Source organism: Rana temporaria, chromosome 5 (assembly GCF_905171775.1).
Source record: "Rana temporaria chromosome 5, aRanTem1.1, whole genome shotgun sequence".
Classification (NCBI taxonomy): domain Eukaryota; kingdom Metazoa; phylum Chordata; class Amphibia; order Anura; family Ranidae; genus Rana; species Rana temporaria.
In genome coordinates, this window is record NC_053493.1 from 375,205,654 (window position 1) to 375,349,832 (window position 144,179).

Here is a 144,179-nt window from a genome sequence, read left to right on the forward strand (position 1 = left end):
AAAAAAACTACACCATCCACTGTTCTACTGACACTGTCCACTGCTCTACTGACATCGTCCACTGCTCTACTGACACCGTCCACTGCTCTATTGACACTGTCTACTGCTCTACTGACACCATCCACTGCTCTACTGACACCGTCCACTGCTCTACTGACACTGTCTACTGCTCTACTGACACAGTTTACTGCTCTATTGACACTGTCAACTGCTCTACTGACACCATCCACTGCTCTACTGACACCGTCTACTGCTCTACTGACACCGTCCACTGCTCTACTGACACTGTCAACTGCTCTACTGACACCGTCCACTGCTCTACTGACACCGTCCACTGCTCTATTGACACTGTCAGCTGCTCTACTGACACTGTTCACTGCTCTACTGACACTGTCCACTGCTCCACTGCTCTACTGACACCATCTACTGCTCTACTGACAAAGTCCACTTCTCTACTGAAACCGTCCACTGCTCTACTGACACCGTCCACTGCTCTACTGACACCATCCACTTCTCTACTGACACCAACCTCTGCCCTACTGACACCATCCACTGCTCTACTGACACCGTCCACTGCTCTATTGACACTATCCAAAGTCTCTACTGACAAAGTCTACTTCCCTACTGACCCTGTCCACTGCTCTTTTGACAGCGTCTGCTGCTCTACTGACAAAGTCCACTTCTCTACTGACAGCCCCCCCCCAAAAAAAAAGGGCAGACTTGATAAACTACTTAGTCTTTTTCCTGTCGCCATTTTTCAATGTTTCTATGTTGGAGTCCTGCTTTAAGTCGCTGATTACCGCCATTACCAATAAAATAAATAAATAAAAATTACATAAAAATATTCCATATTTTGTAGACGCTATTACTTTTGTGCAAACCAATCAATATACGTTCATTGGGCTTTTTTTTACCAAAAACATGTAGCAGAATACATATTGACCTAAATTGATGAAGAAATTCGATTTTTTTTTATTGGGTGTTTTTTAAAGAAGAAAAAAAAATATATTTTTTTTTTAAAAAAATTGTTGGGCATTTTTGGTTTATAGTGCAAAAAAAAAAAAACATGCAGAGGTGATCAAATACCACCAAAAGAAAGCTCTATTTGTGGGAAAAAAAGAGATTTTTAATACAGCTTACCTGTAAAATCTTTTTCTTGGAGTACATCACGGGACACAGAGCGGCATATTCATTACTATATGGGTTATATGGAGTACCTTCAGGTGATGGACACTGGCAATCTCAAAAACAGGAAGTGCCCCTCCCTATATAACCCCCTCCCATAGGAGGAGTACCTCAGTTTTGTAGCAAGCAGTATGCCTCCCAAAATGGTCCCCAAAAGAGGGGTGGGAGCTCTGTGTCCCGTGATGTACTCCAAGAAAAAGATTTTACAGGTAAGCTGTATTAAAAATCTCTTTTTCTTTATCGTACATCACGGGACACAGAGCGGCATATTCATTACTATATGGGATGTCCCAAAGCAATGCTTACAATGAGGGGAGGGAGAACATCTTCCTAAGACAAAAGGATTTAATTTAGAGATATACTCAAATCATAATAAATCCAACTTAGTTGAGAAAAAATAAATTTTTAAATTTAACTCAAAAGGGAGCCCCCCGGAATCCGAGGGTCTCAAACTGCAGCCTGCAGCACTGCCTGCCCAAAGGCTGTATCCGTATTCCTTCTTACGTCCAACTGGTAGAATTTTGTAAACGTGTGGACAGAAGACCAGGTTGCCACCTTGCAAACTTGAGCCATAGAGATCTGGTGGTGTGCTGCCCAGGAGGCGCCCATGGCCCTAGTAGAATGAGCCTTTAATGATAACGGAGGAGGCAACCCTTTCAAGCCGTAGGCCTGAGTGATTAACTGTTTAATCCACCTCGAGATGGTGGATTTTGCAGCTGCCTGCCCCTTTTTGGGCCCATCTGGTAAAATGAACAACACATCTGTTTTCCGGATCTTCTCTGTAGCTTTAAGATAGGCCTTCATGGCCCTGACAATATCCAAGGTATGCAGCAACCCTTCCTTTCTGGAAGTAGGTTTAGGAAAGAAGGATGGTAATACCAAATCCTGGTTTAGATGAAAACTGGATATAACCTTTGGTAGGAAGGAAGGATGAGGGCGGAGAACGACCCTGTCCTTATGCAAAATAAGATATGGTTCCTTACAGGATAAGGCTGCCAGTTCCGATACTCTTCTGGCGGAAACTATGGCGACCAAAAATACTAACTTCCTTGTCAGTAAAACCAAAGGAATTTCAGCCAACGGCTCAAAAGGTTGTTTCTGTAAACTTGACAGAACAAGATTTAGATCCCACGGACAAAGCGGGGATTTAACTGGAGGATTAATACGTAAGACCCCTTGAAGGAAGGTCTTAACTAGCGAGTGGGTGGCCAGCGGCCGCTGAAACCACACTGACAAAGCTGAAATCTGTCCTTTGATTGTGCTTAATGCCAGTCCTTTATCCACTCCTAGCTGGAGAAAACTTAATACTCTATCGATGGTAAACTTGCGAGAAAGCCATCGCTTGGACTCACACCAGCCTACATAGGCCTTCCAGACCCTGTAATAAATCACCCTAGAGACCGGTTTCCTGGCTCTGATTAGGGTAGAGATTACTTTCTGAGACAGACCTCTACCCCTGAGAATCAGGGATTCAGCTTCCAGGCCGTCAAATTTAGATGCCGTAAGGCAGGGTGGAGGATCGGACCTTGCGATAGCAGGTCTGGCCGTAGAGGAAGAGTCCAAGGGTCTCCCACTACCATCTTTAGGATTAGTGAATACCATGCCCTTCTGGGCCATGCTGGAGCTACCAGGATGACTGGTATGTGCTCCACCCTGATCCTGCGCAGCAGGCGGGGTAGTAACTGGAGCGGGGGAAATACATAAAGTAGTTTGAACTGATGCCAAGGGCAAACCAGCGCATCGGTTCCGCAGGCCATCGGATCCCTTGAGCGGGATATGAACCTGTCTAGCTTCTTGTTGAGTCTTGATGCCATGACGTCCACGTCCGGCACTCCCCATCTCTGGCAGAGTGTCTGAAAGACCTGTGGATGTAGAGACCATTCCCCCGGCAACAGAGTCTGGCGACTTAAAAAGTCCGCCTGAAGGTTGTCCACTCCTGGAATAAATATTGCCGATATGCAGGGCACATGAGCTTCTGCCCATAGGAGAATCAAGCTCACCTCTCTCTGAGCGGCTTGACTCTTGGTTCCCCCTTGGTGATTTATGTATGCCACTGCCGTGGCATTGTCTGATTGAATTCTCACCGGGAACCCCTGCAACTTGGACGTCCAAGCCCTGAGGGCTAGTCGAGCAGCTCTGAGCTCCAAGATGTTGATGGGCAACTGCTTTTCTGGCTTTGCCCAAGTGCCTTGGCGAGTGCAACCATCCAAAATTGCTCCCCAGCCTGTTAGGCTGGCGTCTGTGGTTACTATCTTCCAAGCCACTGGGCTGAAAGACTTCCCCTTCAGTAGATTCTGAGGGTCTAACCACCAACACAGACTTTGTCGGACTCTTGATGAGAGCGGCAAAGGGATATCTAAGGCCTGTGGCCTCCTGCTCCAGGCTGACAGGATGGCTGCCTGCAGGATGCGAGTGTGGCTCTGGGCGTACGGTACCGCCTCGAATGTGGCCACCATCTTGCCTAGTAACCGCATACATAGGCGAACAGTTGGTTCCTTCTTGCTTAGAACCAGTAGAATTAATTCCTTGATGGCTTTGGCTTTTATCAGAGGCAGAAACACCCTCTGTTGTTCTGTGTCTAATCTCATGCCGAGATATTCCAACTGCCTTGTGGGCTGGAATGCTGATTTTTCTCGATTTAGGACCCAGCCGAACCTCTCGAGGTACTGAACTGTGAGGGCCACTGCTCGTTCCAAGCCAGGAGACGAGTGATCTATGACTAGGAGGTCGTCCAGGTATGCTAGGATCGTGACCCCTTGAATCCTTAGATTGGCTAGGATTGGAGCTAGGACCTTCGTGAACACCCGGGGGGCCGTAGCCAACCCGAAAGGGAAGTGCCATGAATTGGAAATGACGTAGAGCCACCGAGAAGCGTAGAAATCTTTGATGTGGCTGGTAAACTGGAACATGAAGGTAAGCATCCTTTATGTCTATGGATGCCATGAAATCGTCCCTCTGAAGTGCGGCAACTGCTGACCGCACGGATTCCATCCGAAATGAGCGGACTTTTAGGTATGCATTTACCATTTTTAAGTCCAAAATTGGCCTGACATCGCCGTTGGGCTTTGGGATAATGAATAGGTTGGAGTAGAAACCTAGCCCCTGTTCTTGGACTGGTACCTCTACTATTACCTCCTGAGAGAGTAGATGATTCAATGCCGCTATTAATGCGGCTCCCTTCTTCGGATCGTTTGGTACTCTTGACTCCTGAAAATGAGGAGGAGGAAACTTTAGGAAGTCTAGTTTGTAGCCTGTAGCCACGGAGGACCGTACCCATTTGTCGGGAATGCTGGCCTCCCAAACCTCTGTAAAGAGACGCAGTCTTCCCCCCACCTTCGAGGGTGGGGGCGCCCCTTCATAAGGCCGGCTTGGGGGCTGGCTTTGCTGGCTTGCGAAACCACTGCTTCTTGCCTGCGCCGGCCTGTCCCTGCGATTTGTTAAAGTTTGATCTTGCAGGAGGCCGTCGATACTGTTTGGTATTGGAGGGCCCCTGCCCAGGGGAGTACTGTCGTTTAAACGCAGGCCCCCGAAACTTCTTCTTGGTGGGCAAAAGAGTACTTTTTCCGCTTGAAATGGTCTGGATGTATTTGTCCAGGTCTTCTCCGAAGAGTCGTCCTCCATGGAAGGGAAACCCTACCAGGAGCTTCTTGCATGGGGGCTCTGCCTCCCAGCTCTTTAACCATAAGAGTCTTCTCATATGGATAAGGGATAACGATAAACGTGACGCTTGCTGGATCGAATCCTTAATCGCATCTACCGTAAAGCGTATGGCCCTAGGGACGTCCGAAAATTCTTCTGCCTGCTGGGCAGGAATAAGTTTAAGCATCTGCTTAGCTTGATCCGATAATGCTTGCGCAACCCCAATTGCAGCCACAGCTGGCTGCACTACTGCCCTTGCAGTAGTGAAGGAGGTTTTAAGTAGCGTTTCCAAGCGTTTATCAACCGGATCCTTGAACACCTGTATGTTTTCTACAGGGCATGTTAAAGATTTGTTAACACATGAGATGGCTGCGTCTACAGCCGGGGCTGCCCATCTCTTGGAAAATTTCTCTTCCATAGGATATAAGGCAGAGAATCTCTTTGGTGGTACAAAGATTCTATCTGGCTTGGCCCAATCTTGGAACATAACTTCCTCTAATAGAGGATGGATCGGAAAAACCGCATTGGTTTGAGGCGCTCTTAGTGAGCCCAAAGCTGAGACCGTTGATACTTGGAGATCTGGTACTGGCAAGTTGAACGTCCTATGGACCAAGTCTGTTAAAACTTGAACCCACCAGCTCTCCCCTTGGGAGGCTGCGCCAGACTCCTCCGTACCCGGATCCTCGATCCCTGAACCTACTTGGTCCTTGTCCAAGAGGTCTTCCCACTCCTCTGCGGAAGGGACCTCCTCATCTGAGGGTTCACGCTCGGGCGACGGAGATCTATTCCGTTTTCTGCCCTGCATAGCCTTGGCTATCATTTTTTCCATTCTTTTTTCCATCTCCTTTAGAGAGGTGGACAGTACCTCGTCCGTGACCACCCTAGGGTTGGACTGACCCGTGCCAGCTCCAGCCCCAGATCCCGATGGTCTCACCAAGGCTCCTTCTGGGGAAAGTAGCGGTAAGACTTTGTCCGAGACCCCGGACCCTCTGGGGGAATCCCCACCTTTTGTACCCTCCGAACCAGATGCCATGGTACAATACCGAGGTACGCCCGCTACTTAATGGTGTTTGGGAAAATAAATAGTTGTTGCCCAAAAACCCTTTCTGGGGAAAAAAATGCCTTTCCTTATTAATCTTGGTTTGTTTCTTTTTTTTTTTTTTTTTTTTTTAAACCAAAGAAAGAAAAACCATTCTGTCCCCCTTTAGTAGTATTTGCCAATAAAAACTGCTGAAAAGAAAAAGAAACCCTATCTTTAGGGTGAAAGACAGTCTTTTTGAAGACTGTAATACTCTTCTTTGGCCACTGTGTGTCCTCGGCGCCCCACTCTGCCGCTCTGGTCCTTCCTCTCTCAGTTCCAACACATCACTGAGCTGGGAACTCTTTTGGAAGGGCCGCCCCTTCCTTTTACCTACAGGCCCGCCCTTCCCCTTCAGAAAAACGGCGCGAAATTGCGCCGATATCACGGGGACGCGCGCGCGCGCCCGCCGGCGGGGGGGGGGGGGGAGGCCCACACGAGGAGGTCAGAGGCTGATCCTGCCGTCCAGGCCAGGATCCACAGAGCGGCATTTATTTCTCTGCAGCAACCGCCTGGACCTCTCTGAGCAGGCTTGCAGGTAAGAGCATTCACTCTCTACATAAGAAACCTCAATAGATTCCCAGGGGCTTCTCTTAAAGAGAATTGTCACTATACACACAGGCCCTTTTCAATGCTACTAGCACCAGTTGCAATACTACCAGGGAGGTCACAATTATGGGGAATATACACATATAGAGTCGTCCTATCCTAAGATATGTGACTCACCTTGCCAGATGCAGCGCATAAACCATAGGCATGTCCCACTGTGACCTTCCCCCAGAAAAAACCTGCTGCGAACCAAGTTCCGCAAGTTTCCCCTTCACTTACCTGCTCCATGCCGCAGGACTTTGCACAGCAAGAGGTCCAATCTTCCCCCATCTCCGTGGGGCGTCTAGACCTTCAGGCCCTGGGTTCCTATGAAGGATCCACTGTCCTGGGCCCATATAGCACCCTGGCAACAGAAACATTAGGCCCCCAAAGGTTTCTAAGTTCTGGGCCCAGAGTCCAGCTCTCTGTGACAGAAAGCATTATGGGCTATACCCCAATGGTTTGGGGTCCGGTTGCTGACCACTTTAGCACTGAGGCCTTTGGACAGAACCGGTTAGCCCACCTTAATCCCAAGGATGTGGAGGCAAGCTAAACCATGACCAACACCTAAGACACTGGCGTAAAAACTGAGGTACTGAGGTACTCCTCCTATGGGAGGGGGTTATATAGGGAGGGGCACTTCCTGTTTTTGAGATTGCCAGTGTCCATCACCTGAAGGTACTCCATATAACCCATATAGTAATGAATATGCCGCTCTGTGTCCCGTGATGTACGATAAAGAAAAAGGACGTAAATTTTGTTCGGGTTCAGCGCAATTATCAGTTAAAATAATGCAGTGCCGTATAACAAAAAACAGCCTGGTCATGAAGGGGGGTAAACCTGCCGACGCAGGGTCCAAGACAAAACTAATACAACCACCACATCTAAAGACTGGGAAGCTAGTGGATAATTCAATTTCAGCTTTTCATTTTTAAAACGTTTTAAAGAAGCGGATACTACTGCGAGAAAAATAGTTGAAAGAGGCAAAATTCTTTACTAGTGGCCTAAAATAGAATGGAAGATAAATGATTTATTGAAGATAATCTTTCAGCGAGAATCGTGACTTCCTCCTCGCTATAATCATACCAAATCCCATTGTTTGGCTGGGAGCTTTGTCTTAGGGGCTTCCATGTATTATAAGTAAGGCGAGCCGGTGAGTCCAAAGGAATGACATTGAGTCTACTGAAAACTCTCTGTGAAAACATGTCAGAGAGATGTACAACCCGCTAAACATAATGAATACCAACTTCTGTGCACCATACCCAGGGCCGCTGATAGGGCAGTACAGCCAGCCCTGATGTACCGGGCCCGGCTCAGCTAGGGGGCCCGGGAAGCTTTATAGTTAAATTCTGACAGAATATATTAAAATGTTTTTCTAAACCACCCATGTTCCTGCTTGCTTTTTAGGGTGTACTTACATAATCCTGGGCCCCATTAGGGCAATAGAGGGGCCCAGGAAGTGAAAAAACTGAAGGGACTTTATTTCCATTTTCGGGGGGCGCAGGTAGATAAAGCCTGGCCGCATAATGCGCTGCACATATTCTAGTTCCGGCTGCCCTCTGCTTGTACCATCCCTGGCGGAGTGATTTATGTGTACAGGGCTCCCTCGGTAAGTGCTGTCTGTGGGTGGGAGTGAGAGAGTCATGTGACTGTCTGGCTGAGAGGATGCAGGAAACTTAATCGAGCAGCGGTGCACAGCTACAAGCAAGGGGCGGCACACAGTCACACCAGCTACCATGGAAAGAAGGTACAGCCCCTTGACTCCCCACTGTGTTCATGATTATCGTCATTAGGATGATCACAGCACTTTAGATCCTCTATTGCTCTTCCACAGTGTCACATGGCTATTGGGTCTGAGTGTGTACAGACTGTCACACAATAGAGCCATAACAAAGTCAGCACTCAATAGCCATGTGGCACTGTGGCAGAGCAATAGAGGATCTAAAGTTCTGTGATCATCATAATGATAATCATAAGCATGAGATGCTACTTTACACTTGCTACTTGTTTGGATGGAAGGGGGGGGGGGGGGGGAGTAAAAACATGTAGCTGAGCTGCATTTTTTTAACCACCCACCAACCACCCCTCCTTAAAGAAGCTTTCACCCAAACCTTACAATTAGGTCTGCCTGCCATTTTTTCATGTGGATCTGTATGATCTGTATGAAAGCTCTATATAGGATGGAATCCAGATGTACATAGATTTAAAAAAAAAAATGCTGCTATCTTTCTGTATTGTGGGTTTGTGATGCTTTTCTATGTGGATATAAAAGCTAATTTTTTTTTCTGATGCTGGGAGTGTGGGCAATCTTCCTTCCACATTGCCTGTTGTGAGTGGACACAAGTCCAAATTTCCATTTGGCCACGCATAGAGACATCACAAGTCCTCCCCTGTGGGCTGTGCATTGTGTGCAGATGCAAACTGAACAGACCTGGAAATCAGAACACATCTGTCCCATTTAGCTCCAATTCTGCAGAGAATCCACTCACTGATCCCTTGCTGAGTGGAGCAGCACTGTGTGAAAGGGCCCTCATGCTGGAAAGGTAGTGGTTGGCAAAGTACATATGCTGCATCCGCAAAGCAACTACTGTAACCACCCACCATGTTTCCTGCTGAGGAGGTGATACAGTGCCTGTTCACCACCAGCCAAATTCTGTCAGAAGAGCAATCCGCATGCAGATCACTCTTCAGAGAGCAATGCTAGTGTGAATTGGGTCATACAGATTTAAATATTTTTTTGGAGTGCATGCCTCAGCTGATTTAAAGGCATAATAGATGTGCTGGCTTAAGGAAAATTGAATCCTTAAAGTCAGCTGCAGCACTCTCATTTGTTAGAAGGAATGTGATTAGCCTGGACAAAGATAAATATCACTTTTTTGAGACGGGGTTGGGGGGGGCCCCATCAGGTAGGCTGTACGGGGCCCCATGATTTCTAACAGCGGCCCTGACCATACCATTTATCCACTGTGAGGGATAGCTTAGTACATCTTCATTTAAAGTGATTCCATCACTCAGGAGGAGCACAGTGCCACTTACTGACTGCAATACACATATATATATATATATATATATATATATATTATATTATAATAAATTATATTATATATATTATATATATTATATTATATCATATTAATATCAGGTCCGGACTGGCCATAGGGCATACCGGGCATATGCCCGGTGGGCCGTGGAGGCCCACGACGGCCCGTAGGACACATGTCACATTTCCCCCCAGTGTAACATGCAGGGGGTCCAGAACTGTTAGGGGGGTGTCTGTGTTACAAACTGTGGTGGGTTGTATAATGTAAAGGGGTCCAGAGGTGCGGTGCTATGTAATGTAAATGGGTCCAGACGTGCAGGGTGCTGTGTAATGTAAAAGGGTCCAGAGGTGCAAGGTGCTGTGTAATGTAAAGGGGTCCAGAGGTGCAGGGTGCTGTGTAATGTAAAGGGTCCAGAGGTGCGGTGCTATGTAATGTAAAGGGGTCCAGGGTGCTGTGTAAAGTAAAGGGGTCCAGAGGTGCAGGGTGCTGTGTAATGTAAAGGGGTCCAGAGGTGCAATGTGTTGTGTAATGTAAAGGGGCCCAGAGATGCAGGGTGCTGTGTAATGTAAAGGGGCCCAGAGATGCAGGGTGTTGTGTAATGTAAAGGGTCCAGAGGTGGGGTGCTATGTAATGTAAAGGGGTCCAGGGTGCTGTGTAATGTAAAGGGGTCCAGAGGTGCAAGGTGCTGTGTAAAGTAAAGGGGCCCAGAGATGCAGGGTGCTGTGTAATGTAAAGGGGCCCAGAGATGCAAGGTGCTGTGTAATGTAAAAGGGTCCAGAGGTGCAAGGTGCTGTGTAATGTAAAGGGGTCCAGAGGTGCAGGGTGCTTTGTAATGTAAAAGGGTCCAGAGGTGTGGTCTAAAATGCCCGGGCATATTTTCTGTCCTAGTCCGGCCCTGGTTGATATAATATATAATATATTATATTATAATATATATATATGTTGTGTTTGCAAAGTGGTTTACCTAGATTATGGCTGAAGATTTCAGCCAAAACCCCAAAACCGCCTTTTGCAGCTAGCTTTCTCATAAAAGCGTTCCAAGCGGCTCATAAAAAGCAGGATCGCTTTCTGAAGCGGCTGGACGCCCCCCCCCTCCCCACCTCGCAGGAGAAATGATCCGACAAATTACAATCTGATTGTACAAATCAACATCAGATTTACCCAAATGTTGTAATATGGGGACCTACCTAATCTATCCAATCAATTTGAATCTAATCATGCAGGTCTCTGTACTACATAGTGAATAAACTTGAAGCAAAATGGACCGTTAATGGTATTTCTTCTAGTGTGATTACAGGCACACGCCTTGTCAGTAGCTGGTTTGGCAACCACAGTCCACATTTTGTTGAATTAAGCCCTGATGAAGGGGGCATTTTTGGCTATTCTTTGGATTATTGGAATAGTTGTATCTAGACCTCTTAGGCCCCGTACACACGACCGGATCTATCCGCTGGGATTGATCCGCGGATCAGTTCCAGCAGATAGATCCGGTCGTGTGTACGGCCTAGCGGACATTTCCCAGCGGATAAAAATCCAGCCGACGAATTCCCAGCGGATAAAAATTTCTTAGCATGCTAAGAAATCTATCCGCTGGAATCCAGTCCAGCGGACTGATCCGGTCGTCAGTACAGACTCACCGGATCAGTCCGTCCGCTCCCATCCCTCGCATGCGTCGTAATGATTCGACGCATGCGTGGAAGTATTTACCTTCCAGGGTCGCGCACGTTGCCGCGTCATCGTCGCCGCGTCATCGGCGCGGCGACGGCGCGGCCACATCACCGCGGATGTATTCCGCGGGGATTTCGATCTGATGGTGTGTACAGCCATCAGATCCAAATCCGCCAGAGGATTTATCCGCTGGAAACGGTCCGCCGGACCGTTTCCAGCGGATATCCTCTCGTCTGTACGAGGCCTTAGTAATGATGTGGTGCTTTGATTTCCATTTTTTTACACTACAAGCATTGGAAGACCATGGAGATCCTCTGGGGTCCAGAAGCCATTTGCCTGGAAACCAGATTTTTTACATCAACATCAGTACTTTAACCACTTCCATACTGGGCATTTTCACCCCCTTCCTGCCCAGACCAATTTTTAGTTTTCAGCGCTGTCACACTTTGAATGACAATTGCGCGGTCATGCAACACTGTACCCAAACAAAATCTTTATTTTTTCCCACAAATAGAGCTTTCGTTTGGTGGTATTTGATCACCTCTGCGGTTTTTATTTTTTGCGCTATTAACAAAAGAAGAGTGACAATTTTGAACAAAACACAATATTTTTTACTTTTTGATTTAATAAATTCTGTATTATGTATTCTTCTACATATTTTTGGTAAAAAAAAATCGCAATAAGCGTCAATTGATTGGTTTGCGCAAAAGTTATAGCGTCTACAAAATAGGGGATAGATTAATAAACAGGCAATCGGGGGGTGCCCAGCAGACATCGCGACTGCTGGGCACGCGCACCCCATCACGAGCAATGCGACGAGTGTGCGCGCACCCCTTAGCCCCCTGGGAGAAGTGTGGCCAAAGCTTTTTTTGTTATACTACTCTTGTGGGTGCACTTACTTGTGCTCTTGTGTGACCAGAATAAGCCAACAGCGAGCTAAATCTGCTCCAAACCCTAGAAGGACCCTGACAATAATGTTGAGATGCCCCAGATGCCCCTAGAAGCAAGTTCTACCAATTCTACTGGGCCTCCCATATTTCCTTTACCGCATCCAAGTTCAATCCCCTCAATAAAAACAAAACAAAGCATATGGACTGTTCTATGTCTCTGGAGTGTGGGAGGAAACCAGAGTACCCAGAGGAAACCCACACAGGCACATGGAGAGCATGCAAATTTGATATATCCCTCTGGCAGGTGTTTATTAATATTTTTATATTTTCTTTCCTTTTTGTTACTTTTGTTTAAAAACAAGTTATATATTATTAGACCCGGAGGACACATTTTATCATTGGCCTGTTGATACATATAGAACATGCCAACTCTATACAGGTAGCGTCCGTGTTGGGATTTCAACTAAGGACCCCGTAATAAAATAAAGCATATGTGTCAACCACTAAGCCACTGTATTTCCCTCAGTTTGCCCATTTTTTATGGGTTCCTCAATATGCCAGGATCTTCATGGAGCCTTAACAGGATGACGTCTTGCTCAAGTTATAGCATGAGCACTTGCTCTCGGGTGATTGACAGTTTACTTCCAGCAAAGCAAGGTGATTTTGTGATGATATCTGTTGTGGGGGAAGTAGGCATTGGAACAAAACATAAATGGCACCAGCGTCAGGAGGAGCAGAGGCAGTGTGGGCTATATTTTCATTCAAAAGAGAGCTGGCATATGAGTGGCATGAGAGTGTCTCAGTCCCAATATGTATTATTATTATTATTATTATTATTATTATTATACAGGATTTATATAGCGCCAACAGTTTACGCAGCGCTTTACAACATCAGGGAAGACATTATAGTTACAATACAATTTAATACAGGAATGATCAGAGGGCCCTGCTCGTTAGAGCTTACAATCTAGAAGGGAGGGTGAAGTGGAACAGAGGGTAGTAGATGTGGGGGGTGATCAGGTGGGCAAAGTTAAAATACAGTTGTTAGATGTGGGTAGGATAGGCTTCTCTGAAGAGGAGGGTTTTCAGGGATCCTCGAAAAGCTAAAAGAGAAGGAGATAGACGGATAGTTTGGGGTAAGGAGTTCCATAGGCTTGGAGAGGCTCTGGAAAAGTCCTGTAGACGAGCATGGGAGGAGGTGATGAGAGAGCTAGAGAGCAGGAGGTCTTGAGAAGAACGAAGAGAGCGATTAGGTTGGTATTTGGAGACTAGGTCAGTGATGTAGCAGGGGGCAGAATTGTGGATGGCTTTGTAGGTCGTAGTTAGTATTTTGAATTTAATTTGTTGGGCGAGCGGAAGCCAGTGGAGGGATTGACAGAGAGGGGTAGCAGAGACAGAGCGGTTGGTAAGGTGGATAAGTCTGGCCGCAGCATTCATGATGGATTGAAGGGGGGTTAGAGTATGCAGCGGTAAGCCAATGAGAAGGGAATTGCAGTAATCAAGGCGAGAGATGACCAGGGAGTGAATTAAGAGCTTTGTGGCGTCATTGGTTAGAAAGGGGCGTACTTTGGAGATGTTGCGGAGGTTGAGGCGGCAAGATTTGGACAGTGATTGAACATGAGGCTTAAAGGACAGTTCAGAGTCCAGGACTACTCCTAGGACCTTGACATGTGGGGATGGGCTGATAGTTGTGCCATCAATTTTGACAGAGAGATCAGGGGAAGAGGCACGTGGGGGAGGAAAAATGATAAGTTCTGTTTTGGATAGGTTGAGTTTGCGGAAGTGACGTGACATCCAAAGTGATATATCTGATAGTAAATTAGTGATATGTGAGGAAAATGAAGGAGTGAGTTGTGGGGCAGAGAAATAGATTTGAGTGTCATCAGCGTAGAGGTGGTATTGGAAGCCGTGGGAGGCTATCAGCTGACCCAGGGAGGAGGTGTAGATTGAAAATAGGAGGGGTCCAAGAACAGAACCTTGGGGGACCCCAACAGAGAATGGTAGAGGAGAGGAGGAAGTAGAGTTGTAAGTAACGCTGAAGGTGCGGTTGGATATGTAGGTAGAGAACCAGCGAAGAGTGCAGTCACGTAGACCAAAGGTGTGGAGTTTTTTGAGGAGGAGTGGGTGGTCAACCGTATCGAAGGCGGCAGAGAGGTCCAGGAGTAGGAGCACAGAATAGTGTCCTTTAGTTTTGGCCGTTAGTATATCGTTTGTTAGTTTTAGGAGAGCAGTTTCAGTGGAATGTTGAGGACGAAATCCAGACTGAAGGGGATCAAGAAGGTTATTGTCGGCAAGGTGTATGCTCAGTCGGTTGTAGACTAGACGTTCAAGGAGTTTGGATAAAAAGGGGAGCAAGGAGATGGGGCGTAGGTTGTCAAGATTGGATGGGTCCAGTGAGGACTTTTTAAGTATGGGGCTTAAGTATGGGGAGTATGTATACAAAGAAGAAAAATGCCCAGGGGACTTTGTGAGATATAAAATGTTCAAAATGTATTGAACATTTGAACGCTTTTGATACAAAAATTTCACTCCATTGCTTGATAATGGACACTTATTTGTCTCCTTTGTAATAAATCACAATTTTTTTTTAATATATTTATCTGTATTTCACTCCAAGGTAGACGCCCAAAGAGGTCCACTTATCTATTGCACCCATGCACAATCCCCCTCTGGGAAAGTGCTCCATTTCCCTCATATTGTTAAGACTTTATATACTTTCACCTTTAGCCACTTCTGACACCATATATTTGTTTAATAATATATATATTTTTTTTCATTATGTATTTTCATGCTTACCGGGTTGTTTTTTCACTATTAAACATGGGGTGTGATGTTTAGGAATCTGCTATTTGGTATAAGTACAATTGGCTCCCTTCATAGAGGTTTACTGTTGCTGTTTTCCAACTTTCAGTACTGTATACCCCTGACCATTGTGATACCTCGTCATTTCCTTGGACGTCTGTCTGGCCCCCTTCCCTCCACAGCCCCCGGGGAGAAATATATAGACCATCTGGGGATTTTCTTTTCTTTTACTTTATCTTTATTTCCAATGGGGTGGCTTATGGGAACCAAGAATTCACTTGACTTATTACCCTGGTTTGGAAGTCCGTTAGGACTATTATACACAATTGTAAGTTTTGGTTTTCCCTCTCCCTTCTTTGCCTCTTCCCCCCCTCTGTCTTTTCCCCCTCCTGTCTACTTTTCCCCTCCCCTTTTTCTCCTTTCTGCTCCGATTCTTAACAACCTTGTCTCTAATTTCAGACATTTAGATATGCATCCCCTGAGGAAGCGAGCATTGTCTTGCGAAACCCGTAGAAAATTTACCATATATACATTTACACCTTTGACTGTCAGTTATACCTTGATTTATGTAACTATGGAAACCCATGCATATGTGTATGTACCTATGTCTACTTTTGTATCACAAATGTTCAAATGTTCAATATATTTTGTAGATTTTATACCTTGTGGTTTTTGTTTCACAAAGTCCCCTGGACCTTCTTATTCTTTGTGGCTTATTCTTTGTGGTTATTCTTGGGAAGGCTGCAAATATTGCTGACCTTTCAGAAGACATTTGCAAAGCATAAGAAGAGGGGTTTGATGTTTCTTTGCTGGTGGAAAGGACAGTTTACTTCCACTTTAGAGTCTGATTTATGGGTGTTGGCACCCGTACTGCATGCATGAGGCCAACCCCAGCTGCAGGCAGGCAGTCTATGGAAGTGGATGTAGTTGCAGTAGCTACACAGACACAGCTGCAATCTAAGATCTGACAGCCATGCATGAGCAGATGCACAGCCCTGAACACAGACAGTGTGCATTCAGGGCCATACACCTCCTGCCCCAGCGTGCCTCCTGATGAATTGGTTTTAGCAGGGCTTCCCCAAATTTTCAAAATTATTTGAGGGTTCCTCTAGGGCAGAAGCGTAATTAGAACCTTCATGGCCCCGGTCCAAAAAATCATTAAGGGCCCCCCTGGCCAAAACTGGGGCCCCTCCCACTGATCCTGGGGACTTTTATTCCCATTATGGGACCGTTTATTACGGTCCTATAATGGGCCAGTTTCCTGTCACCTTGGGGTCCCACCACGGTGGCGGAACGCCGGAGCCCAGTCGCAAATGTGCCCCTGGTAATTCCGTCACTGGTGTCAGTAGTTTTTATTTTTTACCATTTAATTTTATACCATTTTTACCTTAGGGAAGAACACAGGAGCTACGGGGCAGAAGGACAGGCATAGGGAGGTGGCAGGAAAAGCATGTGGAGGAGCCAATGCCCTCCATTTCCCTCCTGCAGCTGCTGAATATCTGCAAGAGGGAGAGGAGGGATCAGCGGCTGCATGGATGGATCGGTTACTCTACATGCCGCTGCCCCACCACCCTCCTATGCAGACGTATGAGGGCCGCAGGGGGTCGGGTTGCGAAGGTGACCTCTACGACCCCTGTATGTACACCCCTGCTCTGGGGTAAAACAATTGAGAAAGGATATATTAGACTGAAACACTGTAGAAAGTCACAAGGCAACAGCAGGGACGGATCTGTGTCAGATAGTAATAAACACAGCCAAAAATTGAGGAGGCACTAAAATTTGTATAATCTCTGAACCAGCATCCCAGTCCAAGTGGTACAATAAATGATGACGTTGGAAGATGCCTGAATGAAAATCTCACAGAGAAAAGCAGATGAAGGCATTGTAATGGGAAGCACTGAACTCTCTAAATACCTGGAAGTGTTTTTACTCAGAAATCATGCCCTTAAGCCCTGTACACGCGATCGGTTTGCCTGATGAAAACAGACCGATGGACCATTTTCATCGGACAAACCGATCGTGTGTGGGCCCCTTCGGTTTGTTTTCCATTGGTAAAAAAAAATAGAACATGTTTTAAAATTTTCCTATGGAAAAAAAAATAGATAGAAAAAAACGTTTGTCTTTGTGGAAGTCCATCGGTCAAAAATCCATGCATGCTCAGAATCAAGTTGACGCATGCCTGCAAGCATTGAACTTAATTTTTCTCAGCACGTCGTAGTGTTTTACGTCACCGCGCGTTGGACACGGTTCAAATTTTTGACTGATGGTGTATAGGCAAGACTGATGAAAGTCAGCTTTATCGGATATCCGACGAAAAAATCCATTGGATTAGATTCCATCAGATATCCAATCGTGTGTACAGGGCTTGACATAATAAAATATCCAAAGCTAGGTCCACTTTATTATTTTATAAATCAGATAGTTATGCACTGGAAATGCTCGGAATAGACATGGTGACTTTGGTGGCTCTGTGGTCTGCTACTTTCCTTCAGGTGTCTCCAGTCCCACAGTCCATAGACATTAGAGGTAGACGATGGTTGGGTTTGGGGCTCCTCGTCCATAACCATACCCATTAGAATGAGATTGACAATCTGTATAGTCTGGATGGATGACTGGAGACTAATGGTCTCTTTCCAGCCAACATGTTTTTACAAGGAAGCCATGTATAGATATGGAGGTTAACCACAGAGCTCAAAACATGAAATGTTTTATAAAATTATTCAGGAAAGAATCTTAACCCTTCTACGCTGCAATTTCTCCACGCTCACACAGATCGGCCGCGCTACAAAACCCATTATTAAAGTAAACACAGGATAACAGTGCTCCGGGTCTTGAATTAAAGGCTGTAAAGGGGACCTATCCATAACTTTACAAGCCTGAATGAATACATTCCTGTGTCACAATGTATATCAATGCATATAATATGTACAGTATATACAGTGTTACTTCCTTAAAAGAATTTTCCTTTTCATCTTTATAGAGCATTTCCTGAAGTTCAGTACGGTGGCTGTGCCAAGGCATAGGTGGAGGTCTACTAAAACCGGAGAGTGCAAAACCAGCCGTCGTCATTATACTGCGGTAGGTCGGCTTGTTCCCGCAAATCGCCGTAGCTGTACATCAGCCCTTTAAACAGCTATAGAAGGCGCACGCACGGCGGGGAGACCTGATGCGCGTGGCTGGCGGTCGCGATCATGAGAGCCAGAATGGGGATGTGTGTGTGTAAACACACAAATCCCTGTGTTGACAAGGGAGTAGAGACAGTAATTAGGAACCAGGGGCAGACTGACCATTCAGGCACTGCCTGAGGGCCCCATGCCACTAGGGGGCCCCATCAGGGTTGCCAGCCTCAGTAAAACCAGGGACAGTATGTAAAAATCTGTGTTTTTTTTTTACATCTGTCCCTAAAATGTCCCGTACCGACATCCTTTTTGGACTAAAAATCCCAAGATTATATCTTCCCCACCTCTCCAGTACCTTTTCAGTGTGTGTATGTGTATGCATACTGTATGCGTGTGTGTGTGTATACTGTGTGGCCCCATAATCACCTATTTTCGGGGGCCCCATAATCTTCTATTGTCCAAGGGCCCCATGAGTTGTCAGTCCGCCCCTGTTAGGAACAGCGATATGTCTCCTCCTCTAGTCAGACTTCCCCCACAGTTAGAAACACACATGAGGCAACACATGTAACCCCTTGATCGCCCCCTAGTGTTAACCTCTTCCCTACCAGTGACATTTACATAGTAATCAGTGCATTTTTATAGCACTGTTTGCTGTATAAATGTCATTGCTCCCAAACATGTGTCAAAAGTGTGCGATCTGTCCGCCAAAATGTCACAATCCCTCTAAAAATCGCAGATCAATTCCATTACTAGTAAAAAAATAGTAATAATAATAATAAAAATGCCATAAATCTATTCTCTATTTTGTAGACGCTATAACTTTGGCGCAAACCAATCTACCCCTGCTCTGTGATTTGTAATGTGCATCGAGCAGTGCACATTATATCAAATAACTATTTGTTAAAAAAACAAAAGCAAGGGGTAACAGAAGAGGTTCGGGATCTCATGAGGAATATTACAAAGAGGCGGATAATCACAGTAATGCCCCGTACACATGTACGGGTTTCCCGGTGGACTTTTTACCGCCGGGAAACCCGAGGGGAAAGCCTACACACGGCCGGTTTTCCTGGCAGAAAAACTGCCATGAGAGCTTTGGCCGGGAAACCCAGCCGTGTGTATGCTCCATCACAGTGTTTCCCATAGGAAAACTCCTGGGAAAAAGATCGCCGGGAATCGCGGCAGGAAAAAAGAGAACATGCTCTAATTTTTCCCGCCGGGAATCCACAAAGGAATTCCATACACATCCACTACTTGGCCTTTAATCTATTTTTCATGGAATCGTTTCTGATGCCTCATACACAAGGCCAGTTTTCCTGGCCAAAAGCTGTCATGGCAGTTTTCCCAACGGGAAAACTGGTCGTGTGTATGAGGCATCAGAAACGATTCCATGAAAAATAGATTAAAGGCCAAGTGGTGGATGTGAATGGAATTCCTTTGTAAAATAAGGATATGATAAAAATTGTGGTGCAAGAAAAGGCCTATGATGCACTCCCGGCGCCAGGGAACAATGTATCAACGGATCCCAATTAGGAGATAGGTGATGTGCAAAGGGAATACCAATAAATAAAGTACTAAAATTGGTATTGATCCCACAAGCAGCTATTTAAATAAATGGAAGCCCATTTAAAACGTATAAAACAAAGTATCAAACAATAAAAGAACCAAGGTTCAGATGATAAAACAGCGCTAAAAGAGTGGTAAAGGGAAGCTCATAAAAAGCTTAAAAAGGAAAATGTGAAAAAATGATGTGTTGAGTGATCATGTAAGAGGTGTTAGTGCACCCTACACCGGTCAAACTGAATACACCCAAAAGTAGCTGTGGAATACTCCCCCTTCTGGGGTACAGGCTTACCACAGACAGGAACAACGAACAGCTATTGATCCTTTAAACACATCACTCACAATCCTTAATCACTGTCACGGCCGGTCTCAGGGAGGACACATGCAATCAAAGAAAATAGACACAAACACAAATGATAGTGCAGTAGCCTAAATAAATGACCCCAAATGTGCCAGAGAGTAATCCCCAATAGTAATGCCCGTACAGGAATGTATACTTGTGAATGAGCAAAAGATAGTAAGCAGAAAATATCACCGCAGTCACCGCCGTCTTTTGGACACGCGTTTCGTCACTTCCGACTTCGACAGAGGGCGTGCACATGCCCTCTGTCGAAGTCGGAAGTGACGAAACGTGTCAGGGCGTGGCTACAGCAGCGCAACAAGGAAGCAGAAGTGCGCTCCACAGCCGACCAGCCGGATCTGACCATCGATACCACGCTACATAGTATCTCTTGCGGCCTCTGGTGTCCAAAAGACGGCGGTGACTGCGGTGATATTTTCTGCTTACTATCTTTTGCTCATTCACAAGTATACATTCCTGTAGGGGCATTACTATTGGGGATTACTCTCTGGCACATTTGGGGTCATTTATTTAGGCTACTGCACTATCATTTGTGTTTGTGTCTATTTTCTTTGATTGCATGTGTCCTCCCTGAGACCGACCGTGACAGTGATTAAGGATTGTGAGTGATGTGTTTAAAGGATCAATAGCTGTTCGTTGTTCCTGTCTGTGGTAAGCCTGTACCCCAGAAGGGGGAGTATTCCACAGCTACTTTTGGGTGTATTGAGTTTGACCAGTGTAGGGTGCACTAACACCTCTTACATGATCACTCAACACATAATTTTTTCACATTTTCCTTTTTAAGCTTTTTATGAGCTTCCCTTTACCACTCTTTTAGCGCTGTTTTATCATCACCTTGGTTCTTTTATTGTTTGATACTTTGTTTTAAAATTAGGATATCATTTTAATCTTTAAGATTCAATACAAATTAGAGCTGATATTGTCATTACACTGAAACAATTACGTCACACGTCACTGATCTAACGCTTTGTGTGTATAATCTTTCTTCAAGTCTCCACTGAACTTTTCTTTTATCAATAGCAAATATCTAACGGACGCATGAGCCTTGTGCACTGGGATTTCCCTGAGCAAGATGTGTCAGATACACAGCCTTCAGATCTTCTGTGACGTTTACTTTGCTATTCTTACTTATCTTTATTTTTTTTGCTCTCTTAAATACAAGCAGTTACAAGTCCATTAAAAACGGGATCACATGTGTTGTCCGTCACACAAGGTTTATTGCTGGGCCACTATTTGAAACAGACATCAGAGCTCTCCAAACATTGACTGGGATATTAATCACTGTAAATACATTCTTTTAGGAGTTTCTGCTTGGACCCCCTGGAGTTGGGCTCTTACTTGAAAGGCCATGTTTCTTAGTAGGTCTTCAATTAGCAGTGTCTAGTAAAAAGCATCTCCAATTCAGAAGAAGACAACCCCAGTAAATTAACTTGCTCACAAAGCTACATTTCATTACACACAACAACGTCACGGGGTTGTCAGAGTCCCTGATATGTGGCCTCTTCTATTGTCACAGGGAGTTCATTTTTTTTGTGTTCTTTGCATATTCCGCCTGGGTTAAGTCATAAATGCATTAAGTTAGGGTTGTATACCTTTATTGGGTCGCAGACAACTGGTTCGCTGACCTTTCCATCAGTCGGCAGTAAAATAGCAGCCCTAGGCTGGTACATTAGGTCTTGTAGGAAAATAGGTTTCGATAAGCATTGAGTAAGAAAGATCTTCTATTGTGATGTACATTTATTTGTGTAAATGACCAAATACTGCCCCATGGTACTTGTGTTGTTTGAACTAACAGTTACATTTTCAGGACAAGCTTTTGGGATATATAAAAGTAGAAAAATGTGGCACTTACTTAATTAATAATTACTAATCTAATAAAGTACAATGAGCCAGATTCAGGTACAATTGCGGCGGCGCAACGTACCCCGTTTACGTTACACCGCCGCAAGTTTTCAGTCTAAGTGCCCGATCCACAAAGCACTTACCTGTAAACTTGCGGCGGTGTATCGTAAACACGTCCGGTGCAAGCCCGCCCAATTCAAATGGGGCGGGTACCATTTAAATTAGGCGCGCTCCCACGCCGGACGTACTGCGCATGCTCCGTTCGCAATTTTCCCGACGTGCTTTGCGCGAAATTACGTGCGTAACGTACTTACGCTGGAAAAAAAAAAATATTCAAAAGCGATGCGGGAACGCCGGGAATACTTTAACATGGTGGAGTAATTTTACACCATGTTAATAGCAGCCCTAACTTTGCGACGGGAAACTAAGACTTGCGCCGACGTAACGACGGGAAAAACCTTTGTGGATCGCCGTAACTGCTAATTTGCATACCCGACGCTGGATTACGACGCGAACTCCATCCAGCGGCGGCCGAGGTACTGCATCCTAAGATCCGACGGTGTAAGTCAATTACACATGTCGGATCTTAGGGCTATCTATGCGGAACTGATTCTCTGAATCAGCCGCATAGATAGAACAAGAGATACGACGGTGTATCAGGAGATACGCCGTCGTATCTGTTCTGTGAATCTGGCCCCAAAATTCCAGAGGATACTTTTCAAAGGAATAAAAAAATGCAATATGATAATAACAAGGATACGTCCTCATTAACCACTTAAGCCCCGGACCATTTGTCAGCTTAAAGTGGGGGTTCATCCGAATTTTTTTTTTTAAGATTAGATTGATGCTCATTTTGTCTAGGGGAATCGGGTAGTTTTCTTTAAATCGAAGCTGTACTTACCGTTTTAGAGAGAGATCTTCTCCGCCGCTTCCGGGTATGGTCTTCGGGACTGGGCGTTCCTATTTGATTGACAGGCTTCCGACGGTCGCATACATCACGTTACAAGTAGCCGAAAGAAGCCGAACGTCGGTGCGGCTCTATACGGCGCCTGCGCACCGACGTTTGGCTACTTTCGGAAAATCGTGACGCGATGTATGCGACCGTCGGAAGCCTGTCAATCAAATAGGAACGCCCAGTCCCGCAGACCATACCCGGAAGCGGCGGAGAAGATCACTCTCTAAAACGGTAAGTACTGCTTCGATTTAAAAAAAACTACCCGATTCCCCTTGACAAAATGAGCATCAATCTAATCTTAAAAATTTACTTTTCGGGTGAACCTCCACTTTAAGGTCTTTTTGCGATACGGCACTGTGTCGCTTTAACTGACAATTGCGCGGTCGTGGCTCCCAAACAAAATTGACGCCCTTTTCCTCCCACAAATAATGCTTTCTTTTGGTGGTATTTGATCACCACTGCGTTTTTTATTTTTTGCTCTATAAACAAAAATATAGCGGCAATTTTGAAAAAAAAACAATATTTTTTTACTTTTTGCTATAATAAATATCCCCAAAAAATATATAAATTAACATATTTTTCCTCAGTTTAGGCCGATATGTATTCTTCTACATATTTTTGGTAAAAAAAATTGCAATAAGTGTTTATCGATTGGTTTGCGCAAAAGTTATACCGTTTAAAAAATAGGGGATCGTTTTATGGCATTTTTATTAATATTTTTTTTTACTAGTAATGGCGGTGATCAACGATTTTTATCGTGACTGCGACATTATGGCGGACACATCGGACATTTTTGACACATTTTTGGGACCATTGTCATTTTTACAGCGATCAGTGCTAAAAAGTTCAATGATTACTGTGAAAATGACACTGGCAGTTAAGGGGTTAACCACTAGGTGGCGCTGTAGGGGTTAAGTGTGCCCTAGTGAGTGTTTCTTACTGTAGGGGGGATGGGCTGTGTGTGACATGACACGGAGCGGAGATCAGTGTCATTGTCACTAGGCAGAGTGGGGAGATGCTTGTTTACATTAGCATCTCCCCGCTCTATCTCTGTGAGGCAAACGCGGGTATCCCCGCAGTGATCGAGTTCGCTGGAGCAGCGGTCGGGTTCACGGAGCTCGCGGCGCACGTGCACAATGGCGCTTCCTTAAAAGGGACGTATATATGGGTCCTTCTGCCCAGGAGTGCCATTGTGTCGACGTATATGTGCGTACGTCGGTCAGGAAGCGGTTCAATGTGCCAAAACAACATAAATTGCAGAGAAATAATGTGCAAATAGGCAATCCAATGAGTGCAAAAAAATATTTTTCAACTCTAAAGTGCACTATGTGCCCAAAAAGTGGAAATAGATATGAAAATATGTTCGTTCAAAAAACAGTTCATTGAACAAAGTGCATGTGCATACAGCGGTGACATTCAATTCATCCCAGTGTTTCCATGATCCATGGTGCGTTTAACGTTTTTTCCCCAGCCTCTCACCTCATTTGAAGCCCCTAAAGATCTAGTCGAGTCTTCAAAGCACGCCAATGATATCCAGGAGAATCCAGGTCCAGCCGATCGGTGACAGAAAAAATTCCTTTCAAAACTCCTCAAAGACCAGTTAATGAAGTTGTAATGAAAGAGGGGGGCTCCATGGTGTAGTAGTACATTTATTAAAAAACAAGTAATCACAGTTTAAAATGTTATTAGTTCAGCTCCAAACTATTATGGTACTTCCGGTCTCGGCGCGTTGCGTCACTGAACACGAACTTCATCAAAGGGTATTGGGATATAACCGCCTCTTCTAAGGACCACGCAGCACTGCCAGATACATCTCCTAAACAAAAAAAGAATTCCCAGCAAACTTACTAGCCAGCCTGCAAAAAAAACAAATTGATGCTGTCTATCAATTTACGTTAAGAATGGAGGGTTTTGTTTGCACACAAATACAGTATCTCACAAAAGTGACTACACCCCTTCAATTTTTGTAAGTATTTTATTATATCATTTTATGTGACAACACTGAAGAAATTTTACTTTGCTACAATGTAAAGTAGTGAGTGTACAGCTTGTATAACTGCTGTCCCCTCAAAACAACTCAACACATAGCCATTAATGTCTACATCGCTGGCAACAAAAGTAAGTACGCCCCTAAGTGAAAAAGTCCACATTGGGCCCAATTAGCCCTTTTCACTCCCCAGTGTCATGTGACTCGTTAGTGTTACAAGGTCTCAGGTGTGAATGGGGAGCAGGTGTGTTAAATTTGGTGTTATCACTCTCACTCTCTCAAACTGGTCACTGGAAGTTCAACATAGCACCTCATGGCAAAGAACTCTCTGAGGATCTGAAAAAAATAATTTTTGCTTTACATAAAGATGGCCTAGGCTATAAGAAGTTTGCCAAGACCCTGAAACTAAGCTGCAGCACAGTGGCCAAGACCATACAGCGGTTTAACAGGACAGGTTCCACTCAGAACAGGCCTTGCCGTGGTTGACCAAAGAAGTTGAGTGCACATGCTCAGTGTCATATCCAGAGGTTGTCTTTGGGAAATAGATGTATGGGTGCTGCCAGCATTGCTGCAGAGATTGAAGGGGTGGGGGTCAGCCTGTCAGTGCTCAGACCATACACCACACGCTGCATCAAATTGGTCCTCCCCTGAAGTCACGTGATGTGACGTAACATGTAGGGCGTGGCCGGAAGTGAGTAGCGGACCGGAAGTGACGTGAGAGGGGTCTGCAACGCCACTGTTTTAATCCAATGCACATTTTCTATGTAAGCTTCCAATTGTCTTTGAATAAATCTTTGGGTGTTTAATCCAGAACGCTGAGCGTTATACCAAAAGTCGGCAGCCTGAAAGTGGGAGGTCGCCATCACAATATTTACCCTAAAGGCTGATTCATCACTTTAAAGAGGTGAGAGTTCTGTGAGTACTGAGCAGGTGTGTGAAGGCACAGGATCATTCATTGTTTGTGGAGTCAAGTTTGAAGGACTATTTACCTATCTACTTTTGTTTGGACAAACGTTTTGGACTTTTTTTATTTCAACCACTTTTGCACTCTTCACTTTATTTGCTGTGATGTCCAGAATTGTGTCATTATTTAAAATCTGGATGTTTTGTTTTCAATATTCACTTGCATTTAGATTGATGTTTGGGAAGGTGGGCCAGAAAGCAGCGGGTCTGGAGTTTGCGGGACCAATGTCCCGTTTACTGCAGATGGTAATCTGCTTTTTCTCCTAACGCTGTTAGTGTGAGAAAAAAAAGCAGATTACTGACTCTGTTTACATCACGTGATCAGTTGTCATTGGCTGACAACTGATCACATGGTATGGGGTTGTAATCGGCCCCTTACTCCGATCTGTGATCAGCCGACTCTCATTGACTCTCTGATCACAGAGCGAGTCGTGCGCACGTACGTGGACTCCCTCCCGGCAATTTAGGCCCTTGTTGTAGCCATCTTTCGGCTATAGCGCAGGTGGCAAGAGGTTAAATGGCCAACACAAACCCAAAGCTACCATTATTATTATATGTACATATACCCTATAGGGTTGACAACTAAAGGACTAAAAGCTCTTTACTTAGTAAAGTGAATGAACACTTAAAGGTTGGTTTACTAAGGGCAAATAGACTTTTCACTTTACAAGGAATATTTTGCCTAGCTTAGGGAGTTATGTGAAGCTCTGCTGACTTCTCTCATCCAATTATGGGTAAGATAAAAAAATAATTACTTGCTCCTCGTCTAGTTTTATTTTTCTAAGCTCTGGGAAAAATTCCCTATCAGGCTTCATTTTCACTGGCGTTTTTACAGCCACTTGTGTTAGCCTTTTTTACAGCTTAAAAACGCCTGTCCATGTTTATTTTGTAAAAAAAGCTCAAAAACGCAGCGGTAGCGTTTAAGCGTTTTAGCGCGTTTTTGAGCGTTTTTGAACGTCTGGCGTTTTTACAGCTCTACTCTGGAGCTTCAGAACGCCCTGGTCCTGCGTTTTTTTTACAGCTCAAAAACGCCTATGCCATTTGCAGCTTTAAAAACGCCTATGTGGGCATGATGCCATAGAATAACATGGACAGGCGTTTTTAAGCTGTAAAAAACGCTCAGAAAAGTGGCTGTAAAAACGTCAGTGGAAATGAAGCCTCAAAGTTAACAGTCAAATAACCTTTAATAAATCTGTCCCTTTATGGTGACTTTTTAAAATGAATAATAGTAAATAGGGGGGACCTGTATTTACTTTATATACCCAAACATGGGCGAGGGAAATAGGATATTTGCTAGCACACGATTGGTTACATTGAACTCAACTTCATCTTATTTCCTAAGCTCATAAACATTCACTTAGCAAAGTGAAAAGACACTCATCAACCTCATTATGTGCTAGACATGTGCACACTGAAATAATTTTGTCTCGTAATTTCGTTTTCGTCCGAAAAATACATTTATTTAGTTACCCCCGCGAAATTCATTTTTATTTATTTTGTTATTCGTTAAAAAAAATCCCTTTTTTTCGAAAATCCGAATTAAGGTCGAATCTGTCATTGAAGGCTTATGGTGTCTGTCGAATGTTCTAAGAAAAAAAAAAGAAAAAAGAAGAAGATTCAACAGAATCTTAAATCTCTTCATGTCTCTCTATGTCGAATCTTCATGTCTCTCTATGTCGAATCTTCATGTCTCTCTATGTCGAATCTTCATGTCTCTCTATGTCGAATCTTCATGTCTCTCTATGTCGAATCTTCATGTCTCTCTATGTCGAATCTTCATGTCTCTCTATGTCAAATCTTTTCTCTCTATGTCAAATCTTTTCTCTCTATGTCAAATCTTTTCTCTTTATGTAGAATAATATTGGACTAATAGAGTTAAGGTTAGGCACATTCGACCGCAACGAAAATGGAAATAAAGCATTTGTTTATGTCGGATCTTTCGGTTTTCGTTTTCTGTGCTGTCCTATCATTTGTTAAAACGATAACGAAAATACCTGAAATTCGGACGGAAATGCATTCGGACAAAAACGAATGCACATGTCTATTTATATGCTAAACTAATAATAAATGCAACATACAGGTAAATTCTGGTTGCTTTACACCAGCCTTTCTCAATATTTTTTACATGAAGGAAGTCTTGAAATAACTTTCAGGGGGCCAGGGAACCCAGACAATAATGCTAAAACCTTTACGTCTATAGACATCCACCATCTAACACTAACCTATCTATCCCTAAAGAAGAAATCAGTATACATACCTTTCCTGAAGCCGAACTGACCCGATCCTATGCTGAGCTGTCTGCTCTGTGGAGGCGGGTGCAGAGGAGGCAGCCAACAATGGAATGATATAACAAGATAAAAGCGCCACGGGTAGGTGTGTATATCGAATAATCTAAAGGGACTGCAGCTGTCCTATTATTAAGGGTATCAATAAGTAATTAGGTAGGTAATAGAGAGATTAGCACAAGTCCTCGGCTCTCACCATACAAACTATTCAGTGCTGTGCTATGGATAAAGTAAATCCAAACAATTCAAAATCTATATATCTACTAATAAATAATTTCCTTACTGTGCAAATATGCAAATAAAGTTCAAAAAATGATGTGCAAAAATATAAAAATACAGATATATGGTGCAAAAATGCTCAAGTGTTTCCACAATAGTCCATAGGCACCAAAAACTATCTCTAAAAAGAAAAAAAACATATTCCAATATGCTGCCTAAAGACCCAAGGGGTTTTTACAGTTCGGGACTGCGTCGCTTTAACAGACAATTGCGCGGTCGTGCGACGTGGCTCCCAAACAAAATTGGCGTCCTTTTTTCCCCACAAATAGAGCTTTCTGTTGGTGGTATTTGATGACCTCTGCGGTTCTTATTTTTTGCGCTATAAACAAAAATAGAGCAACAATTTTGAAAAAAAATCAATATTTTTTACTATAATAAATATCCCCCAAAAACATATATAAAAAAAAAAAATTCCCTCAGTTTAGGCCGATACGTATTCTTCTAACCTATTTTTGGTAAAAAAAATCGCAATAATCGTTTATCGGTTGGTTTGCGCAAAATGTATAGCATTTACAAAATAGGGGATAGTTTTATTGCATTTTTATTAATTTTTTTTTTTTACTACTAATGGCGGCGATCAGCATTTTTTTTCGTGACTGCGACATTATGGCGGACACTTCTGACACATTTTTGGGACCATTGCCATTTTCACAGCAAAAAATGCATTTAAATTGCATTGTTTATTGTGAAAATGACAGTTGCAGTTTGGGAGTTAAACACAGGGGGCGCTGAAGGGGTTATGTTTCACCTAGTGTGTGTTTACAACTGTAGGGGGGTGTGGCTGTAGGACTGACGTCATCGATTGCGTCTCCCTATAAAGGGGATGACACGATCGATGCAGCCGCCACAGTGAAGCACGGGGAAGCCGTGTTTACACGCGGCTCTCCCTGTTCTTCAGTTCCGAGGACCGGGTACGTCCATCTGCCCAGCCGTGCCATTCTGTGGACGTATATCGACAGGCGGCGGTCGTTAAGTGGTTAATTAAGAAGACACCAGACGAATTTCGATCCATGTATGGGCACCATGGTCCATCGATCAACTTGTGTACAACCAGCATGTTTATTTTTCCTGAATGATTAGTGCCAAAGGCTATAGCCAGCAACACTAATCTTTGTGTTCTGCTGGTAGGGAATGCTCCTTGCCAGCAGGACACAATAGCACTGTGGGAGGGACTCCCCCATCAACACTAACCGATGGCCTGTCTTATAGATAGCTTAAAGGGTAATTGTTGTCATTGGTATCTCACCTGAGAGGCAGAAATTGCTTTTTACACAAGGAACTCATAGGAACTTGTGGAGGAACCCTAGCGTTCCATGGAACCCTGATTGAGAAAGGCTGCTTTTGACCTATAATGCCCTTAATTGGCCACATTTAGAAAATGCTCGATAAATAAAAAAAATTATGGAAAATTCCTTGTTTTAATGTGCGTTTGGAAAAGTCTGTCTTGGATATTGTATTTCCTATATAAATATTCATATTTTTAACATCAATGTGCTATACAGCGCTTTATTGAGTACATGCTGTATAAGCATCACGTCATTCCCTGTCCTCAAATGGTGTGTTAATTCTTGGCTTTCTGCCATTGATAGTTCTTGGTTTCTCTTTGGGTATTAAATCCCTCGGTGCCTCTTTTTTATCTGCGTTATTGGTCTTTTAAATCTGATGTCTGGTCTTCACCAACCATTGTGTTGTACTACATCCAACCTCCAAATTATTGCATTTATCATTTTAAAAAGGTGGTATAAAGAAAGAGCAGTGGTGAAAATGAACACGTGGGTTTATCCAATCATTAGGCATGTCGGACGAATTTTTCATTATTCGGACATTCGGATGCATACGAATTCCCGAATTGTAATATTAACGAATTTACCGAATCCGAACGAACGTTTTCGAATCGAAAACCCACGGACGAAATTCGACTCGAATTCGAAAACAAATTCTATTCGAATCGAATTCGAAAACAATTCGATTAGAAAACAAATTCGAATGAAAATTGAAAGCAAATTTGAATCAAAATCTAAAAAATATAAATCGATTTCTAAAAAAGAATACAATAAATAGAATATAAAATAATAAAACAATAGAATGAAAATCAAAGAATAGTAAAGAACAGAATGGAATTTAATAGAATGTAATCAAATACAATAGAATATGACCTGGCTTCTTCTATCTATCTTCCATTTTCTGAAATTCAAAATTCATATAGAATGAACTCAAATTCGAATAGAAAAATATTAGAAGAGTAGAATAATAAATAAAAAAAAAAAAAAAATATATATATATATATATATATATATATATATATAAAAATATATTTTATTCTGCTCTATTCTAATATTTTTCTATTCGAATTTGAGTTCATTCTATATGAATTTCGAATTTCAGAAAATGGAAGAAAAATAGAAGAATTGTTTTCGAATTCGAATCGAATAGAATTTGTTTTCGAATCCGGTCGAAATATTTTCGAATCCGACCGCATTTTTCGAAAGTCGGTCGAAAACGAACAAATTCCAAAAACTAATTCAACACATGTAATGAATCTAACTTAACAAAATTAATTAAATAACGAATAAAAACGAAACAAAACAAATTTTTCCCTTTTGCACATGCCTACCAATCATTGCTTTTATATTAATTATTCTTGGTTCATGTAACTGAGGGCAAGTCTTCAGTCTTTTGCCTTATATCATTTTTCGGGATATTTATTATAGCAAAAAGTAAAAAATATTGCATTTTTTTCAAAATTGACCTCTATATTTGTTTATAGAGCAAAAAATAAAAACCGCAGAGGTGATCAAATACCACCAAAAGAAAGCTCTATTTGTGGGGAAAAAAAGACGCCAATTTTGTTTGGGAGCCACGTCGCACGACCGCGCAACTGTTAATTAAAGCAACGCAGTGCCGAATCGCAAAAAGGGGCAAGGTCCTTAACCTGCATAATGGTCCGGGTCTTAACAGGTTAATCACCACTGGGTTTTTATTTTTTGCTAAATAAAGGAAAAAGAGGCCACAAATTTTGAATAAAATACAAAAATAGGGTTTTTCTCAGTTTCTGTTATAACATTTTGCAAATAAATCATCTTTCTTCATAAATGTAGGGCAAAATATATTCTGCTACATTTCTTTGGTAAAAAAATAAATAACCCAAATCAGTGTATATTATTTAGTCTGTTGGAAAGTTATAGAGTCCACAGACTTTGGTATATATTTAAATATTGATCAGTCCTGGTTTGCTGATGGCCTATCTCATTTTTTGAGGCCCTAAAATGTTAGGACAGTACAAATACCCCCCAAAGAGCCCTTTTTGGAATGTAGACAGTCCAAGGTAATTAGTAAAAGGCATGGTAAGTTTTCTTTTCCTCTTTTGTCACAATTTTTTGTAAAATGAAGAAATTAAATACAATTATTTTTTTTTTTCAAAATATGTAAACCATACTATTGTACTTTTTTTTTTTTACATACAGTCACCAGAGCAATACAGCAACACAATATGACTGGTGTGGTGGTGATATGGGACACTGACTGGTGACAATATGTAAAAAAAAAAAAAAAAAAAACATACAAAAGTATGATTTTCATACTATGACCAGACCAGTACAGTGTTACCAAATTGACATTGTGCTACTCTGGGGAGGTGAGTGAGTGAGTAACTTATATAGCGCAGCGCATGCGAACTGAATCGCCTCAGGGCGCTAGGTATCCATTCCCTACTGTATTTTGCCTTCAGAATAGATGGGTTTTGAGTTTATTCCTGAAGGCCTGGTGATTCACTTCCATTCGGATGCTGGCTGGTAGTGCGTTCCACAGTCTAGGTCCTTGGACTGCAAATCTTCGTTCTCCTTTGGACTTGCATCTGGCCTTGGGTATCTGGAGTAGTTTTTGGTTGGTGGAACGGAGAACGCGATGGGGGTTCTGGCATTTAAATTTTTCACATAGATATTGGGGGGCACTTACTTGAACACACTTATGCGTCAGACAAAGTGCCTTAAATGTAATTCTGTCTTTTACTGGCAACCAGTGAAGGGATCTCAGGGAGGGCGAGAGTGATCAGGATTTTTTTCCATACACTACGATTGCCTATAACAGTAAAAATAAGCAATCATTTTTATGACTGGCATCCATTCATTCATTGTGTACTATTGAAAAGCTGTGATTGGCCACAGCTATCAAATGGTTCAGTTTCACTGATTGGTCCTGTCTGCACCATGTGATCACTGTGACCAATCACAGACAACACAATAGTACACAATGAATGTCTATGAATGAAAGCCATCTATTATGTACAACTGTCATGTGATCACATGGTACTGGCCCAGTACAATGATTTGTTATCCACTGTGTCTGGTGGGCACAGAGGGTGACAGGTCACACCACAGCACAGCCCCTAGGGCACACGTGAGGCACATGACTGGGATAGCATCAAATGACTTCCACCCAGGTTGAAATAGCTCCTGCTTGGCCGTCATTTGACTATAGGCCAGGTGGGAAGCAGGTAAGGCACTTCCCTTTTATAGGATGACAAAGCTCTGTCTTTCAGTTGGGCTTCTATTAAAGACTAAAATTGGTCATTTTAGCACACGTTACACAGTCATGGTACACAGTTGTTGCAATTAGGAAACCTACCCTGAGAACTGATTTGCAACAAAGTATGAAAAAAAAGTGAAAACAATATTTTATTTGCAAAAATTGCAATTGTTTTATGATGCATGGTGCTTTAGTAAGTTATCACCCAGCTAGGGTTTACTTCTACTCTTGACCCCTAACCCCAAATGAACCATTAATAGTTAATCCCCACAATACTTACAGTTGCAATAAAAAGTATGTGAACCCTTTTGGAATGATATGGATTTCTGCACAAATTGGTCATAAAATATGATCTGATCTTCCTCTAAGTCACAACAATAGACAATCACAGTCTGTTTAAACTGATAACACACAAAGAATTTAATGTTACCATGTTTTTATTGAACACACCATGTAAACATTTACAGTGCATGTGGAAAAAGTATGTGAACCATTGGATTTAATAACTGGTTGAACCTCCTTTGGCAGCAATAACTTCAACCAAACGTTTCCTGTAGTTGCAGATCAGATGCGCACAACGGTCAGGAGTAATTCTTGACCATTCCTCTTTACAGAACTGTTTCAGTTCAGCAATATTCTTGGGATGTCTGGTGTGAATCGCTTTCTTGAGGTCATGCCACAGCATCTCAACCGGGTTGAGGTCAGGACTCTGACTGGGCCACTCCAGAAGGTGTATTTTGTTCTGTTTAAGCCATTCTGTTGTTGATTTACTTCTATGCTTTAGGTCCTTGTCCTGTTGCAACACCCATCTTCTGTTGAGCTTCAGCTGGTGGACAGATGGCCTTAAGTTCTCCTGCAAAATGTCTTGATGAACTTGGGAATTAATTTTTCCGTTGAGGATAGCAATCTGTCCAGGCCCTGACGCAGCAAAGCAGCCCCAAACCATGATGCCACCACCACCATACTTCACAGTTGGGATGAGGTTTTGATTTTTTTTGTGTGCTGTGCCTCTTTTTCTCCACACATAGTGTGAACATCCAGGTGCTCTTGTGCAAACTGTAAACGTGCAGCAATGTTTCTTTTTGGACAGCAGTGGATTCCTCTGTGGTATTCTTCCATGAAATCCAATCTTGTTTAGTGTTTTAGGTATTTGGCATATGCTAACATCCCTGTTAGCGAATCTACGAGACTTTTGTAAGTCTTTAGCTGACACTCTAGGATTCTTCTTCACCTCATTGAGCAGTCTGCGCTGTGCTCTTGCAGTCATCTTTACAGGATGGACACTCCTAGGGGGGAAAAGAAGCAGTGCTGAACTTTCTCCATTTATAGACAATTTGTCTTACCGTGGACTGATGAACAGCAAGGCTTTTGGAGATACTTTTATAACCCTTTCCAGCTGCATGCAAGTCAACAATTCTTAATCGTAGGTCTTCTGAGAGCTCTTTTGTGCGAGGCATCATTCACATCAGGCAATGCTTCTTGTGAAAAGCAAACCCAGAACTGGTGTATGTTTTTATGGGGCAGGGCAGCTGTAACCAACACCTCCAATCTCATCTCATTGATTGGACTCCAGTTGGCTGACAACTCACTCCAATTAGCTCTTGCAGATGTCATTAGTCTTGGGAGTCACATACTTTTTCCACCTGCAATGTGTGTTCAATAAAAACATGGTAACATTTCATTCTTTGTGTGTTATTAGTTTAAGCAGACTGTGATTGCCTGTTGTTGTGACTTAGATGAAGATCAGATCACATTTTATGACCAATTTGTGCAGAAATCCATACCATTCCAAAAGGGTTCACATACATTTTATTGCAACTGTATCCTTAAATGTACCCCCAAATTTTAACACTAAGCTAACCTCACTTTTAACACTAAATGGAATTTGAAACCCCCTACCGGTTCAGTTCAATTCTCTTCCCATTCTTACATTCTGTTCTCTTGTCCATGAGCTACTGATGGCATTTGCACCAAATCATCATTACACCAATGGCCTTATCGTGTCCTACAAGGAAGCCTTCCATTTTTTACAGTGGAAGTAATAAATGCCTTTACTAGTTCACTGCACATTCCAAGAGGAAGAGCAGGTCTACTGGAGGTTGCCATAAGTACAGCACTGCATAGGAAGGAGTGGGGTCATGACAAACATGCATAGGCTAAAGAGGGCCCAGCAAGGACGTTTTGTGAAGTCAGGCTGTCCAACTTACAATGGGGCTTTACACTGAAGACTGTGAATTAAGGAAGAAGCTGAGTATAAGACCAGGTAGGCTGCACATTGGGGGTTGCTGAATCAAAAGCTACAGTTGTCCTTTAAGCCTTGGATGCATACTGAGAGCAAACTACTTGCTCAGTACTTGAATCTGTTCCATGATCGATCTGCACAATGCTGAACTCCTGTCTCATCACTTGGCAGCATCTGATAGAAGTTTTTGACTGGAAACATTATGTTAACACTATCCTGATACTTGTGGCTTTGGCACTGTTTAATCTCATTACCTGCACTGGAGAACACAAGGATTTTATTTGGAGGTTTTAAATTCTCATCAGCTGAGCTTCTCAAATAAAAGCTACAGGAGCAATGTGGACTAGGCACTGACTCGAGGTTGTGAAGAACATGGTCCTCTCCCAAGCCTTTGTATTGGTCCTTTAATAAGATGGGCAGCCACATTGACCAGCAGGAGAGTTATGGAGGTGGGAGAGGGCAGGGGCAAGCTCAACATTTAGAAAAGTCAAGATTTGCATACAAATTAGCTATTTATTATCTTTGGATCCACTGATGCTGTTGACATGCAGTATTAACTAACAATAATCTCTATTTAGACAATTTGAAGTTACAAGCTATGTGTGAATTACCTAGATTTGTGACAAAATTATATTATATCATAGGTAGAACTCCAATAACCAACCATAACTGCTAAACTATGAGCTTTTGTTAACCAAAAAATAAATAAAAATCCTGGCTTATGGTAATTTCTCAGTAGTGGTAGAGTACAAGGCAAAAGACTGTGGGGTTGATTTATTAAAACTGGCGTGCACACAATCTGGTGCAGCTCTGCATAGAAACCAATCAGCCTGACCTCAACCCCCACCGCCTTGCTGACCCCTCTTCTTTGCCATGTTTTCTTCCCTACTTGCCCGTCCTGCTCACCCTTCTCATCTGCACACTGCTCTTTATAATACTGACCTCTGAGCACTGCCCTACATACTACTGACCTCTGTATATTGCCCTACATGCTACTGACTTCTGTATACTGCCCTACCCACTATTGACCTCTGTACACTGCCCTACCAAATACTGACCTCTAAAAAAAAAAAAGAAAGAAAAAAAGGCAGCGGAACCCTGGTGATCTTTGCTGTCCTTGATGTTGTCATTATAGATCTCCACCTGAAAGGTTGAAAACCCCTGATCTAGAGGAACCCTATGTTTAGTCATCCTCCACATAGCTATCCCCCCTGAGAATATAACGCCGAAAACTGTGCTATCTGAGCCGCTTGGTAATAGAGCAAGAGATGAGGAAGGCCCAGACCTCCCTTCATTTTATGGGCAGAGAGTATCTATTTAGAAACGCTATGGCCCTTGTTACCCCAAATATACCTTACTTACTTGGAATGGAACTAAACTAGGTCTGACCGAATAATCAATTTGAGTGGGGATCGAAAGTAATATAACATATGGTGTAACAACAAAATTTTGACAGAGTAAATGCTCCCTAACCAGGATAGACCATGATTCGTCCACTCCTGTAAATCCTCCTCCAATTTCTTGTACAGTGGTGGATAGTTCATCTTGTATAAAGACACCAGGAAAGGCAAAAGACAGATATCCAGATAAGGGACAAAATCAGATCACCAGCAAAACAGGTGGGACACCAATAGTAAAGAAAGATTAATATTCATCGCCACATATTTACAGTCGTTAACGCGAAGGCCCGAAACGCCTCCAAAATCGTTTAATAAGCGGCTCAAATTCGGGAGAGAGAAATTAAAGTAGATCATCAGCGAACAGAGGACATTTGTGACTAGTACCGCTGCAGTGGACACCATGGATATTTGGGTCTAACCGTATCGCAATCGCCAGAGTCAGATGCTTTTGAAGGTCTATGGAGAGCATCATACCTTCCTGGCAGGAGCCCCCAGCCCACCATGACTGTAATAGGGAAATAATATTGAACACTTAGAGGACCTGATCAGGGTCTTGCCTACCAGTTAAAAACCCCACCTGGTCTTTATGAATGTAAGTAATAAAAGAGGAAAGTCTGGTTGCCAAAATATTGGTCAAGAGCTTGAGATCATTACTGATCAAAGAAATTGGCCAATAATTCCCAACCTCTCCAGGACCATTGACAAGTTTAGGTATCACTGAGATGTAGGCGGTGTTCAAGTCAGTGTTCAGAGCTTGGCCTGCTCAAAGAAGAATCAATCAAGATGGGAGGCTAAGGTCACAGTGAATTTCTGATAATACATCGCCAAGAACCCATCTGGCCCAGGTGCTGAAGATCAATTTGCCTGTGTGATGACTTTCAAGGATTTCTTTAGGCGTAATTGGCGAATCCATCAACTCCCTGTGTGCTGTAGCCAACCTGGGAAGTCTCTTTGATTGCAAAAAGGCCAATAGCTGGTCAGGGTCCTCAGAAACCAAGGCCTGGTACAGCAAGCTATAATTCTGGTAGCGATTTAATCGGGTCTTGTGTCATTAGAACACCGTAGTTTAGGGGGGTGTCATTTGCCTAATTTTGGGAGTTAGCTTAGTAGCCAACATATTCCCGATATGGTCTTTCTGCATATAGAATTCAGCAGAAGACCAACGTAGGGCATAGTCAGCAATAGGTTAAGAGATAATTTGGTATATTCAATACGAGAGAGAAGCTCACCACTTGGGTACCGTTTATGGGCAGTGCAGAAAGATTGAGGTTCACAATGGAGACATTCTATATATACTTTGCGTTCGTGTTTTGTTAATTTTTATCAATTTACTGCGCATCGTCACCTTATGTGCAGCCCATACCGTGATCTGGGAGATGGAGTCACATTGCTTGAGTGGAAAGTATAGTTAGTATATGCTTTTCAATTTCAGTGCAGCAGACTGGGTCGTTTAAAATGGATTTGTTTAAAGTCCAATGAAAAATGCAAGAAATGGGGCCTGGGTCTTATTTGGGGCATAGTAGAAAACGAAAGTGTATAAAGACGTGACAATATGACCCTTTAGATTAGAAGGAGAAAACGGCCCTGTGGGTCCTTAATGTTTAAGTGAGGGAGAAAGAAACATGTTTGGTGAAAAGAACAGCAACGCCCTTCGTTTTCCTTCCTGCATTAGCAGTATAAAATGTAGTATATTGTTTACCATTTGCTTCATTTATAGACAAATTAGGATATGTACTATGTAAAGAATGTTGACAATACTGTGTCCCATATAAAAATACATTCAAATTCCGTGCATTTAATACTAACAGTGAAATAAGATTCACGCGTCATTGGTTGGGTCAATCGAAGATAGATAATCGCTATGATGCAAGGACCGCAATAGACTGGACGTCACGGACTTTGCTACATAAACACTATAATGCAGGAATGACACTTGGTTTAAATTGCCCTAATCCTTTCCATAGAAAAGCTCTACATGTGGAATCTCTCTGGCTTTTTAATCAATTTCTTTTCACTGGTTGGGACATTTCTGTGTTTGATGTTGGTGCTGGTTGAGAGCCTCATTTCCTGCTGGGTCAAAAAATAAAAGTTAATGAAGGCTACTATTTACAAATGACTGGGAGAAGTCTTAGCACAAGTGTCATTGTGTTTCTGGATTTGTCACGTTCCTTCAATAAGTTAAACAATGTTTTTTTTTTTTTTTAAGACAGCGACCATGTATCACCCAAGACGAAAGGGAGAGAGAATGACTCATATAGCAAGCAATGGAGATATCCAAATGCATAGAAGAAGCACTTCTCTGACCTACAAATCTTACTGCTTAGAGGGCATGGAGATAATAAAGGACATTCTCAATTGAATGGTTGAACTTTGCATAAAACAAATTCCCTAATGTGCAGTTTAATCTACTAACAAACCAGACTTAACATGTAAAAAAAAAAAAACACTAAACGTTTCGCCTTATAATACATGTGATTGCGATCATCTTAAAGTTGACCTTGAAATGTTCACTTTACTTACAGCATCCCACACCTTAAAGTGGTTGTAAGCCTCAGACATGAAATATGAACAAATCATATCCCTCTATAGAGTGTACTTACAGTATCTCAATTAAGAGCACTATTATTTCTCTCTGCTGCTCTGTTCCTCTGCTATCACTTCTCAAAAGTTTTCCTGACACCAAGAGAAAAATGTGACAGGGAAGGGACCTCAAGCAGATAACCAGCCTTGGCTGTTTCTGTGTGAACCTATCTAGTTTGTTATTAAAGCTAGGTGGTCTACATTTGGCACCCCCACCCACGACACTGAAACAACTGTGGTTTTAGAGACCACTGGCTTTGTGAGCTGAGGAACTATGAGGCTAAAACCCCAAGTTCTACCCAGGACAGGTTCAGCTCTACCTCTTTGCGCAGCAAGACTTGTTCCTGATGATGTAGGTGACTACAGTGGCATTGTCCAACTGAATCCAAAATGGATGACCTTCTAAACATTGGTCCAAGTCTGAAGGGACAATCAGAGGACGTAAAGTTTCAAGATGGTGAACAGGAGACAAAGAGCCTTCTGACGACCAGGTCCCCTGCAACAAGATGGAAAACCAACTTGTGTCACAATGACAGGATGTTGAGCTGCAAAAGTCTGGCATGGAATTGGCCAGAGAGAACACCTTAAAGGAGGCAATCATCAGTTCAATGACCCTAATGCAGAGGAGGGCCATGTGGGCAATTATACAATACCTCCATTCTCAGCCCATTTGCTTTTACATGGCCAGGGATTTCTGGTCATGTAAGTGATTAGGTAAGGCAGGGGTGGCCAACATGTGGCCCGCGACTTCCTGCTCTGGAATGGTGGGTTGGCAAGCCCAAATCGCAGGTTGCTGACCCGTCATACCACAGCATCAGTGTTGTGCATGAAGCTGTGGTAGAGGAAGAAAACAGAGCCCCATAAGCCGATGCTTCCGGTACAGCGCCAGTTTTGCCACAGGTGGAATCTATGGCAAAGTTCAGATAACCCGCAGGTTAGACAAGGGTGCACTACGCTGCACCCTTGATGTGGGTAAACTGCAGCGCATCAGTGTGAAAGCAGTCTTAGGCCCTTTTCACGCGATTGACCCTACCCAATCTGACCCTCAATTCACCTCTACAGAGCGGCAGAAGTAAACACTTTTGTCAGTTTACACCTGCCTACCTCTAATCCAATCCTCAAAAAAAAAAAAAAAAATAGAAGGGAATTTATCCCCTTCCATCTGGGCGGATCAGAGGGCCTATAGAGTAGCCCTGACCTGTCATCCACCTGCTTATTGTGACCCACGCATGGTTATCAAGTTGCTTAAGTGGCCCTCACTCTTCAAAAGGTTGGGCACCCCTGATGTAAGGGGTTAAAGCAGCTGCTGCTTTCATAGCAACTATTTGCATGTTTATGCACAACAAGTGCCCTAAACTTATGTTTGGACCAAATGCTGAGATCATCTCTAGTGACTAACAATTTAAAGCCAAACAGAACCCACATAGCCCGTCTTGTCACCGCGGGTGAAGAGGGGAGAGAGACGCAGGGATATTGATTACCTTAACGGTTACAGCGGCCATATGAGCTGTCAGTGCTGGGGATTGCCAGGCCTCCGGGTTAGTGGGACCGGGGGGATGTGGAGGGGGTCTAATGTAAGTTCACCTTACAAATTTTCTGTAAAGGTGAACTTACACTTTAATTCACTAATCTGAAAAAAAAAATTGCAGATAAGGTCTACCGACTTTGCTGAACTGCGTATTTGTTTCAGGTCAATGATTCAGAGTATTGAAGCCACTTGGTCAATATGACAACCAGCATAATTCTATACAAATTATTAGATAACCTAACACCCAAAATATTTTTCAGTCTGTGCCACCCACATTAAATAATATGAACCCAAAAAATTAACTTAACATTCAAAAGCTGAAGTTTGTTGTAACCACTTGTCCTCAGGAAAGGTTTACCCCCCTTCATGAATAGACCATTTTTTGGCGATACGGCACCGCTTTACTTTAACTGACCATTGCGCGGTCGTGCGACACTGTACCCAAATTAAATTGGCATCCTTTTTTCCCTTTTTTTTGGTGGTATTTGATCACCATCTTTATTTTCTGCTATAAAACACATCCAATAAAAAAAAGTTGAAAATCAAATTTCTTCATCAATTTAGGCCAATATGTATTCTGCTACATATTTTTGGTAAAAAATTCCAAAAATAAGCGTTTATTGATTGTAGTTTCTATAAGTTTGCGCAAATCAAACTATGGGATAGATTTATGGAATTCTTTTGTGTACTAGTAATGGCGGTGATCAGTGACTTATAGTGGGACTGCGACATTGTGGTGGACAAATGACAAAGTGACACTTTTTGGGGACCAGTGACACCAATACAGTGAGCAGTGCTACAAATATACACGGTCACTGTACGGACACTGGCTGGGAAGGAGTTAACATTAGAGGCGGTTAAAGAGTTAAATGTGTGCCCAGGGAGTGCTTGCCAACTGTGTGGGGAAGGCAGAGAACCATGTTCCTGCTTTGTAGGAACACGGGGTCACAGCCTTCCCTTCTCAAAGAATGGTGATTGTCTTGTTTACATAGGTAGGCCGCCGCTCTGCCTGTGTCCCGTCGGACGCCCCCCAAACCTTGCTGCCGTATATTTACAGTATATGGCAAGTGGTTAAAGGCTTTATCAAAGCTGCTGAAAGCATAGCAAATGCTATGTAAAAGCCTGCTGCTTGCAGTGCTTGGTATACATGCTGAAGCCCATACAAACGAGGCCTAATAATGAATAATTCACAGAACGTGCTTCTCCAAATTACATTGGGGTTATATGGCCAATTTAGATGCAGAGATCTGTAAAATGACATCATGGTCTTACATAAACGGAGGAAAGTGTCATGCCAAAGCTGCAGAACTTCGTAAGGCACCATTATGAAAATGCTTCCATATTTATACAGAAGTTAAAACACTAAATTCTGAACAGGAAGCCACAGACAAGGCAAGATCATTCATTTTCAGCTGCTTGTCCTATCTCCATTTGTCAAACCTGAACTTGCAAGCTAAAAGCGCCAAGCTTCAGTATGATGCATCAGTCCAGTGTGATGGAGTCCCTGTGTCCTGAATATAAAATCTAAATAGACTGTATTAGGGGATTCTAATGAGTACACTCACCAGACTGCACATAAGTCATCTATGGCATAAAACTCTATAAGACTTAATGCCACCTGTATTAGTTAAGAGTGACAGGGTGACTCTCCGCTATTAGAAAAGCATGCAAATATGGGATAATGTAATTTCCTAAATCAGACTGATCAAGCAAGGAAAAGGAACAGCTAGATTTAAAGATGAACTACAGTGTATCATTGGGATATACTGTAGTATACATACTGTACATGCTGTAAAATGTGTCCAGTGTTAGATGCGGTATGGTGAGCCTAAGCCACATATGGCAGCAGATATAAAAGGTGACTGGTGGTGTTCACTGGAAATGGAACAATCCCCATTATAAACTGAATATACAAAATTCAGATTGAAAAACAAAAAATGGTTATCCCATTTTAGCCCTGGTTCACATTGATTTAACATGTCAAATTGGCGGCAGTGGCACCGTCCTAATCGGTGTGACGCTGCATTTGCAGCACCGCACCGATTTTAGAAAGTAGTTTCTGTACTACTTTTTTTCGAATTCTGGCTGCGATTTACATTGACAGGTTTCTGCACAGATGTCTGAAATCGGGTCAGAAATTGGGACCGACGTGCGGGAGTGAAATGGTGCGGAATCGCAGCTCAGTACCTGGGCTGGAGGTCATAAAACAGACCTTCAGGCAAATAGCCAAACAGACTTTTGAAAGGCATGCATGGAACCGTTATAACCCCCTCCACCCAGGCAACTAAAATTCTGTTTAGCCAGTCTTCTGATCCAGGCACTCCCTCCAGTCAGAAAAGCCAAATCTGAGCACCTTGTAGCCGAGTAACAGCCTAGTCACAAATTCATCCAAGCCAGATGCATTTCTGTAACATTAGGGTGACTTCACACTGATCCACTGAGCTTTGGCTGCAGTTGAGTTTTGCCAGGGTTTTCGTGGTTAGCTGCATTTTCAGGAGTCCAAGGAGATGTGGAACATTATATCTAACAAGTTTATAGAACTCCCAGAAGCCAGACACTGTTCCTCCTGGTCTCAACTGTAGAGTTGCTGCAGCTAGTATGCCTGCCCCTCCCCTCCTCCTGCCCAATCACAGAAGCCTTGGTATTACATAAAATACAAAGGCTTCTATGAATGGGCAGCAGAGGTGGGTATAGCTGCTCTAAATGCCTCTACTCCTCTCAGCCCCAAGCATCTATTTGGCAGAGCAATAAACCTGTCCAATACAAATAACAGATATGCCCAGATGTCATGCACCTCATTGGACTTAAAGCGGAAGTAAACCCTCCAAAACATTTAAAAATGTTTGTATGCATGGCATACTAGCTCATTATGAATTTCCTACCCAAGATCGAAGCGACTCTCGTTCGCCACCACCATGATACCCGAGTGACTTCCGGGTATCACGGCTCCGGCACGGTGATTGGTCAGAGCCGCGATGACATCACTCCAGCGCATGTGCACAGGGGCCGTCAGTGACGGCGCAATCTCCTTCAATAACGGCATGCTCAGTGCGCCTGCGGCCGTAGACATCAGTGCAGGCTTTTCTGCAAATATCTCCTAAACCGTATAGGTTTAGGAGATATTAGTTGCACCTACAGGTAAGCCTTAATCTGTAAGGGTTTACAACCACTTTAACTCCTAGTGTGCCTTCACTTTTTAAAAACTAGCTGAATTACTGCGATTCCGCTTTAAGATAGCCATACACTAGAATTTAGATTGCTTTTCATTCAATTTTGTAATGGTTAGTGGGACCAAATCTTCATTTGTTTTCAAGCGTAGTCATGAGAAAATTTGAAGGAGCAGGGAGATTTTTCTCAAACAAATTAAAGTAAATTTGTTTTTTCTTCGGGAAATTCTATTTATACCAAAATGGTAAAAAGCTAAATATACTTTCCAACATTCAACAAGTCTTGTTGGCATTTTCAAATGCACTGCTAAGATTTTTCGTACAGTATGAATGCTTGCTTAAAAATCCGCCAGTGTTTGGCTAGCTTTAGTCCGAATTCAGATGTAAAGCACCAGTGCTCTGAAGGCCCACAGTACTGACTCCCAGCCTTACTGTTGGGTAAAATACGAACCCTGCTCCATATATGGCATTCAAGGCTTTTTTGGCCTGGTTCGGCAGGTGCAATGTTATTAAAATGTCCATCCTGCCCAAACTCATATTTGTTTCAGGCCCTGCCAATTCACATTCCTTTGACATTCTTCAAACAAATTAATGCCCTGTTTATTGACTTTACTTGGGCCCACAAGAGACCCAGACTATACCATTTAACCCTCCCTAAGCACCACGGGGGTATCGCAGTACCTGCCGTAGAGAAATACGATTAAGCGGCTCACCTGGGGGAGCTCATTGACTGGTGCAGACATTCTGAGATCAAGAAGCTATGGCCACAGATTTAACAGTCACAGAGCACAGTCTCTTTACAAAGTGCTGTGTGGTTCTTTGGAGACCTCCCCCCGCCCCCCTTCTCTTAAAAACTCTGGTACTTTGAGAACAGGTTCTCGGATATGCTCGACCACCTCATTATCGTCTACCCACTTTATCCAATATTGGGGAACCCTCACTTTCCTTCCAGGCTTTAAGGGGAACCATTCCATACACTTGACAGTGCTTTCAAGCCTCCCAATTTCTGGAATCAGCCCACTGGTCTTCTATTTTGGCCTAGACATCAGCATCAGGTTGCTACCAGCTTGATTTATGGAGTGCCTTATAGCTCCGACACTTCCTGAGCTCTCTTCTGCCCTCTCATAACTTATCGCCGGTTAACTGCATTTGAGAAGCTTGTGTTAAGACGGGTCCTCCTCTGCATATTCTTTTCTCAGATGTACTCCCAACTAATGGCCCTATCTGAAAACTATGTCCTCCCCTTCATTCAACAGTGGCCTCACACCGAACCTTTTCTCCAGCCCTACAGGGGCAAATTAATGCAAAGGGAATAATTTGCCTATTTGCACCTGGATTCCGTAAAATAACTTTAAAATCCTTACAAGGTGGAATTGCATGCCGACAGTGCTCCATAAATACTTTCCTACTGCATCAGAATGTCAGAAGGAAGGGGGGGACTTTATTGCATATTTTTTGGTCCTGCCCAAAGTTTGAACATTTGTGGAAAGAAGTGCACAGTAGCTCCAAAAAAAAAAGTACCGATTCACAACCTCCCGGGTAACCCTGCCTTGAGCATCAAGCCAAGATGGAAAGACCCTCCCCCACAATCACATTGTTCAGTTTGTGCTAGAAAAGATGTTCTGTACTAGGCCTATGCTGCAGGATGCTTTTTAAGGTGACTATACGGTGGTCGGTTGACCCTTTGATTTTACGACAAATGCTTTGGTTGCTGTACCTTTTATCATCTTGTGGAAAATTTCTATAAATACCCTGTATGCTTATATCTCTATTGCATGACTTTGTGGTCTACTGCCTGGTTTGCCCCTGTGGATTACACTACATATGCAGAACTATATGCGCACATTTCGGTGAACATAGGGGTTGCATCAAAAAAGAAAAATATACACATAGTGTTCCCAGGCATGTTCTAAAACACCATGATAAAGCAACCAAAGGTCTTCATGTTTGGGTCATTGAAGCCATCCAGAGGGATCTCCCTGGGGCAGAGAAATTCAAGCGGCTCTACCAAAGGGATACCTACTGGATATATGCCCTGGATGTACTCTCTCCAGGAGACTTGAAGAACTTGATCAGCACCATTCTGTAAAATACTGTAGAGTTTTGTATATGGCTCGTGTAATTTATCTTTACCAACCTTTTATTCATTCTCACCTTTTCAGGCATCTGCACCTATAACAAAACCAGATTCCACCATATAGTGATAAAATAGGCTTGTTGATTGCCTCCAAGCCCTAATACATCCACAGTAAGTTTGATGATCTTAAAAATGTAATACATATAATACTGTATGCCTCCAACACCCACAGTAGACAGGTATATCACCTCTAATTGTGGGTATCCCATGACCTAACGAGCCTAGACTCGTTAAAAATTACCTAATACTTTATGACGCTACCTTATTTACACAATCCCTACTTTGTGTAGATTTTTCAGATGTTTAAATAAATTCTTGTATAGGCAAATCCTCTTCAGGGGTGTGTGCATTTCATAGGCACACAATATGTACATCACTATGTGCTAGTCCAGTTCATTATTTTAGTACATTTGGCAGCCATATACCCTACAGCAGTCAGATGCATATGGATAATCTTATATGTTTTTAAGCTATTTATATCATCATTCATATCTATATTAGATATAGATACCTAGATAAATCTATTCTGCATAATCAGTTTTTATTCACGTTTACTTTTTAATCAAATTGTACTCCATATTGGGATAAACGCATTAACCCTTGATGTAGTGTTATTTTGCAGAGGGTTCACAGACTTTCATATCTATATACTGCCGTGTCTCCTCCTCGATCTGCCGTCCACGGCGATCAATTACCACACCCCTTCCTCTATTTCACTCTGGGCACTCATTGTAGTATTGGTCCGACAAAAGGTGCTCTATAGCACATGATCTGAAACGCGTTAGCACCCCCGACGTCAACATGCCCTGTGCAGTCCATCCATGAGTGAGGAGTGTGTTCCACCGTGGCCTCGGATAGGACCTCCCTGGGTCGGCTCATCACATCCATCCCCTCTCTCAATGCTGGACGGCTAAAGGAGATGGAGCCACAGGGACATTCCTGTCAGAACCCTATGTGACAGACATGCCAGTTTTACACTGATCCTGTAAGTGCAATTTACTTTGGTTGTCATTAAACGTTTTTAATACCGCACTTAGAGGTAGACTTGGTCCTCTTATCCTGTCAGTTGGAGTTGCTTTCACTCTTAGAAGAGCTGCCCCGATGTCAACATAGCACTCCCTATAAATCTTGGATGCCACTTCTCTACATTTGTAGATTGATCTCCTAAACAGAAGCGCCCCATGTTCCATGCAAGTAAGCTTTTATGCCCATGATGGAAATATGGGCTTCATAAGTCCAACAGCCAATCCATCTAGTGATATTGCAGTTCTCTATGATTACCAAGGATAACAATAGCCTCTGGCTTTTTGAGTCTCATTCATCCTGCTGCAACCACTGTATAACAAAGGAAGAAAGTAGCAGCATGAACTGGGCTCCCCTGTAATCGTTGCAGCAACTGCGTGTACCTCTAGGAAATATAAAGCCAGTGGCTTACCACTGAAGATACAAAGCTGGATGATACTTTTTCATTTGGTATTCCGAAATACATGGAAAACTTAGCATAGCATCCATTAATGTTTAAGAACGGCTTTACACTACCGTACCATTCATTTAGAATGGCAATCCAACATACAAATACAGTCTCTGGCAATAAACATGCACTGCAGTACACCACAATGCACATGCTGTATTAAATGCTCCAGGTTCAGTTTTTATTGCATTGCTGTGTGTTAACCCATTCAAAATATATGCGTTTCCTTAATGCAACGCACATGCAGTAACAAGCATAATTTGAAGATTTGAAGGGACCCCAAAAACGTTGCTTCCGAGTACAGTTTGTGGTTATACACAGTGGAAGCCATATTTACTAATTGTATCATCTTCCTGCAGTACCATTATTTTTCGATGCCGTTGCTCTCCTACCCCTGTGTATCTACCATACAGGTTCCTTCTAGCTAAAAAGAATTGCCTGCACAGGGGTCCCTTTATGGGGTGAAACCAATAGCCAGAACACATACTCTAGAACGCCTAGGCTTTAGGTCATGCATCTTTCAAGCAAAAATATTTAAAATATTTGGCAACGCTGGCATGTACCTTAATTTTCGATTTAAGATTTCAAAATGTAATAGTTTTGTTTTAAGAACCTGTTTACATTCATGTGAAATTTATAATGTGGTTTCACATGCGATTCAGTGCAGTGCAATTTGAGCACATTCATTTTGCTCAAATCACACTGCATCACTGCTATAACCTTATGACAACCTAACATAGAATAGGTCCCCCTATTGCCGCCAATACAACGCTGACCCGTCGAGGCATGGACACCACTAGACTGCTAGAGGTATGCCAAGCCATGGTATTTGGCGCCAAGCTGTCATTAGCAGATTAAGTCCTGCAAGTTGTGAGGTGGTGCCTCCATGGATTGGACTTGTTTTTCCACCACATCTCACAGATGCTTGATTGGATCGAGACCTGGAGAATTTGGATGCAAAGGTAACACCTCAAACTTGGTGTGTACCTCAAACCATCTGTGAACCATTTTTGCAGTGTGGCATGGCACATTATCCTGCTGAAAGAGGCCACTAGCAGCATGAAATACCATTTCCATGAAGTGAGTACTTGGTCAGCAATAATGTTTTTATACAGGCAACATCCACATCAATGGCAGGACCCAAGGTTTCCTTGAAAAACATTACCCAAGCATCACACCGACACCTCCTCCAGGCCACCTTCTATTGCTCCATGATGCAGTTCTGATGCTCAGGTGCCCATTTTAGGTGGTTGTGGGCACAAGTCAGTATGAGCACCTCTCCTGCTACGCAGCCCCGTACCCAGCAAACTGCGATGCACATTTTTTTTTTTAAATCAGAAAAAAAAAGATCAGTTATCCTAAAGTTATACTGCCGAGCAGTATATATTTCTTAAAGAAAAAAGAAAACTTAGTCAGAGATAAAAGGAGAGAGGTCAATTTTATTGAAAACACTGTACGTCAGTCTTACAGTAGGATACGTAAGAGAAGTACACTGCTGCAGTTCGCAAAGGAATATTTATAGATGTTCTGATATATTTATTAATAGAATCCGCTGTCTGGAGCTGCCCAATTAGGAGCCTACAAGGGAAAAAAAAATACAATTAGTTTGTTCTACACAATATTTGCATCCTAAAAAGTATAAATGACTACCACACACAACTATTTTTGGAGCAGTCAATATTTCATCTACATTAGATGAGGAAGTCTATACCAAGTCATACATACGGCAATACTATACAATACACAGTCACTGTCCTGGTGCATAAATCATAAGGAACTCTAAAAAGCCTTTATTAAATTAGTTGCCATAATAACGTGGACCAATACACACGTCAAGACGACATCTGATCAAGCACCTCTCATTTAGTCATCAGTCTTGACACAATGTGTCCCTTTACTTCTTTTCAGGGTGCCATGGATCCAAAGCCGGCAGCTCCAATAAAATAAAATATTTGTACAACCAAGATTCTATAAGCTGGTACTTTGGATCCCAACTCACTATGCTATGAATTCTGTTTTTGAAATTAAGTGGGGGATCACCCGAAAAAATTTTTTTAACATTAGATTGAGGCTAATTACGGGCAGCAGAATCGGGTGTTTTTTTTAAAATCGATGCAGTACTTACCGTTTTAGAGATAGATGTTCTCCGCCGCCGCTTCGGGACTTGGCGTTCCTATTTGATTGACAGCCTTCCGACGGTCACATACAGCGCGTCACCGAACGTCGGTGCTGCTCTATATGGCGCCTGCGCACCGACGTTCGGCTACTTTCGGAAACTCGTGACGCGCTGTATGCGACGGTCGGAAGGCTGTCAATCAAATAGGAACGCCCAGTCCCGCAGCCCATACCCGGAAGCCACGGAGAACATCCATCTTTAAAACGGTAAGTACTGCATTGATTTTAAACATAACACCCGATTCTGCTTTCCGCTAGGACAGCGAGGGACTACCCACAACAGAGGTAGCGGGGAGTAAGCCAATAATAGTATGCCTCAGAGTTAACACGCTTTGAACCTTGCAGGGCAGGGGGCCCTAAAAGTTATTACTTTTTTTTAATTCCTGGAGTTGAATTAAAGTGACTAGAAGGAAAGAAGCCAAGAAACTAGCCTACATAATACTCTTGCAAAATGGCCACCATTTTTTGTAAAGGTCCATTCAGAGTTTGTTATCCAGTGCATGCAATAATCAGATTGGTGGATGTAGATCAAATGCTATTAGAATTATGATGGCTGCCAGTGCAGACTTTGCGTCCTCAAATTGTTGCCTGGCTTACCATTTAAATTCAATATTTTAAATAAATTTGTAACAAGCAGGCAGATCAGAACTTTGCTCCAACTATCCTGCTCTATATAATTGTATGGGATCAGCGACTTCGTATTAAGCTGGCCATAAATAATTTGAAGTTGAAAAAAAGTCTTAAGAAAATTCTTAGAACAATTTGAATGTCTTTTAAAAGATTTTCTTTGCTTTTTTTAACATTTGATTTTGTAATGAACGGACTTTACCAAATGAAAACCACATACACTGTTGGAAGTCTGTGCAATTTTTTTTCCCCCTCCTGGACTTTTGAATTCTCTCCTTACTGCGGTAGAAAACGAATATCCATTTTACCTCACTAATGATTAGGAAAACAAACTTCTAGAACATTCTTTCCCTAAGAATTTTTGTTTGAAATTCTACTCATCTATGGCCAGTCTTATAGTCAGAGAGGACAAACATGCAACTTGAATTTTCAAGAGGTCTGCAAAGGCTGCCCTGTATCGCTAGAATGACTGGTTTACTTTAAGAACAATAAAACCAGGAATAGAACAATAAGGCCACTTAAAGAAACAACTGTTAAGACAGCAAAGTCTATAGTCCCTGTGTGAAGGTAAGGTTATGCACACAGTGCCATGAATAAACCAGTCTCATCACCTCAGCCCTGGTGCTCTGGGTCATCTTCTTCTCAATGTTCATTGCCAACATCTGACTGCGGAAAGCAAGACTCTTCGTCTTCTCTATGACTTGTTGATAAGGTGATACGGCATTATTTCCCATTACAACATGACCCTGCGAAAGGAAGAAAAACGTTATGTACCGTTCTTGCAGTATTTATGATGGTTTATAGAAAGAACAGGCTGTTCAAACCAATCATAAATCAGAGGGCAGACACAAGGACAACCTGTGCAAGTAAGAGAGACAATAGATATAGAAAACTGTAAATCTCAACCAAACCGACTGATAAATGCTACAACACTTAAAATAAAAGAATACATAAATGACATTTCATCAGTCACTGCAAGGACTTTGTGCTGCAGGTAATTTCTAGATTAGCTTGTCTTAACATTATTACCCCAGAGTAACAATTTTCAGATCTCAGGGAGCCCCTGGTAAAATTTAGTCCATCAGGGATCATTGGGAAAATGCCCCTTACATTGGTTGTGGTAGGTCTAAAGAAAGCTACCCTTAGAAGGGTGGCCCAGAATGAAACCGTTGCAGTCATGCCATGGCGCTGTCAAGAGGGATTGGACCTGGAACTATGCAAGAACCAGTAGGTGGGAGGACAGTTAGCCACAGCTCAGGGAACCCCTAGCCAACCCTGGAGGAACCCTAGGGTTCTAAAGAACTTTGGATGAAAATGGTTGTTCTAGATGCACCAAAAATTGCCATGACCAACAAGGAACTAAAAATGCAGGTGCCAATTAATGAGGTTGTCTATATAAGTCTCAGTGACCACCAGAGAGTTTTTAACTACAGCAATTTTCTATAACTGTTGCTGCCTTTTCCTTAATGCATTTGTACACCTATGCATTCCTAAATGTACACTACTCCATGCCACTTAGAACTAAAAGTGCGTTATTCACGGGGGGGGATGAGAAAGAAAAAGAAAGATCTCTATCCGTCTCACAGAATTCAACCACAACATCTAAGAACAGGTAAGCTGCATTTTGTTTTTGGGTTTAGACATGCCTAAATCCCAAGCCTCTCTTTTCTCCAGGCTTATGTCACTTTCATCTAAAATTAAACTGTCAAAGTTCGCCTTTTTGCAGAAAAAAAATATGTATTTATCATTTTACCCAGAAGCCTGCCTTTGGCACCCACCAACAGTGGATCGCAAGTGCAATGCCAGGCTCCTGAAGACATCCTCCAGCTTTCTGCCCACATCTCCTTATAGACATTCAGTTAGATAGCTGGAAAAAGTGTCAATGGACTATAAAAGGGAACGGATCAGCACACTCAGTCCATTGAAAACTATGGACTAGGTGATTAGGAACATGTTACACCCTATATATGGATGTAACAAAACATGTTCCTACAGGAGAACTTCTCATTTAAAGCTAGTAACCACTGCCTATTCCTAGCAGCACTCCTGTTTTCCAACCATGTAGGCTGCACATTTGTCGCCTTTTAAATACAGGCCTACAAGTAGATGGTTTCTCCATTAATGTCTATAGAGGAAGGCTTTGCAACCCGCAAGCTCATAAGAGGACAGGGGCGACAACGAAAACAAGAAGCTGGTCCACATCAACGGCTGGTCTTTAATTTGTGGTAAAGCTAGCATGGGGAGGGAGAGTGGGGGCCCTGTAAAATAATAAATTGGTTCAAGGTATTTTTATCCTTTGAAAAATATCCTCAGCAAAGTAGACTAGGTTGGAGGATGACATTTAGGACATCTGTCACTTATTGAGTTCTCAAGAGACACAAGAAGAATCCAGATGCGTTCCTCCTCCCCAATGTCCACCAGCAACAACAATTACATTTTTGTGGGGATGATGAACAGTGGCAGTCAGTCACTGGACTGCTAATGAAAACATGAATGTTACTTTAGGTTGGAAATTCACTTAACCCTCATAACATTTTCTAAGGGCCAGCGGTGCAAAAGCGTCAAAAGATTTAGAACATTTTTCCGATTGGCGAACCTACATTGACGATCTAAGGTCTGCTGCCAAGGTGCAGTGGGCTCAGTTAGGACCATTAAAAAAGGAAAACTACAACTATAGAAATCTCCCAACAGAATTATTAGATGCAGAAGATTCTTGCAGTTAAAGACCCAATTCAGCTTTTCACAGGCACCTGCATGTGGATCGGAGAGGTCAGGCTCCTCAGACATCACCTCCAGCTTTCTTGGCCATACAGCTCTATGGGTTTTCAGTCTGAAAGCTGCAGGATCTCTCAATGAACTACAAGGGAGCTCAACAGCATCCTCAAAAACTATAAGCCATCTGATGTGGTGCCAGAAGGGACTTGTAGTTTTAAAAGGCAACAGTGGCTGCAGGGGCTAAGGAACACCCACCATCACGGGGAAGGGGGGTTGCTGCGTAAACATGTACAACTTAAATGTGGGTGCAACATGTTTAAAATGCGAAACTACCCCTTAAAAACGGTTTCTCTAGAGGCAGTTTAAAAGCAAAAAATTCAAGTCTGACAAACCAGGCAAAAAAAAACTAAAAAAAAAAAAAAAAAAACTTACCAACTTGGAGTCTATCTTCGCATCTAGTCTGGCATTGCGAATTAAATTGACTATCCACCTTTCAGCTTCTTCAGGGCTCATATTCAATTTATCAGCCAACATGCTGGGGAAAAAACATACGGTAAGTAAATCAACCAATAAGGCAGGAGCTCATCAATTCACGCAATATACCCAACAGCTACTTCACCACACTGCTTACTTCCTGGTCTACAGGAGCCTGGCAACTGTGCCTATGAAGCATCGATTGTGGTCGCAATGCTTTTCAGGCTCCAATGCAAAGGCGTAATATAAAGACTTTTATTTATCAATATTAATATAGAAGCACGTATTACATTTTTGAAAATGATTGACTGTGCCTTTTATGCCTTCCAAGTTCTTTGCTGGCAATACAATGGTTAACGCATACCAACCAGCTAAAATATTTGATTTAAAAATCGTAATGCCCAAGATCGTGTGGTCTACCAATACATTAAGTGCTGGTGCACACTGGATGTGGGAACCGCATGCGATTTAAACAGGAATCGTACCACATTCCTGTGGAAATCACATGCAATCCTGGAGTGATGCGATTTGAGCCATGCTGTAAGGCTCAAATCGCACCACATTCGCAAAAAAAAAAAAAAAAAAAAAAAAAAAAAAAAAAAGGGGGGGGCAGGGCGCTTTTTTTGCCGCACCAGAATCAGATAACATGGGTGTTCACACCATTCCGTTTCGATAAATTGCACTGCATTTTGCAAACCAATTTAGGGGTGTCATTAAGGCACACTGCCGGTGTTCGCATGACTGGGGTGCTTCCCCCCCCCCCCACAGTGAGGAAACGGCACAGAATTTGCTGTAAATTCCGCACTGCAACAGTATGAACTGGGCCCAATGCGTAACAAAGCTGATCAATGTAGGCACAAGTCCACAGACTCTGCCATTAGCTCCTTCCAATGTCTAATCACTGGTAAATCTCTCTACTCCCAAAGCCTTCACCTTTTATAATCCTACCTAGGTACCCCCTGCTTCCCCCTCTGATTAGAGGGCATGCCATTGCGTTGGCTCAATAGAAGACTTTACATTTCAACTGTGTGAAACCATTCCATGACTTTTCTATATTTGCCTGGAGTTATGAACCCGTCAGGATCCAGCAGACCTCTGACTGTTTACTGTGGCAGATATTCTATTAAAGGCAGTAGTTCTGCTTCTGTTCTTAGCTTTTGTCCAGACCTGCAATGCCAGAGAGAGATAATTGGTCTGGAGAAGTGTTTCTAATTAACTCAATTAGTAACATGGTAGCACGCAGCTGGGTATGCACTTTGATGTGCTTTGTCACACCGCTTGTTCCCAAAACATCACAAGGCACCCAGTGTATGAATTTTGCTCTTAAACCCACGCAAGAGGCCACATTTCCATACTGTTACCACAAGTCATCCTGACCGGCCTGCAACGCACAATATACGGCCCACTAATGTGGTTTTCCTGACAGCTAATCCTTTTTTGCCCAACTCCCAGCCTTGCACAATGTTTGATTAAGGACTGAATCTTAATATGCAAATGAGCAACCATCAAGTCATCCCCTCTGCCTTCCCTAATGCTTTATAGTTTCCTGCTTAGATTGACCTCCTCGCTGCCTAAAACAAACAGTGAGTAAGTCGCAGACTGTTCCGCAGTCACGCTAGACATGCGAGTACATAAAGTAGCGAACACAACTATGACTCACAAGGTTTACAGCCTCTATCGGGTTCCCTAGATGGATTGTTTGTCTGCATGAAAGTGATACCATGACAGAAAGAACTGAAAAGGCTGCGTAATGTTAAGTCTATGACACCGGCTAAAGGGACCTGGAAGTTTTCTGAGGATTTTCATTTACTTACACAACTTTCTACCTTAAAGCGGGGGGTCACCCTAAAAAAAAAATTCTAACATTACATCCAGCATACGAACGGCATGTACAGTATGCAGGTCTTTTTTTTTTTTTGGCCGTACATACCGATATAGTGCGATTTTCTCCCCGGGTTCCGATTCCCGCGGGACTGGGTGTTCCTATCCCTGGGTTAGATGATTGACGTGTTGTGAAAAAGTTCCCATGTCGCGTCACCAGTTTTCCGTAAATAGCCGAGCTGCGAGTTGGCGCCTGCGCAGTCAGCTCTACACGGCGGGCGCAGGCGCCGTATAGCGCCAACTCGCAGCTCGGCTATTTACGGAAAACTGGTGACGCGCCTTGTGCGACATGGGAACTTTTTCACAACACGTCAATCATCTAACCCAGGGATAGGAACGCCCAGTCCCGCGGGAATCAGAACCCGGGGAGAAAAATCACACTATATCGGTATGTACGGCGAAAAAAAAAAAAAAAAAAAAGACCTGCATACTGTAAATGTCATTCGTATGCTGGATGTAATCTTAGAATTTTTTTTTTAGGGTGAACTCCCCCTTTAAAGAGACCATGTCTCCAATTAAAAAAAAAATGGACTTGCAAGGTCTCTGAACTTGTTAGGAAACTGAGATTTCAGGTTGTTCATTCCCTAGGTACATTCCCTTACACTTGCATGTCATAGCCCTCTCTTATGCTGGCCCAGCTCCTCCACCTAGATGCATAACATTTTATGTAGCAGTCAGGGGAAGTGTTAAAGTGTTTGTTACCCCCAGCATTTCCTATTCCCGATATGTGGCTGCTGTACCATGTACTTGTATGAGAAGGTATCCTGTTCTCTATTTTGCTTCCTTTGTGTGAAATCCCCGGTGTTCCTGTCAGTTTCTCGGCTTCCTTATGTAAAAAAAACTGACCACACTAAGCAGAATACACCATGGTCAGTTCTTTAGCTGTGCTGGGAACTCCTCCTCCTCTCCAATAAGCAGTGTGCTGCCGTTTCCCCCCCCCCCCCCCCCCCCCCCCCCTTATGCAGCCAAGAACAGAGGGAATGTGATCAGTTACAGTGAGAAAAAAATGTAATCAATCTTCTGCTGATTTTGTACATTTGCCTGATAAAAATGATCGGTCTAATTTTAATGGTAGGTTTATTTTAACAGTGAGACAGAACAAGAATATTCAGAAAACGTATTTCAAAAAAGCAAACCCAATGCACTGCCCTAAATGGTAAAAGCAACGTTCACAGCAAATTATGTTACTGTATTTTGAGACTGTAGAATATCCAATGTCGAAGGCTTTTGTAGGTCACTGAAATTATCTATCTTCTGTTTCACACAGAACTGGTAGCGGTCTAGAGCAGTGGTCTCCAAACTGAGGCCCGGGGGCCAGATGCGGCCCTTTGCTTGCATTTATCTGGCCCTTGGGGCACCATTTCATTCAATGATACTAACTGTGGGGCATAATCCCTCCCAATGACAAAAATTATGGAGCGCGATTTCTACCAATGGCATCAACAATGGGGCTCGATGACACCAATGATGGAGCCCAATTATTTCCTATGACGCCAATGATGAGGCTCTATTCCTCCCAATGACATCAACAAAGGGGCACAATTGCTTCCACTGACACCAAAGAAAGGGCATTGTTTTTTCCCCACTGACATCGGGACCTGTTCTACGCCCAGTGATCACAGTCCGGCCCCCCTAAAGTCTGAAGGACCGTAAACTGGCCCTTTGTTTCAAAAGTTTGGAGACCCCTGGTCTAGAGGGAGTAAAAAGATCCAGAATGGTGGATTTAGGGTCCTTTCACACGGAGCGGACCGTTTCTGGGTCCGCCAAAGCTCAGCGGGGATCCCCGCTGAGCCGTCGGCGGATAGGGCGGTCCCCGCACACAGTGCCGGGACCGCCCTGTCTCTGCTCCGCTGTCCCCTATGGGGGATGGGATGCAGACGGACCGTCTGTCCGTTTGCATCCATTCCGTTGAACGGAAGAAAAATAAGGTTTCTTCCGTTGGGAAAAGCGGATCCCGACGGACGCGGACGCTAGCGGATGCTCCATCCGCTAACGAACGCGATCCCATAGGGATTCATTACAAGTCCGTTAACGGACTTGTAATGAACGGACGAACGGTCCGCTCGTGTGAAAGGACCCTTACTAAAACTGGAGAGAGTGTAACATCTGGTGCAGCTGTGCATGGTGGCCAATCAGCTTCTAACCTGTTCAATTAGGCTGACAAAAAAAAAAGCCTGGGAGCCGATTGGTTTCAATGCAGAGCTGCATCAGATTTTACACTCTAGTTTTAGTAAATCACCCCGATAGACTTGCACTGTGAAGAGGAGCAGTACATCACAGTCAATGCCAAATGGCCATCAGATCCTGTGTACTTTGCATGCACATTGAGAATTATTTCAGAAATTAGGATTATACAAATTTGTCATTCTAAAACAAAATTTATATGCAATTTAAAATACATTTTTATTCACCTGTGTTGACAAACTAACCAACAAGCTACTTAAGTCAACAACTGGCATGTAGAAGCATCCACATTCATACATATAAATGGCAAACTTCCCAGAGCAGCAGCGATTCCAGACTTCATTAAAATATGACCCCCTTGATAAAGCCAGTAAATATCACCTTATAACAAAATACCCCTTCATACACAGAAAATATTACCCTAAATTCCATGTATAAATCATTTAACCACTTCAATACCGGGCACTTTCACCCCCTTCCTGCCCAAGCCAAATTTTCAGCTTTCAGTGCGGTCACATTTTGAATGACAATTGCGTGGTCATGCAACACTGTACCCACTAGGGCAGGGGGTGTCAAACTATTTCATTGTGGGCCGCATCAGCATTATGATTGCCCTCAAAAGGGACGGTTGTATCTGTAAGATTAGATGTTCAGCGCATCCCCTCCCCTTACATTAGATGTCAAGAGCCACCCCACCATCAGAAGTCGAGTCCCCCACTCTCCCTAACATCACAGTGCACCCCCCTTTACTTATGCTGCTGCTAGGAAGAAGCTGGATGCATTGCTTGAAAGCAGAAAGTAAGGGTCTGGAGGAGGACTGGAGCTCTCCTGCAGCTGCAGGGGAAATGAGGGCCACATGAAATGGCCTGGAGGGCTGGATTCGGCCCGCGGGCCTTGTGTTTGACACCTGTGCACTAAGAAGAAGAGGGGGGGTCACCGTGATTGGCAATTCTAAGGCCCCTTTCACACTAGGGCAGGAGGTGCGGTGGTGGTAAAGCGTCGCTATTTTTAGCGGCACTTTACCGCAAATTTTGCGGTGCTATTTGGCGGTTTTACCCCCGCTAGCGGCTGAAAAGGGGTTAAAAACCACCACAAAGCGCCTCTGAAGAGGCGCTTTTGCCAGTGATATAGCCACGGTGTCCCATTGCTTTCAATGAGCAGGGGAGGTATACACACCACTTCTTCACCGCTCCAAAGATGCGGCCAGCAGGACTTTCTTTTCCATCCTGCCAGCACACCGCTCCACTGGAGAATCAGCAGCGGCTGTTTCAGGTCGGTTTGCAGGAGCTTTTTTTAGCGCAATAGCGCCTGCAAACCGCCCCGGTGTGAAAGGGGGCCAAGAGAAAATGGTGTTATCCTTCTGGATTGGCCAAGTATGAATCACATGGTGGCTGAAAAAAAAAAAAAAATTATTTTAACTGTTTAGCAGTTTCTTTGGAGTTCAGTTGTAAAAGGAGCACATTGTACCAAGACTCTAGATAAGCAAAAAAAAAACACACAACGTGAACTTGCTGTCTGAAACCTGTACAAATTAGGGTGAAAACCAGCATGGAAGAAATCGATCACACAAGTAGTGATCGGTCCATTTGGCTCATCACAGAAGAGTAAATCTAATTGATTTTACAAGCTTAGCCTCACTGCAATCCCTCTGAAGACTTTAAATGATGCAACCAGTAAGGTTTTAATAAAGGTATGTGTCACTTAAACAAGTGGAATAATCAGATTTGATTTGTGTTGCACAATGGTACATTCTGATGGCTTATTTCTGTCTCATCCAGTAACACCTAGAAAATGAGAACCATCACTGGGATACTGAGTTATGCGGGGAGGTCATCAGGAGACCCGACAAGTCATCGCATTAATACGAGAGGGGGCAGCTCGCGGTTAGGCTCACATTAATCTAAAATGGATTACAGGCTTCATCGTTGTATTGCCGTTGTAATGGACTGTGCGTGAAATGTGTCTTGACTCTATACTGAAGCTGCAAAGCCTTACATCTTCCCTGGAACCACTTAGCCATGCCAACAAGTTTGGGGAGGCACCAACGGACTAAATTCAAAAAGAAAACCTCAAACGTCATTACATCTGCTGCCTTACAAATGGTATAGAAGAAAAAAGGATGTCATTACTGGATGGAAAAGGTTATTTTAAGCAAAACTGAATTTTTGCTTTAAGAAAAAACAAAACAACAAACATACTCTTGCACGCCGAGCAACCCATTGGCCATCTACATATCCCTCATGGACTGCAGTGGCATTATCACCCTTACTTCTGACCCCCACAACGTAGAACTCCAGATGGGGCAGAGAAGTGTCAGCTTTTGCTGCATTTTCTATAATGTAAATAAAAATTCAGCAGGGACGGCAACTTATAGATACCAAAAACGTGCACTGAACCGTGGAGCTTAGTGCAGGGGGACAATGTTATTCACTGGACAAAGTAACACACATGTACAATATAAATCATCACTGGCCACACAATGACCAAAGAAAGGACACACTGGGGAAGGTGAAGAGGCAACAAAGGAGCACAGACCTGCCAGTGTTGGAGACAAGCAGACCGAAAAGTAGGTGCCCACTTGTCAAAGTATGCCTTACATACTTGCACATTATGGGACATTTTCCTGCAGCCCCCATATTTCCTTTATAAACAAAGTATTGATAAGATAGTAGAGAGAAGGAGCAGTGGGTGGGAGGCCTGTCCTGCCACATCAGGGTTTATATGTGGCAATTTTTACAGAGCAACAACTGCAGGCAGGTGAGGCATCATTGTTACGTTAAAGCTCCGGGTCCTCCGGTTTCCTCCCACACTCCAAAGACATGCCGGGAGGTTAATTGACCCTAGTATATGAAGGAGAGTTAGTGACCTTAGACTGTAAGCTCCTTGAGGACAGGGACCAATGTGAATGCACAATGTATATGTAAAGCGCTGCATAAATTGACGGCGCTATACAAGTACCTCAAATAATAATAAAGCAGAATTAAACTCGCAAACAAAATGTAATGGCTATTAAAAGTAAAAAAAAAGTACAGTATTTATGGTGACCTCCTTAGTTGTTATTGCAGTGTTAGGCTGGCATACTTGGTTGAATTCGGTACAAATTTTATTTTCAAAAAATTTGTGTGTTGTGATCCAATAGCGCCACCATCGATTTTTGAAATTCGACCATTTAAGCCTTCCGTTTCACCTCATGTGCATTCCTTTCATTGGTTAGTTTTTCAAAAAAAATTCCAACATGTCCGCATGAAAATTGGCTGCTGCTGTATCCCACTAAATGGTGTGAAACTCAAAACAAAAGAATTTCGAAAGAAAATTTGTTCGGAATTCAATCGGATAAATTCACCTTTTGACATCAAAAAATAATAAATGCACACTTTTTTGCAGTAAAAAATGTGCATTTATAATTTTTTGTTGCAGGAGCCTGTAAGACCCCTTTCACACTGGGGATGTTTGCAGGCGCTATTTCGCTAAATATAGCGCCTGCAAACCGACATTAAACTGCGGCTGCTGTTTCTTCAGTGTGAAAGCCTGAGGGCTTTCACACTGGAGCAGTGCGCTAGCAGGACCGCTCCAAAAGTCCTGCTAGCGGCATTTTTGGAGCAGTGCGAGGAGCGGTGTGTTTACCGCTCCTTCCTATTGAAAGCAATGGAAAACTGTGGCTATACCACTGGCAATGTGCCTCTGCAAAGGTTGCATTGCGGGCGGTATTAACCCTTTTCGGACACTAGCGGGGCTTAAAACGGCACCGCTAGCGATCGAATACCGCCGCAATTCCGGCAGTATAGCGCCGCTATACCGCCACCGCATCTCCCGCCCCAGTGAGAAATGGGTCTTAAAAGCATTGCACCAGGAAGCAGCAGATCACCGATGCCATGCAGAGCTCCTGCAGACCTGTCAACGTATCTGCTTGCTCGTAGAAGCCGATAAAGGGATCAATGAACTACCACAGTGATCAGTGCTAAATAATATGCACTGTCACTGTACTGACAGGGAAAGGGTTAACATCAGGGGCAATCAAAGGGTTAAATGTGTTCCCTGGGAGTGCTTGTACTGTAAGAAGACATATCCGTGTTCCTGCTTAGCAGAAACACAAGATCTCTGTCTTCTGTCACAGAACGATTGTCTGCCTGGTTTACATAGGCAGACCATCGTTCTATCTGCCTCTGGAACGATCGGCTGGTCCTGGCGGACTTCAGGTCCACCAGACCTGCTGATGGGCTCCTGCCATATCCCAGACCCAGGTAAAAAAAAAAAAAAAAAAAACACAACTCATGTCTAGGTATGCGATTTTCACACTACAGAGCCGCCCTGCCGCAGTATATATATGTGGGGTAGCCCTTAAGCAGTTAAAGTATTTCTTCCCCCCCATGCAACTATTCAGATGCACTTTACATTTAGTGATTTAAACAAGATGCTGGCATAATGGCACCACAGTGAATGTCAGTTGGTACAGAGCATCAGGATACCAGAAGGCAGCTACAAAGCATGTACTGATTATCCATCCACAAATACATATATACAACAAATCCTCATAAAAGTATTTTTGTTTCTGCTGCTACTAGAACAAGTAAATAGCAGTTCCTAGAAAAAGATTTGCCAACATGCCAATTAACCTTAAAATCACTATATAATTAACATTTCTAAGCTCTGCACGACACCAGTACTCACGATACAAGACAACATTCATGATATGGCCAGATATGACTAGGCGTCATAAAAAGGAAAAAAATAAAATAGGGATTCCACCATCGGTGATTCAAAAAGCTTAATACATAAAATATGTTTTTAACTACAAGCTATAAATACTTCAGGAACAACAAAAGGTACTGGTGATTTCTGATTATTAAAATAATGAAAGGCCAGGCATGTTCAAAGCACAATGTGCAACCAGATGTGAAGATACTTGCATGTAATGGATACTGCCGTAAACACTCATCAAAAGATAACTGGAGGCCAAAACATACAGTAGATAAAAAATGGCTGACTAGGGCAAGAGGAGCAGTCCTTGCCTCTACAGCCCAATACCATCTATCCAAATCCTGCACGCCAATATATTCCTCCAAAAAGTTTTCTGCTATCCACCGCCTCAGATATCCAAACACAAAAAGGGGAAGGACAGCAAACACCACATGGTCTATAGACCTTCATACAATTGCAACCCAGCGGGCTAAAAAAAAAAAAATGAAGAGCTCACGTCGGAGCTACTGTACCAACACAACAATTCGATGTCAGTGCCACCCCCCCGAGCTATTGTGTTCTTACAGGGGGGGGGGGGGGGCGAGAGTGCGCCTAATCGGCAGACCTTTTTCGGTCATGCACCTTTCGGCAGAATGGCCAGCTTCTCTCAGGCTGAACGTCGTCCGCTTTCTACTGAACCGGCCGATGCCACCCGATATTCAGCCTGTGTCTTTCACCCTTTAGTGTCCTTTTAGCTGCAAATAATTCCACACAACCCAGAGCATGTGCTCTTTTTTGGAACACCCAACTTCCAAGGGCACGGGTGTCATTTATTCAACAAATTCTTCCCAATATGCCTTTCACCATCTTACAAAGACTCAAATCGAGCCACATACGAAGTCTCTTTACAGCTTTCAGATTCTTGTAATCTCAGGGCACTGGGTATTTTGTTATGCACTGGGGTGGAAAAGGCTGTCAAGCAGAGTGACATGAGGCAGAGAGGTCCCTGGGTAGAAGACAGCATTTTTACTTACATGCAACGGTAGATGTACAGGAACCTCCAGAGAACAGCAACAGCGAAAAAAAAACTAAAAAAAATGCAGACATCACCTGATACTCTTGGGTTCAACAATCTAACCCATTCTATAGCTGCCCGCATTACAGTCACACAATCCAGCCATTTTCAGCCAGGATCAGGTGACCATCTCATATCTACAAGGTGAGGCAAGCCCTTCCCCAGTAACCTGCTCTCTGGGGAAAAGGGCCGATCAGACACATTGAATAATCACGACTTAAGCATCCTCCTCTGCAATGGTGTAGCCTGCCTGCCCAACTTACAGAACGCTATAGAACTATGGGCACCAATGACAAAGTTAGAGAAAGATGAAGTATTTCATCCTCAAATGCATTCTTTCGGTACTTTCAGAATTTAAAACAGATTTCACTCAAAAAGTACAAATACTAATCTCACAGGAGCACGGCCCTTCTAACCCTCTGGTTTTGAATTGTACTGTTGGTGTATTGTCTCCCTTTATATTGTAAAGTGAGGTGCAAACTGCTGGTGAAATATAAATCTTTTATAATACAAGTCATATTGTATAAGAAATTTCAATGATTTTAGCAGATGGATAATTAGTGACCACATAGGTAAGCAGATTACCAACTGCAGAAGAGAGGGGTAGTAAGAACTTTGCCCATCCTCTTAAATCATGACCCCACATGGCACACAATCCTCCCTCCGAGTGGCACCAATATTAAAAAATATGTTCCCTTCTTTACACGAAGACCAAAACAAGTAGCCTCTGATAAAAAAAATGTTTCCAACTTACTGAGTGTGGGATACCAATCGCCCACCACAGACCACACTCAATCTGAGTACGAATCTATGGCTTGGAACTATTCATCTTTACTGTTCTTCAGGTGGAACATTAGTGAAAAAAATATGCTAGCAGACAGCAGAAAACACTTATCTTATATCCTAGAAAATTGTATTTCCTAGTGTAAACTGTGTGTGGTGAATGCCCTAGTCCAGGGGTGTCCAAACTTTTTTCAAAGAGGGCCAGATTTGATGAAGTGAACATGCGCGAGGGCCGACTATTTTACCTGACATTTTTTGAACCATTAAAATTAAATGCAAATGAACGAATACACTGCCCAACGAGAAGAGTCTAAGGATGCGCTTGGGCGTGTTATTTGTATATACCGTATTTATAGGCGTATAACACGCACCTTCACTTTAAGAGGGAAGTTTCAAGGGGAAAAAAATAAATAATGAACTGTGAAGCAAAATAAGGGTCATTGCCCATCAATGCAGCCTCACCATTGCCTGAATGCAGCCTCGCTATTGCCATAAATGCAGCCTCACCATTTACATGAATGCAGCCTCACTATCGCCATCAGTGCAGCCTGATCAATCTACAGCCTCAAACGGGACAGGGAGGGGGGTGGGACGAGCGCCAACGGATTACATACAGAAGAATCTCCCGTTTACTTGGCGGCCTTTTTATTACAGGTAAACGGGGGATTCTCCTGCATGTAATCTGACAGCACTTGTCCCGCCCCCCTCCCTGGCTGCCAAAACAATAAATACGGTATATATATTTTGCGCCACGCTGTGCTCTGGGATTTATTGGGGGCCAAAAAAGAGAAATTATATATATATATATATATATATATATATATATATATATATATATATCCCCAAATTACCAGTGGGGCCGCATTAAACCAAAACGTGGGCCACATTTGGCCCCCGGGCTGGACTTTGGACATGCCTGCCCTAGTCTATGCTTGACATTTTTACAGATGGTGTCAGGCTGGTAACAACAGCATGCAAGAACTGGGGACAACAGCTTCTCTCCAAGTAGTTACCTTAACTAACTTGTGAAAAATACATTTTACACCAGAAGAAGACACATACCTTATACTGATACATTGGTGGATACGGCAGAAAGTCTCAAATATAAAAAGCCTGGCATTTTCAATAAAATCTTCTAAGCAGGCCACAAGAAAGAAATCATTCACCAGCACCTAAGAGAAAGAGAAAGACAGGTTTGGAAGTTAAAGTTGTACAAGTATAATCGCTGTTAAAAGCGGTGGTTCACCCTCAGTAACAACATTATAGCATTAAATTCAGCATAGTAGCGCGAGCTACAGTATGCCTTTATTTTTTTGCCCCGTACTCACAGTTTAATCCTATAGTGAAGATTCCGACTCCCCGCGGGGAATGGGCGTTCCTATCTAGAGGGAAAATTATTGACGGCCGGCTATGGCACGTCACGCTCCCCGAAGATAGCCGGAGTAGGTCTCGGCTCTTCACGGCGCCTGCGCACAGACTATGCGCAGGCGCCGTGAAGAGCCAAGTCCTATTTCGGCTATTTCCGGAGAAGCGTGACGCGCCAGAGCCGGCTGTCAATCATCTTCCCTCTGGATAGGAACGCCCATTCCCCGCGGGGAGTCAGAATCTTCACTATAGGATTAAACAGTGAGTACGGGGCAAAAAAATAAAAATAAAGGCATACTGTAGCTCGCGCTACTATGCTTAATTTATGCTAGCATTTTTTTTTTATAGGGTGAACCCCCTCTAAGTATGCAATATATTATGCTTAGCACTTTTCATAACAGATGCTTACATATACAGTATATTATCCGTAAAGAACACTGCAGAGAAAACAGTCCATTAGCCCAATACTGTATTTGTGAAGTGTGTAAAATATACGAGTTGTACTTTTCTATAGATATTGGGGCACATATGTGCATGACCAGCAGAAATTAGGCTGTACAGACCACACAGTTGAGATCTCACTGGGCCAGATGAGTAAAAGACTGGGCGGTTGCCTATTCAGATCAAAGAAAGTGACAAGGAAACTGCATTTCCAGCAATATCAATAGGCATTTACTGTACTTTGCAAAAATGTTCTTAACCATGACAAATTAAAAACGAATGAACCCACCACATACAAGGACTGGTAAGCTGTAATATAAAAAAGGACTTTTTTACTTGCTGTAAAACCCATTTCTGGAGGTTCACAGGAATTCATATACCGTTGGGTTTTACGACCTCCTAGATGAGAATTGGACCCGGCCAAACTAAAAATTGTAGGGCAGTCCAGAATAACTCCTATTTTACCTCCTAGTATTTCAGTTTGTAGCAAGCAGTACTAAGAGCATGAATCAAACACGCAGGGATGGGATATTGTGTACAATCCTATTTTCTCACTCAATTGAGAGACAGGATTCCAGAAATTGCTGTGACATCCAAAAGGCAGTCCAACCACAGAAATCTAATACCAGATGAGGAATTAATGTTGGAGAGGAACAAAAGTGGACTTTATAGGCACTAATCGTTGGAAAAAAGGTATGTTTTATTGATGGAATCCCAAAGGGGTTATTGAATCAACATTACAGTGGATACATTTATAAAATACATTAAAAACAAAGAAATGATCACAAAAAATGTAATAATTTCACAAAGCATTAACATTAAACCAATAGTGGTCCAAGAGAGACATCAAAAAACTTATGATGGCCAACATGTATATATTGGTAGATTTCAAACAAGCTCTACATGTTTCACGGATGGCTATATTTGCATGCCTTTTGTTATGGTGCTTTATTGCACATAAGATATGCTCTGCCTAGTATTTTTAATGTATATCTACATACATGTATAAACCAATAACAGCCTGTTTCCCTTCCAGAAATATCAATAGCTCCCGAAGAAGCTGCTATCCGCGAAACATGTAGAGCTTGTTTGAAATCTACCAATATACATGTTAGCCATCATAAGTTTTTTGATGTCTCTCTTGGACCAGTATTGGTTTAATATTCATGCTTTGTGAAATTACATTTGTGATAATCATTTCATAGATTTTAATGTATTTTATAAATGTATCCACTGTAATGTTGATTTAATAACCCCTTTGGGATTCCATCAATAAAACATACCTTTTTGTACAAAGATTAGTGCCTATAAAGTCCACTTTTGTTCCTCTCCAACATTAATTCCTCTATTATAGTCAGGATGTGGCACTGTACTATTTTAAGACACCCACAGTTCCATCCTGTGGTTTGTGTACTTATCTTTTAATACCAGATGAGGTCAAGCCCCTAACCAAATAGGTAAAAATACCAACAAAACCAGAAGGGGGGGGGGGGGAATCAACCTGATGCTCAAGACCAAGATAGAAAAGGTCACCACCAGAAGGAAACAAGGCAAGGAATTGTCCTCCAATGGATCAATGCATGTGAAGCGGAGATTCAAAGCATAAATCTAGCATAAAAATTACTACTTCACATGCCGCAGAAAGCGCTCGCATTGCTTCTTGGTGATGAGCACACACACAGCACCACCTAAATCAGGCCTCGACAAAATCCGGGAGCCAGGTCGCAATTGCGACAAGAAATTGTTACCTGGCGCCCGCCGGTAATTGAGGCCGCGGCGGATCCTGTGTCTCTGTGCGCCTCCACCGCCGCACGATCGTGGCGGGCCCGTGAAGGCCGGTAATTTAGGCTGCGGCTTTGCAGCCTTGTGAAAGCCCAAGCTGCATTCTGTGACCTGGCACCATCTGGTGGTGGCCATTGGCATTACAAGTAAAACAGCAATTCTAATGGGCGTTTTTTTTTTTTTTTTTTTACTGTTTTCACTGCCATCTCCTTCCCTCTAATTAGAACCCCCAAACATTATGTATATTTTTTTTATTTTAACACCCTAGAGAATAAAATGGCGATCGTTGCAATTCTTTCTGTCCCACCGTATTTGCGCAGCGGTCTTACAAGCGCACTTTTTTTGGGAAAAAATAATAAAAAAATAAAACCGTAAAGTTATCCCAATTTTTTTTTTATATTGTGAAAGATATGGTTACGCCGAGTAAATTGATACCAAACATGTCACGCTTCAAAATTACAGAGGTCTAGTGCTAGAATTATTGCTCTCGCTCCAACGATCGCGGCGATACCTCACATGTGTGGTTTGAATACCGTTTACATATGTTCACGTATGCGTTTTTTTCTGCACGCGAGCTTGGCGGGACAGGTGCGTTTTCTGGTTCCTAACTTTAGCTGGCACCTTGATTCCAAGCAAATTTGTCAAACCCTGACCAAAATGGTGTCCAGAGTCCAAACCAGGAGACCTGCCTGAAGTGGAATCCAACAATGTGGGATGCACCACTTGCTCTGGAATACCAGAAAGCAGTCAACTTGAAGATCCACAGTGTGTGTATAGACCACTGTTCAAAAAATTAGGAGGCAGAGCCTAGGATCCTACACAGGGCGTCCAATCTGCATAGAGGAATACTTTGAATAGGTGGTATAACGGAAAGGTCTTTGAAGTGGTAGGGGCTCTAAAAGACCCAAGGCTGCAGACAGAAGGCTGATCCTTTAAAAGCAGTGTGTACTGCATCAATAAGGGTAAAAACACTGCTTTTATTTCTGAGGTGACAGTAGGCGATTGTGTGTCCTTAAAACATCAGAGACTGTGGGGTCACTGCGACCAGAGGCCCAGCCTGTACCAAGTGCCCAGGGGTAGTTAGGGGTTACTTCAGCTCCCACTCCCCCAACAGTGGGACTGTTTACACACGGCTCTCCCCGTTCTTCAGCTCCGGGGAACGATCGCGACGGAGCGGCTATAAACAAATAGCCGCGCCGTCGTCCCGGATCGCTCCCCGAGGGAATCCGCCCGCCGCGGGGGGGGGGGGGGGCCCGATCGGACCCCCGGAAAGGCAAGGACGTATATATACGTCCTTCTGCCTGTCCGTGCCATTGTGTGGACGTAAATAGTCGTGCGGCGGGCATTAAAAAGAAAATCAGTCAATTCACTACAGGGACCAATATACAACACATTTGCCACTTTTAAGTAGTGTTGACGATGCAGACTATTCATATTTAAATGCAAACTACATTCAGATGTGACTAATGTATTTGCTTGTGAAAACTGTCTGAGTTTTTGCAGGAGAATTGCGCAAAAATCTTGAGCGGCCAAGAAAAATAAAAATACTCCTACAATACATTAAAGCTTAACGTGCTTCATTAAACATATCTTATATATAGTAAGGTCACGAGCAAGTGACTAACCATTTGTGATCCTCCATATTCCACCCATATGACTCAACACGCTGTTTGTAAGTTCGTTATACTGCCCTCCACTTCAATAACTTATGCTTAATTACTACCAAGAATGCAAAACGACCCCCCTCTGCGTGCCTCTGATTTATACTGTAACTTTACTGTGTGAAAAGCACTGCAACAAACGTTCAGCGACTTCCTTCCCTGACTGGTCACCATTATTAACAACCCTGCTAATTAAAGTCATATGAAGCAAGGCAGTGATCCTATCACATCAAAGCATGGACAGATTGCTGATCAGCACACCTACCTTCTAGACAGACACTCCCACGTGAGTAACGCTAGACAAGATAACCCATTGCTGAGCTTTGAACCGATTAGACATACATTTCCAATTTGTGATCATATACTGCTACTGAGCCAACACGCAAAATGTTCCTAAACTGCCTTATAAAGAGGACTTGCTATAAATGGACACAAAATGAGCCTCGTCAGAGGTGCATAATCCAAAAACCAAAACATTTGACATGTATGGGTTTTGATCATGCCGAGGTCATTTATTGGCACACACCTGACTTATAGAAAGCATCTTACTATGCTTACAATGACTGGTAACAGATGGTAATGTGTATCCCGCAACTATTTTTAGCCTTGTTTTTTTAACCACAGTCCGTTTTGAGCACCAAAAGCAAAGAATTATTTTTCAAACAATCGCCACATTAAACATCACTTAAAGGAGGAGGTCCAACCCCCCCCCCCCCACAAAAAAATTAAAAAGATAGCTATAAATACTGCAGCTGCTGACTTTTAGTATTAGGACACTTATCCGTCCAGGGAGCCCACAAAGTCGGCACCCTAGATCAGCTGCAGCCGCCACCATTCTGGGTAAGGGAACCAGCTTCACAGTAGGTGAAGTGTACCGCGTATTCTAATCGGTCAAGCAGACCTTATGGGAGATGGGCGTCAGAGTCCCGGTCACTCGGAAGTGGGGAACTGTACCTGTGAAGAACCGGAAACCCCCCCCCCCCCCCCCCCAAAAGGTGTCAAATGTGGCACTGGGGGGGAGATATGCGGAAGTTCCACGTTTGTGGAACTCCGCTTCAAGTATTCTAAGCCAGTATAAAACTGTAAGCTTAGTTCCCACCCAGACCAAAATTCTGAATTTTCTCTCCTACATGTAAAAAAAAAAAAAAATTGTTTTGCTAGACAATTACTCAGAACTTTTTTTTTGTTTAAGCAGAGACCATGGATAATAAAATTGCGAGCATTGCAATTTGTTATGTCAAACTGTATATTTCAAATGCAAATTTTTTTTAGGAAAAAATACTTTCATTTTAATTACGAAAAAATATATATCCATTTTTTTTATGGAAAATATAAAAGTTGATGCAACATCACATAAATAGATATCCAACAAGTTGTGCTAGTTGTGCTTTAAAATCGCACACGCTCGTGGAACGGTGCAAAACTACGTTACTTAAAAATCTCCATATGCAACACTAAAAAATGTTTACAGGTCATCAGTTTAGTTAAATAATTCTAGACCTAGAACTCCTCTATCTAGCTCTGACATTCGTGGCGATCCTTCACATGTGTGGTGTGAACACCTATTACGTATGCGTCCGCTTCTGCGTTCGAGCAGGAGGGGATGGGGCGCTTAAAATGAAATTTACTTTCATTTTTACGCTGTCCTTTGTTTTTTGATCACTTTTATTCCCATCACAATAAATGTAAACATTCCTTCTGATGTTCAGTTTCTCATTAGTATTGGGCTTTTGTGAAAGTACAGACAAACACTTTTCTATGGCATTGAGTAACCAAAAACATGTCACCAAAGAAAATCTGAAAGAGAATATTCACTTACCGACTCGCACTCTCTTAACTTCTTTTGAGCCCCATCAAAGTCAAAATTGACATATAAACACTCAACAAATTCAGTTATTGGATCCTTGTAGGTGTAAGATTCCTAAAAGTTAAACAAAAAAAACAGTATTACAGAATGTATGAATATTTTTTCCCCATCATTCCTAAACATGTATTTGGAATTAGAACCCAATCCCTTAAAGCGGGAGTTCAACCTAAAAAAAATGTAAACCTTGATTGATGCTCATTTTGTCTAGGGGAATCGGCTAGTTTTTTTTAAAATCGAAGCTGTACTTACCGTTTTAGAGAGCGATCTTCTCCGCCGCTTCCGGGTATGGGTCTTCGGGACTGGGCGTTCCTTCTTGATTGACAGTCTTCCGACGGTCGCATCCATGGCGTCACGAGTAGCCGAAAGAAGCCGAACGTCGGTGCGGCTCTATACGGCGCCTGCGCACCGACGTTCGGCTACTTTCGGAAAATCGTGACGCGATGGATGCGACTGTCGGAAGCCTGTCAATCAAATAGGAACGCCCAGTCCCGCAGCCCATACCCGGAAGCGGCGGAGAAGATCGCTCTCTAAAACGGTTAGTACAGCTTCGATTTAAAAAAAAATAGCCGATTCCCCTAGACAAAATAAGCATCAATCTAAGGTTAAAAATTGTCATTTCCGGGTGAACCTCCACTTTAAGTCTAATGCCCTGATGTCAGCCTGGATATCTTGCTTCAAAGGACAGTTCTTTTAAGCAGGATACAGACTATTTATTGCGTTTCATATGGGAAGACGTCATCGCCAACCACCTCATCTCACAGTTTCGCTATGTTCTCCATTGCAAAGAGTAACAAAGACTCAATGACCACAACATATAGGTGCAATATTGAAAGAATGCTCTTGCTGCTAGAATACCCCTGGACATATAAGTGGGTACACAACTGGGAGCAAGGTGGGCATAAGCTAGTTGTATATTGGACCTAACCCATCTGCTGAGCACACTCCACACAAAAAACTCTGACAGCACAAAACCAGAATTTTTGTAAATTCTTCACTGCACTTTAATAGGGTATCCAGAATAGAACAAAAGTTGTTTTTAGATTAGTGCATTCTCTGCATTAAGGTAAAAAAAAACAAAAAAACACAACACAACACACACACACACTTTTAAAAAGCTGCTTTCTGCCCTCAATAAACAATTACCTGAGCCTAGGCCTGATCTCAAACCAGAACTGTACTAGTCTACAGCAGCTCCCCCCCCCCTTTCACAGGATACTCAGTAGCAGAAATTGAGTTTGCACGAGCGCCCCCATAGCAAGCAGATTGCTATAGGGACACTCAGAGAAAAGACCAGCAGCAAAGGATCTCACAAGAGATGTGTTTGGGGCCATAGAGGACGGACAAGTATAGCGTTTACCATTTTCATTACGAGGAGAGAAAAAAAGAAGAAAGGCAAATCTTTATAACTGCTTTAACATGTTTTTGACCAATTATTGCTTAGAGTATGAGAAGTGCTAGTTAGCAGGAAACTCACCTGAATTGCTAAGCATTTTGGATATACTAAATTGAAGTACAAAAAACTGTCAGTTTTCAGCCATCGTCTATTTTGCATGGAATAGACAAGATGACAAGTTGCACAAGCTGGGTTCGCACTGGATGAAGAATGGACCCACCCAGGAATAGTGACTGGCTGATTTCCATCTGCTAAGCAGCTGGATGTTGTAGATTTGATCCTATAAGGTTACAACAGGCAGACTGTGCAGGTGATAAGAGAAGTATATGTGCAATGAAAAAGTTTCTGTGACTAACAAGGTCCCATTCAGTGTAAGTGCTGTGATTGAGTTTTTCACGCAATTTACACTCTACCATATGCTCAGTCCTTATAATAGGTCAACTAGAACCAAGAAGGTCTAGAAAATCTACCATTGTAGAATCTAAAAATCACATATGAAGAGATAATTGAAAAAGTATGAAAAAAAAACACCATATCACCAAATCCAACAATTCAAGTTTACAGATGTGGTAACACTTCTGTCAGCATTAGGTGGAAACGCATCCATACATCTACACAAATTCATTCTGGACCATCTAAAATACTAATATAATCTAATTACAGCGTCCAAAGTCTGTATACAAGTGGAAGCTCACTTACTTGCTGAATAACTTTCACCAAATCTTTCAGAACTTGGCGTCTCTTCCTCACATCTTTGTTGGTGATGACGGCTGTGGTCAGGTACCGAAGGATATGTGGGCACATAGTCTGAATGGCATTTAGGTATCTAAAAAAAATACAATAGAACTCTGATCAATTTGAAATCTATTTTACTGAACAGTAAATAAAAAATAAAGTATTGTATAGCATATATTCATTTTTCTTAGATATTTTTGGGTGTCGAACGAATTCCGTAATGCTCGTTTGCACATCGCGGTTATTCTATGCCTGTATGAGACAACACAGGGACAATCTCATTGCAGCAACTCCACTGTCACCGAGACCGGTGTGGATTCTGGATTGAGCTGTATTGCTTAAAGCAGGGGTCTCCCAACATTCTAAACAAAAAGGGCCAGTTTACTGTCCTTCATACCTTAGGGGGGAGGCCAGACTGACCAGTGCGAATAGAAAATGACCCAGCGTCGTCAGTGGGAGTAAAACAATGCCTCAGGCTTGGTGGTCAGTGTGATTAAAAACAGTTACACAGTATTTGTGGTCAGCAGGAGGAATAGTGCTCCATCATTGGTGTCAGTGGGAGGCATTATGCTTCACCGTTGGTGTCAGTGGAAGGAATAGTGTCGTGTGTCAGTGGGAAGAACAGTGCCCTCTAAGGCTGCATTCACACCTGAGCGTAGGTCGTTCGTTAGTTTTTTTCGGCGTTATGTCGCGCATATTCATGCTTATTTGCATGTTTGCATATAGCGTCGTCTGACGTTTTTTTTGTACTTCGACGTTTTTTATTTTAGCCAATAGGAAAAATTATCATCTTTTCATCACTTGTTGCTATGTTGGTAGATTTTTTGTATCTTCTGCCTGGGTGAAATGTTCTATTGATTAAAGCGACAAAACGCCCGTAGCAAACGCTCATTGTCGCGCTAGTCGCTTGACTCGAGCGTTTCCATTACTTTCTATGGGAAATAGAAACGCTCAAAAATGCCCAAAAAAAGCCCGATATGCGCCACAAAAAAGGGTCCGGAACTTGTTTGAGCTTCAGGCGTTCCGTATCAGGCATTTTGGAGTGGAGATGTGAACCATCTCCATAGGGAATAATGTATTTTTTTCCCCTCTAGCGTTTTTGAGCGTCGCGCTTCAGGCGACACAACGCTCAGGTGTGAATGCAGCCTAAGGGTCAGATAGAGGCAAGTAAAGGACCACAGTTTGGAGAACACTGGCTTAAAGAACCAGTTCACCTGCATATGGGGTGTTATGGGTGACATGTTAAAACGCCAGTCTCCCTCACCTCGAGTCCCACTTGTGAATGAACTACAATTCTCATCTGCCACTGCAGCAGATAGACTTGCAATTCTCAGCGGACCAATCCGTTCCATGATAGTACATTCACACTTCCTGGAACTGAGAAACTGCAAAAGTATGAGCAGACAGCTGTGCAAAGTACCGGCAGGAGGTAGACATTGAATCTGTGATCCACTAACTGCAGGTGCAATGCTCTGCAGGCTCTTTAGGGGGAAAACAATACACTTTTTATTGCATCTATTTACAAAAAAATATGAATTTTAACTTTAAAGCTAGGCTCCTACTGGTGCTGGTGGTTGCGGGGCCATTGTATAAAATCACATCTGCTCCCAAACCGTGTGGTTCCTTTGCAGATGTGTGAGGCTGACATTTATTCTTAATGGCACACCCACGCATCTGCAAAATGCAGAATATTTCTGGGTTGTGGGAAATCCACAGTGCAAAAAGCTCCATGTGATTTCCCTCCAGTTGAATTTTAGAAATGGCGCAGGAACTTTTTTTCCTGCATGATTCAAAATTATGGCATAGCAGCCCATTCAAATGAACAAACTTCCGTGCCCACACAAAACGGAGCTGGCAGAGCCACTTAGGTGTGAACCTAGCCTTTATTGTAATGTAGTCTGCAAGGAGGCCAAGGACCTGGATGTGCTGTGTGCCTGGGGATAACCTGGATCACAAGAATAGCTGAACAGAGTAGACAAATCCTTTGGCAAGCAAGACAGTTCTCTTACATCCATTTCAAGCTGCCTGCCTGGAGGAAAGCTTTAATGACTCTTCTACAAGGCATTTATATTGCTCTTGCTGAATTTAGAAGCATCTCATTTAGAAAACCTGATTATGACAATATCACGCAGAACACCAAGTATAACATTTATCCTAGAAATAAAAGCCAAATGTGACCCTGATGCGTTTCAGTAGCATGTGGACATCTGTACGAGTGTGTTTTCTTTTCTCGCTCTAGCAGACAAAATGCTAATGGCAAACAGATGTTCTGTGAACTGGATTGCTTATAGAGAAGGCTTCGAACTTTGATGTGCAGCTGTAATTCCCGGGCAGCACGCGCTCCATGCAAGTATTACTCCTAGTCAGGTAGAAAAATGCCATAAACTGGAGTAGCCATGTTACACTAAAATGGAAACAAGGAATCTCCAAACAGCGCCAGGAGATGTGAATCGCAGCAAAACCCACGCTAAAGATGAAGTTTAATATCATAAACACACATTCCCTGAAACCGCCTTTTCCCTTCCTGAACATGAATAAAATTAGGGCGATGACGATGTAATCGCAATTCTTGCATTCTTCAGAATTCCCAGTTGTGTGGGAGGAGCCAAAACAACCCACATGTCACTGCAAATGAGCACACCCATGCAGTGAGCTGCCTCTTAGGTGTGTTCATGCTAATTAGGCCCACCCTCATGGGTGGGCTTATCTGCAGTGCGCAAGTTGTGTCAGGGAAGCATGGAACGTCCCCGACTTGGTCCCCGAGAAGAAACCTGTGTGGGGAATGTCCCAGATGTTCATATGCAGAGTCTACAGATACACAGCCAATAAACCTCTAATTAAAGCAAGATGTATAAATGTAGAAGAGGTCACATACAGGAGCAGACAAATAAAAAACATTGTGCAATGTGATCATTCCAGTAGAACTGTCACAATTCCTGCATATAGAGAGAGACAGCATCCCTAAGAACACAGATTACTACGGTAATGACCATCAGTGAGCCAGGAGCTAGGGCAAGGCACAGTCCCGCGGCCAGGAGCTAGGGCAAGGCACAGTCCCGCGGCCAGGAGCTAGGGCAAGGCACAGTCCCGCGGCCAGGAGCTAGGGCAAGGCACAGTCCCGCGGCCAGGAGGAAATCATAGTTTGGTAGTCCAATTACATTGTTCTTTAAAGAAGAAGTAAAGTCTCCCACTCTGATGCTTCTTTTTATTTAGTCCATCATATTAAAGCGGTGGTTCCCCCTTAAAAACAACTTTTTTTTATTCCACTGCCCCCCCACATTCCATCACGATTAAGGCACATATTTTTTTTTTCCTGCTGTACATACCTTACTACAGCATATTCACCCGTGCATCCGGGTTGCGAGTCCCGCGGGAGTGAGCGTTCCTCACATGCTGTTGATTGACGTTTTGCCCAAAAACGAGCTCTCCCCCCGTCGCGTAAGCCGCGTCACGATTGGCGAAAGGAGCCGAACGGCGATGCGCATGCGCAGTATAGCGCCGACTTGCCGTTCGGGTCCTTTCGCCAACTGTGACGCGGCTTACGCGACGGGGGGAGAGCTCGTTTTTGGGCAAAACGTCAATCAACAGCATGTGAGGAACGCCCACTCTCGCGGGACTCGCAACCCGGATGGACGGGTGAATATGCTGTAGTAAGGTATGTACAGCAGGAAAAAAAAAATATGTGCCTTAATCGTGATGGAATGTGGGGGGGCAGTGGAATAAAAAAAAGTTGTTTTTAAGGGGGAACCACCACTTTAAGTAATTATCAATCTATAGCCACTGTAATCCAGCCCAAATCGCATTACTTACTGTTTAAAGAGTCCACAGTAGAGTGCATTTCCACCCTTACATTGAACACTTCCTGTACTGTTAACCAAGCCTCCTTCTCAATCCATTTCTATGGCAACCCTGCTTCCCTGCTCATAGCTGACTTGTTCAATTTCATAGTATTTACTTGTGCCGATTATCTAGCGTTTGCCTATGTCAGTCTTATGAGCTTCAGTCCGATGCCCAGGGCTACACTCCATGTGATATCACATGGTCACATGGGAAGTAGGAGGAAGCTCCGAGTGATTATGCCGTCTCGTGGGATTTCACTGTTGTGCTGTAGAAAGTCCTGATAACAGACAGACAAGCAAACAGTGTGCCGTAAATCAGGGGAGATCTGGGCATGCGCCAGTGATGTCATTCTAAAGAACAAAAAGGATTACAATACTAAGTAAAGTTATTTCTACAAGAAGTGTTCATTAGGATTTTTTATGCTGATTCACATAGGATAATGTTGTGGGGAAAATTTACAACAACTTTAAAGGACTACAGGGCCATGCCCTTCTATGTTATGGACAATAGGAGAGAGGCAAGGTTCCATTACTCTTTTTGACGCCCCGATAAATAAAAATGAGGTAGTGTGGTCATGTTACTTTTCAGGCGACAATAAAAGAAATTCATGAAAAAAATATATATTATTATTAATAAAAATAATAATAATACCCAACCTGTCTAATAACTGGTACATTGCAATAAATTACAGTGAGTTCCGATCCCCTTTATTAGAGGGGTCAGGACCAGAGCAGTACACAGGTGGAGAGTAGGATATACCAACACTAATCAGAATGACTAGCTGGAACATCTCTAGCAGTGTTCTGAGAACAGACATGCCAACACCGGTCATTTGTAAGCTTATCTCTCTATACAGTATGAATGGGTCAATGAGCAGGCTCATATCTCTGCAGGCTCATTGCTGTACAAAAAGGTGCGAGAAACTCCAAGAAACCCAGTAAAAGCTGCAACTACGTGGCAGAGGGCCTTGCTGGCATTGCAGTCTCTTGTTAATTTACCAAGGCAGTGGGTTTCCAACTCAGCAATTCGGTTTTTGAATTTTTTTTCAGATATGATGGGGTTATGTTCTGACAGGGGGAGGGGGGACAGGCACAGTGGCTGAGAACGCCGATCGGGAGTCGGTCGGCTGCTGGTTTTTCCAACAAGCAAGGCCGGCTTCTGTCGGGCAGACTGACATACACAAGGGCAGCATGTTTTTTTTTTTTTTGATGTGGCAAATGTCTGACATTCCATCTGTGTGTGCGGGGCTTAAGGTGTAAGAACCCACTATCGTTTTCAGCCAAGGAAGCTGCCATCTTTGCCTCCGTTTAATATACAAATGCCATGATGCTGCACATGTGATCAGCCATTGGATGGTTTGACAGTTTGGGTGAGAGCACAACCAATGGGAGTCTTACATTTCCGGCACATGCTGGAAATTAAACAGTTTTATGGATGGGTTTACTTCCCCTTTAAGTGTAATCGAAACAGAATTCTGCAGATTAAAAAGATGCTAGAAAGTTTACTTAAAGGAGTTGTAAAGGAAAAATTTAACCGATTCCTTTTAAAATTGATTAGAAATAGATAAAAATCAATCATATAATGTACCGCTAGTTTCGTTTTTGCATCTAGTTTCGTTTTTGCATGTTATCCTGCCTCTGTGCATGTACAGAGTCATAGAGCAGTGATGGTTTGGAAAATGAAACTAGAATCTCCCAGTACTGTGGTCATCAGGAAACAGACAACCAGGAAGTGTCCAGAACAGAGAGGAATTACAGCAACATCAGAGCAAAAAACGAACAATGAGGACATGAAACCAGGACTGCAGTAAGGTAAAGGAAGCTATTTAGCAAAAAAAAAAAAAAAAAAAAAATGTTCCTTTAGTGACCCTTTAAGTGGCATCTTAAAGTGGTACTAAACTTTCTCAATCAACATTAACTATGCTTAATCCGTATAGCATTCTGTTTCCTGGTTTCTGGCCTAGGCAAAAACAACATCATACATCCCAGGAGTCTTCATGGGTATTTTCTTTATTTTATGTACCAAGTGCAGATGTATTCCAGTGAGTATAAATAGTGCATTAATCATCTATCTGCCCTTACCCAAAAATGGCCACAGATACATATGCTTTGGGGGTGTGATTTAAAGTGATTTCTCAAAACAAAACATGGGAGGGGCTTGATTTTGCTGCAAATGATAAAAATGAAAAGCATATTTAGCTTTGCTCAGATAGTTTAGTTCCACTTGAAATTTTAGGATGCAGAATTGGAGCTCTCTCACAGATCACACTCCATGATAGTAACAAGGACAATCCTACTTCAGCAGACACCTAGCACCATACCGGATGCTTCACATATCCAACCCCCTGGCATCTGAGCCCCATTATGTTCCAAGAAACCAGCAAGTGTCTCAGGACCCACCCAAAACTGAGCAATTGGCTTTAAGTCATCTAATAAATGTACGGCTATAATGCTTGTCTGAATTAAAATGGGAAATCTAATCTTCCCAGTGACAATAGTAAGGAACAAGAGCATCCATCCTCTCTATAAAGAACATGTGCACACTGAAGGACGGTTGCACAAATTAAATCCAATAGCCATGCATGTGGCCAACGAGTCAAACAAGATGTGAGAATGTTACGATGAAAGTACAACTACCCACGTATGGGCATCCAACGTCCTTTATAATCAGTTGCTGTTAATCAAAGCTCTATCCATGGCCCGCAGGCAGAAGGATATAAGGAACATTTGTTAGCATTTAGAGGACCAGAAAAAGCCTACCGAGTTGTGAAACAGCAGATGCTCTTTATTTCAAGCTTTCAGACCCAGTTTACAGTCATTCACCTAGAACGGACAAGCTCCTAACATTCCTCACCGGCCAATATACAGGCCTTTAAGAAAACCAGGGCTCAGACATCTTAAGATTCTATTTGCTTTTTTAAGCACAAGGACAAAAAAATAACCATTAGCTTTGCAGCGGCACAAACCAATTTTCCAGCAGGTTTCTTTATAAGCTGGCAGAGTGACACGGCTTGTAGGTCTTCTAGTTCTCCGATTGGAAGACAGGACTACTAGGTTTCTGACACTAAACGGGCCACACAACATGATTATGTTACAGAAGGCTGCCAGACTCCAGACCTCAAGGCAGTTCAACAGGTCATGTTTTCAGGCTTTCCATTATTTTGCACAGGTGATTTGATCAGTTTCACGGCCTTAGTAAATTAAAAAACACAGCCGATTCATCTGAAGGAAGTCCAAAAAACATGACCTGCTGGGGCGCATGGAGGACTGGAGTTGAGAAACACTGCTGTAGACATCAGAGAATACAGACCTAGTACAAGAGAAGGTCAGAGACTGCAGATATGCTACAGGGGATGATAAGAGATCACAAATGACCATAAGAGACATGCTTGAAGCGAAACCAAGTTTTACTTTTCCTCCTCCACACCCCCCCCCCCTTTCATTTTTGGAAAGTCTTTTTGGGGAGGGGGATTCAGAACCCGATTTTGACAGGTACCCGCTTCCACTTTCGGTCTGATCGCCATGGCAATATGAGCAGAGGTTCAGTCTCCCCTCCTTTCCCTTGGGACACATCATAGGTCCCAGGAGAATATGTGATTATTCACAGGGTAGCTTGCACATGTGCAGTCAGCTCTGAAGCCTCACGGAGTGCCGATGCCTGGACCCAAAGACCAGCAAAAAGCCGTGTCGGGTGAGGGCATTGCTGGATCCTGGGACAGGCAGGTGTGCGTTAGATCAGCAGCTACGGTATTTGTAGCCGCTGACTTTATTTTTTGTTTACATGGTGAAGATCCTCTGTGATGTGCGTGTGCTGGAAATTGCCTTCATCGTTGTTCTTGCTTCTTCTTACTGAAGGCTGCTTTTTTTGGAAAAGCCCAGAGCCCTTGAGCAGGAGTAAATCTTTAGGTTGTCAGTAGATTGGCCTCTACAACTACCTTGGCACAATGCCTAAAAATGGAGATCGGGAGATCGACTGAGCATGCGCAGAGCAGGGTGAGACAGTGTATTACTGGATTATAAACAGCATAGGCACTTATTTTTAATGTTTTACATAGCTATACCTGCAAAAGAGACCAGCCTGAAGTAATCCAGCAGGACTTAATTTTCTGACTAAGGTTCCACTTCAAGAGATGTATGTTTTTTTCTTTTCTTTTAAGATTCATTCTTACCTAGGTGGATGCAAGATCTGTCCCCCGGTGCCGCCAACACTCAGAACCGAGCGATCAAACCTTGCCAATCACAGCTCCATGAACAGAGAGCTGGTGACTGTCAGTAAGCAGCTCCACCACCCCCCCAGTCACTGGAGCACAGGGCTGTGGAGGGGGTTGGAGTGGCCAGCTCAGGTATGAGGGTGGATGCCAACTTCATTGTCACCTTCTTAACTGAGCATGGACAAGGTCTGACGTCAGCAGGCTTCAACCTCTTCAACCTTCTTTTCTTGTTCCAATTTCGGGGATGGAGGCATGTACTGGTGCGGCAGTCTATATGCCTCATTCAAAGTCCCCAACCATTTCTATGTCATATTACAGGGATGCTTATGCGTCTTTTCCAATGCTTCTCACTACCATACCATTCCTAGGTGGAGGCGTGGACACATACTCCCAGTCACCTGTCCTCCATCTACTCATTAGTATTTGTATGCCTCCTATTGAGGAAACTATATCAGTTTAGTTAGGACTACAGAAACGCAGAGAGCCGTGAAGTGGCCTGTAGCTCATCCATGCATTTGCAAATGTGTGCAACCAATCCTCTGCTTTTAACATACAGTTAGACAGTTGAAGGTGGCTTGCCGTTTGGGTGGTAAGTTTGAGCTTGGTTATTACACATTTATTACTTTACTACTGTTTGCATCAAATCGCATCTCATTTAAAGTCCCAACTTCTTTTCTTGAACCTGCTGAAAATGGGTCAAAGGAGTGCAGAACGAACTTGTACTCCTGTTATCCACAGAAGTAGTACAGCCAGCTTTAGCTGTACTTCTCCTTTAACATCCTTTGATCTAAAAAATTGAAGGAGCCAGATGACTGCAGTCAATTTGCTGTAGGCACTTTCCAGGTGCAGGCTGTCAGAATAAAGGGGAGATTATTGCATCTACTCAGTTTAGCTTGAATGGGGGAAATTTATAGATTTTTTCCCTTTCAGAGATCTCCAAAATCTGCGAGTGCATGGGCAGCCTAAAGAGGTCTATGGCATAATCTTTCCAGATCAAACTGTCTTCCCTTTTTGAAAACTCAAGTAGAAAGAAATGTCTTCAGTCTTAAGCCTATGAGAGCATTTCTAAAACAAATCTCTGCTTTAACCATTCACAGTTCACACTTACTGAGGCTGGTAAAGGAACAGGTCAATGATGTTGTCTCTTCCTTTGGGATGGTTGAAGAACACAAAGAGAGACCAGTGAATGAGCCAGGTCCTGTGCTGCAGAGACTGAAGTGGAGAGCTGACGGACTGCAAAAAAAAAAAATACAAAATTAGTTATCTGAAAAACAAAATGTAAAACAATGCCTACTACAAGAAAAACACTTTCAAATCAACTCATGTCACAAGCCAGATGCTCTTCCCATACAAACCCAGCATGATTTGACAATAAGACACGGTCACTTTTTCGTGATGGGCAGAGTTGCACCATCTGTGAATGACTGCAAGCCATTACACATACTGAGCCACGCCACCTTGCTATCTCCCGCTGTAGATTTCCAGCCCGTCTATGCTGTGGTGTTAGGGCTTAGAAAGGGGAGGACACCATGGGCCACCCACATGACAGTAGTCAGGCCTGGGGATTGGCTGCAAGGCCCAAGCACAGTCACATTAAGAAGATCATGGGTGAGGGCTCTGGTGGTGCAGAGCAGGGAGGCAGCATGGGACCGTGGCTCTAATTACAACTGCTTTGCAGGGGGAAAAACAAAGAAAAGATAGATCGCTGTTGTAAAAATCATTGGCTGAAAGCAACTGCAAAAACTGTGCGTTGCCTAATCACAGCAAGGGTCAGCATGCATGAGTGTCCCAAACATGGAAGAAAGGCCGCAGAATACAGTTATGTCACCCGGCCTGGACCTGCCCCCAGCTCGCAGTACCTCAACTGTGCGTGGGAGGCAAGCAGTTCCATGACAGAATTCCTTCAGGAATATTCCCCCCCCCCCCCCCAAAGCCTCTGGAAAGTTGGGCATATAAAAAGAAAAAAGTAATTTATAGTTTGTGGCAACAAGACTACAAGTCAGAAGAAGCTCTTACATTGTTATCTATTGTTTCTTTTAGTCTTGTGAGATCTTCCATAGCGGCATCCCAATTCTGCATCAAGATTTCTGAAGCCAGTTTTCCCCAGAGAGAACTGAGAGCATTTCTGTCTGTTGAAGGAACCTGTTACAAAACAAAAAGGGGAATAAAAAAAAAATAATCATGAGTATAACCATTTCGTTATTGCATGACTGAGGCTGTGCCAGCACTGCATGGGTTAACTTCTCAGTTTTGTCTAGTGGGGAGGGGATTTCAGAGCCGAGATATACTTGCCTAATAAGCCGATCCACTCCTCCTCCCCTGCATGCTAGCGGTCTTGTGAACGGTTTGTTCCCGACGTCATCACGCCCATAGACCTGAACGTGAGGATGGCAGGAACAGTCCACCGCTGGACATGGGGGGGGGGGGGGGGGGCGGTTTTCCAGAGGATTAAAGATGGGGCAAGTACAGCTTTTCCTTGCGCCCCTAGACAATACGAGCCGTTAACCCACACAGTGCAGGCAGAGGCCCACTGCATGTATGAATACATTGTTTTCCATGAAGTTCGACTTTAAAATAAATATGTTGCTGTAGACTGCAGCTTCCAGCCCTTCAGCCCAATCACCAGTGATATCTAGTCATGCACCATGCAGCAGAGCATTTTCATGAAATCTAGACTGAAGGGGTGGAAGCTGTAATCACAGTAAGGTACCGTTACCATTTAGTGCTTTTTTGTGTATTTATTAAAGCACTGAGCTACACAATTTTTACATGACGTCAAAGAGGCAAAATGTGCAGAGGAGAGAACATACTTTGAGGCCTCCTAGGTCTGGGTTCTGAGCATCATCAAGGAATAGCATGTGTTCCAGCAAGAATCAGAAAGTTACCATTTGCATATGGGACATCTGGCTCTACTTTATACATAGATAAGAACATATGTCACCTGGACACCACGGATCCGCAGTCAATAGTTCACCAGTTTATTTAAAGTGATCACATCACAAAGGGCAGGTTAAACATTCTAAGGCCACGCGGGACATATTCATCGTGAATGTGACTAGCAGCATAATAGATCCAGGGTGTGCAAGAAAGTTCTCCCCTATGCAGATACCAGTTTACCTGCTGGTGGACACCAAGGCTGGGTTTACATGTATGTTGTGGGAATGCATGAAAAACTGTGCAAAAAATAAAAAATTCAACCCTTTTACCGATGTGCCGCTGTCCTATAAATTCTCATTGGCACCTCCATACATCTTGCCAACATGCGCATCAAAAAAATGCATTCATCATGAGTTGTGGTAGGATTTTTCATACGTCATGCTCTTCGGTGCATTGTTCAAGCGCAAGGTAGCCCACTAAATAAATGGGCAGCACTAAATGCAAAGTGCAGAAGCGCGCAATAATGCAAGTGCGCGGTCACACCTCCATAAATGTGAATCGAGCCTAAACCACATTCTCACGTCAGGCCCCATCTAAAAACGTGTGAGATTATAAAGTGACTCTGAATATTCTCAACTGATGAAAATTTAATGCCAAGCTTTTTATTTTTACTGTGAAAAATGTCAACAGTCCATATGAAAAGGGCATTTGTACCATCCAGTTTAAAGTGCAAGTTCACCTTACAGAAAATCTGTAAGGTGAACTTACACTGGACCCCTTTGCCATTGCACCTGATCCAGCTAACCTGGAGTCCAGCGATCACCCGTTCTGATAGATCGTATAGCCCAGGGATATGCAATTAGCGGACCTCCAGCTGTTGGAGAACTACAAGTCCCATGAGGCATAGCAAGACTCTGACAGCCACAAGTATGACACCGAGGCATGATGGGGACTTGTAGTTTTGCAACAGCTGGAGGTCTCACTAATTGCGTTCCTGGTATAGCCATTTTACCAGTACAGGGATTTTAAATCCAGTCTCTCTCCTCTTCGCCTGCGGTGAAAGGACGGACTCGTGTTCTGACTGGTTAGAAAATGACAATTGTCCCAAAAATGTGTCAAAATTGTCCGATGTGTCCTCCATGTCGCGGTCACGAAGAAAAAAAAAAAAATTGCTGATCGCCGCCATTAATAGTGAAAAAAATAAAAATGCAATAAAACTATCCCCTATTTTGTAAACACTATACATTTTGCGCAAACCAATCGATAAACGCTTATTGCGTTTTTTTTACCAAAAATAGGTAGAAGAATACGTATCCGCTTAAACTGAGGAAAAAAACGTTTTTTTTATGTTTTTGGGGGATATTTATTATAGCAAAAAGGAAAAACATATTGCATTTTTTTCAAAATTGTCGCTCTATTTTTGTTTATAGCTCAAAAAATAAAAAACCATAGAGGTGATCAAATACCACCAAAAGAAAGCTCTATTTGTGGGGAAAAAAGGACGCCAATTTTGTTTGGGAGCCACGTCGCACGACCGCGCAATTGTCAGTTAAAGCGACGCAGTGCCGAATCGCAAAAACTGGCCAGGTCCTTTACCAGCATTTTGGTCCGGGTCTTAAGTGGTTAAAGCCAGTAAGAAAATAGGCAAAACAGTTGGAGAGGGTTGTATGGATCACATGAACTCCATTCCATAAAAAAAAAAAAAAATCGCCCAGAAACCATTGCTACATTCCCACCATTTCCTTGAGAAATTGAAGCTTGTATCCCCAAAATCAACAGGAGTGCCCACCACCCACTCTGCGGAATCTTGAGAACAGGTCTAGTTATTTTATCTAGTGCAGTTCATGTCTTCTGAAAGCAGAGGTAAGGCCGGGGCCATAAAGCTGTAATTTATACAACACTGAGCTACACTAGGTCATTCAGAGTGTCAAATTCTAATCTCAGACGGCATACAATGGGCCTTTCATAGCTTCTCTTTCTCCAGCCATCATTTTAAATGAATCTTCACCCAACAAACAAGTCCCACAGCACATTGCTGCAAGAGCCCCCCTACCTGACAGACACTGAAACCCCAAGAGAAAAGCAACATTTCACTACATGGAGGAGAACCATCCAATACTGAAATAGGTGACCTGCATTGAAAAAGGAACATCTCACTAAAATTACACTTCAATAACCAAATCCTATTACCTCTTTCAGTTAAAGCCCAAATTAAGAAAACCAAAACATCAGTACAAGGGATATATCTTACTATTCCACTAGCCTAACAAAAATGTAAAATACTACAACATACAAAACCATCCACAACTCTGCCCCCATATACATCACCAACCTCGTCACATCTTATCACTGACTCCGCTCCTCCCAAGACCCCCTTCTCTCTAGCGCCATTGTCACCTCCGCCCATGCTCGCCTCCAGAACCTCCGCCGTCCTCTGGAACTCTCTACCCCAATCTGTCCTGTTTTCTCCTAACCCGTCCATCTTCAGGCAATCCATAAAACCAATTTATTAAGAGAAGCCTACCCCACCTCCGCCTAAAACTGTATATTGAGCACCTCCATCATCTCATCTTCCACAGATACTACCCTTTGTATCACCGCCCTTCCTACCTCTTCGATTGTATTCTCCATGAGCAGGGCATTCCTAGTCGTTTTGTATTAATCTGTATTGTAATTGTACCCTTTATATCAGGGATCCTCAAACTACGGCCCTCCAGCTGTTGCAGAACTACACATTCCATGAGGCATTGTAAAACTCTGACATTCACAGACATGACTAGGCATGATGGGAATTGTAGTTCCTGAACAACTGGAGGGCCGTAGTTTGAGGACCCATGCTTTATATTGTACAGCGCTGTGAAAACTTGTCACTATTATTATACAGACTTATTAAAAGTGCTATTATAGTCTTGTTTTTGTTTAAAAATATACGTCATACTTGCCCTGTGCCAAAGTTTTGCACAGAGCAGCCCCGATCCTCTTCTAGGGTCCCATGCCGGTGCTCCTAGCCCCGCCTTCCTGCCGAGTGCCCCCACAGCAAGCAGCTTGCAATGGGGGCAGCCAAGCCGATTCACTGCTCTGTATCCATTCAGACACAGAGCTGCAAGTTTGGTCCCATCCCCTCTCTCCTCATTGGCACACTGATTTTAATTGACAGCAGCGGAATACAATGGTGCCCATTACTTTGACTCAATCAAGAAGGAGAGTCCCGGACAGCCGCTCCCCTTGTGCAACATTGTTAGAGATGGGCTCAGGCAAGCGTTAGGGGAGCTGCTGCACACAGGTTTTTTTTATATATTTTTTATCGTAACCGCTTGCCGACCTGCCGGCACGGCTGCGTGAATCGCCATAGGTGCATTTTAATCATTTTAAGGGCTCTAGGGGATCCGTCATTGTAGACAGAACCCCTTCTGTCAGGGAAGTAGAAATAGATATGCTGTTCCCAGTGATCATGAACAGCAATCCCTCGCTACTCCCTGTCAGTCCCCTCCCCCCAGTTAGGAAAACCTCCCTAAGGAACACTCAACTCCTTGATCAGCCGTCATTTATACAGTAATGTCAATAGTCCCAAAAAAGTGTCAAGTGTCCGATCTGTCCACCGCAATGTCGCAGTCGTCCTATAAAACTTCTGCACAGACAAATAAACGCTTATTGTGATTTTTTTTACCAAGAATATGTAGAATACATATCGGCCTAAACTGAAGAACGCCTGTCAGTATGCACCTGACTGAATGGGGAAGGGATCCCCCCCAAATCCGTCTGTCTTTAGCGGATAGGATTGGATGTCAGCATGTCTGTTTTCACCTGCCACTCCATAGAGGGCAATGGATGGTCCGATGGGATTCACCTAAAAACTGACAGACGGACCCAGTCGGTCAGCCCATGTGAAAGGGGCCTCAATGAAGTATTAATGATTAGGAACTACATTTAACTCTTTGGAGTTAAACTTTTAACACATACCAATGTCAAGGACTACAGCTTCCCAGCAATGTGCTAGAATTACATACCATGTAACACTCCGAAATCATACAATGTACCATCTGCCTTTAATGTATTTCTAAACCCCCCCCCCAAATTTTATCAAGAAGTCTGTGGCAAGCTCTGTGTAGCCCAGCCCGTGGCAGTCATGTAAACAGTGCATACCTCTAAAGACATATTGTGGTGACAAACCATTATTTCAATACAATGAGAAACAGATTACAATGCTTGAGGTCACGGATGTCTTTTCTTCGCACTAAATGAAACTGACGGATTCGGTTTTCTGCCTATACTGCACCGTAACATCCGTATTCTATACAAATCAAAACCACTTCAACATGTGGCTCACAGTCCTTGTCCTGTGCCATTGGTTAGATCTTATTCTATGACTGCTGGTACATCCGGTCATCACCAGCCCCAGTCTACACAAGACCGATCTTCTATGTGTGTTGGGTGGGAGATTAACCACCTGACCTCCGGAAGATTTACCCCTCTTCATGACCAGGCCATTTTTTTTTGCGATATGGCACTACGTTACTTTGACCGACAATTGTGCCGTCATGCAACGTTGTACCCAAATAAAATTGTTGTCCTTTTTGTCCCACAAATAGAGCTTTCTTTTGGTGGTATTTGATTAAAACTGCGTTTATATTTTGTGTTATAAACCAAAAATGAACAAAGTTTTTACTTTCTGCTATAAAACATATCCAATCTTTTTTTTTTAAAGTTCAAATTGGTAAAAATCAATAAGCATATATTGATTGGTTTACACAAAGGTTAAAAACACCTACAAACTTTTTTTTATACTAGTAATGGTGGTGATAACTAAAAAGGAAAAAATAAGGGAGCGCAATTCTCTTATCACGCATACTTTTAAAGGACCAGACACCAAATGGTGACCTGATCCTTTTGTTTACTCAATTGCAGCAAACCCACCACAATAACACATTTTCACTTGCGCAAGCAACATCTTTACGGTTTTCAATGGTGGCGACTGGCAATAGTGAGACTGCGATATTGTGGTAGACAGACACTTTGTGGGAACCAGTGACACCAATACAGTGATCAGTGCTAAACCTATGCACTGTCACTGTACTAAAAACACTGGCTGGGAATGGATTTAACACCTAGGGCAATGAAAGGGTTAACTGTGTGCCTAACCAGTGTTTTTTGCTTACTGTATGTGCTGCTTTTGCTTTGCAGGAACACAAAATCCCTCCCTACCGTCGGAACTGAACCCTGCCCCTGTTTAGGCAGAGCGCTGTTCCGAGTATCTGCCCAACAGTCGGCGGGTGCCAGACGACAATGAGTGCCCAGCACCTGCAGATCTGCTTTTACCGTGATTTAGCGCTGAAGCCGCTCAAACATGCACCCTAAAGGGCAAAAGTGCAGAATCACGTATATATGTGATCCAGCGCACAGCTGTCGCCTTGTAGCCATTTTCGGGCTGTGAGCTTTACTGCAGAAATCACTAAAATGTGCTTTCATTTGTATATAAAAAAAAAAAAAAAAAGAAAAAAGTAAAGTAGTTCACACATCACAGTCACAACTGTTCATAAACAGAGAATTTAGAAAATGAGAAGATATAAACCATCGTCACTCAGTTTATGAGGTCTCCACGCACAATTTTGCTATCTTTTTTTTTAGTAGGCAGGAGGTTCATGCGAGCTCACTTGGCCAGAATCCATGTCATTACAGTTGGCTCTGCATACTAACCTTTCAAGCAAGGATATGCTAGAATAGTTTCAATATCTGGATTTTACAGGGGTTACCTTAAGTTTCCATTTGCTGGGGGAATGGCACATTCAGTCACTGGCCAGCAACAATAAATTTACTGTGCAGAGCCCCGAACAAGACATTAAATCTTCATTCTCAAAATTCACTCCCAGCATTAACAAATGATATGAATAAGCAGCTCTTTTCAGGCCTTGTAATGAAACCACGGGCCTGCTTTTATTAACCTCATTTAAGCTGTTTACATTTCCCAAGTAAATGACTCTGCCTCTCTTAAATCCGTAGTAATATTCCAGAGAAGGCTGATGGAAGGCTCTGATAAGGGGAGGTCGGGCCGCTACGGAACATTACTGCCCATTACCTTCAATTTGCCAGTCTGCTTTTCAACATTTGAATTTTGTGCTGTAGATATAGATTACAATCGCTGATGTGGTCCACCTGGGCTGCAGGAATTAAACCCCATCCTGAATACATCCAGTAATAACAAATGTTCCCTGCGTTGCAAAATACGCCTTCATCCACTAAAGAAAAAGTAGAAAGCGGCCGTCTGTTACAGCATCGCGCCCCCGTTAAAATCTATGAAATCCCAACTACTAAAATCTCAATCTTAAAGGGGTGGTTCCCCTAAAAATAAAGTTTTGACATTGCATTTGCTATAATAATTACAGTTAGAATCGGCAGGTTTTATGTAAAAAATACCTCCGTACGTAGCGTTTGTATTATTCGTTCCCACCGCCACTTCCGGGTACGATGCTGGCGGTGGGCGTTCCTTATTGATGGACAGGCATCCGACCGACGCATCCATCGCGTCACGAGATGCCGAAAGAAGCCGAACGTCGTTGCGCATGCGCCGTATAGAGCCGCACCGACGTTCGGCTTCTTTCAGCATCTCGTGACGCGATGGATGCGTCGGTCGGATGCCTGTCCATCAATTAGGAACGCCCACCGCCAGCATCGTACCCAGAAGTGGCAGTGGGAACGAATAATACAAACGCTACGTACGGAGGTATTTTTTACATAAAACCAGCCGATTCTAACTGTAATTATTATAGCAAATGCAATGTCAAAACTTTATTTTTAGGGGAACCACCGCTTTAAAGTCCAATTCTGGTTAACCCTTCCAGCTGCGTGTACACATATATGTGGCCTCACAGAAGTGCGTCTTCTTCCATTACCCAAGGTTGGTTTGAAAAGCCGCAAGTTCATATTTTACAGGGACAAGTACCAACTGTATGAGCATCTGAGGAGGCGCAATGTGTATATTGCTTCTTAAATTGTGCATTTTTTTTTTTATAATTCTCAGAAATATTGTTAAAGTGGAAGTCCACCCTAAAAAAAAAAAAAAAAAAAAAAAAAAATACGTCCTCGTCCGCGGTGAGGTTGTGTGTTCTCCTCCTCGCATTGCCTCCTGGGAAATACAGGACGGTGTGCCCATTCACAAAAAGCCGCGCGACTCGCGCATGCGCAGTAGGAAATGGGCAGTGGAGCCAGTGCCCGTTTCCCTTTGTGAGGATGGCGGCGCCGGGATCCGGTCCGAGGATTGGATCAGCCTCAGGGGGCCGACATCTCAGGCAACCTGGACAGGTAAGTGTGCTTATTAAAAGTCCGCAGCTACAGTGTTTGTAGCTGCTGACTTAATTTTGTAATTTTTTTTAACCGCCGGACCTCCACATTAATGTTGTGAAGTCACTTCTTGGGGGTACAGAGAAAGTCCCTTCCCCCACCCTTATCCTATACATGCTTTTGCTGTGGGGCCCCACTACTAAATATTTTGGCACTTCTATTAGTTAATTCATTCTTCTTCCATGAGGGACATGTTTGTTTGTGCTGGAAGCAGGCAGTCCCATACCGAGGACTAAGAATCAGGGAGCCCGAGACACAATCAGCTAATCACTACTATAGCCTTTGATTGGCCATCAAAGCGAGTAATCACTGTGCAGCTCGCCCATGTGCTTTTTTTCTCTTCTGAATGTAGAAAAGATGCAATGTACATTTTTCTCCTAGCAATGAGAAAAAGATAAACAAAAACAAATGTGTGGAGGAAAAAAAAAAAAAAGAGAAGAATAAATAGAATGATCTAGGTCAGTGTCAGGATTAGGGTCAAAGGTCAGGGCTATTGTATTTTATGTGGGATTTTAAATTTTTAATCAGTGTCAGTATGTTTAAAAGCGATAATGTTTTTTTGTTTTAACTTAAATAAAAAACAAAGTGTTCTACTTATCTGTCCTGTGGTTTTGCACAGAGCAGCCCCTATCCTCCTCTTCTCGGATCCCTCTTCGGTGCTCCTGGCCCCTCCCTCCTGTTGAGTACCCACACAGCAAGCAGCTTGCCATGGGGGCACTTGAGACAAGCCACAACTCTGGGCCCCTTCTCTCCTCATTGACTGACTGCAGTGGGAGCCAATGCCTATCCCCATGACCAAAGCTCCGGGGGGGGGGGGGGGGGGGGGGGTCAGAGTGAAACACATTAGGGGGTGTGGCCTGGTCAGTGTCCAGGCTGAGGTTGCCACTCCTTTCATCGTAGGACACCATAGATGTGCAACTTCCAGGGGTCACCCTTTCCTTCCTTGAACCTTTGCAGGAGCCAGGACTGGCTCCATCCCCTGTCAGCGCTCTATCAGCAGCTGTGGATGTATTGTCTACATACCCCCTCCCTATCGAGCATCATACACACTTTTCCCGGTCACAATGAGGAGGGGAGTGCCGGGCAGCCGAGACACTCGTGCAACATCGCTGGCTCTAGATGGACCTCAGGTAAGTGTGAGGGGGGGCTGAAGTACACAGAAGGCTTTATCTTTAAAAAAAGCAAAATGTGCACCATTGCTTCTGGGCATTACTACAGGTACAAAGAAAGAACATGCAGTATACGCGGCATCACAGCAATTGTCAGGAGCAGAGTTGTCCTTATGGTACATTATGGTAAGAGCAAAAAAAATTACAAAGCTTAATTTGAAAACTGTTTTTTTTTTTACCATTTTGTTTAAGACATGTTAAAATTGCAAAACTATTCGGGCATTAGGATTGTTTTACTCTGGTCATGAAGGGGTGAAAGTGGAGCTTCCGCTTCTGGGTAGAGCTCCGCTTTAAACACATACACCATATAAACAAAACTGTGCAATTATTAATGTAAAAAAAAGAGGGTGTATGGAAAGCCAGCAGAATACATAGAAACCTATACATATTGTTTAATTGCAATTGCATTTGACCAATGGCAACTTAGCTTTCGTTTAAACTACTATTTCTTAGTATATTATGTCAGCAATTTGGCAGGTATGGCTACCTGGATCTCTCAAGAGGTCAACAGGTTGGATACCAGATACAAGGAAAACAGAAAGCAAATAGGCAATAAAAGTTCACTTACCAGCACTCTGAAAAAGTACAAATACTCTGCGGCCCCGGAGTAGTTTCCGCACTCATACTGGAACTTTGCATATCTGTACAAGGTGTCCAAGTACTCCTGTCTAAACTGGAAGAAAACAAAATGTTAACAGACATCCTATCATATCACCAAAGTGTGCACTAAAATTTACAGCAGACTCAAGGTCTACTATGAGCTGCAGGAAGATCGTTTTGCACAAAATGCACTTTTGAAAAATCATGTTTTCATTTAAAGGAGATCTATAGCCCAAAAATATATATTTGTTATCATGGTTTGATGGGGTGAGGAAAGGTCAGATCCCTGGCCAGGTTTATCTGCAATTCAGGACTCCAATACAGAGGTTTTCTCTCAGTTTCTGTCATAGTGACACCTTTTTTTCCCTGACAGGAAGTGAAAATGTGCAACAGGTGAACAGATTAAAAACTAACAGGGTATTCTTGCATTCCCTACTAAATATGGATTTCTGTGCCGATGTTGCTCCAGCGTTTCCCCCACTTCCTGTCTGGAAAACCTGTCACAAGAACAGCAGTAAAGCCCAATAGGTGTTATAATCCTTCCCCACTTTATCCAAAACTAAAAAATGGCTATACACTTGTGTGCCGCTACCATCATAAAAACTGATAAAAAGATTGGATAAATGTGATCCCCCCCCCCCCCCCCTGATACATTGAAAATAATGATTTCAGGAGCAAGGACTGCTAGACGTGAGAAAAACATGTCTTGAAATCCACTTTAAATTTGAACTCCAATCGTTAAAAACTAAAAATGTAATCCAGATGTGCGTACCTTGGAACAAACACTAAATATATATTTACACACCTCTAGCACTTGCATCTAAACCAGTCTTGATAAGGGCCACCTGTAACCTGCAAAGCCCATGGGGGCTCCATTATACTTGTCAGCCCGATAATGAACAAGCTTACAGGACGGATGACCTCATTCATTTGTTTTACTGCCAAAATACAGCTGTGCAGACTAAAGGGTAGGGCACACAACTCATAACCGGAGAGGATTTTCATTTTTTTCTCCTTGAGATTCTTTTTAAGGCCGTGATACACCAAACTATTAATTTCTTTAACATGAACGGGAATGATGTGCGCTTTGCAGAATAATAACGCCGATGGTAAGGCAGAGCTCCAGACCCGGGCATTTTTATCAGTTCTTATGTGCAAAAGCGAGTTGGCTCAGGTGTAGTAAATGGTCACATTGCTGTCCTGTACGGTAAAAAAACTATTTTCATTCAGCCAGATGGCACAGCTCCTGACCAGGAATGTGAGCTGTGGGGCTGTTGTCAGAGGTTCTAGTGCCTTATCCTCCCCTACCCAGGGACACACAGAACGCTGTGTATTCTGAGAAGGACCAAATCCAGATCTACTTTAAAAGGTGAACTCCAAGCTGAATCTCTGTATTCAATACAGAACCAAGCTTGATTTTTCCTTAAATGCAAGCAGGGTAAATACTTGAATTTGATTTTGTACCTGCCTATTGCAGGTCAAGGTGCCAATGAGTTGTGCTGCGTGGCAAATAGCATGCTGACAGAGAGCAGAATGATAGCCAGCAGAGCTCAGCAATTTGCTGCTTTTCCTTTCACTGTACACTCAATGTGGGAATGTGTTGCGGGGTAGAGCTGTGCAAATCTCACATCTGGATGGACAGAAACAAGTTCTTTGGCACATTTAATTGCTCCCTTACATGTATTCATGTGTGTATTTAGAGGTTCGCCTCGAGGTCAGCTTCAATTGCTTACGTTTTAGAAGCAAATAGTCACAACAGCCAATGACAGAGGCCTCATCAAAGTACTGGAATAGACAGGTATTTTTATGCATAGGAATAACTCTACAACAGTCTCATACATACCCCATGTTTTTCAGCAAGAAAGTCAAATAGCATCCTTCCATCCCTGTAAAGAGAAAAATAAATTGTGTTTAATAGATTACCATTAGGTTATCTTATGTTGTCCCAATAAAACTGGAACATAACACTAAGTGCCGGTTCACACTACCACGGCTTGTGTCGCGCGACATGAGAAATTGTAATGAATGAGAGCCGTCTTAAAAAGGGGTTGTAAAGGAATACAATGTTTTCCCTAAATATCTTGCTTTACCTTAGTGCAGTCCTCCTTCACTTACCTCATCCTTCCATTTTGCTTTTCATGTCCTTATTTCTTCTGTCTGTAACTCCACACAGTAATGCGAGGCTTTCTCCCTGGTGTGGAGAAAGCCTCTTGAGGGGGCGAGCAGGAGTGTCAGGACGCCCACTAACACACAGCTCCTTTATCTGCAAAGTAGAGTGTCCTGACTTAAGGGGGGAGGGGCAAGCAGGCAAGTCAGAACACTCTACTTTGCAGATAGAGAAAGGAGCTGTGTGTTAGTGGGCTTCCTGACACTCCTGCTTGCCCCCTAAATCCTTGGTTTTAAAGATATGCTTTTTTTAATCTTACTAAATGGGAGTGCATTTACTTTTTATAATTAACAATAACTTGCTACACTTATAAGCGCCCTTTGATGTCAATTTTTCTCTATTATAGAGAACATTCACTCCGCTTAGGAACTACTCCAGGGTCATAGCAAACTGTCATTATATGGACTTATATCACTTGAGGCTACTGACGTATCTTATTTTACTGTAGAGACAGTGGGCTGGGAGAACACATGGAAGGGCAGCTCCATGAAACACTGCAAGGCAATGAGGCCACCTTCCTAACACAATAAACCTGCGGCACTGATCTATAGACAGCCTCAATTAAGGAGCTATACAAGATTTTAACGAAGATGAAGCAGCAGACAAGGTAAGTGCCAATGTCAGCTACTGTAATCATTAATAAACATCCAGGGTTTAACAATATTTAACCATAAAAATGAGCAGAGAACCACTTTAAGGTCTGGCAACAAGCTTTAATTATCTCCAACAATGACTGGCCTGTACCCTCAACTCCAGGATGACCTCTCCTTTCTCAGAATCAAGAATCCAGAGCCAAATATGAATTCTTCTCGCTACGTACTTTTGGGATTTTACGCCATCTCTAATTAGCTTTACTGTGCGCTAAAAGCCTGCAATCTCATTAGCAAACTTTATAAGCTAAAGCCAGCAACTGCAATGGCTTTCAAGAAGCTTTAGATGCCCAGAAGCAAAGAGGGATGACTTGCATTATATAAAACTTTGCCCTTCCAGGACTTAAAAAGTCACACCACTTAAGGTCATTAAAATCACTTTTTACAGTCAGCAAGCTAATCTTCAGAAATATAACCTGTGCATCATAACAGGCATACATCTGATAAAGCAGCACTACAATCCCAATGTTTTACATATTACCAATACAAAAAGTCCTGCGACAAAATGGAATTTTAAGGCCTTATGTACACTAGTATTCTGGTTGTGCATGTCCATTCCTGGTGTTTCGGACCCCCAGGAGACAAAGGTGCAGCGTCCAGCCCGGGTGCCAGCAGCCTGTCCAAATCCATGACAGGCTGAAATACACAGCGGCTAGACGCTGTACCAAGTGCTATTTGTTTTAAGGGACGTATGTCCAGAATGCAGCAAAGGACATTTGATGCGCTAATGATTGACAGCTTAGCCCACCATTGAGTCTTAAAGGAGAAGTCATTTTTAAGCACAAGAATTAAAGGGTTTGTAAAGAATTATTATTTTTTTTTTTTAAATAACAAACATGTTATACTTACCTCCACTGTGCAGCTCGTTTTGCACAGAGTGGCCCCAAACCTGGTCTTCTGGTCCTCCCCTCAAGAACTCCACACATTCATGCGAGCTCCCTTGCATTGTGTGGAGTCCTTGCGGGCGGGCGCGCGCCCATGATACAGCGAGCGGCCATAACCGCTCACTGTATCACTCGGCCCCGCGGCGAGCCGCATCATTGGATGTGATCGACAGCAGCAACAGCCAATGGCTGCGCTGCTTACAATCCCTCCGCTTTAGCCAAACAAGGGCCAGGCTAAGCGGCGAAGAGGATGTCGGGGCCAAGCGGGACTTTCGAGGGGTCAGGTAAGTATAACGGGGGGGCCGGTATAGTCGTACGTTTTTTCACCTTAATGCATTCTATGCATGAAGGTGAAAAAACTTCCCTTTACAACCCCTTTAACCACTTCCCGCCCGGCCTATGGCCGATTTACGTCCGGGAAGTGGTTATGAAATCCTGACAGGACGTTCTAGAACGTCCTGCAGGATTTCATGCCGCGCGCCCGTGGGGGCGCGCATCGCGGCGATCGGTGATGCGGGGTGTCAGTCTGACACCCTGCATCTCCGATCTCGGTAAAGAGCCTCCGGCGGAGACTCTTTACCACGTGATCAGCCGTGTCCAACCACGGCTGATCACGATGTAAACAGGAAGAGCCGTCGATGGCTCTTCCTCACTCGCGTCTGACAGACGCGAGTAGAGGATAGCCGATCGGCGGCTCTCCTGACAGGGGGGGTTAGCGCTGATTGTTTATCAGCGCAGCCCCCCCTCGGATCGCCACACTGGACCACCAGGGATGCCCACCCTGGAGCACCAGGGTGGGCAAAAAAAAAAAAAAAAAAGCATAAAGAAAAAAAAAAAAAAAAAGATGCCAGTCAGTGCCCACAAATGGGCACTGACTGGCAACCTGGCAAAAATCAGTGCTGCCACCCCAGTGTCCATCAGCGCCACCCCAGTGTCCATCAGCGCCACCCCAGTGTCCATCAGTGCCACCCCAGTGTCCATCAGTGCCACCCCACAGTGCCCATCCATGCCCAGTGCCCACCTATCAGTGCCCATCTGTGCCACCCATAAGTATCCATCAGTGCCGCCCATGAGTGCCCATCTGTGCCGCCCATGAGTGCCCAGTGCCGCCCATGAGTGCCCAGTGCCGCCCATGTGTGCCCATCAGTGCCGCCCATGTGTGCCCATCAGTGCCGCCCATGTGTGCCCATCAGTGCCGCCCATGTGTGCCCATCAGTGCCGCCCATGTGTGCCCATCAGTGCCGCCCATGTGTGCCCATCAGTGCCGCCTATGTGTGCCCATCAGTGCCGCCTATGTGTGCCCATCAGTGCCGCCTATGTGTGCCCATCAGTGCCGCCTATGTGTGCCCATCAGTGCCGCCTATGTGTGCCCATCAGTGCCGCCTATGTGTGCCCATCAGTGCCGCCTATGTGTGCCCATCAGTGCCGCATACCAGCGCCGCCAATCAGTGCCACCTCATCTGTGCCCGTCAGTACTACCTCATCGATGTCCATCAGTGCCATCTCATCGGTGCCCATTAGTGCCGCCATATCAGTGCCCGTAATTGAAAGAGAAAACTTATTTACAAAAAAATTAACAGAAAAAAATAAAAACGTAATTTTTTTTCCAAATTTTCAGCCTTTTTTTAGTTGTTGCGCAAAAAAAAAAAAAAAAAAAAAAAAAAAAAAAAAAAAAAAAAAAAAAAATCGCAGAGGTGATCGAATACCACCAAAAGAAAGCTCTATTTGTGGGGAAAAAAGGACGCCAATTTTGTTTGGGTACAGTGTAGCATGACCGCGCAATTGCCATTCAAAGTGCGACAGTGCTGAAAGCTGAAAATTGGCTTGGGCGGGAAGCTGCGTAAGTACCTGGTATGGAAGTGGTTAATGAAATGCTGTGTACATGTAAGGAGAACAAAAGTACTCCTGGGACAGGAAGATCCACCGTCTGTACATTATAAAGAGCGTGTGCATACTAACTGAGCAGTTGAAGCTGTGGGGAGAATTGCACTTGGACACGGTGAAAGACTATTATTGTTTTAATGGGGGGGGGGGGGGGGGGGGACATGCAAATATTTACAACCCGAGACATCTGATCTATTTCAATCTACCATTTAAAAAAAAAAAAAAAAAAAAATGTATGTAGTTCTTCTGCTTTTACCGTTATGCCTGCTCATGCCTGCTCATGAATATCTTAAAAGTGTCTGTAAACCTCAGACATAAGATATGAACAAAGCATATCCCTCTAGTGTGTACTTGTCTCAATCCAGAGCACTAAGTGTCATCTAGGTCGGCTGAACTCGCACGATTTCACTCCTGCTTGTCAGTTTCGATTTCGGACGCGTTTTCAGAGACATATGTACACAGATATCAATGTAAATCGCACCCCGAAATCGCAAAAAGTTCTACAGAAAATAATTTTTGAAAATCGGTGCGGCGTCGCACAGATTAGGACGGTGCCATTGCCGGCAAATGCCGCTGATTAGACATGTCAAAACGCACCAGTGTGAACCAGGGCTTAGCCAAACTTAATTTAGCAGTCTTGATATATTTCAAACTAGGCTCTCGCATCAACCACAGATCACATAATAGGCAACCTAAGGCTAACTTCACACAGGCGTTGAATTTTAAACACAGCCTTTAACATGTATTAACACACCTAGAGCATTAATGCACATTTTGCATATACTGCACAGACGGTTAGGTTGCATCACACAACATTCAAGCAACACCTTTTTCTTATACAATGCCAAAATGGAAAATGAACACTTTAGATGCTTTGCAACCACACTGTAAACGTCACAGGTGAGCTTTCGGTGCTTTTCAATAGAAAAGGATAGGGCCGGTTGCAAAGCATCAACTCCCGACAACCTCTGCCTGTTTTAACAATAGTGAGCGGTGTTGATAGACAGGTCACATTTTTACTGTTTCCCAACTGCCTATTAGAAACACCTGTGTGAATGAGACAAATATATATTACATTGCGGCCCCCACCCCTTCCCACAAGCACATTATTTACAAGTCTGTGTTCCCATCTTTGTGTGATGAAGAAGCTAGATTAAACCCCCAATTTGACCCCGAATTTAGCTTAGGGGCCCCGATCAGGCTACCAAAGTCCTGTGAGTTTACTGAATTACTATTATACAGGATTTATATATCGCCAACAGTTTACAAAGCGCTTTACAACATGAGGGCAGACAGTACAGGGATCGTCTAAGAGCAAGCAGAGTAGGAGATAGACAGATTGGGGTAGGGAGTTCCGTAGAATAGGAAAGACTCAGGAAAAGTCCTGGAGGTGAGGATGGGAGGAAGTGACAAGATAACTAGAGAGGAGGAGGTCTTGGGAGGAACAAAGGGAACGAGTAGGTTGTCAATTTGGGACTAGGTTAGGGATGTAGCTGGGGGCAGAGTTTTGGATGGCTTTGCAAGTTTTTTTTAGAATTGTTTTATTTAATTTGTTGGGTAAGTGGAAGCCAATAAGAGGGATGGACGGAGAGGAGTAGCAGACGCTGAGTGGTTGGTAAGGTGAATGAATATGGAAACAGCATATATGAAAGACTGAAGGGGTTATAGCCTATGTAAAAGGTAAGCCAATGAGAAGGGAGTTGCAGTAGTCAAGGCGGGGGAAAACCAGGGAGTGAACTAGGAGCTTAGCGATGTAATTGGTTAGGAAGGGGCATATTGCAGAGATGTTTTGGCGATTGAAGCTTTGGACAGTGATTGGACGTGGGGCTGAAGGGATAGATCAGAGTCAAGGGTTTACACCTAGAACCTTGGCATGCGGGTACAGACGGATAGTAGCGCTATTGATCTTGACGGAGAGATCAGAGGAAGGGGCATGTGGGGAAAAGAGAAATCGTGATCTGTTTGGATAGATTTTGAGGAAGTGATGTGACATCCAGACTGATATGTCAGTTAGTAAATAAGCTATATGTGAGGAGACTGAAGGAGTGAGCTGAGGGGTAGAGCATGATTTTGGTGCCGTGAGCATAATGGTATTAGAAGCCATGAGACACTTGACCCAGGGAGGAGGTGTAGATGGAGAATAAGAGGTCCAAGAACAGAACCTTGGGAAACCCCGACAGAGAAAGGAAGAGGAGGAGGAAGTAGAATTTTAGGAATGCTAAAAAGGTGTGGTTGGATAAGGGCTGGGCGATTTTGGGCAAAAAAAAGAAAAAACACACACACACACACGATTCGAGTTTTTTTTTTTCCTGATGGACACCGTGCCGGCAGGAGTTTTTAGGCGAGGCTGTGGCCTAGTCCGCCGCAATCCTGGGATAAGGCAGCGGACTAGGCCGAAGCCTCGCCTAATAAATTCTGCCCGCAGCTTGCCGAAATCCTGGGAAAAGGGCGCGGATTCGGCCTAGTCTGCTGCCTTTTTCCATCATCGCAGCAGGCTAGGCCGAAGCCTAGTCCACGGAGCGCCGGTCCTATGGAGGAGGAAAAAAAAAACGAAACACGATACGGTCAAAATCTGAATCGATTTGCCCTTGCAACTCGATTCAGAATCGTTTTTTCCCCCAGCCCTAGGTTGGATATTTTCGGAGGATGAGGGGGTGGTCCAGTGTGTCAAAGGCAGCAGAGAGGTCCAGGAGTAGGTGTACAGAATAGTGTCCGTTGGATTTAGCTGTTAGCAGGTCGTTTTAGTAGAACAGTTTCTGTGGAGTGTTGAGGGCAGAATCCAGACTAAAGGGGGATCAGGTTATTCTTGGCGAGGTGCTGAGATCAGACGTTCCAAGGAGTTACGATAAAAAAAAAAAAGGGGGGAGCAAGAAGATGGGGCATAGGTTGGTAAGGTCTAATGAGGGCTTTTTAAGTATAGGGGTGACTAACAAATGTTTTACAGAGTTGAGGAAGATGCCAGACGAGAGGGAAGAGATTGAAGGTCCACCATGATTAAGCTTCAGGGCGGGGCGAAACATTGAGGGCGGGGCCTTGGAGTGAGCCGAGACTTATTTCATCTAACCAGTTCTCTTCATCCCCTCTCTAAACTCCCATTTTGAAGTAAAGAATATGCCTACAATATTAGAACTCATTCACGAACAAGTGGACAGCATAAATCCTCTTCTCTCTGGTTATCTTTAGACAGACAACAGCAGTTACACTCTATACAGTAAGAACTAATCTATTAAGTGGAAGGAAAAAAAAACGAAGCTTGAGCAATACACAATATAAGCCAGCCTGATGTTCATAAACGGAATGCTGCAGGGTTAAAACCATGAAAGCCAGACAATCTCCTGTAACCTTTAATAACCGCTACCAAAGAAATACAAACATTTGGAGTTAATTACACAGAAGGGACAATTTCCTCATCCTGATTAACTGCAAACTATAAAGAGTTCTTGTAGACAATTACTGCAACCATCAGCAGTTTAAAGTGTCGGAGATACAGGTGGAACATGCTTAGATTTTAAAAGCCGCAGCCTAACATTTCACTTTATCAAAGGCTCAGAATTACAGAGCTGAAAACGCATACATGCGATGTATTCCTCTATCATGTTCTCCTGCACACTTCTAAACAAGACCGACATCTGTGTGAGTGCTGCTCCTTCCTGATTGATACAGGGAACACTTGTCCAGATGAAATACTATGTGTGGCTTCATGAATTAACCATTTCAGCCCCAAAAGATTTGACCCCCTTCCTGATCAAAACACTTTTTACAATTTGCCACTGCGTCGCTTTAACTGACAATTGCACGGTTTCGCGACGTTGTACCCAAACAAAATTTGCATCCTTCCCCCCCCCCCACAAATAGAGATTTATTTTGGTGGTATTTGATCACCTCTGTGGTTTTTAATTTTTTTACGCTATTAAAAAAAAAGTCAATTTTGAAAATAATTTTTACTATTTGCTATAATAAATATCCCCACATTTTTGGGAAAAAAACAAACAAATTTCTTCCTCAGTTTAGGCCAAAATGTATTCTTCTACATATATTTGGTATAAAAAAAAAAATAAGCGTATATTGATTGGTTTGCGCAAAAGTTATGGGAAAGAGTTATGGCGTTTTTATTATTTTTACCTAGTAATGTCAGTGAACTGCGATTTTTTGCGGTATTGTGACATTTCAGCGGACAGATCGGACAATTGACACATTTTTGCGGCGATCAGTGCTATAAATATGCACCGATTACTGTATAAATGTCCCTGGCAGGGAAAGGGGCGATTAAGGGGTTATGCGTTTCCTCACTGTGTTCCAACTGTGTGGGGATGGGACCAACTAGGATAGACGACAGATCGTTGGTCCAACTTTGTAGAAACAGACGATCTGTCTCCTCTGACAGCACAGGGATTTGTGCTTTTACACACAAATCCCCACGCTGGCACTCATGCATGCGATCGTGCGTGGCCATCGCATCCACTCGCATCGGGTTCCCTGCTGTGCAGCGGGCACACTGGCCTCCGGCGGTGCTCGCTCTCTGGTGGCTCTCCTGGGCAAAGCCATATATGTACGGGATTTCGTCCAGGAGAGCAATTTTGCTGCAGTATATCTGCGTGAGCCAGTCGGGAACCGGTTAAAGCACAAGGCGATCTTTTAGCTAGAAATTTCGTCTAGGAGGTGTAAAAATGTGGCAATGGTGGTTAGTCTCCAATTTGCTTAAGAAGTCAGCCGAGTATATTAATGAGAATATGGAAAGTTAATTTTGAGAATTCTGGAAGGAAATAATTAAATTGAATATTTGCACCATCTAGGGTTGTAATGTGTTGGAGGGGGTCTAAGTAACAATTGAAATATAGTTTGGTGAGCGTAGTTAGTTTTATTTTTTTGAGGGTGGCATTTGGGAGAGTAATGTTTTGTGTGTGCTCTTATGTGCGCTTTGTTGTATACCGGAAAAAACAAAACAAACATAAAAATAAAAAATGGGGGGGGGGGGGGGGGATATTATGAGCAATAAGGCCAAGGAGCACAGGGGTGATTTTAATACATGGATCCATAGGGGGGAAAGGGGTGGGGTATGAGAAAGTTCAGCCAAGTGCAAAGAATGGTGGACAAAAATAATAGTACTTTGTTTGGAAGTTTACAGGTAAGTATTTTTGTTGTAAACTTTGGAGGATGGACTACGCCATAGTGCCTGTGGCAACAGGCTTGAAGCTACAAAACGCTGAAGGGGAAAAAAATCTATTATTCTCTATGGAGATTGTTCACATCTCTACTCCAAAACGCCTGAAGCTCAAACAAGTTCTGGGACCTTTTTTTTTTTTGTTTGTTTTTTAGGCAGATTTGGGCGTTTTCTGCTTTTTACATTGGTGACCTTTTGACCTGTACAAAATTGGGGCAAAAACGCAGTATAAAACGCAGCAAAATTGCGCGACTTTCTTCCTGAAAACGCTATGCTCAGGTGTGAATGGGGCCTAAAGCCCACCCTTCCTGGCACTGCATATGTGCATTAAGTGGGTGACAACTGATATAGAATTTGTCTCTCACTTCCTGTCTTGATGACATCACAAAAGTCTGCTGCAGGGACAAATAAATTAAAACCATGGAGTTTTAACCTTACTCTACTAAATAAACTTGTTTTTATTTCTGTGTCACATAGTTACCCTGCAACATTCAGTGAGGGAAAAATAAAAGCATACAGCTGTAAAAACCTTAAAAATGGTACCAAGCCTTCACCACTATCCAAAACAAAAAAAAAAAAAAGCTTTGGCTTGACACACCAGTAAAGAGGAACTTCAGTCCCTTTTAATGGTGGCCTATCCCCCTTCATGCACCACCATCTTTGATAATCTGGCACATGCACAGATGTATTGAAGGAGTCTGCCTGTCCTTTGGGTCCTGGCAGAGTCCTAGCAGAGCACCTGCGCGCACACGGGGGATTTTCCAGACACGCCAAGCTCTGAGACTTCCATATCTGCTCCATCTTCACGCATGTGTGAGAAAGCCCTTTCGCACGTGCGGAAGTGGGGCAGGGCTCTGTTGGAATCAAAAACCTTGTGGAACATTTGCAGCACACATGCACCTGCTTTTGAAGCCGTCTACTTGGATTTGTGAGGTGGACATAAACAAAAGGCAGTGGTGAGTAAAGGGTTACGTTCGTGCACAGCAACACAAACGGTTAGAAAAAAAAAAAAAAAAAAAAAACACCACAGTGTCAAAATCAGCTGTCTTATGGTCATCAACTTTACGGCACATTCAGGACCCTACCAATGTGCTGCCGGTCCAAGTTCTCAAGCATAACGGTATTGGTTATAAGACAACAGACATTTTACATACAATGCATCGTTATCCTCATGTATGTGGCTAAAGGAAGAGCTGGAAACATTGTTCACAGCAACCAGATTTCACCATTTGAGTGCATAAGAGGTGAGAGCCGACCACAGGTAGTGCTCTGACACACCAATGCAGGAGGTCAATGAAGAGTCCTTTACGTACCTAGTAGACTGCATCTGCCTCGTTGTTTCAGGATCTTCAAACATCTTTACAATGGGTTCCGTTTCAGCTTGCAGCTGTTTCAGCTGTGCAACAACTGTGGTTCTCTTCTCTCTGAGAGCTGCACAAAATCAGCAAACATAAAAAATGTTACAAATAATGGAAAATGGTATAACTCGCTGAATACTACAATTAATGTACATTATAAACTAAAAATAAATAAATACAAAAAGCAGCAAAATTTCAGTAGGATACCCATGGTATAAAGAAAACAAAATCTGAGCAAAGTCAGGTGACAGACAGATTGACAAATCTAATTTGGCATAGGTGAAGCAAGATCGCCACATCTCATGGGAACAATATCTTTCTACTCGATCAGAACAATCCGATATTATCAAAATCATTGGTTCCCCCTGGTTAATGCTTTAAGTTTATGGAAAGCTATAGCACGAGTCTGGGCGCTCTTTGGAGGTTTCTGTTTTTGCTGAGGCTGGAGGAGTACGTGACTTTACCAGTGGCGACTTTGGCAGCGACGATTCAGCACTGAAAATGAAAAGGCCTGTATATTGGGCCATGCTGACACAGATATTACAGCATACGAGGGCCATGTTTATTCGCATAAGGATGCACAGGTGATCATGCATTGCCCCTGCAGGTAGTCCCATTCATATCAACTGGGACACAGCCGCGGCTCCCAGTTTGATATCCACGTGGGTGCACAACCCCGAACGCACACTGTCTGCGTTTGGACACACACACACCTGCGTCCACACAGATATCAAATTGGGAGCAATGGCTGTGTACCAGTTGATATGGATGGGACTACATGAAGGAGGACGCACGAACACCTGCGCATCCCCTGTGAGGTAAACATGGCCCTCACACAGGTGTACGTTATAGTACTCCCATGGGAACAAGGCCATTGCTTGATCATATGATAGAGATTCCGCTTTGTCAGATTGAGTTTTTATTTTGAATAAAAACAGAGCAAGAGTCTTTGAACACCTTTTGTTTTGATACACCTAAAATAAACGAAATATTCAACTGGGCTTTCAAGTTCTCCCCCTTAGATTAGGACTGTTACCTCAGCATAACTCACCAAAAGGAATCTCCTTGTCTGGATACAAGTTCTTATACACATCCATTGCAAAGTCCACCATGTTGGTGTCACTGAGCAAGTCCAACTTGCCCATAAGCAGTTCTTTTTCATTGTAAATCTGCAAAGACAAAGCAAAATATGTAGGTGATGCAAAGATGACAGTCACGAAGGAAAAAACACAGGATTTGGCAAATAGTCAGAAATACTGATCAACATTCAGGGTTAGTAAATTATAAAACACTAAGGGCTAGATTCACAAAGACTTACGATGGCGTATCACTAGATACGCCGTTGTAAGTCCGAATCCGTGCTGTTGTATCTTTAAGCGTATTCTCAAACTGAGATACGCTTAAATCTTGTTAAGATACGACCGGCGTAAGTCTCCTACGCCGTCGTATCTTAGCTGCATATTTACGCTGGCCGCAAGGGGCGTGTACGCTGATTTACGCCTAGAATATGTAAATCAGCAAGATACGCCTATTCACTAACGTACGCACGCCCGTCGCAGTAAAGATACGCCGTTTACGTAAGGCGTTTTCAGGCGTAAAGATAAACCACCAAAAAGATGGCGCAGCTAATGTTAAGTATGGACGTCGGAACAGCGTCGCATTTTTCTTGTTTTACGTCGCTTGCGTAAGTCGACTCAGAATAGGGCTGGGCGTAGGTTACGTTCACGTCGAAAGCATTGACTATTTGCGACGTGATTTGGAGCATGCGCACTGGGATAGGTCCACGGACGGCGCATGCGCCGTTCGAAGCGTCATTTACGTGGGGTCACGATTAATTTCCATAAAACACGCCCACCTCTTCCACATTTGAATTAGGCGGGCTTACGCCGGCCAATTTACGCTACGGAAAACACAAAATCCTCTCCATAACACCCCCTTAGCCCTGCCAGCAGACCATACAATACACAGCCCCGGAGAGAGCAGCCATCATAATGCTCACAGTGGCAAGTGCTCATTGGTCAGTACAACGGTGTGACTGTGCTGACCAATGAGAAACGCATCTGAAGATCTTTCTTCCAGTAAGGAGTCCCAGAGGAACGGCTTCTCAATGGTTAATATGAACATGTGACCGCCCTGACCAAGGAGCACTTGCCACTGTGAGCATTCTATTGAATACTCCATCCAGGGCTGTGTATTGTGGTGTACGGATCACTACACCAGCGTATTATGACTGCTATGTGCAGCGAGGCCGTGGGAGTGGCCAGGATATTTGGCATTCGCTCACCTTTTCATGAAAAAAGTGAAGGTCCCTTTAAAGGCTGTATTCACACTTGTCCAGCATGGGGACATGCAAAGCGCCATTCATTTTCAAAGGGAAACTGAAGTTCCACTGTAATAAACAGCGAGCAGGCAAGCTATGATTGCACCAGGAACATGCAATGTCTCTTCTGCAATGAAACGCCTCTACCTGCTCGCTGTCATCCTTGGCGCTGTAAACTGAGCTTACAGTGCTGTGACAACTGACCCTTGTGTATGTATGTGCGGGAGTGATGTCATGTGCCAGCCAATGAAGAAGTCTGAAGACCAACACTCAGAAGATGAAGACTGTTATATGGGGGAGGAGTCACCCTTTAGTTCCGCTTTATTGGCAGACAAAATGCAGCAAGGTGTGTGGTCCTGTACATGAAAAACCCACAACAAAAAAATAATAATGTGCAAAGTGGTTCCGAAGCTATGAGGTGGTGTGTAGGACAACCCATTGAATGGAATGGGATGCTCTATGTGAGAAGCATGAGAACCCACTACACAGTATGATGGGGCCAATGCCTTGTACACACAATGAGAATATTGGACAATTTATTTTATGTATGCTAATCAAAAATGAATAGTTTGCTAGAGTTATGAAAATGCTTGTTAGACAGAATACAACTTCCTGTATTGTATCGGGGTGTAGTCCTTCGTTTCTGTAACGCAAGATCTCTCTCTTTCCCTCTCACAGAACGGCAATCTGACTTGTTTACATTAGGCAGACCGCCGTTCTACCTCTCTACGAATGATCGCTGGGTTCCCGGTGCCGAAACCGCCGATTGTCTCCCCCCCCCCCCCCGTTTCAGATCACAGCGGAAACTGATCGGCAGCGGCACGCGCGCCCCAGACCTCGTGCAAGAAATCACGTACATGATTTCGCACAGCAGGGCCGCCCTGCTGCAGTAAATATGCGGTGTGCGGAAGGGGTTAAAAAAAAATTGTTTACTTTCACCCTAGACTGGAAGTGACGCCATGGCGGCGCTCTGGTCCTCCAAGACCATAGAGGCAATCAGACGATTTGGTCTTTTATCGCCTCTGTGACCAGCCTGTGTTCTATCAGAATACCGCAACCCATCGGAAAATGCAACAGAAGTGACGCTCTGTTGTGGCCATCTTGGTACGCCCGCAGTAAGCCTACAGTCAGAAGGCAGCAATTTACATCTTTTTTATTTTACACCAACTGAAGTCTTGCATTTCACACTTTATATTACCAGTAAACTCATCTTATATAATGAGATACAGGATTTTGAAATCCGTCAAACTGTTTTGATGTTGAATTTTAAAAGCAGAGGTGTTCTGTCAAATTATCTAACCTGTGAGATCAGCAGGCTTGCCAATGCTTTTAAAATTCAACATCAAAACAGTTTGATGGATTTCACTATATAAGCTCAGATTTCAGACTTTAAAGCAAAGCTCCACCCAAAAGTGGAACTTACACTTTAAGCACTCCTCCCCCTCTTACATGCCACATTGGGGGGGGGGTATGTTCTTTTTAGTGGGACTTCCTGTCCCACTTACTCCTTTCTCTTCTCGGCCATCTAGGTGGCCCCTCCCTACCAGTAATCTTCTGGGACACGTCACAGGTCCCAGAAGAATGCCTGGCCAATAGCAGAGCGCAGCATGACTCGCACGTGCGCACCCGGCTGTGAAGCTGTAAGCTCTTTGGACGGCCACATCGCTGGACCGTGGGACAGGCAAGTGTCTGATTATTAAAAGTCAGCAGCTACACTTTTTGCCCCCCTATCGCCGATTCTGAAAGTGATCCAGTGGCTCATGAGATGCTCAGAACGCTTTCATGAGAAAAAAAACAAAAAACACAATAGTGGGGAAATGGATGATCACTTCAGCCAAAACCCTGATAAACCACTTCAAAGCCGCAACACACTAATTAATATATTCTGCGCCGGATGGACGGACGGGGGTTTAAATCCGCGCTGGACGGGGGGGGGGGGGGGGGTGATCCGCGCTGGACGGGGGGGGGTGATCCGCGCTGGACGGGGGGGGGGGTGATCCGCGCTGGACGGGGGGGGGGGGTGATCCGCGCTGGACGGGGGGGGGGGGGGTGATCCGCGCTGGACGGGGGGGGGGGGGGGTGATCCGCGCTGGACGGGGGGGGGGGGGGGGGGTGATCCGCGCTGGATGGGGGGGGGGGGTGATCCGCGCTGGACGGGGGGGGGGTGATCCGCGCTGGACGGGGGGGGGGGTGATCCGCGCTGGACGGGGGGCAATCAGCGCTGGACAGTGGGCGATCCGCGCTGGACGGTGGGGTGATCCGCGCTGGACGGTGGGGTGATCCGCGCTGGACGGGGGAGATCACGCCCCGGCGGTGGAGATCACGCCCCTCAGTGAGGACTCTGTGCACCCGCAGGACAAACTATCCAACGTGTTGGGATGATCAGCGAGGGATAAGACCACCGAATGTGACCCATTTTCAGTGATGAGGGCCGCGATACCTGCTGTGTGTTTATTCAGCAAAAATGGGGCGAGACGGCGTCACCTCTGAAAATCAATCCAAGCACAGATCCCTTTTCAGGGGAGCGGAGAGTCCAGCCTGTGGTGATGGATCTCTGGAGGCCTCAGCACAGGATACACACCATGAGATAGGCCTGCACAGGGAACTGTCTGTGGTGCCATAGCTGCCTCTGTACAGCACTGCTCCCAGCCAATCACAGGGCTCCAATATACACCCCATAATGATAGCACCGGCTGTACTCCTCTCCAGGCCCAACATGGCGCCGCTCCTCAACCATATGGGAGACTCAGCGTGCAGGCCGCGGCCTCCCTCCCCTCCATATATCCCCCCTTTATCTCTCCTATCACTCACCTCTTTCACCGAGAGGAACTCGAGAAGCGGGAAGACCAGGTGCCGGTCCAGAAAGTGAGCGATCCTGGTGGTGAGATCGTAGTCCGCCATGGTGGTCGGCGGCTTGAAGGGAAGAGGGATTCAAAGGCGGTAAAACTTTACTGCACTGACACCGTAGAAACCAGCGTGTGGAGGAAAGTACAAAGCAGGCGTGACTAAGCGATCGCCGCTAGAGGGGGCGTGGGAGTCATTAGCGAGCACTAGAGGATAAACTCCATAGACACTGACTGTCTTTCCCCCTCCGGGAGCCATACTGGAGTCCAAACGCTCAGACTCAACAAGAGTGTCAGATCCGGATGGGCAATTTCATACAAAACACACCAATGAGGAATCCTTATTTATTTATATACATTAAAGTGTACATATTGGCAAAACTATTTTTTTAATTATAGTGCATAGAATATTAGGAATTGAAGCGGAGTTCCCCCCAAAAATGGAACTTCCACTTTAAAGCGGAGGTTCACCCTTAGAGAGCACTTTTTAGCCTTAGATTCCTGCTCGTTATTACTAGGGGAATCGGCTATTTGTTTTAAAATATGAGCAGTACTTACCCGTTTACGAGATGCATCCTCTCCGTCGCTTCCAGGTATGGGCTGCGGGACTGGGCGTTCCTTCTTGATTGACAGTCTTCCGAGAGGCTTCCGACGGTCGCATCCATCGCGTCACGATTTTCCGAAAGAAGCCGAACGTCGGTGCGCAGGCGCAGTATAGAGCCGCACCGACGTTCGGCTTCTTTCGGCTACGAGTGACGCGATGGATGAGACCGTCGGAAGCCTCTTGGAAGACTGTCAATCAAGAAGGAACGCCCGCTCCCGAAGACCCATACCCGGAAGCGACGGAAGAAGATGCATCTCGAAAACGGTAAGTACTGCTCATATTTTAAAACAAATAGCCGATTCCCCTAGACCAGGGGTGGGCAATTATTTTTTCGAGGGGGCCACATGAGAAACTAAAAATATTTTGGAGGGCCGGGCCAAAAGGCTAAACTCAATACTGCATAAAATCAATTGTATTTCTTTATAAAAAGCAGTAAATATCATTGTTGGACAACTGGTACGAGTACTTGTTATAGACATGGCACAGGAAGGGGACAGAGGCTGGGGACATGGCACAGGAGGGGGACAGAGGCTGGGGACATGACACAGGAGGGGGACAGAGGCTGGGGACATGACACAGGAGGGGGACAGAGGCTGGGGACATGGCACAGGAGGGGGACAGAGGCTGGGGACATGACACAGGAGGGGGACAGAGGCTGGGGACATGACACAGGAGGGGGACAGAGGCTGGGGACATGACACAGGAGGGGGACAGAGGCTGGGGACATGGCACAGGAGGGGGACAGAGGCTGGGGACATGGCACAGGAGGGGGACAGAGGCTGGGGACATGACACAGGAGGGGGACAGAGGCTGGGGACATGACACAGGAGGGGGACAGAGGCTGGGGACATGGCACAGGAGGGGGACAGAGGCTGGGGACATGACACAGGAGGGGGACAGAGGCTGGGGACATGACACAGGAGGGGGACAGAGGCTGGGGACATGACACAGGAGGGGGACAGAGGCTGGGGACATGGCACAGGAGGGGGACAGAGGCTGGGGACAGGCAGCCACTGTTTAATCAATAACAATTGATTAAACAGTGGCTGCATGTGATGGCACAGTGGCTGCGTGTGATGGGCACAGTGGCAACAATTGATGGCACAGTGACTGCGTGTGTTGGCACAGTGGCTGCATGTGATGGCACAGTGGCTGCGTTTGATGGGCACAGTGGCTGCGTGTGATTGGCACAGTGGCTGCGTGTGATGGGCACAGTGGCTGCGTGTGATTGGCACAGTGGCTGCGTGTGATGGGCACAGTGGCGACAATTTATGGTGGCACAGACTCATGGGCGTCCGCTGAAACTTTTTCAGGGGGGGGGCGCTTCAGCAGCGGCGATACACAGTCGCATTTTACCCTTTCATCGACTGCTAGCGGGGGTTAAAAGCTACCCCCCCACGTTAAAATTTAAAAACACCCCACTGTGCCCCCTGCATCTTTCAATATCTCTTTGTCCTACTGTGTACCCCCTCTCCACAACTGCACCTCTGGACCCCTTTACATTACACAGCACCCTGGATCACTGGACCTATTTCTATTATTACATAGTTATACAAAATTAAATGGTTCAACTCACCATAATGCAGAAACAGTTGGAGACCCGAGTGTGTCACTTGCCACCATCGCCTGCCACGCGTTGCGGATTGTCACTTGCCACGTTGCCTGTCACATGTTGTGGATTGTCACTTGCCACGTTGCCTGCTGTCACATGTTGTGGATTGTCACTTGCCACGTTGCCTGCTGTCACATGTTGTGGATTGTCACTTGCCACGTTGCCTGCTGTCACATGTTGTGGATTTTCACTTGCCACGTTGCCTGCTGTCACATGTTGTGGATTGTCACTTGCCACGTCGCCTGTCACATGTTGTGGATTTTCACTTGCCACGTTGCCTGCTGTCACATGTTGTGGATTTTCACTTGCCACGTCGCCTGTCACATGTTGTGGATTGTCACTTGCCACGTCGCCTGTCACATGTTGTGGATTGTCACTTGCCACGTTGCCTGCTGTCACATGTTGTGGATTTTCACTTGCCACGTTGCCTGCTGTCACATGTTGTGGATTGTCACCTGCCACGTCGCCTGTCACATGTTGTGGATTGTCACTTGCCACGTTGCCTGCTGTCACATGTTGTGGATTGTCACTTGCCACGTTGCCTGCTGTCACATGTTGTGGATTGTCACTTGCCACGTTGCCTGCTGTCACATGTTGTGGATTGTCACTTGCCACAGCGCCTGTCGCACATTGTGGATTGTCACTCGCCACATCGCCTGTCACATGTTTATCACTTGCCACGTTGCCTGTCACATGTTGTGGATTGTCACTTGCCACATCGCCTGTCACATGTTTACCACTTGCCACGTTGCGGATTGTCACTTGCCACGTCGCCTGTCACATGTTGTGGATTGTCACTTGCCACGTTGCCTGCTGTCACATGTTGTGGATTGTCACTTGCCACATCGCCTGTCACATGTTTACCACTTGCCACGTTGCGGATTGTCACTTGCCACGTCGCCTGTCACACATTGTGGATTGTCACTTGCCACGTTGCCTGTCACACATTGTGGATTGTCACTTGCCACGTCACCTGTCACACATTGTGGATTGTCACTTGCCACGTTGCCTGTCACACATTGTGGATTGTCACTTGCCACGTTGCCTGTCACACATTGTGGATTGTCACTTGCCACGTTGCCTGTCACACATTGTGGATTGTCACTTGCCACGTTGCCTGTCACACATTGTGGATTGTCACATCGCCTGTCACATGTTGCGGTCCGGACTGTCACTTGCCTGCTCCAATTGTCCCTTGCTGTGTCCCAGAGTCAGGACCAGGGTTGTCAGCAATGTCAGGCAGCAGAGAAATTATTTAAACTCTCTAAATTCCCGCGGTGCCTACACAGAGAGGAAGGGGGCTGCTGGGCGGGCAGTGAGAGATGATGTAATCTCTCTGCTCCCTCCCGCTTAACAGCTCGCTGATTGGCCAGCACTCGCTCAGGCATAGACACTCACCAAGCCAATCCGCCCAGCCCACAAGTTCTCTCACCCGACACCCGTCAGCGGAGCCGCCCGCACTTTTAGCTGGCGGAGCCGCACACTATGTCACTCGCTCCCTCACCAGCCCACCCAGCTGCCCACAGCCTGGCCTGCTAGCTCTCACCCATCCACGGCACTCACCGGCCATCCGCTGTTAGATTTCAGGGGGGGCCGTCCCGCTGACAGGGAGGGGGGGGGGGGCGATCGGGGGAGATATACAGTGCAGACACCTCACGGCTCTCCTCTCACTGTCACAGCGCCACGGCTCTATTTACCAGAGAACTCTGCAGCGGCGCTGTGACAGGGAGAGGAGAGCCGTGAGCTGTCTGCACTGTAATTCTCCCCCGATCGCCCCCGTCTGTCAGTGGAGCTAGCTCTAATTTCATTCATTTCATGACATTGGCACTGGTTTCTAGGGGGGGGGGGGCGAGAGCCCTCCCTTGCCCTGTAGACACTCCCCCTTGGACGGATCTGTCCAATCGCGAGCAAGGGGGAGTGTCTATGCGACTCCCCCTTGCTCGCGATTGGACAGATCCGTCCAAGGGGGAGTGTCTATGCGCGGCGGGGAAAACAGCTGTTCAAACGAACGCTGTCTATAATGTTCCCCGCCGCGGTGATTAACGTGGCGGCGGCGATTTCGGCGGCGGCGGCGGGGGGCCGGATTAAAAGGTCCGCCGGGCCGTATACGGCCCGCGGGCCGTAGTTTGCCCAGGTCTGCCCTAGACCAAACGAGCAGGAAGCTAAGGGGAAAAAAAAAAAATTTAATAAATGGGTGAACTCCCGCTTTAAAGAGGAAGTAAACAAAAAAATGACCTGCAAGAGAAAGGCATACTGAGCTAGTATGAGATCGCAGCCCCCAAAGTCCTCCTCGTCCCCCTCTGCCGCCGCCGCCATGTCCCCTCGCATCCTTTTCCTGTTATCGCCGCTCCGACTCTGTGATTGGCCAGTGCGGCGATAACGTCACTCCCACGAATGCGCACGGGACTGGCAGGTCCCCGCGCATGCGCGGTAATATGGCATTAACCCTGGTTATGCCATTAGGAAAAACGTCACTTTCAGTGCGCCTGCGCCATTGTCTACAGACAGTCCGTAGACATCGGCGCCTGTAGGTGCAAGATTTGAGGTTGGATTTACAACCACTTTAAGTGTCAGTCACCTCCTGACATGCCACATTTGGCATGTCATTTTTTTGGGGGGGAGCTGATACACTCTTTTTAGAGGCACCTAGCTCTCACTTTCTCCCCTGGTTCCGCAGCGCCGGAAGGAAGATCACCTCTTCCCCCTCCCTGCAATCTTCTGGGACACATCACAGGTCCCAGAAGATTGCCCGGCCAATCACAGCATGGCTCGCCCCAGCTGTGAAGCCACAGCCGGGCGCCCACAGTTCCAATGCCGGCGCCACAGAGAGGAGCGAGGCTTCCCCCCTTCCCTGCAAAGTAAAGGCATAATGTGCTAGTATGCATCACATACTAGCACATTTGTTACACTTACCTGCAAACGAAGCCCGCGCTGTTCCCGCTGTAGGCTGCACTCGTCTTCCTTCTGGGCCTGCGGACTCCGGCTCTGTGACTGACCGGAGCGGCTTGTGTGCAGGAGCCACCAGTCACGGCACACTTGCCCGAAAAAAGCGGGCGGACATTTCTTCAGAGCGCATGTCACACCAATGCGTTTTTTGATGCTTTTTGCAGAAGCGCAGGGCATTGTTTTTAACATCCTTATGTCCTGGTCCTTATGGAACACGTTCACATCAATGCATTTTTGTGCCTCTGCGTTTTTGGAAAGGGTTTGCTTTTTGCTTTTTTGGTTCAATAGACTTCAGCTAAGAAGGTGCAGAAAAGCATGTAGTGCATTTCTACGGCAAATTTGCAATGTTTTGCGCAAATCACTGTAAAAAAAAACCAGCGGAAAGCACAGCAAAAAGCACCGCAGAAAGGTTTTTATTTTATTTTCACTTTCATAGTGGTAAACAGGACGTATAGAGAGGGTGAATCTCCCTATAGGGGCGCAGACAGCAATAAAAACTGACAGGGATTCTAATCCCTGTCCACTCTATCCAAAACAAAAAACAAAAGTGTTGCCTTTAGTTATACTTAGTGTAAGGTGACCAGATTTTTAAAATTAAATCCGGGGACATATTTATTTTTTTCTAGTAATGGCGGCAATCGGCAACTCTATGCCCGTTGCCCGCGCCGCCCGCCTCACAGCCTGTTAAGTCTTATGCCGCGTACACACGATCATTTTTCAGCATGAAAAAAAACGACGTTTTTCCAACTTCATCATTAAAACGACGTTGCCCACACACCATCGTTTTTAAAAAATGATCTAGCAAAGCGCGGCGACGTACAACACGTACGACGGCACTATAAAGGGGAAGTTCCATGCGGATGACGCCACCCTTGGGGCTGCTTTAGCTGATTCCGTGTTAGTAAAAGACGATTCGCACTTTTTTGTCTGTTACAGCGTGATGAATGTGCTTACTCCATTACGAACGGTAGTTTTACCAGAACGAGCGCTCCCGTCTCATAACTTGCTTCTGAGCATGCGCAGGTTTTTAACATCGTTTTAGCCCACACACGACCATTTTTTACAACCCGAACGTTAAAAAATGCAGCATGTTCGAATTTTTTTTTGTCGTTTTTCAGAACCTGAAAAATTATGTGAAGCCCACACACGATCATTTAAAATATTTTTTTTAAAAAACAACGTTTTTTTCATGCCGAAAAATGATCATGTGTACGCGGCATTACTCTCCAGGCCCCGGCTACTACTGGGTGGGGAGCGGAGGAAGATCACTCCAGCGGGGAAGGGAAGGAGACAGGCAGGTGGCTGGCCGGGACTTGAGCCAAGGTAGAAAAACATGTGAGCGGAGCTGAATGGGCATGCGCCCGAAACTGAAGGAATATTCCCTCCACTCCGACCAGCACATGATCATCAGAAAGGGGCACAGATAATATAAAAAAAATAACCCCCTAAGCTAGTAGGAGCAGGAGTGTGTAATTTAGATTTTTTTCCTCAATCCGAGGACTGTCTCCGGAAATCAGGGATGTCTGGTCACCCTAACTTAGAGGTGGGTCTGAGGTGCAGAGGGGGGATTGGGGTACAGAGGTGAGTACACGGAGGGGGGTGGTGCAGGGATAAGCAGGGTAGAGGGATTGGGGTGCAGAGGCGAGCAGGGGGTTTGGGGTCCAATGTTAGGCAGGGTAAGGAAGGATCGGGGTGCAGAGGTTAGGAAAGAAGGAGGAGTTATTGTACAGAGGTTGGCTGAGAGAGGTTAGGTTTAGAGAGGTTAGAAGAGAGGGTTGTTGCATGGGTCTTCAAACTACGGCCCTCCAGGTGTTCAGGAACTACAATTCCCATCATGCCTAGTCATGTCTGTGAATGTCAGAGTTTTACAATGCCTCATGGGATTTGTAGTTCCGCAACAGCTGGAAGGCCGTAGTTTGAGGATCCCTGGGTTGTTGGGGTGTAGGGGTCAGCAAGGGGTGATTGGAGTGCAAAGGTAAGAAGAGAGGGAGTAGGATGTAGGTATGAGCAGAAACGGGGGTTGTGGTGCAACTTCTCCCCCAGAAATCCCCCCACCCCAAAAGGAGTATAGGGTGGAGGGCAGTGTGTATAGAGACAGGGTAGTGTAAAAAGGGAGTGGGAGGAAATGTCCCACGCCAAAAAGTTAGCATAATTTAATCCCACCCACTTTTGCTGGGGCACGCTAAGTTCGAGCTGATGGTTTCTGTCTTCCTAATGTGTCCCTCATTCTCAAGTCCAAAAGTTGTGAGGAATGATATTCTTAAGCCTGGTACACACGATCACATTTTCCGTGGACAAAGCCTAGGACTTTTGTCCGAGGGGGGGGGGGGGGGCAGGAACTTGTCTTGCATACAAACGGCAAATAATTGTTGGCCAACAAACACAAAACTACGTGGTTTTTCAGCTCTTTAGCGCCACCCCTTGGGTAACTTCTGCTAATGTTGTGTTATGGTTAGCACTGGTTAGCATTGCTTCTGAGCTGAAAAAACACAGACAATTTTTTGCCATTTGTATGCAAGACAAGTTCACGGCCAACGCCCTTCAGACAAAAGTCCTATGCTTTGTCCGCAGAAAATCCGTTCCGATTGTGTGTATGCGGCTTTAGACCTTAGCACAATCGCAATGTTAGCTGGACAGTATTAGCAGTTGACTGGTTGGCCTTTAAAATGCAGATTTGGAAAACTCAATGCCAGTATCACTGAAAAGCCCCACCCTGCATGAACAATGAGAATGCTAATAGTAGAAAGCTCCTGTCTTTTTAAAAACAAAATGTAATCTTTTTTTTTTTTTTTTTTTCAGGTGAGTTTAACTGACTGCTGATGAGAGTTCACTTGGCTTTTATCAAGTGGCACTCGATAAGATGGCACGGGATTCTCTTTGCTTAAAGCTCTATTCACACTTATACGACTAAATTTTTGATGCAACTTTGGATGGGTTCGACCTGGATACCACTTTGGTTTTGACTAGTGATAATGGTCATGCAATTTTTTAGGGTTAAAGTGGTTGTAAACCCTTCAAAAAAAAAAAAAAAAAAACCTGCAAGACAAAGGCATAATGAGCTAGTATGCAAAGCATACTAGCTCATTATGTATTGCTTACCTTAGATCAAAGCCCCCGTATCCGTCCTCGACCCCCCCCCCCCTCCGGCCGCAGGCATCTCTCCCGGAGCTTACTTCCGGGTATCTTGGCTCCGGGGCTGTGATTGGCCGGAGCCGCGATGACGTTACTTCCGTGGTAACGGTACATCTAACTGAAGCAACGGCACGACGTGCCATTGCTTCAGTGCACATGTGCCAATCACTTCAGCATATGCAGACACAGGGGGATATCTCCTAAACCATGCAGGTTTAGGAGATATCCAAGGAAGCTACAGGTAAGCCTTAATATAGGCTTACCTGTAGCATAAAGTTATACAAATGGGTTTACAGCTTTAACATTGAAGTCTATGACCTTCAAGTTCCATTAACTGCTTGCCGACCGCCCACCGTCATATTACGGCGGCAAGTCGGCTCCCCTGCGCGCAGGCCACTAGGGGTGCCGGGCACACGCGATCGCTCGTTACAGAGCAGGGACCGGGAGCTGTGTGTGTAAACACACAGCTCCCGGTCCTGTCAGGGGGGAAATGCTGATCCTCTGTTCATACAATGTATGAACAGAAGATCAGTGATTTCCCCTAGTGAGGCCACCCCCCTACAGTTAGAACACACCCAGGGAACATACTTAACCCCTTCCCCGCCCCCTAGTGTTAACCCCTTCCCCGCCCCCTAGTGTTAACCCCTTCCTCGCCCCCTAGTGTTAACCCCTTCAAAGCCAGTGGCATTTTTTATAGTAATCCAATGCATTTTTATAGCACTGATCGCTATAAAAATGCCAATGGTCCCAAAAATGTGTCAAAAGAGTCCGAAGTGTCCGCCATAATGTCTCAGTACCGGAAAAAAAAACGCTGATCGCCGCCATTACTAGTAAAAAAAAAATATTAATAAAAATGCCATAAAAATACCCCCTATTTTGAAAAAACCCTATAACTTTTGCGCAAACCAATCAATAAACGCTTATTGCGATTTTTTTTAATGAAAAATATGTAGAAGAATACGTATCGGCCTAAACTGAAGAAAAAATATGTTTTTTTTAATATATTTTTAGGGGATATTTATTATAGCAAAAAGTAAAAAATATTATTTTTTTTTCAAAATTGTCGCTCTATTTTTGTTTATAGCGCAAAAACTAAAAACCGCAGAGGTGATCAAATGCCACCAAAAGAAAGCTCTATTTGTGGGAAAAAAAGGACGCCAATTTTGTTTGGGAGCCACGTCGCACGACCACGCAATTGTCAGTTAAAGCGACGCAGTGCCGAATCGCAAAAAGTGCTCTGGTCTTTGGGCAGCAATATGGCCCCTGGGGTTAAGTGGTTAAAGTTGGACCAAAGTAGTGTATGAACTACTTTGAAGTCGCACATATATGAATAGTTATCATTGGAAACCATGGGGAACAGCTTGTCATGCGACTTTGATGTCCAAAGTTGCAGAACAAGACGCACAAGTGTATCAAACCCGAGAACAAAAATGTAATATATTTTAGCTTACCATTCCTTAAATGTGGTGGCTGCATTTGTTTTCTATGGGCGGCATTCACAGAACGCCAAGTTTTTTTTCTCAGCGAATGTGTAGCACCCTAATAGTAGGCAGGGTTGCTAACAAATTTAGCTTGCTAGGTGGTAACTAGCCTGGCTGTTTGATAGGGGATTCACTGGCTTTTCCCTAACTCTGGATTTGATGCACCTCTCTCTTCTGTCACTAGGTGGCACTGTTGCCTGTGGCATTAGAATGACTAGGGCATAGTGAATTCAGACTAGTAGGTAGATTCAGTAAGATGGCCGCAACTTTGAGGCGGCGTAGCTTAGTGTGTTTAGGCTACGCCGCCGTAAGTTAGCTAGGCAAGTACTGTACATGATTCACAATGTACTTGCCTGCTAAGTTACGGCGGCGTAGCCTAAAGTGGGTGGGCGTAAGGGCGCCTAATTCAAATGTGTGTAAGGGGGCGTGTTTTATGTCAATGGGGCTTGACCTTACGTTTTTTAATTCTTTTATTTTAACTGCGCATGCGCCGAGCGCCTACATTTCCCAGTGTGCATTGCGGCTAAGTACGCTGCATGGGCCTATTTATTTCGACGTGGAGGTAAACTACGTAAATCGCTATTCGCGGACGACTTACGCAAACAACCTAAAAATGTCGAATCTCAAGCGGGAATGGCGGCCATACTTTAACATTACTATTCCATCTATTAGATGGAATAACTTTAGGCCTGATAATGCCTTACGGAAACGGCGTAAATGTACTGCGGCGGCCGGGCGTACGTTCGTGAATCGGCGTATCTACTAATTTAATATTCTACGCCGACCGCAATGGAAGCGCCACCTAACGGCCATCCTCAATATTGCAACCTAAGATAGGACGGCGCAAGCCGTCGTATCTTAGATATGTTTAAGCGTATCTCTGTTTGAGAATACACTTAAACATAAGTCGGCGCAGATTCTGAGTTAGGTCGGCGTATCTACTGATAAGCCGGCCTAACTCTTACTGAATCTACCTATAGGAGTGGATGGGTTCTCTCAGCCAATCGCCAGGGTTTTCTTTAGTCCCTTGCCTGCTGGGAGAGTCTATTTATTTGTGAGGAGTCAGGTGATCGGCGGTTCTGTGCCACCGGTTGTCTGGGTGGACGTGTGTTACATGGCTCTGGGTTGTTAGGCCAGAAGCCTTAGGCCTATCCCGGGAGCATCTGGCTGCTAGGCTGTCTGAGGCCTATCCAGGTTTGAGAGAAGCAGCACAGGGTTGAGGCTTTCGGCCAGAAGCCCAACCAATTTGCAATTGTTCCAACGGACAGGGAACCGCATCGTTGCCAGCAGTGAGGGCGAAGCAGTTGCCACATGGGATGACCACTCCTGTTACGTGTATGGATCTCTATCGACTGTTCAAAATTCAGTTGCCATAGGAGACAGCAGTTCTACAAATACAGTTGCTGCATCCAACTTAAAGACCCTCCACCTGTATAGCTGTCTGACTATATTTATCTTGGAGTCAATAGCCAATTGCTATTGCATCTGCCTAAGGGTGTCCTGGCCCTAAACCCTCTCTACCTCAGTTCTAGTTAGGAGACAATAAATGTCTTTTGTTCACATCCAAAAAGTGACTGGCACCCATGTTTTCAACTTGCAGTACACCCACCATGCCTAGTAACCCATACTGTGAAGAAGGAAGAAGGATATCAGCTCTCCCTAACTTTGGAGGTCGGGATGTTGCTACGGATGCAAGAAATTCTCTGATTGGGCGAGGTAGAAAATCAGAAGTGGTCACATCACAATCTCCACCTTGTCCAATCTGAGAGCACTTTGCATTCAGTGTTCGCTATGCTGCAGGGCGGGGCATTGGAAGTGGAAGGCAGCGGTATTCTCTGTAGCAGCTTTTTCCATTTTAACACTTTTAAAGTAATCTTCGAACTGCAGGTTGAAAAGTGAAGTGCACAAACTGAAATTAAAGGAGAAGTAGGGCTTTTTTGGCCGTACTTTGCCTATACAGTATATCCGGGTGGAGTCAGGTGATCTATGTTCTGTGCCACCTGGACGGCTGTCTGGCTGGACGTGTGTCGTATTGCCTGGGCTGCTAGGCCAGAGATTGGGTCTATCCGGGGCACATCTGGCTGCTTGGCTGTCTGAGGGCCTATCCAGAAGCAAGAGAGCAGCGCAGGGTTGGGACTGCGGCTGGCAATCCAACCAAAAGTAACGGTTCTGTTGGCCGGAGAACCTCTCATGGTCAGAGGTAGAGGGGAGGCTATCGCCAGTAGGGGACTATCCGGATGCCTTAGTATCAAGCCAGGGACCCAACCAGCAGAGGTGACACTTGCAGAGCAGCCTTGTGTGTCAAGCCAGGGACCGAGTGGGCCAGCGTGGGTGAAGCTTGAGAGGTATCTAGAGTGCCAAGCTAGGGACCTAGCAGAGAGGTGGGGTGAGGCTTGAGGAAGATACCACCGTGAAGATTGAAGGCGCTCAAGGGATTCAGTGATAGTGAATCAGCGGGTCTAGTGAGAGACCGGGAGCTCAGTGGCCTGAAGAACTACAAGGCGTGATTGTAGTCAAAGTGAAGGAACCGTTAATCATTTTGTTTCGAACTGTTAATCACTTAAAGTGGTTGTAAACCCACTATTTGGACTTTTACCTACAGGTAAGCCTACAACATGGCTTACCTGTAGGTAAGGATAATATCTCCTAAACCTGCACGGTTTAGGAGATATTACCCCCGCAATGCGGGCGGCGCATGCGCAGGGGGGACTCCACGGCTGAAGGACCGGCATCGCCGGACCCTGCCGATTTTAAATCTCCCGCGCGCACGCGCGGGAGTGACGTCATCGCCGCTCCAGCCAATCACAGCGCTGGAGCGGCGATACCCGGAAGACACGCCGGAGCAAGATGACATCCTGCTCGGCGTGGACCAGGTAAGTGGTACACACCTCGTTCCGAGGTAAGTATTTCATAATAGGCTAGTATGCGATGCATACTAGCCTATTATGCCTTTTGCATTGCAGGTTTGGGGGGAAAAAAAAAAAGTTTATGCGGTTTACAACCGCTTTAAAGCGGTGGTTCACCCTAAAAACTAAATTTTCTTATTCCACTGCCCCCCCACATTACAATCCGATTAAGGCTCTTATTATTTTTTCATGCTGTACATACCTTAGTACAGCATATTCACCCGTGCATCCGGGTTGCGAGTCCCGCGGGAGTGGGCGTTCCTCACATGTGTGTGATTGACATTTTGCCCAAAAACGAGCTCCCCCCGTCGCGTAAGCCACGTCACGATTGGCGAAAGGAGCCGAACGGCGATGCGCATGCGCAGTATAGCGCCGACTCGCCGTTCGGCTCCTTTCGCCAACCGTGACGCGGCTTACGCGACGGGGGGGAGCTCGTTTTTGGGCAAAACGTCAATCACCGGCATGTGAGGAACGCCCACTCCCGCGGGACTCGCAACCCGGATGCACGGGTGAATATGCTGTACTAAGGTATGTACAGCATGAAAAAAATAATATAGTAGAGCCTTAATCGGATTGTAATGTGGGGGGGCAGTGGAATAAGAAAATGTAGTTTTTAGGGTGAACCACCCCTTTAAGGACCCCTTCACGCCGATATACGTCGGCAGAATGGCACGGCTGGGCACAAGCACGTACCTGTACGTCCTCTTTAAGTGCCCATCCGTGGGGTCGCGAGCCCGCTGCCGGCGGCACGCTCGCGACCCGGTTTAAAGATTCGTGACTGCGCCCGTGGGACCTGCGGACCCGATCGCCGCCGGTGTCCCGTGATCGGTCACTGGAGCTGAAGAACGGGGAGAGGTGTGTATAAACACACCTTCCTCGTTCTTCATTGTGGCAATGTCAGCGATCGTCTGTTCCCTAATATAGGGAAAGATGATCACTGACTTCATACGTCCAGCCCAGCCCCCCTACAGTTATAAACACATATGAGGTCACACTTAACCCCTACAGTGCCCCCTAGTGGTTAACTTCTAAACTGCAATTGTAATTTTCACAGTAATCAGTGCATTTTTATAGCACTGTGAAAATGACAATGGTCCCAAAAATGTGTCAAAATTGTCCGATGTGTCCGCTATAATGTCGCAGTCACGTCATTAGTAGTAAAAAAAAAATTATTAATAAAAATGCAATAAAACTATCCCCTATTTTGTAAACGATATACATTTTGCGCAAACCAATCGATAAACGCTTATTTCAATTTTTTTTACCAAAAATATGTAGAAAAATACGTATCGGCCTAAACTAAGGAAAAAAAATATTTTTTATATATATTTTTGGGGGATATTTATTATAGCAAAAAGTAAAAAATATTGCATTTTTTTCAAAATTGTCGCTCTATTTTTGTTTATAGCGCAAAAAATAAAAACCGCAGAGGTGATAAAATACCACCAAAAGAAAGCTCCATTTGTGGGGAAAAAAGGACGCCAATTGTGTTTGGGAGCCACGTTGGATGACCGTGCAATTGTCAGATAAAGCGACGCAGGGCCGAATCGCAAAATGGGGCAAGGTCCTTAACCTGCATAATGGTCCGGGTCTTAAGTGGTTAAAGACTGTTGCTATAGGAGACAGAATTCCTGCACGTGCAGATGTGGCTTCTTGCTGGATGCTTTTGCCTGCATTGCTGTCCTCCTACTGAAGTTTCGGAATCTGACAATTAATCTTGCAACTACCCAAGGGTGTTCTGGCCCTAACCCTCTTTTCCCTCAAAAAAAGGTTTGTTAAGAGAAATAAACTTTCTTTTGCATCCAAGAAGTGTCTGGTGCCCAATAACTTAACTTAAAGCGGAGGTCCACCTAAAAAATAAATATTAGAAGCCAGCAGCTACAAATACTGCAGCTGCTGACTTTTAATGAATGGAAACTTACCTGTCCAGGGTGCCCACAATATAGGCAGCCAAAGCCGAGCAACCGGTGAGGGAATCAGGAAGTGAAGCGTTACGGCTTCATTTTCCAGTTCCCTACTGCGCATGCGCAAAATCGCGCTACGCGTTCTCAGTGGTCCCCGCTGTCTCCTGGGACCAGTGTGTTTCCCAGAAGATAGCGGGGGGGAAAGGGGCGTGACTTTGCGGGAGTCTATGCCCGGAAGTGGGTAAAAATACCTGTATTATACAGGTATCTGCACCCCCCCTTCTTCCTCAGCTCATTTCAATTTGCTTCTTGCTTGCCCACTGAGGTGCCACTGATGATAAAGCTTGTGGACTTCCATGGACTTTATGGACATTTTATACTTGCATTTGTTTTACCTAGAGTTATTGGTTTTAATATTTGACATCTCCAGCATCTCTGGGACACGCTGGCTCTTACCTTGCACCAATAACCCACAACCTTGTTTTGCATATACAGTGTAACCTCGAATTGCGAGTAACGTGGTTAACAAGCGCTTCGCAATACGAGCACTGTATTTAAAAAAAATCCTGACTCGGTTTGAAAGTGTTGTCTCGCAAAATGAGCAGGATTCAAGACAAAGCGGTGTGCAGTACCGCTTTTGGCCTGAGGTGGGGGGGGGCGCCGGAGCTGAGCAGAGCTGTTCGGAAATGCTTGGAAAACCTCAGAAATACTCAGTTCCTAAGCCTTTCCAAGATTTTCTGAGTTCATCCGAGCTGTCCTCAGGCCTTTCCGGGTGTTTCCGAGGCTCTCCAGCGCCCCCTCCTCTGGCCACATGTGATATTGCATGTCATTGAAGTCAATGCGGAACAAATTATTTTCATTTCCATTGACTTCTATGGGCAAACTCGCTTTGATATGTGAGTACATTGGATTACAAGCATTCTCTTGGAACAGATTATGGGCCAGATCCACGAAGAAGTTACGTCTGCGTATCTATTGATACGCCGCGTAAGTTCTAGGATGCTCCGGCGTATTTTTGTTTTGTATCCACAAAACAAGATACGCCTGAAGCTGGGCTCGATCCGACTGACGCCGTCGGATCTTAGGTGCATATTTACGCTGGCCGCTAGGTGGCGCTTCCGTTGATTTCCGCGTAGAATATGCAAATGAGCTAGATACGGCGATCCACGAACGTACGTCCGGCCAGCGCATTTTTTTACGTCGTTTCCGTAAGGCTTTTTTCGGCGTATAGTTACCCCTGCTATATGAGGCGTAGGCAATGTTAAGTATGGACGTCGGGCCAGCGTCGAATTTTCCGTCGTTTGCGTAAAGCGTTCGCGAATAGGGTTTTGCATAGAATTACGTTCACGTCAAAAGCATTGGCTTGCTGCGGGTTAATTTGGAGCATGCGCACTGGGATACCCCCCACGGACAGCGCATGCGCCGTTCAAAAAATACGTCATTTACGCGGGGTCAAGTAAAATTAACATAAAACACATCTTTATCATTTGAATTCCGCGCCCTTACGCTGGCAGATTTACGCTACGCCGTCGTAACTTTAGAGGCAAGTGCTTTGTGAATACAGCACTTGCCTCTCAAAGTTGCGGCGGCGTAGCGTTACTACGATACGCTACGCCTGCCTAAAATTACGATGCGCCAAGTGGATCTGGCCCTATGCTCGTAATCCGAGGTTTCACTGTAGTAAAAACCACGTATAAGGCCGGGTTCACATATGCGCTGCCGCAGGTTCGTGCCTGGGGTCCGGTGAACAGCGTGAATCAGGTGCGATTCAGGTCTGAATTTTTGCCTGAATTCGCACCCACGTCAGACCCAAAGACGCACAATACCTTTCTGCAATACAGACTGTGGCCGGCACATACCTGTGTGAACCGGCTCCGTTGAGAGCCGATCACACTCGCCTGTCATGCAAATTGGATGCCGGGAAATCCGTATCCAATTCGCATAAATGTGAACCCAGCCTTGATGAACAGTTACATATTGGATACTTCCCAACATAAATTCTAGCTTCCTCAGGTTGACCGCTTGTTGTCCTGTTCTGAATGTGTGAGAAAACATGGAATCAATCACATAACCTCATAAACAACAGAGGTGTGATCACAGCACGCAATTAATTTAAACGTGAAATTTAATGAAACCTGAAAATATGCCAGTAATTTCGGATTTCTGAAATGTTGGCACGATCACAATGAAAATTGTCACTCGGAGCGCAGAAGGCAACATTTGGAAGCGATTAAAGCCTTGTTCTGGCTAGTAGTGTTCTCTCTCTCACCCGGCCATCACGAACACTCTTCTTGATGGAACCTTTAAACAATTTAATCTGATCTGTGCATACACACAGATTAACCTATCACTCCCGCAAATTGCGCCTCCCTATTACTGTTCCTCCGATGGTGTGAGTCATTCATTTTATGGATGCCTGGGAGATTATAAATGTAGAAAATTTAAAGGCTGCCTGGGTCCCTGCTGACAGTGCAGTTACAAAAAAAAAAGAATGACATATTTCATACATTTTAAAAAGGAAATTAACGCCCTATGGCGCCTGAACTGGTGTTGAGTGTGGAAACATCGAGCCTGAAACGTGTTTAAGAAATATGATACCAAAAGAAGACTTTGAGAGCTATAACTTTATTTTTGAAAGAAGTAACCAGTTTAGAATTTGTTAACTGGCTTTAAAATCTGTACTTTGTTGGCCCGCGATCCTGGGAGAATTCAATAAAGGACATAGAATGCAAAAAAGCATTAAAGAGAAAATTAGTTGTGTTTGTCACCATAAACTTTATAAAACATAAACAATTATAGCTGAAATCCAGGCACATAGAAAAAAGAATCACCATTAAATACAGTTATATTAACCATAAAAAAGAATATGGGGCAGATCCACAAAGCGAGTACGCCGGCGTATCTACTGATACGCCGGCGTACTTTCAAATTTCCCGCGTCGTATCTTTGTTTTAAATCCTCAAAACAAGATACAACGGCATCTGGGTTGGATCCGACAGGCGTACCTCTTCGTACGCCTTCGGATCTAAAATGCAATTTTTTGGCGTCCGCTGGGTGGCGTTCACGTCATTTTCCGATTATGCAAATTAGCTATTTCCGACGATCCACGGACGTACGAGCGGCCGTCGCATTTTTTTACGTCGTCTCTAGTCGGCTTTTTTCGGCGTATAGTTACAGCTGCTGTTTTGTGGCGTATAGTTAAACCTGCTATGTTAAGTATGGCCGTCGTTCCCGCGTTTAATTTGAATTTTTTTTTTAGTTTGCGTAAGTCGTCCGTGAATCGGGATGGACGTAATTTACGTCCACGTCAAAACAATGACGTCCTTGCGACGTCATTTAGCGCAATGCACGGCGGGAAATTTAGGGACGGCGCATGCGCAGTTCGTTCGGCGCGGGGACGCGCTTCATTTAAATGAAACACGCCCCCGTACACGCCGATTTTAATTAGGCGCCGTTACGCCGCGAGAGATAGACTACGCCGCCGTAACTTACGGCACTAAATCTTTATGGATTCGAACCAAACTGCAGTAAGGTACGGTGGCGTAGCGTATCTCAGATACGGTGCGCCGGGGCAGATCTTTGTGGATCTGCCCCTATGTATTTTTACCGATGACTGGCATCAGTACCTAAATCTGTTATTATATTAGCTTACTGTAATTCTGTGTACTACAACACTCAAACTGGGTGACGGAGGGAAAGTACTTCAAGGAAATCACTCCATACCATGCCTATTCTGGCACTCCTCTCCTACATGTAAAAATCATGAAAAATTGGAAAAACCTCAAAAAGGATTGGGATTTTAAAGGTAACAAATAGTAAACTCAAAAATTTACAAAAAAATATATAAATTTATTACAAATATAAATATATTACAAAATTGACAATGCAAAATAAATAACAATTATATGGTAAGATAATTGTTATTTATTTTGCATTGTCAATTTTGTAATATATTTATATTTGTAATAAATGTACCATATTTATCGTGGTATAACGCGCTCCCGCGTATACCGCGCACCCCTAAAGTGGCCCCCTAACCTGTGGAAAAAAAGTTTTTTAGTTTTTTTGTACTTACAGTTTTGGTGTCTTGCGCGGCGTCCATCGGCGGCCTCGTCGGGTTTCCGGCGTCCTTCTGCGGCTTCGGGTGTCCTCTTCGGCGGGTCCGGTGTCCGTCTTCGGCGTGTCGGGTGTCCTCTTCGGCGGGTCGGGTGTCCTCTTCGGCGGGTCGGGTGTCCTCTTCGGCGGGTCCGGCGTCCTTCTGCGGCGTCCTCGCGTCCTCCCCGCCCGTTTCCCGCCACGAGTTTGAATACTGCGCCGGCATATACCGAGCGCAGTACACTCGGGTATCTTCGGACAGGACGTCAGTGCGAGAGGCGCAGAGACTGCCCGAAGATACCCGAGTGTACTGCGTTCGGTATATGCCAGTGCAGTATTCAAACTCGTGGCGGGAAAGCGGGTATCGGCGTATATCGCGCACCCACGATTTTGCCCTGATTTTCAGGGCAAAATAGTGCGCGGTATACGCCGATAAATACGGTATATATTTTCCGTAAAATTTGGAGTTTACTATTTGTCGCCTTTAAAATCCCAATCCTTTTTGAGGTTTTTCCAATTTTTCATGAATCAAGGGATGATGGCAACCACATGCCGCCCTGTATGAGTTGATTTTTTTCTACATGTAAAAATCATATTTCTTCTGCTAGAAAATTACTCAGGACCCCCAAACATTATATATATGTTTTTGTAGAGGACACCCTAGGGAATAAAATGACGGTCATTGCAACTTTTTATCTTGCACTGTATTTGCGCAATAATTTTTCAATTGCCTTTTTTTGGAAAAAACAGTTTCATGAATTAAAAAAAAAAACAGTAGTGGTGCAACGTATCGTCATTGATCCGCAATCCGAAGGGGTCAATATGTTCTGATCGGCACAACACGCGATCCGCGGAGCACTCTGCTGCCTCGGCCATAGGAAAGGCCGCGGCATCGGCCTAGCTCCTGAGTTGCGGCCATCTTGGTACACCCGGCGTCGGCCTAGGTGAGCTGCTCGCTGATGTCATCACCCCTCAACTGCTCATTGATCTGTTCGGACGGCTTCTATTCTGGTAAGACTAAACACTAGCAGACAATCTTACTATATACAGTGAGGGAGATGTCCATTACAGTGGGGGAGATGTCTATTACAGTGGGGGAGATGTCTATCACAGTGGGGGGATGTCCATTACAGTGGGGGGATGTCCATTACAGTGGGGGAGATGTCCATTACAGTGGGGGAGATGTCCATTACAGTGCGGGAGATGACGTGGAAATTACAGTGGGGAGATTATGTGGATAATGGATAATACAGTGGGGAAATGTGGATATTACCATGGGGGAGATGTGGATATTACCATGGGGGAGATGTGGATATTACCATGGGGGAGATGTTGACATTACAGTGGGGACTATATATGGTGGTGATCCGAAAAATGATCCGATCTGTGGCTCTGATCTGAGGAACGACCCGAACCGTGAGTTTTTTGATCATTTGCACCCCTACAAAACAGTAAAGTTAGCCCAATTTTTTTGTATAATGTGAAATATGATGTTACGCCGAGCAAATAGATACCCAACATATCACACTTTAAAATTGCACACTCATGGAATGGCGCCAAACTTTGGTACTTAAAAATCTCAATAGGCGACGCTTTAATTTTTTTTACAGGTTACAGTTTAGAGTTACAGAGGAGATCGAGTGCTAGAAATTTCTATGTAATCTAGTCCAGAAAGGGAAAAATGTATACAGGGTGGTTCTTTCTCAACCCTATGCCTTCCGCAAGGGCCGTAGTGCAGTGTAAAGCCAATATGTGGTTTGTGACTCTGGTAGCAGATTTGTATCTTCCACCAGATAATGGACTGGGAAGAGATCTACCCAACCTGTCTTAAGCCTCGTACACACGATCAGACTTCAAACAAACTTTTCCGTGGATTTTTGTCCAAAGGGCGTTCGGCCGGGCACACCCATAGCATACACACGCTCTGACTTTTCTGCAAACTTTCCTAAAACTTTCCCAACATCACATGGTTTTTCTGCTCTTTACTGCCACCCTTTTGTCAACTTCTGCTATTGTGGGTTGATTTTAACATTGGTTCTGGGCATGCGTATTTGCACTTAGGAAAAACGTCAGATGGATTTCTGTACACACAATGGGCCAGATTCACATATAACTGCGGCGGCGTAACGTATCGTAGATACGTTACACCGCCGCAAGTTTTCATCGCAAGTGCCTGATTCACCAAGCACTTGCGATGAAATCCTCCGCCGGCGGCCTCCGGCGCAAGGCGGGCCAATTTAAATGGGCGTGTGCCATTTAAATTAGGCGCGCTCCTGCGCCGGACCTACTGCGCACGCTCCGGTTCGTAATTCCCGTCGTGCTTTGCGCCCCGTGACGTCATTTTTTCGAACAGCGACGCGTGTAGCGTAATTCCGTATTCCCGGACGGCTTACGCAAACGACGTTATTTTTTAAATTTCGACGCGGGAACGACGGCCATACTTTAGATAGCAATGCGCTTGCTGACTAAAGTTAGGGCACCTAAAACGACGACTAACTTTGCGACGGGAAACTAGACTAGCGGCGACGTATCGAACGCGAAAATCCGTCGGGAATCGCCGTAACTCCTAATTTGCATACCCGACGCTGGTTTACGACGCAAACTCCCCCCAGCGGCGGCCGCGGTATTGCATCCTAAGATCCGACAGTGTAAAACAATTACACCTGTCGGATCTTCTGGCTATCTATGCGTAACTGATTCTATGAATCAGTCGCATAGATAGAAACAGAGATACGACGGCGTATCAGCAGATACGCCGTCGTATCTCTTATGTGAATCTGGCCCAATAGGACTTTGCACCATCGGACTTTTGTTGCCGAAAAGTTTGTTCGTTTGCAGAGCGAAATTTTATCCAATGAAAAACGAAAAAGTGTGTCCGATGGAGCGTACACACGGACGGATTTTTTGGAAAACTTGCTCATTTTGAAATTTGTTGGCAAAAAGTCAGACCGTGTGTATGGGGCTTAAGTTACAGCAGTACTTTGAGGTGTATGTTAAACTGGACAACAGACTGAAGTTCCCATAACTCTCAAAAACTTTTCAACCACTTGGGTATTCACTGCCAGATTATATACATTGCGGGTTCTGGGAGTTCCAAACACTTACTGGAACTTGAGATCTAACTATCAAATGGCATTCAACTTCCACTTCGGAGAGTTTAGCAATGGGAGACATATCCTCCAGAATAAGGTTCTCATAGATTGCCCACAGGCTACACATGTTGAACCATTTGTGAAGGCCCGCAATGAGAACAGAAGGGTTGTCTCAATGCTGGACCCTAAATACTATACATAGAGCTCCCTTTTTGTACAGTTCAGCTAGGTTACGGTCTACTAAAGAGAATAATGCCCTGGTTGGTGTAATGCAACCATGTTTATTTTGCTGTTCTATGTTTGCATCATGTTTCATGCTGATGCTTCACTGTTGATTGTTAAACAGGTACACACTTTCTAGCAGTGTTTCTCAACTCCAGTCCTCAAGATGCCCCAACAGGTCATGTTTTCAGGATTTGCATTATTTTGCACAGGTGATTTGATCAGTTTCACTGCCTTAGTAATTCCTACAGCTGTTTCATCTGAGGGAAATCCTGAAAGCATGACCTGTTGGGGCGCCTCGAGCACTGGAGTTGAGAAACACTGTTCTAGCACACAATATTCTACACAACTGACAGTAACAAACAAGAAAGTATTCAGCCTTCATTCATCTATAATAAAAACATAGGGCCAGATTCATAAAGAAAATACGACGGCGTATCTCTGAGTTCCGTCGGTCGTATCTATGCGCATAGATCTCCCTAAGATCCGACAGGTGTAAATGACTTACACCGTCGGATCTTAGGCAGCAATTCTAGGCCGGCCGCTAGATGGCGATTCCATTGCGGTTGGCATAGAATATGCAAATGAGTCGTTACGCCGATTCACGAATGTACGCTTGCCCGTCGCAGTAAATTTACGCCATTTGCGTACGAGATATGCGGCGTAAAGATAAACATTCCCCCTAGGTGGCTTAGCCAATGTTAAGTATGGTCGTCGTTCCCGCGTTGAAATTTGAAAATTTACGTTGTTTGCGTAAGTCGTCCGTGAATGGCGCTGGACGCCATTTATGTTAACGTCGAAACCAATGATGTCCTTGCGACGTCATTTAGCGCAATGCACGTCGGGAAATTTTAGGGACGGCGCATGCGCAGTACGATCGGCGTGGGAACGCGCCTAATTTAAATGATACACCGCCGCAAGTTTACAGGCAAGTGCTTTGTGAATCAAGCACTTGCCCAAAAAAATTGCGGCGGTTGAACGTAAATGCGATACGTTATGCCACCACGATTCTACCTGAATCTGGCCCATAATGTACTGTATGCTCATGTGTATCCCACTTTTGTTTGCAAGGAAGATGTTCTCTATAAAGGTTTAAGAGATCTGCACTTCTATTCTTTACTTGCACAAGAATCATTAGTGTGTGCAGTCTGCTGTGAAATCCCTATTGATAACTCATAAAAGACATCTCCATATTTTTGCTTTTATTTCTATGACTTTACATGGCAATTGTTACTCCAGTGGAATTTATTCTGTATAAGGGCAATGACTTGTAAAACAATAAAACAATAAAGCCAATAAATGAATAATAGTGAAAGCCTGAATGGATTATTTTATTTATCATAGCAATAGTCTTCTATTGACCAATTATTTAAAAAGATTCCTAAAAATAAAATACTACTAATAAAGCATGCCCCATTTCTGTCTGCAGCAATGTGGGTTAAAGCTCTTCGTTTTATTCAGACAGCACTCACCCATTGTTGCAGACTTTCCGGAACTGAGATTTCCAATTCTATTCTGTAATTGTTGGAGGTGCAACCAGGGCTCAAGTCCTGCGGGAACGCGTGGAAACGGAGTTCCTGCACTTTTTTCACAGCAGGAACTCAGTTCCCTTTGCAGGACTAGAGCAGCCGAGCCGCCCGAGCCAATCCTTCACTAAACGGCGATGCCCAGCTCGAGTCACTGTCAGGGGCAGGCGAACCTTAGTAATCCTTTATGTTACTGGCCGCTTCCTGTATATGGATTCATCGGGTAGTGTGCGGGCATTCCGTCACTTCCTCGATGCCGCAATGTCTCCTGGGAGCTTTTGTCATTGTTCCCAGGAGACATTGCGGAGGTCTGCCGCGAGTTATCGCGGGATTTAGAAAGAACTTGCGGTTTAGTAATTATGCATATGAGCGTATAATTTTAATTTTTTTGTGGGGGAGTGGATCTTGGGTGGGAGTTCCCACACTTTTTTCCCCAGGACTTGACCCCGGGTGCAACGTCTCTCCTCCTCCGATTTCAGAACACCTTGCTTGCTGTGAAAAGAATGCAAGGTCTTTTTTCTGAATGGAGGATGGGGCACAGTAAGTGACCCATAGGGGTGGATTTACTAAAGGCAAATAGACTGTGCACTTAGAGAACCGAGAGCGACCTAGTAATACCCAAACACAACAGAGGCATGCCTCCATCCTTAAAAATATGCAAGAACAAGAAAGAAAGAAATGGGCACGGGACTTTAAACGAGGCTTGTCTCTGTTGATGAAAATGGATGTACGGCACTACGTCGCTTTAACTGAAAATTGCACGTGCACCTCTGTATCCAAACAAAATGTATTTTATTTTTTTCCCACAAACAGAGCTTTCTTTTGGTGGTATTTGATCACCTCTTCGGTTTTTATTTTTTTGCGCTATAAACAAATAAAGAGCGACAATTTTGAAAAAAAAAAGCAATATTTTTAACTTTTTGCTATAATAAATATCCCCAAAATATATATATTCTTCTACATATTTTTGGTAAAAAAAATCGCAATAAGCTTATATTGATTGGTTTGCGCAAAAGTTTTAGGGCCAGTTTCACAGAGATCTGCGGCGGCGTAACGTATCGTCTTTACGTTACACCGCCGCCAGTTTTCAGCGCAAGTGCCTGATTCACCAAGCACTTGCGTGTAAACTTACGGCGGTGTAACGTAAAGCCGTCCGGCGCAAGCCCACCCAATTCAAATGGGGCGTGTACCATTTAAATTAGGTGCGTTCCCGCGCCAAATGTTCTGAGCATGCTCCGTTTGGAAATTTCCCGCCGTGCTTTGCGCGAAATTACGGCGCCCCAACGTGTTTTTTGAACGGCGACGTGCGTAACATACTTTCGTATTTCCCGACGTCTTACGCAAAAAAAATAATAATTTAAATTTGACGCGGGAACGACGACCATACTTTAACATGGGTTGTCTATTGTTACACCACCTCAATATCAGCCGTAACTTTGCGACGCGAAAAGCCGACTAGTGACGACGTAACGAACGCGCGTACCTTCGTGGATCGCCATAAAAGCTAATTTGCATACCCGACGCTGGAAAACGACGCAAACTCCACCCAGCGGCGGCCGAAGTAATGCATCCTAAGATCCGAAGGCGTACGAAGCCATACGCCTGTCCGATCTTAGCCAAATGCCGTCGTATCTTGTTTGTGAATTACAAATTAAGATACGACGCAGCAAATTTGAAAGTACGCCGGAGTATCAGCAGATACTCCGACGTACTTAGTCTGTGAATCTGGCCCATAGCGTCTACAAAATAGGGCATAGATTATTATTTTTTCTTTTACTAGTAATGGCGATGAGCTGCGATTTTTAGCGGGACTGCGACATGGCAGTGGTCAGATCGGACACCTAACTGACATTTCTGACAATTTTTTGGAAACAAGTAACATTATTACAGTAATCAGTGCTAAAACATATGCACTGTTATTGTTACTGTTATTACTAATGACACTGGCAGGTAAGGGGTTAACATCTGGGGCAATCAAGGGGTTAAATGTGTTCCCTGCAGGTGTTTTCTAACTGTATGGGGGATGGGCTGCCTGGGGAAACACACAGATCCATCTTCCTGCATAGCAGAAAGACAGGTGCTGTGTGATCTCCCCTGTCAGAACGGAGATCTGCCTTGTTAACACAGGCAGATCCCCGTTCGGTCACTGCGGTGAATGATCGCGGTTGTTTGGCGGACATTGAGGCCCAGATACTCAAACTATTTTTGACGGCGCAGCGCCATGTACGCTGTTGTAAGTCCTAATCTGGCTCGTTGTATCTATGCGACTGATTCTTAGAATCAGTTACGCATAGATATCCATTAGATCCGACAGGCGTAAGTCTCTTATGCCGTCGGATCGTAACTGCAATTTTTTTTGGCCGCTAGGTGGCGCTTCCGTCGATTTCCGTGTCGAGTATGCAATTTAGCTAGATACACGAATTCCCGAACGTACGCGCGGCCGACGCAGTAAAGTTACGACGTTTACGTTAGGCTTTTCCCGGCGTAATGTTGCCCCTGCTATATGGTGGCATAAGTGCGGCGCAACAATGTTAAGTATGGCCGTCGTTCCCGCATCGAAATTTTCAAAAAGTTACGTTGTTTGTGTAAGTCGTCCGTGAATGGGGCTGGACGTCATTTACGTTCACGTCGAAACCAATGACGTCCTTGCGACGTCATTTGGAGCAATGCACACTGGGATATTTTACGGATGGCGCATGCGCAGTTCATTCATTTAAATGATACACGCCCCCTACCCGCCGAATTTTAATTCCGCCGGGTGATTTACGCTACGCCACCGCAACTTTACAGGCAAGTGCTTTGTGAATAAAGCACTTGCCTGAAAAACTTGCGGCGGCGTAACGTAAATCGGATACGTTACGCCGCCGCATAGATATGCCAATCTACCTGAATCTGGGCCTGAGTCTGCCCCAACCGCAGATTGGTTCCCAGTTTGCCTTTGTCAAAGTATGCAGCAAGATTCAAGAAAAAACTAAAGCTGCTTTTTTGCACAGTAAAAGAATTTGTTTTGGTTGAAGAGAAGGATCGGCTGTTTTGTAAGAAGCTGTAAAGAAGATTGGAGAGATACGAAACACCTGTGTTATTCTCAGCCCTGCCAGATATGTCTTGTGTGATATGTCTAGGCTGAACTCTACCACTTATCAGTAATCCCAACCTGCAATTACATTTTATAAGAAAAAAACAAAACTCATAATATTCTTATCCTTTTATTTAGTGGCAAATGCCTAAAGCAGGGAATCTGACCTTCAACAAACAATGAAACACCAAACAATTGAATCACCACTGGTATTTGGTGACAGTCACATTCACTGTTTAAAGCGGAGCTCCACCCTAAAGTGGAACTCCCGCTGATCGGAACCCTCCCCCCCTCCGCTGTCACATTTGACACCTTTCAGAGGGGTGCAGATACCGGTCTAAAGACAGGTATTTGCACCCACTTCTGGCCACACAGTCTCGGGCAGACTGCAGGCATGACGTCACCTCCCGCCCCCCCCCCCCCCCGTTGTGTGCTGGGAACACTCGGCTCCCAGCACACAGCGGGAGCCAATCGGCAGGCGTAGCGCGACTCGCGCATGCGCTGTAGGGAACCAGGCAGTGAAGCCGGAGCGCTTCACTTCCTGGTTCCCTCACCGAGGATGGTGGGGGGGGGGCAGCAGAGTGACGAGCGATCGCTCGTCCTCTGCTGCGATCGGCGCTGGACTCCAGGACAGGTAAGTGTCCTAATATTAAAAGTCAGCAGCTGCAGTATTTGTAGCTGCTGGCTTTTAATATTTTTGTTTCAGCGGACATCCGCTTTAATAAATACGTCCCTTAGTGTCATACGATATGCTGTATAGTAAATATACATGGTTAAGAACACAATTTAACCACATGCCGACGTATATCTGCGTGCGGCGGTCGGCTGAATGCGTGCCGACCGCCAGTGTTGCCAAAATCTTGCGTGCACCAATTTGTCGTTCTTGCACCAGTGCACACGGTAATGCACTGGATACGCCCATTTCTAGCATTGGCAAGTTTGCCAGTTCTCCTTCCCTGACAGAAGTGTGTGTGCTGGACAGCAGATCTCACTGGTGGTGTGGATACCTGGAAGTGTGCTGTGTGGGTTACAGTGGAAACCTCACATGGATAACATGACTGATCTGAGTGTGTTGTAGTCCATATCCCATTGGTGACTTAGGTAGCGATGAGTGCAGATCTCACTGCAGCTGTGGATACTAAGGTGTATAGTGTTTGTTCTGCAGCAATGGTCTCCAAACTATGACCCACAGGGCACATCTGGTCTGCTACAAGATTTTATCCGGCCCACGGGGTCATTGGATGCTCCTTAACCACTTAAGACCCGGACCTTTAGGCAGCTAAAGGACCCGGCCAGTTTTTGCGATTCGGCACTGCATCGCTTTAACAGACGATTGCGCGGTCGTGCGACGTGGCTCCCAAACAAAATTGGCGTCCTTTTTTTCCCACAAATAGAGCTTTCTTTTGGTGGTATTTGATCACCTCTGCGGATCTTATTTTTTTTGCGCTATAAACAAAAATACTTTTTTCTATAATAAATATCCCCCAAAAATATATAAAACATTTTTTTCCTCAGTTTAGGCCGATACGTATTCTTCTACCTATTTTTGGTAAAAAAAAACGCAATAAGCGTTTATCGGTTGGTTTGCGCAAAATTTATAGCATTTACAAAAAAGGGGATAGTTTTATTGCATTTTTATTCATTATTTTTTTTTTACTACTAATAGTGGCGATCAGTGATTTTTTTTCGTGACTGCGACAATATGGCGGACACTTCGGACAATTTTGACACATTTTTGGGACCATTGTCATTTTCACAGCAAAAAATGCATTAAAAATGCATTGTTTACTGTGAAAATGACAATTGCAGTTTGGGAGTTAACCACAAGGGGGCGCTGAAGGGGTTAAGTGTGACCTCATTTGTGTTTCTAACTGTAGGGGGGGTGTGGCTGTAGGTGTGACATCATTGATTGTGTTTCCCTATAAAAGGGAACACACGATCAATCACGGCGCCACAGTGAAGAACGGGGAAGCTGTGTTTACACACACAGCTCTCCCCGTTCTTCAGCTCCGGGGACCGATCGCGGGACTCCAGCGACGATCGGGTCCGTGAGTCCCGCAGTCACGCAGCTTCGGACCAGGCCGCGTGCACGCGCCGGCGGCGCGCACGATCTCACAGCTGGGCTTAAAGAGCCACGTACATGTACGTGGATGTGCCCAGCCGTGCCATTCTGCCGACGCATATCGGCGTGAAGGGGTCCTTAAGTGGTTAATGTGCACTGATTGAGGATTAAGGTCAAGGGCTGCCTATAGTCCATGATTAGTATGGGGGGGGGGGGGCTCTGATGGGAATGCTGATGGAAGGGAGACTCTGATGAGGGCCCTGATGGAAGTGGTAATTGTGATGCTAGAGGGACTCTGATGGGAACTCAAAAAGGAGTTTCTGATGGAGACACTTATGTAAGGGGGGGGGGGGGGGCACTTATGGAGACCTTGATGTAAGTAGGACTTTTTTTCCAGCCTGCAAAAATGTGTAAAATACTTGATGTGGCCCTTGTACTGAAAAGTTTGGAGGCCTCTTTTCTAGAGGACTAATCTAATAGACCTTTCCCCCTGCACTTCATTTCCTACGTGTGCTCTAAATCATAGATTTCTAGAAATGTAAGTAATATGGATAAATGACAGGGTCACATTATGTTACCTAGCAACCTAAAACGACATCTGGCAGTTTATTCTTCCATTTCTCACTAAATAAGATTTGTGTTTTAAAATGTCTTATAAAAGCCTATTATAAATTTCATTTTATTGGTTGCTTTCTATCCAAATCATTTTCCTGAACTGCTTTATAAAAATCTTGAAAAGAAAATGACTATAAATCACAGGGAGGCACATGGCCCAGCAGGAAAGTGCAGTAAAAGTGCTCAGATGCTCCATGAAATAAAGAGCCTCTTAATATTGCCATTTTATGTCCAGTTTTAATGGAAACATGTGTTACATTGAAATCCATTATTTTTTTTTTTTTTATAGAAATATGTTTGTAAAAAAAATAATAAAAAAAAAATCAGATAATATACTGTATTTCCATTTAGCTACTGACATTAAGATTATTTATTTTTCAGCATAATAAAAGAGAAGACACTAATTTATTTTAAAAGAGAACTATTATAGGGAGTTTTATATAGCTCCAGAACCTCATGAACATAAGGGGTGGCCATTAGCTTGAGGGAAAGACTTTGGTTTTAGAATATACATTGTAATACATCGTAAAGCGCTGCGTAAACTGTTGGCGCTATATAAATTGTGTATAATAATAAAAATAATAATAATAATAATAGAATAAAACCCTCCTGTCCCTATAATGTTGAAGAAATATCATTTGTGTTAAAGTGGAGTTCCACCCATAAATATAACATTACATCAGTAGTTTTAAAAAAATGTCATTAGTCCTTTGCGAAATTTTTTTTTTTTTTAGATGCCTTCAAAGTGTTGTTGCTAGGCAGAATAGTTAATCTTCCCACTTCCTGCACCTAGGTGCTTAATGCTTCCTAACCTACACCGCACAGACTCCTGGGAATGTAGTGGGTGTAACTTTCCAGGAGTCTGTGCACTCCCCAGTCTCAAAGAATCATGTGACTTGGACAGCACAGGTGCTGAAACCTGATCTGATACTGCTTGTGCAGCACTGAGCATGTGCGAGATTTGCAAGGCTGAAATCCAGGAAGTCATACAGTCTGGCTTCATGATGCACACACTTAAGATGGCCCCAGTCAATTTCTATTTTATAAAGTGTCTAAATGCTGTAACAACCTAACAAAACGGACCTTAGTTTACAGACTAACTTTACTAGAATACATTAAGCTTGTGTACTACAGGGGTATTTATATTTAAAAAGTGAAATTGTGGCCGGAACTCCGCTTTAACTTGAAACCCCCATGCTGAGAGACCCAAGAGGTTACTGTAGGTTGCTGGTGGCTACTTTTCTTTTGCGCTGTATATGTCCTGGGTGCCCGGCTCTAGTGTTGATGCTGTTCCTTGCTCCGAGGTAAATTAGTGGAGTGGTAAATTAGTACCAGACCTCATTCCAACATTGGGCTCCTGGCACTCTCCGCCTCTGACTCATGTGCACTCCAGTTACCTCTTTGTCTTCTGCAACCCCTGTGTCTCCAGTTACTCCTGTATCCTTGGTGACCCCACCACCACCGTATGTCTGTCCGCTGACCCCAGTGTCTCCAGTGACCCCCAGCGCTCCAATGCTCTACAACTTTACAAAACTCCAGTCCAGCCACATCTTAAATATGCAATATAACTTTTGGTCACCAATCAGGAAGGAAGGATATGATGATCCTCCAATATCAGTAAAGCGCGTTGAGACCCATATTAATAGTAAGCATCGTACTGATCTGGTGAGTCTTTCTTTTTTTTGGAAAATTATTCTTATTAAAGTTTTATGAAACAGACATACAAACATTAAAAAAGAGTGACCTCGATACAGTGCCAGGCCACTCCATGAGCAACATGGTCAACCATAACACAACCTGTTAAAACTACCTAACATAGGCATCTGACTGTGTGTGCTTATTGAAAAACCTTTCCCATCCCCCTCCCCCAACATCTCATAACTCAGTTCACCACAGTCATCAGATGGCATTCTTGCCAATAAAAGGGGATACACAGGGATACAGACCACGGACATACATATGTGGCCAAAGTAACCAAGTAGCATTACACACCTACCACCAGCAGTCTAGGACATACATTCAATTATGGAAGCCATACCCTCAGCGTTCTGGTGAGTCTTAAGCCTGGTACACACGATCGGATTTTCCACAGACAAAGCGTAGGACTTTTGGCCCAAGGGCGTTGGCCATGAACTTGTCTTGCATACAAACTGCAAAGAATTGTCGGCCAACAAACAAAAAAACAACATGGTTTTTCAGCTCTTTAGCGCCACCCCTTGGGCAACTTCTGCTAATGTTGTGTTATGGTTAGCATTGCTTCTGCGCGAGCGTGTTTGTACTTTGGGGTTTTGCCCGATGGATCTCTGTACACACAATCGGATAATCCGACAACACACATTTGTTGAATACATTTTGAGTATGGCCCCAAGTCAATTGTTTAAATAATCGTATAATGTACCATCATCCAGAAATTTATAGAGAGAGAGGGACCGGAGGATAGGATGGTAGCGGCTGCTAGTACCGCAAACCCAAAATAACTATCGTCTAGAAAAAGATTGTATATGGACTTTCTCAGTACTGATGACACAGGTAAATCCAGTAAAAAATTCATTTATTATACATAAAAAGATATACAGTTTAAAAACAGAACCATGACAATCAACCTTACACTGGTTACAGGAGTATAATATTAACGGAAATTCGTATAGTATCTGTTGTTGTGAGGTAAAATCAAGGGAGACCTCATCAGTTTTTAAACTGTATATCTTTTTATGTATAATAAATGAATTTTTTACTGTATTTACCTGTGTAAGGATGAGCTCTTGCGTGTTCGCATAGAACACGTGCAGAGCCCGCCAGGAAGTGTGCATGGCGCTGCACTAATCACAGCCGGGGAGACATTGTCTCGATGCTCAGCTGCAGGGATCATGAAATGTCTCCCTGCCTGTTATTAGCGCAGCGCCGTGCACACTTCCTGGCGGGCTCTGCACGTGTTCTTTGCGAACACGCCAGAGCTCATCCTTATACCTGGGGCATATGGTGACAAAGACACTGGTCAGCATCATACAGCACTGGTTTTCACAGAGTGGACTGTTTTTTAAGCATCATTTCTTTCACGTTTTTAAAAATTATAGACACTTTCAGAGGAGTGGTATATTGCAGAAAGTTATATGAACTTACATGTTTTGTGCACAATCATCAATGCTATTATTATATATTGAGTATTGGCGACGCTTATAAAATGATTGGTATCATAGCTTGTTTTATGTGCATTAAAGGGGTTGTAAAGACAAAAATATTTTCCTCTTAAAGCGGAGGTTCACCCAAAAACACAACTTTGGACCATCCAAACTAGCATACTAGCATCAGCTACAGTATGCCTTTTTTTTTTATGCGCTGTACTTACGGTTTAATCCGTAAGTTTCGTTTCAGACACCCGCGGGGAATGGGCGTTCCTATGAAGAGTGGAACATGATTGACGGCCGGCTATGGCACGTCCCACTTTTTCGAAAATAGCCGGAGTAGGACTCGGCTCTTCACGGCGCTATACGGCGCCTGCGCATCAGACTAGAAGCTGACTGCGCAGGCGCCGTATATGTCCGCGTCCTATTTCGGCTTTTTTCGGAAGGCATGACGCACCATAGCTGGACGTCAATCAAGTTCCCCTCTTCATAGGAACGCCCATTTCCCGGCCGGAGTCTGAAACGAAAGTTACGGATTAAACCGTAAGTACAGCGCAAAAAAAAAAAAAAAAGGGCATACTCTAGCTGACGCTAGTATGCTCGTTTGTATGGTAGATCAAGAAAAAAAAAAATTCCGCTTTAAATTAAAGTCTGACAGTAGCTGATAAAGTAAAAAGTAATGTTTTGCATTATAACTAGTTTGATACCTGTTGAAATCGAGCTGTTTTATTCACCTCCGTCACTACTGAATCGTTTTTCTCACTGACTTGCTGGTTTGCGGTGCGCATTCATTCTTGCTTCATCCCGGCCTAATGGGAACTACAGTTCCCATTAGGCTTAGCCTCCATGCCTGTGAGGGATAAGAGAGCATCTTCACGCAGGGCTGTAGTCATAGGGAGGGGGTGAGCACATTCTGCTTTCCACCAGGCAAAACGGCTCAGATGCTGGTGGAAAGCAAGAAGGGGAGAGACAGGAAATGGCATTTTCAAACCTGGATTACTGTATTTTGGAGGTCAAAAGGAAAAACGAGGTAAGCGATATTTAAATGCTCTTGCTTACAGCAATCAATTGATCTAATAAAAAACAAACCTTTAGTATTCCTTTAAGACTTGGTTCACACTGATGCAACATAGAATCCGACTTGTGGGACCTCAAGTCGGATGACGTGTAAAATTTGCAGTTGAGCTAGTGTGAACCAAGCCCTAGGGGAGCACATTTTGAGTGGCAACTGTACTAAGGGCACTTGCACAAGTAGTTTCACATTATCCTGGGTGCGGTACCTTTAAATAGTTTCTCAGGAAAAGATGTCCAGAGAAGGGCAACAAAGCTAATAACGGTGATGGAGGACCTCAATTATGAG

General features: G+C 44.2%; 1 protein-coding gene across 1 annotated transcript; it reads right to left on the reverse strand.

Moving 5' to 3' along the window:
• Positions 1-48,710: 48,710 nt before the first annotated feature.
• On the reverse strand, positions 48,711-110,554 carry EIF3E (eukaryotic translation initiation factor 3 subunit E). The gene is made up of 13 exons (XM_040354852.1): positions 110,393-110,554; positions 106,313-106,430; positions 105,217-105,334; positions 95,001-95,043; positions 93,126-93,230; positions 83,193-83,318; positions 82,285-82,409; positions 73,091-73,217; positions 70,951-71,052; positions 64,945-65,054; positions 53,241-53,343; positions 50,705-50,839; positions 48,711-48,869 (listed from the first exon to the last, which is right to left on the reverse strand). Exons 1-13 carry the CDS (start codon positions 110,480-110,482, stop codon positions 48,831-48,833), a joined length of 1,341 nt encoding a protein of 446 aa, XP_040210786.1. The 5' UTR covers positions 110,483-110,554; the 3' UTR covers positions 48,711-48,830.
• Between the last annotated feature and the right edge of the window lie 33,625 nt (positions 110,555-144,179).

Bases quoted from the DNA above. Each gene is read 5' to 3' on its own strand.
- EIF3E (XM_040354852.1), bottom strand. From the start codon at position 110,482: ATGGCGGACTACGATCTCACCACCAGGATCGCTCACTTTCTGGACCGG. The intron at 106,431-110,392 runs GTGAGTGATAGG...TTGTCTTTGCAG, and splicing joins AGTTCCTCTCGGTGAAAGAG to ATTTACAATGAAAAAGAACT. The intron at 50,840-53,240 runs GTAAGTTTTTTT...TTCCTTTCGCAG, and splicing joins CGAAGATAGACTCCAAGTTG to GGTCATGTTGTAATGGGAAA.